The sequence below is a fragment of the Macaca nemestrina genome, chromosome 3, assembly GCF_043159975.1.
Source record: "Macaca nemestrina isolate mMacNem1 chromosome 3, mMacNem.hap1, whole genome shotgun sequence".
In the NCBI taxonomy this organism is placed as follows: Eukaryota; Metazoa; Chordata; class Mammalia; order Primates; family Cercopithecidae; genus Macaca; species Macaca nemestrina.
This window is the reverse complement of record NC_092127.1, coordinates 101,585,119-101,696,189: the sequence shown is the minus strand read 5'-3', so window position 1 is coordinate 101,696,189 and position 111,071 is coordinate 101,585,119. Positions and strand designations below refer to the sequence as shown.

The window sequence follows — 111,071 nt, the reverse complement described above, 5'->3', positions numbered from 1 at the left end:
TTGAATCACAGTCTGACTGGTTTGCAAACCTATTCTGTCTATTGTATTCCCTACTAAGGTTAAGAGTCTTTTATGATTTATTGTTTAAGTATGCAGCTTGGAAGATTATGTGTAACAGAAACAGTACTCATGTTATTCATAGTATTGCAGTGGTGATTTGTGACTTGAAATGTGAGGGCCACACCTGATTTGGCTAGCATTGTTGAAGTTGTTTGTGTAAATTTGGCCCCAAGATAGTTTATTTGATAATAACCTAAGGATAAAGGGCCACAGTCAGTATTTATTTTGTCAACAGGTGTTCTTGAGCTTTTGAAAGCATTTCAAACTCAAATAGAAGGATATGCAAAGCTTCTTTAAGATCATAACTACTTTAAAAACTAAATATTTGGTGGCTAAAGGGAGAACTTGAAAATTCTGAGCACTTGGAGAGGCTACTCTTATTTAACAGTATGTTTTCTTATGCTTAGGACTTCTGGTGGTGGTTTTTTTCTAAAATATTTCCAGAGTTTTAATAAACTGACTTTAAAATACATCCTTTGAAGAAAGCATTTGTAATTAATTGGTCTTGTTTACACCTATTTTCATCATATTAATTTACCGTTGTGGACACAATCAGAGGCAATTAAACTCTTATGATAAAAATATTTAAAAGGATATAAATGCTTGAAAGAATTTGGAGATTTTACTAACCATATGTAACTTCTGGCATAGTAGTGGGAGAATTATTTCTGTCAAAATAGATAATACAGATTATAGTTATAATTTATTATATGAAGATATTTTCACCACAATTCCTTCTTCACCCATGCCTCCCATTTTATGGTTATTGTATTGCTGATGTGTTAATATTGGTATAATCGTGTATGTTGGAGGTGGAAAATAATGTGGAACCGTTAAATGCTGATAAGTTGAATCCTTAACTGTTGATAGCGTAGAGCTTAATCTCTCCCACTTGGCCTCAGATAGCCTGATAAAAAGTGTTTGAAATGGTAAAAGGTACTAAATAAGCACTTCAAGGCAGTGAAACTTGTTAGGAGAGAAGCAGTTGGGTGGAAATCCAGTTTCTTTCTCCAAGGCTGTAGTACACTATGATTGGGTCTGGAATAGCCACTGCAGTCCAGCCAGGACAACATAGCAAGATCCTGTTTCTTAAAAATATTAAAACAACAAAAGGGATTATGCCTTTTTGGTCTCCACATTTTTCTTTTCTTTTTCTTTTTTTTGGTATGTATTTTACTTGAAAGCAAACTTCAGTGAAAGTCAAAGTAGAAGTCAAAGTTTGTAACCTTTGTATCAAGCAAGTTAATGCTTTTTGTTAAGATGTGTTACCTTGCCTTGAGATCAGTCCACTTCTAGGTGTGGCAGTTTTACAGTAGGCTTTTCTCATTATTTACTATGAATTGCCTATAAGACAAAAATAAGCCTGAAAGGCTGGGCACAGTGGCTCATGCCTGTAATCCCAGGACTTTGGGAGGCCAAGGCAGGCGGATCTCTTGAGGTCAGGAGTTCGAGACCAGCCTGGCCAACATGGTGAAACCCCGTCTCTACTAAAAATGTAAAAATTAGATGGGTGTGGTGGCACATGCTTGTAATCCCAGCTACTAGGAAGGCTGAGGCAGGAGAATCGCTTGAGCCTGGGAGGTGGAGGTTGCAGTGAGCCGAGATCGCGCTGCTGCACTCCAGCCTGGGTGACAGAGCAAGACTCCTTCTCAAAAAAAGAAAAAAAAAAGCCTGAAGCAAACTTTGTTGTTGAAATTTCATATTGCATATATGCCTATAAACTTAAATTTTGTGAAATATCATGGACATTGTTAAAAAATACCTTTTTAGACTGGCAAAAATTTTGATGTAAAGATTTTGGAGGAAACGAGTTTATAACTCATGAGTTCTAGTTTGGTAGATTAGTTGGGGTTGACTCGCGTATATTTTTATAGTTACAAAGAGTTTTTCTTACCTTTCCTGGCATTGAATGTAACTTACTTTTATCAATTTAGTCATGGAAATAAAATCTTACCCCAAAGAAGTTCTAAAAGTAAAAAAATAAAAATAAAAATTTAGTAAGATGTCTTTATTAAGTAAATGTGTAGTTTATTATAGCATAAAAATAGAGCCTTACCCCTAGTTGGTTCAAAATAGCAATGAGTAACTGTGAAGGAAGAAAAATCAATGAACAGTGCTGTCAATAGGTTTATTTTTAAACCTACATTTAACTTATTACATATGCAAGTTAATATACTTTGTATATGAAAATCTATTTTATTGAAAAATTCCATTTTATTGCTTAGTATATATTATTTATGTGATACAAGATTTTAAAATGACCCAATGTCTAGATTTAAATACCTTTAATTCACAGAAATATTTTCTTCTTTCTACAACTTTGTAATGGTATTCACCATATTTGAAAGTTAGAAAATTGATTTGAATGGTTAAGAAACCCTCTGTGTGCACTTCCATACAAGTCCCATCTTTCATAAATGATTCAGATTCCCTGTGTGAATGATACTTGAACTAACATTTTAGGACAACTATGAATACTTTGTTTTGAGAACTTGCTTACACGAGCAGTTTTACTGGAAAATTGCTTTGTAGCGTCCACATGGTCCTGTTTTACGATTCTGGCAGCTTGCTCAAGAAATTGACTGCTCCGTCTAAAAGATTAATCTCTTTACTTGTTGAGCTGTCTGTCTCAGAATGTATGCAGTAATATTTAAGCTAAACACTGTCCCAGCTGTGACAGATCTTAGGCACGAACAATGCCTTCAGGTAGTATTTGTTCTGTTAGGGTGCCTTCCCTGCTCCCTACCTTAATTAGGACCATTGAGAGGGGCTGAATGTAGTATTTATATGGACTTTATAGAATAACAGGGCAGAATATATTTACCGCGATAAGATCATTAGGTGTGAGGACCTAGAATAAAGGAAACAGTTAAATAAGGAATTGTAATTCAGCATTTCATCTACTTTTGTATCTTATATATTTTATATTAGCTTGGTAAATGAAAGCATACTTTTTAGAATTCTCATCATTTCTGAAGTTCAATTACTAAGATTAAAATTCACTAATATTTTAAGTACCCCCCCAAACCTATCTCTGGAAACATATAGTCCATATTTTCTGTTGTGGGCTCCAAACATAGCTGGGACTTCTTGGAAAGATTATTAAACCTATGCTTATTGGGTTTGAAAAAGATTGTATTTTGGGATCACCTCTTTCTGAAAGAAAACTTTAATAATGTTACTTCCTATAATTGTAATTAGTGTGCTGGGCATGGTGGCTCACTCCTGTAATACAGCACTTTGGGAGGCCAAGGCAGGCGGATCACTTGAGTCCAGGAGTTCAAGACCAGCCTGGGCAACGTGATGAAACCCCATCTCTACAGAAAAAAATTAGCCCAGCGTGGTAGTGCGTCCCTGTAGTCCCAGCTACTCAGGAGGCTGAGGCTGGAGAATCGCTTGTACCTGGGAGGTGAAGGTTGTAGTAAGCTGCAGTTGCACCACTGCACTCCAGCTTGGGTGACAGAGTGAGGCTCAGTCTCAGAAACAGAAAATCATAATAGGAATATTATTACTTGGAGTTAACATGCTGAAATATACATAACTTTTTTGTATGTTACTGAATCAGCCTCATCTTATGTATCATGAATTCAGTAAAATCTTTTCAAAAGTAAAATTTAAGCAATTCCTTTTTACCATGACTAACCTTAAATCTATTTCAAATGCTTCTAGGATAGATTACATTTCAATAAGAATGCATTTTACCACCACTGATGACAAATGTGAGCATAAAATTTTAGTGGTAAAATGGACTTTGTAAATCATCTGTTGTCACTGTTTTATATTCTAGAAGAGGATAAGGGTCAAAGGAGTTAAAGAAAATTCCAAAGTATTAAAGGGCAGACATGGAGCTTACATCTCCAGATCATTTAACTTCAAATTAAATGCTTTTTCTACTGGTTGGTCCCTGGGTTTATGCCACACAAATAAAGAAAGTTTCAGGTCCCTTAGGTAGTTCAGTTTTCAAGGATATGTGAAATTTGTAATATCAATAACTAATGGTCCCCCAAAGAAAATGTTAGCCCGTAGTTATTGGTATCAAATTTCTCCGCAATTAAATCTAAAGAATTTTCAAGTTTTTGTTTTGTCTTAAAGTATTTCCTAAGGAAGCTTTAAGTTTAACTACCTGATTTGGATTGTAAGGAAAAGGAATAGAAGTCTACAAAAAGAAAAAAAGTAAATTGTGAACGAAACTGTGAACACTTTCTCTTGCTTTTTCTCAGTTATTCGTACATTCACTCGTCCTTCCATCCATCTGTCCATCCATCCCTACAATATTTACTGAGCAATTATTCTATATCTGGGATTTAGGGATAGCAGTAAATGACACTTAGAGAGCTCACCTTCTATTTGGTGGAGATTAGAAACTAGTGGGTTCAATATAATTTTTTCTTTCAAAAGGTATGGGTGTTTGTCTAACTTAAAGCCCAGGAATCTGTCTTATGTACGTGTTGATAGTTTTTACAAATCTACCACTTTTCCTACAGTAAGGTTACTTTCTTGGCTTGCTTTTAAGATACTAGTCTGCCATCTGGTGGTAGGAAGAGTTTCCATTTCACAGAATAGTGATTCTTTTAATTGTCGCATAGATTTAAATAAATTTAAATTTAAATGTTAACAACGATTCCTAAGTTCTAATTATAAACCAAGACTCCAAGATTTTGCATCAGTTTAAAATAAATCTTGCCGGGCGCGGTCACTTATGCCTGTAATCCTAGCACTTTCAGAGGCCGAGGTGGGCAGATCACTTGGGGTCAGGAGTGAGTTTGCCCAGCCTGACCAACATGGTGAAACCCATCTGTACTAAAAACACAGAAATTAGCCAGGCATGGTGGCTACATGGGAGGCTGCTGAGGCAGGAGAATTGCTTGAACTCGGGAGGCGGAGGTTGTAGTGAGCTGAGATTGCACCACTGTACTCCAGCCTGGGCAACAGAGCGAGACTGTGTCAAAAAACAAAAACAAAAACAAAAAACTTAACAAATTTTAGCAAACAACAGGGAAACAATGCACCTAGTCCTGACTAGAACCAAAATAATTAGCAATTAATTATAAGTGCAAGTATAATATTTAGAATTTAACAGCTAGGATTCAACCAGAACAAGTAAAAACATTAAAGGAGAACAAATGTTCTGTTGAGGACTAAGTTTAGTGACAAATTTCTAAAACTTGAGAGGAACACAGTTTGAAATTAAATGCAAGCAAAGGGAAGGTGTTTATTGTATTTAGATATAAAAAGTTATGCAAAATCATGTTTGTATATTTAAAAATATTTAGGGGATCAGACGATATTAAGCAAGATGCAGTTATTTGTGAGCTGGGCATGGTGGTATACACCTGTAATCCCAGCTACTGGGGAGCCTGTGGGAGGTGGGAGGTTCACTTGAGCCCAGGAGTTTGAGACCAGCCTGGGTAACATAGTGAGGCCCTTGTCTGTAAATAAGGGGTATGTGAAGTTTTAAAATGTATGTGATTTTTAAAGAAAAAAAATAATTACTTAAATACTTATCCAAATTTAACAAGGCCCCAATCTGTGTTGCAGCATCATTATTTTAGACTAAAATAATTTTCTACCCCCAAATTGCCTTGTGCTTTTCAAGTCTGCACCCATGCACTTGCTGTTCCTCTGCCTGAAATGTTTCATCCATTTGTCTTCCTTTAAGACCTGGTTCAGATACTGTCTTCTCTGAAGTCTTTGATCCATAGCTTTGTATTTGTGTCTCAAAATACTTATCAAATTGCATTGTAGTTTCCCTTTATGAATCTCTCTTCCTCATCAGATCTGAACTTAAACTGTTTGTATCTCAAGCACTCACCGTTGACTCTATAATGAAGTCTACTTACAAAAGTGTTATATAGAATACAGGCAACTCTATTGTGTATTTAGCATTGTTCCAAAATTTATTGAAAAGTTTTAAGAATCCAGATATTAGGAGAGATTAGAGAGGTTCCAAATAGAAAAGCAAAATAACTAGGAAAAAGTTATAGACAGCTGGGAAAAAAATCTTTTTAGAGAAAGAAAGCAACAAGGTGAATTAGAAAAAGCAAAAGAATGGATATTAGAGAAGAAGTATTCTCTTCATAAAGAATAAGCTCCTAACAGTCAAAGTAATTCAGCACAAACACCTTTTTAATAGTAAGTGCAGAGAAACACTGGGAGAGGGCACTGAAGATTTGGAGGGAAATCTGCTAGCCCCTTGTCACATTCCATTATAAGCTATATGGGAGAGAAGTTTGAATAGCTGATTCCTGGGGACTGCCTAAAGTCTCATTTTCAAAATTTGGAAAGTTTCATAACCACCATCCAACTAATAAATCCTTTCAGCTATTTCAGATTCCCCAAACCCATGCTTACCAGGGGCGGTTGTGGAGGTAGGGGAAATGGGACCTGAGGGAAAAATGGTGGTACTTGTGGTGGATAGAAGATAAATCTCTGTAAAAAGAAACAGAATGTCAGTCATTTCAGACAATGGCAAACTTTTAAAATGATGAATGCATTATTTAAAAATACAACTAGAAGTTTACCTGTTCACTGGAACTTTCAGCATATTGTTCAAGCTTGCAAAACAATAACAGCAACAAGGTAAAGCAGGATATGGCAATACATTCACTAAAGAGAGGTTTTGTTCTAAAGGAGAATAGGTAATAAGCTACTCTGGAGCGTTATACCCATCAGTAATGTAACCTCACTTCTGAAATAAAAAGCAGTTGGATATCTAATAGGAAAATGTTTAATTTTGTGCAATGATTTGGAAGACCAAGTGCTTTTTGCTTTTAAATTTATATCCAAAGAATACTTTTATTTACATTTCTTAAGATTAATTCCATATTACCTGAATATCTCCTTTTGTAAATCTTTGAATGAATAGTGTTCTTGATTTAGTTCTCAGTAGTTATAAATTCAAAGTGAAGGGAGTGTGGAAATGAACATTTAAGTTCTGCATCCCAAACACAAATTTTGAAAGCTCCCTCACTTCTTCAAAAGCTCCTTTGTTACAAAGTGTGCAGGGGAGTTTCTTGCCTACTGGGTGCCCTCATATTCAGACTAGTAAACACAGATTAGACTCAGTGGATCTTTGATGACAAAATGTCTATATAGGTGAAGTTAATGATGTTCTGGGATTACAGTATTTCATATATTCTTAGAGGGCTATCATTGTCAAAAGCACCATTTATTTCATAAATTACCAAAAAAGAAAAGCACTGCTGTTAAGCTGCCGTGACACTTTATCACATTATGTTTGTAAGACACAGCTGAATTTCAAAGCTGCTAAAATATCAAAGAGTACGTGTTAGAATTAATGAAATATGTGTGCTGCAACATTCCCATCAGCATAAAGAAACAGGCATAAAGAATACAAATTGTTTGAATTTTAGACCACAACACTTGTCAGCTTTGGCAAAAAGGATTGTGGTCTAAAGAAACAAATTAGGTTTGTTATCAAGGGCACTATAGGTGAATGTAGCTTTTTATCCAAACCTAGTTTGGATAGGTTTGGACTTTTAAAGGTGTGTCTGTATGATCCCTCAAATATTATTCAGGCATAAGTTGTTACTACGTTCATAATTCAGCAATCGATGTAAGTTATCTTAAATATTTCCTTCTTTAAAATCAAATCTACAATGAAGTAGATAGTCCTCTGGTGTCAGAGCGTTTCCACGTAACAGCCTTTTAAGAAAACATGAGACGGTTTGGGGCAAGGGCATTACAAATGAAACTCAATTCAAACTGCTTAATTTAGACTTGGGTCACTGCAGAGTATTTGTTCTATATCACTGAGTTTATTCAGAACATCCTGTCTTTCAGATAGGACCCTTCTCTGCGTTAGATGCATTAAAAAAATTATCTCCATGCAACTCTGAGGTGTTCCTAGGACTCATTTCATAGACAAGGAAACCGTGGGTTAGTTCAAGGTCACACAGCTAGCACATGGCATATGGAGCTGAGATTTGTCCTGGGCAGAGTCTTGGGCTGACAAACAGTGGTGAACTCCTAGTTCTATGACTTTCCTGGATTCCACTTTCCTCTTTTGTGAAATGAAAAGATAAGACCCGCTTTCTAGCCCAGAAATGCGATGACTCTGAATCTGAAATTGAGTCAGCAACTGAGAAGGGTGTACTCACGGGGATGGGCAGAGCAGTGGCAGTGCTCAAAAGGCCAGCCAAGATGAGAAATTTCATTCTAAAGGTCAAGCCTGGAATTGAAGGGGCAGAAGATCATTTTGAGTTTTTTTCTATTTAAGTCCTATTCCTATTGTAAATAGGTAGATTAGTTAGAGGTGTTGAAATAGTGGTCAAGATAAATCCTGCCTCCAAACATCGGTTTTGTAAACCTACAAGAGTGTTTTTCAAAGCTTTGAATTCCTTAGACAAGACATGCACTGTTTAGCTCCCAAAATAGCTCATTACGTTCTACTTTCTTATAAAGTTACAGTTCAGCCTATACACTGTACATGTTTGGTCCCTGAAGTTGAGTTTGTGATCTTTACACACAAATCTTTCTTTTTTTTTTTTTTTTTTGAGACAGGGTCTTGCTCTGTCACCCATGCTGGAGTGCAGTGGCACAATCATAGCCTCCTGTACCCTCGAACTGCTGGGCTCAAGTGATCCTTCTGCCTCAGTCTCCCAAGGAGCTAGGACTACAGGTGTGTGCCACCACACCTGGCTAGTTTTTAAAAAATTTCCTTAGAGATGGAGTCTTGCTATGTTGCCACCCTGTTGCAAGGCTGGTCTTGAACTTCTGGCCTCAAGCAACCTTCCCACCACAGCCTTCCAAAGTGCTGGGATTACAGGTATGAGCCACTGTGCTCAGTTCTACTCACAAATCTTTAAACACCAGTGTTGCATCATGCTTATTATTAGGAATTGATCACTACTGGCTAAAATGAGAGGAAAGTTTTCATGTAATACACAAATAAATCCACCTGAAGCTTGTACCTCTGTGAGACTTACCAGGCCTTCATATAGTCTGGTTGCTGTTATTGCCAGTTATAGTTCTCGGGAAGGAAATTGTATGGGAAAAATTTTGTAAGATGTAATGTGTTGGTAGAAAATCAGCACAATATGAGTAAATGCAGATTCAATAAAGCAAATCAACTGACCTTTTATTGGTCCATTGGTTCTGAAAGGAGGCATTTTTATGTTTTAAAAATCGCGTTTAATTCAAATTAACTTACCTTGTGAGTTTCAAACCAAATCACTACTCTGGAACTGGATTTTGAAAGACAAACAACTTCATCATATTCTTACTAAGACTTATCTCCAGCATTGAGGCAAGTTATATCTATATCTGCATCTATAAATCACACTTCAGCTGTTACACAGATTTAAAACTCAACTCTGATTTATCTTAGTGCTACTTTGCCTGAATTTAGGCAACTTACTTCCCTTCTTTTCCTTTTTCATGTTTTTTCTTTGTATTTTTATTCATTCTGGATTCAGACGCTTTAATTTCTTTCTTCTTTTTAGAAGTGGACCTATTAGAAATCGTTAAATTATCCAATACAAGAATATGTTACATTCTTTTATCTAGTGCAATAGAATCAGTCCAAAGTATACTTTCTCTTCAATTACCTTTGCTTCAGTGGCTCTTGGAGCAGCAAATTCAAGGAGCAGTGTGATCATCTAGAATCTCTATGCCCATCTAGTATTTAAGCCATGTTACTAATGCCTTTATGGTTACGGGCAATATGAGTCACAAAATTCAAAGCTAAACTGAATAATTGTGTTCACACCAGGAGCTCCAACTTCCAAAATATCTCAATTACACAGAGGTAGACTTACAGACTGATTACTGAGAAAATAACTTCATCTCCTAGGTTAGGATTAGAGTATGTCTTTATCACAGACAACCCACAATTAAAAATTGTGACCACCAAGAATATTAATGTGCCTCTATAATAAATGAGCTAGCTGTACATGTGAGAGCCTTAAATGATACAGAAATTTAAGGTTTGAAAATTTCTAGTATTCAATATTTTTCATTTCAAAATGAATATTATTTTCAAATAAATTTTTTTAGTAGATATTGAGGTGGTGTCCTTACCGTGGTGTTAAAGTCGCTTTTCACTATTCTAAAATATTTTTGAAAGTTGTCTGAGGGTAAAAGATAATTTAGGCCTAATTAATACCTCTGAATACAACTTCACTGTTCCCAACAACCTAGTTTGTAACTAGCTAAGACCTTTTTAGCTTCATATAAAAACGTTCTGAAATTTGGAATAGTTTCTAAAATTATTTCTGTAGTTGGAAAAAATTACAAATAATAATTAGATTTTGATTAATCAAATTGAACTTAATTATTTAGAAAGGACATAGTATGATATAGTTCTAGTTAAGAATAAGGTAATTGGCCAGGTGCGGTGGCTCACGCCTGTAATCCCAGCACTTTGCGAGGCTGAGGTGGGTGGATCACGAGGTCAGGAGTTTGAGACCAGCCTGACCAACATGGTGAAAACCCGTCTCTACTAAAAATACAAAAATAAGCCAGGTGTGGTGGCACGTGCCTGTAATACCAGCTACTCAGGAGGTTGAGGCAGGAGAATTGCTTGAACCTGGGAGGCGGAGGTTGCAGTGAGCTGAGATTGTACCACTGCACTCCAGCCTTGGGTGACAGAGCAAGACTCTGTCTCACAAAAGAATAAGTAATTTATTGAGCTATGAAAAGAGATAATGAATAAAATTTTGAAATACTCAAAGAAGATTATTCTGACAAAAAATAAACTATTCTGTAAGTATCTTTCAGATAAAATTCCTAGGGGCATGTTCTCTCCGTGACTATCACAGATAAGGTTTGTAATAACAACAACAACTTTTTGATTATTTGAAAAAATACTAAAAGATAATTGTATTGATATCTTTCATTTCAGCTAGAAAAATATGTGAAAAACCATTTTCTTTCAAATAGTCAAATAAAGTGGGTGACATGTTCTTTTATTGCCTTACTTCAGAAGTTGGAAAACTATATTATGATGTCATATTTTTGTGATCTAGCTTTTACTGTAATAGCTACCAAAGAAGAGCTCAAATAAAAACACAAATTTTTGCTTATAACAGGTTTTTTTGCTATCAGTTTACATTAATAATATTTAATCTCTCTCTACATTGGACATCAAGACGCTTTATGGCCCTCTTCCTGTTTTACCCTTACATTTTCTTTATTTTGAGATAATGAATATGTAGAAATTTTTGCAGGGCTGCCGTCTTCCCCAGCACACATGCTCAACTGTACAAAAAGTTAGAATTAGTTGGATCAAGCAGTGCATAATCTTCACATTTTATTTTCATTTATTTATTTTTTGAGACAGGGCCTTGTCCTGTCACCAAGGCTGGAGAGCAGTGGCACAATATCAGCTCACTGCAGCCTTGACCTACTGGTCTCAAGCAATTCTCCTACCTCAGTCCGCCAAGTAGCTGGGACAACAGGTGCATGCCACCACGCCTGGCTATTTTTTTAAGTTTTCATAGAGACATGGTCTCTCCATGTTGCCTAGGCTGGTCTTGAACTCCTGAGCTCAAGGAATCCACCCACCTTGGCCTCCCAAAGTGTTGAGATTACAGTTGTGAGCCTCTGCACCCAGCTTGTTCTACATTTTAAATCAAATTTGGTAAAAAAGCACTTGAATTTATTTTTATTCTGTTTAAACTTATATAATGATGAAGGACATTAATGAGCAGCTTTTACCACTGAGTATTTGTTTCCTGTAAGAGGTGTCTCACACTTTTTCCTCAACCACACACACACGCACACACATGCACGCACACACACGCACACACACTTAAAGTAGTAGGGTTTAGGAAGCACAATTATAATTTGACATGAAGTGTGAGTCTTGGGTTGATCTTTCACATTTGATTGTCTAAATTATAACTGGAAATACACTTGACTAAGCATTTGGATTTTTATGGACTGTTTATTAGGGTATTAAGATATTGAAAATAATACACGTAAACCACAAAAGAGTAGCATTCCATTTTCTTGAAGTGCATATGATATTATGAACAATACAAATGCATTATTTTTATCGTTAATAGTTTTATCATTAATTATCTCATAAGTCGATGCAGAGAGTGAAATTACTATGAATTAAACTTCTGTTCACAATGTACAGTATTTTGCATATGTTGACTTTACCTGGCGCATAGGTTGTTATCAAGCAATTACTCTCATTGTCTTGTCACACATGCAAACATTTTGCTAAATATAAATCTACAAGTATTACAGCTGCATATATTTCTGAAGTGGTTAGAACAGAGGAGGATGCTGGAAAGTTGAGTTCTTTAAAATCTTCATTCAAAACAAGAGATTTTCATCTATGTCTTCTGTAAAAAACAAGAAGCAAAACAACACTTTTAGAAAGTAGCCAGATTAGTAGCACAAACAATATTAGAGTTGGGGGATTAGAGAAACCATCTAATAAGGCAGTATAATGGTGATCCTCAACTCTGGTAGGGCATCAACATCACTCATGAACTTTTAAAAATATATTTTTAGGCCTCACCTCTGGACTCTAGAATCTGAATCCCTAGGGGTGGACTAATGGCATGTAGACATTTAGAAAACTGCAGGTAATTTGGCTGCAGGGTTGAGAACCACTGATAGGGGAAGAGCAGGTTAAGGGGAGGTCCAGCCAAGAAGTGCCAAGTATACTAATCTAGAAGGTGAGCTGAAATATAATGGAAATAAATAGAAGTGTAGTGCTAGGTAAATCCAGCTTTTAATTGAGTAGCTTGTCAAAGAAATTGTTGCCATACATGTGGAAGAAGACAGCATCCTCTAGGAGATATATAAGATCACTCCTTACCAACATGGGCCACCCTAACAAACTATTATACTACTCTGTGTGGGCACTAGGTAATTTTCCTGCTAATAATATTTATCTAGCCCAGAGAATGGGAAAGATTATGGACTTCGATATTTTTTTTTTGAGTACTGGCTTCATATGTAAAATGGAGATAATAGCTTCATTACTTACACATTTACTTATATTTGCACCCATAGCTTTTGTCTTCTTTCTGTTGCTCAGAGATTGTCCTTTTTCTTGATGTTAAGGCTAATTCCTCTTCCTATGCTCAAGATCTCTTCTGACCTTCACAAGATTCTCCTTTTACTTTCCTCTTTTTTTTCTTACATCCTTCTTCCACCTTTCCTTTTTTTTACTAGACCCTTCCATTAGCATTTAAATATGTTTTATATTTAGCCTCTAGAACAGTGCCTGCATTTATGTAGACCATCTGTAAAGGTTTCTTGAGCAAATAAATGAATAAATGAAAGGAGTGCTCAAATCTCTTTTATTCTTAAAAATGCTCCCCTTACTCTGTATCTTTTCTAGGTCTTTGCTGCACTCAAACATTCACTCCTTACCCTTTCTCATTTCCCTTTTCTTCTGAATCTATAGAATATGACTTCCATCTCTACCATTCCACCAAAACTACTATAACCAAGGCCACCCAGGATATCTTTATTTCTTTCATCTTCTTTGACATCTCAGTCGCATTTGGCACTGCCAATCTCTTCCTCCTCTTTGAAACACCTCCTTTGCATGGCACTATCCTGGTTTTCTTCCTTCATTTCAGGAGAAACTTCAATGTCCTTACTGAATTCTTTCTTCCTCCCCATCCATCATCTAGATGTTTTTCTCAGCATGGTGTTCAATCCTAGACCCCTTTTCACGTAAGTCAATGCGTTTTCCTTGGGAGAATTAATTCCCTTCCCCGGTGTCAATTATTCTCTGTATGCTTATAATCCTCAAATATGCATTTCAGTTCCAAAACCCTGTCTTGATGTATAAGCAGCCAACAAATATATATAAAGTTCCACGTTACTAATAATCAGGAAAATTTTAATCAAAACCATCTCACAATGAGATACCAGTTCACAGCAGTCAGAATGGCTATAATTTAAAAGTCTAAAAACAACATGCTGCTGAAGCTGCAGAGAAAAAGGAATGCTTAGACACTGGTAATGTAAATTAGTTGAGCCACTGTGGAAAGCCGTTTGGAGATTTCTCAAAGAACTTAGAACTGCTATTCAACCCAGCAATCCAATTACTGGGTATATTTATTAAAAAATCATTTTACCAAAAAGACACATGAACTCACATGCTCATTGCAGCACTATTCACAATAGCAAAGACAAAATCAATGTAGGTGCCCATCAGTGTTGGGCATGGTAGGGATAATGGTAGTTTTGATGGAGTGGTAGAGATAATGGCCAAACTATAATTACTTTTGCATGAAACTAACACTTAGGAGACAACCTAATACTTTAGGATTCAAAGTATCTAAAATGGAATTTGTCATTTACTCCAAATCCACTTCTGTTCTTGTGTTTTCTCAGTAGAAGGTGCCTCTATTTACCTCTATTTACCCTGCCTGCTCTAAGCCAGGGACCTAGGCATTGTACTTTTCAGTCTCTCACCTCTCTGCTCTCTGCTACCACATATTTCCTATCAAATATTGTCTTATTTCCACATGATAGACATTTCAGTATGCTTACATTTTAAAATATATCTTGAATATGTTCACTTCTGTTTCTCCTCCTCCCCACCCCCCGCTTTTGATCACTCCTCTACTTCAAGTTCTCATCAGCTCTTGCCTGGGTTTACCACAATATTCTCTCAACAGTTCTTTGGCTCTGCCACAATGTAACCAGGGGAATCCGTCTTAAATACAAACCCAGGGAAATCACTGACTTGTTGGAAACACTTTGGTGATCCCCCAGTACTCTTAGGATAATGTCTTTAAATGGCTTTGGGGAACTTGCGTTCATCTGAGTTGTTTACCCTGTTAGTCTCACTTGGAAGGTTTTCTGATGATTAGCATGGATATGTGTCAATGCATGGTATGCATGGGCGCAAAATAAATGAGGACTCCTGCACCTGTTATTTGAACCCCATTTTTACAGATAAGGAAAATGAGACTCACTGAGGATAAGCGACACGCCCTAATTCACATAGCTAGTTGAATAACAGCTATGTGAGGAATATATGGGTACATCTATCACAGGCAGTTAAAATTCAGGAAAACATTGGCTAAACTCTATCTTCTCCTTCTGTGGATTTCTCAGCCTTGAAGGAAAGAAGGGTATACTTACAAATAAATTTTTTTTTTCTTTAGCTACATTCCAAAGCAATAACTTGTTTACGTGTTCTGACTGAATATTTAATATCTGCTTTATTGGTTTATTATGTGATAATTTTTTCCTTTCTTCAAAATAAGGCAATGATAGCCAAACCACAGTGCACAAACAAGATCATTAACAGCTTTGTAAATGACTGGACTTTAAGTCCTTCCTGCTCCTCCCAGACAACCGCCCAGCGGAGCCTGGGTGAGCTTACACACTGAAGAGCTGCCAGAAGCTTTGCAAAAGGAAGAATGAGATGCAACTGGTTTTCTTAAGTAAAATGGCCTGTTTAAATTTGCCTTTTTATCAGTCGTTTAAAATCACATGTCATATAAACAGGCATCCATAAATACATCCTATTCCAGCCGAGTTTTCCCCTCTAGATAATGGTGGGGCAGGGCAGGGCAGGACAGAGGGATATATTTGAATTTTTATAAGTACTCTGCGTGTATCATAGATGTTAGAAAGACAATTGACACCCAACCCCGTGTGGTATCCTTCTCCTCCTCCTGCTGTAACAGGATTGGTCAGTGTGACCAATAAAATGAGGCAGAAGTCATGATATATAACTTCTGAGATTAGGTTACAAAAGACTTTGGGGCCTCAGTCTTGGCTTTCTCTTTCTGCCTGGTCACTCACTCTGGAGGAAACCAGACACCATGCTGTGGGCAGCCCTGTGGACGAGAGGCCTACATGATGGGATACTGAAGGCTCCTGCAAAGAGCCATGGGAGTGAGCTTAGAAGTAGACCCTTAGCCACAGTCAAGCCATCAGATAACTGTCACACTGCATGACCCCTTGACCACAACCTAATGAGAGATCCTAATCCAGAGCCATCCAGGTTGGTTACTGTGAGATTCCTGACCCTTGGAAACCGTGAGAAAGAATTTAACCTGTTAAGTTGTGGGGTGATTCACTATGCAGCATAGACAACTAATACACAGAACGAGGTACTTACAAAAATATACATCCTTTCACAGAATGTTTATTTCACAGAATGATATTGCAAGGAGAAGGACTGACCCTCTCTGCTTACCTATAAATCTTCATACTTTCACCTCTTCCTCTCTAAAGGCATTCTACATATATATGGGGAATATTTTAAAAATGAAGTTTGCACAAGTTATTTCTTTTTGGGAACTTCCAACGTTTGATGAACTTACTTTCCTTATTGGCCTAGCTGCATGTTTATCCCGATGGTATATTGTAAACATGAATGAAATCTCTGTTTCAGAGATTTGATGTTCACTGTTAATTTATGTTCTGTGAATGGTATTTTTCTTATTTATTTATTTTAACTGACAAATAAACACGGTATGTATTTATCATGTAAAACATGACCTTTTAAAATATATATACATTGTGGAATGGCTAAATTGATCTGATTAACGAATGCATTACCTCACATACTATCGTTTTTGTGTGTGTGTGGTGAGAATTGCAAGTAGATTTGAATGCTCATTGTTTGAATATCTTTCTTTTTTTTTTTGAGACCGAGTCTCACTCTGTCTGTCGCCCAGGCTGGAGTGCAGTGGTGCGATCTTGGCTCACTGCAACCTCTGCCTCCCGGGTTCAAGCAATTCTCCTGCCTCAGCCTCCCGAGTAGCTGGGATTACAGGCGCGTGCCACCAAGCCCACCTACTTTTTGTATTTTTGGTAGAAGCAGAATTTCACCATGTTGGCCATGCTAGTCTCTAACTCCTGACCTCAGGTGATCCACCCACCTCGGCCTCCTAAAGTGCTGGGATTACAGGCATGAGCCACCGTGCCCAGCCTTTCATATCTTAATTATTGAAAACATACCTGCTCATAAAAGTCAAGTCTAACTTAAGGAAAGAAAAGGAAACATATTAAGACATAACCCAGCAAAATAAGTGTCTAAATTTAATTTCCTCCACTGCAGGAGTAAAGAAAGAATGCTCAGTTCCCATTCATTGAGGATGAAGCCATGGGTGAGTTTTGGGTTAAAGGATTATCCTGGCACTACTTGTGATGTAAAATCCAGTCTTCAGTGTGTCGGTAATGGATTCTGAGATGTTCTGACATCTCCCATTGTCAGCAATGGGCTTGCTTATTTATTCTTTACATGTAATTTTGAAAAGTTGGGCCCAAGGCCCAGGTTAAGGTAGGATATTAAATAAGGAAGGACACAAAGCCTGCTGAGATTTGACCCAACTCTGGATTCACATGTCTTTTTAGGCTTAGCTGACTGTTGAGACCTCAATGCATGTTCACCCTTGCTACCCTTTGAAAACAGTGCTATAAAGGTAGTAAGAAGTGACTTTGTAATGACAGCATGTGCACCAAGGAAGTCCTATCTGGGAAACTGCTACCTTTTTGTTTCTAGCTTCCAATTTGAACATGTGGCAGGACCTCTCTATGAAGCATGCGGGGGCTTAGGGCTTGTCTGGGGAAGAAGACATCCCTCTTCTTTGGCTGGTGATGAATTTACCTTCTTTAATTCCAAAGCAGTGGCCCCACTCCTTCAGGGTGATATGTTTATCCTTGTTGGGGTCACACTCCTCAAAGAAACGGGTTATGCAGTGTTCCATGGGCACCAGAGATGCTCGCAGAGGAGCAAGTTCGGAATGTGTCAGGACTCTGCAATGAAATACATGGCATCCTATTAACTGAGTAGCTTGTGCATGAAGATTTAACTCTCAGGCTCACCAAGGACATTCTTCTCCCATAAGGTTGCTGTATATGTGAAATAAATAGAATACCGATAAAAACTGCCAATGAAATAAACGATTTGTGGGTAAGGTTGACAGCTTTTGGGATGTCGATTCACGAGGTTTCTGTCTTCACAGCAACTGTCCTTTTCCTACCCTAAATCTATAGGGGTGTACCCAGCAATCATATTGGTACAACCTGGTTCTCATCCACTGACCGTACCTGATTGTTTTAGATGTAGTCACTTGACCCACATTGGGCCAGTCTTGGGAATTTAGGATCAAGAATGAGAAAGTCAGAGGAGTCTCTGTGGGAAGCTGGACCTTAACATGTAAACTTAGGAGCTATGGTGTAGCCATATTCTGCTATCTTCGCGGCAGCTTTTTTTTTTTTTTTTAATGAATATTACATAGCTTTGATAATTGTGATAAGGGGACTTCAAAAATTTCACTGACAGATAAAATTATAAAACATAAACTTTATCAACATAAGCTCTATCAAGTTCCAGACTTTTTTTTAATGATTATACTTTAAGTTCTAGGGTACATCACACACAGCAGCTTTGTGTTTAGACTCCTAACCAGGCATTTCAGTATTCTAAAATGGAACTGGGAAATGTCCTAAATCTAGATTTTCCTTCTGCATAGGTATGTAGATATTTCATCAGAGAGATACATCTAGAAATGGAAAGGTAAAGAGTTCTTACCTATCCATAGGGTGTTGATCAAGTTCACTAAACTGCCAGTGCACAGGATACACATACATGTGGTAGTTTTTCTTAAAGTCCCTTAAGAGAAGGTCAATGGGATGGTCCCCAGCCAAGAGCCTCTTTTCATCCAGGTAAATTTTCTTGACCTGGGGTTAAGAAGGCAGAAGACTGTCAGAGAATCAGACAAATGTAATGGACTCGTCACTTGCTAAACTTTACTTGAAGAGTGACAGTAACATGATAGAGAAAAACAAGCTCAGGACATCATGTGCAACCAAATGAAATTCCTTCCAATCAATACTATAGGCCTTTCTCATGCCTACACAGAATAGCACCTGATGGAAGAAACCTCTGGTTTTTAGAAGAAATTTAAATCTTTTTTAAACTTTTAAATATTTTAAGTATATTTTGCCTCTTTCTTTTAACAAGTAATTAATGTTCACTTTTTTTTTTTTTAAACTATGAGGTTTTAATGAAAAGGGCTGAATTGACTGAGGGAAAATTTTTGATTAGTTAATGAAAAGTGCTGCTCCTTCTCCTGATGGCAGAGTCCATTCTTAGTCTTCTAGGTCATCCATCCAGTGCCCACTCAGTCTCGCTTTCGGCCTGGTGTGCTACTGCTTGGCCAGCCCCATTGAAATTTCCCTGTTTCATAGCTAATATCCTCAAGGCTCTCTGTGACAATGTATTCAAGACGGAGGCTAGAAATTATTCTTGAGCAGCGCACGTGAAACTCTCAGCTTCTGATGTTGCCTCTTATTTCACTGAGTAATTGGAAGCAAACAGAACCTCCACCTGCTCCCAGAACCACAGCTTTCCTACCTGTGACCTTCCTGTGCTCCTAATCTAAGTCCAGCCCCTCTCATCTGGCTGGGACACGTATTGAAGAATGCCCCCTGGCAGTTGTGTGCATTCTCTGCTCCCCACTAATATTTCCTTCTTGACTGGGTTATTTCCAGAAGCATACAAACATCCTCTACCATCTCCCACTGCTAGGGGGGACTCTTGAACTCACTTCCCCCTCCAGCTGCCACCCCATTTCTCTTTATCTCTTTATAGCAAAACTCCTTGAAAGGATTGTCTATACTTGCTGCATCCACATCCTTCCTCCTAGTCTCTGTTGAACTCTCTCCACTGGAGCTTCCTTCCTGAAACATGCTCCCACCCCAGGAACAGCTCCTATCAAGGTCAACTATGACCTTGACATGCTAAATCTCTGGCCAATTCTCAGTCCTCAACTCACAACCTATAAACAGCATCTGACACAGTTAATGCACACCCTCCTTCCTGTTTTATTTATTTTTGCACCATGTTTCATCCCAACTGACATACTTATACATATATTTGCTGATTTGGTTATATTTGCATAAATGCTCATTTTACTACATACAATTGCATATATGTGCATATGTATATATACACATATATGCATATACACACATATAAGCATATATACATGTATATATACATGCGTATATGCGTATACATGTATATATACAAATTATACATATATAAATATATGCATATACATACATTACATACATACACACACACACACACACACACACACACACACACACACATACTTATTTATTTAGAATCTGTCTCTTCACCCAGAATGTAAACTCATGAAGGCAGAGATTTTCTTTTCATTGCTGTATCTCCAGTGTTTAGGTTAATTTCTGGCACCCAGGATGCACTCGGTAACTATCTCGTGAATGAATTTTCTCTGGAAGCTTCTGGAATCAATGCTTTTTAATCTTAATATATTACTGATATTTTGAGTAATGGATTGCTTTATATCATACATCTCTGCTGGCCTATGAGAGCAAAACAAATGCTTAGATTTAAATAAGATGTTTCACTGACTATATCAATGCTAAATTTATCTTAACTGTGCTCAACCAGAGCTTGCTCTAGGTATGAATTGAAGAGCCCTAATTCAGGCCACTGACCATGGGGAAGAATGGGGCGGTTTGGTGGTGTCCGAAACCTTGCGGCATGAATGGTGACATCTATTATTCTGTTAAGCCACATGGGCTAACCAGGCATGGAAAAGCATAGTGGGCTTTTGCCAGTATGCAGAGGTAGGTAGCCCCCCACCATGTCTTTCTTCCTCATGCCCTGTAGACAGACATTGAAGAAGCTAATCTGTGGATAACTTACTTTATTTCTCTGCTTCTCATTTAGATAGCCAGCGTGTTCAGAGTTGGCTTCATAAAGCTGCATGAGGATATTCTTGAGCCAGTCTCTCATCCGTAGAGGAAACTGAGTCACTTCAAAGTCCGTACAAGTAGGAATAGCTGTTACAAGCAGAAAATGTACTGTAATCTTTGGGCTTATTCGTGTACTATGGCAAATCCTCATAATAGGAAGCTTAACTTCTGGCAACTGACAGAGCTTTCTCAGGGCCCCATTATTATGACAGTGGTCCTTAGCCCTGGCAGCAGCACAACAGAATTGCCTGGGGTTTTATAAAACATACCAAATGCCAGCTTCCAATCAAGTAAATTCTGATGTGACTGGTCTGGTGTGAAGTTTGGGCATCAGGATGTTTTTAAAACTCCAAAATCTATTTGGATGTGCAGCTAGGCCCCAGAACCACTGCTGTAGAATCAGAGTTGAAATTTGTAGGTGGAGGGCACAAGTGCTATTGAATAGAGGAAAAGGTAGATATTAGCTGATACTATGGTAAGAAATAATGCTAAATCTCAGTGACTTAAAGAAACAAAAGTCAATTTTGCAATACTGCTACAAGTCCAATACAAGTTGGCAGGAGGGCTCTCTGCTCATTGCAGTCTCCCCAGAGCTCAGGATGACTGCCATTTTTTTTTTTAATTATACTTTAAGTTATGAGATACATGTGCAGAATGTGCAGGTTTGTTACATAAGTATACACATGCCATGGTGGTTTGCTGTACCTGTCAACCCATCATCTACATTAGGTATTTCTCCTAATGCTATCCCTCCTCTAGTCCCCCAGCCCCTCCCCTGACAGGCCCTGGTGTATGATGTTCCCCTCCCTGTGTCCTTGTGTTCTCATGGTTCAGCTCCTACTTATGAGTGAGAACATGTGGTGTTTGGTTTTCTGTTCCTGTGCTAGTTTGCTGAGAATGATGGTTTCCAGCTTCATGCATGTCCCTGCAAAGGACATGAACTCATCCTTTTTTATGGCTGCATAGTATTCCATGGTGTATATGTGTCACATTTTCTTTATCCAGTCTATCATTGATGGGCATTTGGGTTGCTTTCAAGTCTTTGCTATTGTGAACAGTGCTGTAATAAACATATGTGTGAATGCGTCTTTATAGTAGAATGATTTATAATCCTTTGGGTATATACCCAGTAATGGGATTGCTGTATCAAATGGTATTTCTAGTTCTAGATCCTTGAGGAATTGCCACACTGTCTTCCACAATGGTTGAACTAATTTACTCCCACCAACAGTATAAAAGTGTTCCTATTTCTCCACATCCTCTCCAGTACCTGTTGTTTCCTGACTTTTTAATGGTTGCCATTCTAACTGGCGTGAGATGGTATCTCATTGTGGTTTTGATTTGCATTTCTCTAATGACCACTGATGATGAACTTTTTTTCATATGTTTGTTGGCCACATAAATGTCTTCTTTTGAGAAGTGTCTGTTCATATCCTTCACCCACTTTTTGATGTGGTTGTTTTTTCTTGTAAATTTATATTAGTTCCTTGTAGATTCTGGATATAAGCCCTTAGTTAGATGGAAGATTGCAAAAATTTTCTCCCATTCTGTAGGTTGCCTGTTTACTCTGATGATAGTTTCTTTTGCTGTGCAGAAGCTCTTTAGTTTAGTTAGATCCCATTAGTCAATTTTGGCTTTTGTTGTCATTGCTTTTGGTATTTTAGTCATGAAGTCTTTGCCCACGCCTATGTCCTGAATGGTATTGCCTAAGTTTTGTTCTAGGGTTTTTATGGTTTTGGGTCTTATGTTTAAGTCTTTAATCCATCTTGAGTTAATTTTTGTATGAAGTGTATGGAAGGGGCCCAGTTTCAGTTTTCTGCATGTGGCTAGCCAGTTTTCCCAACACCATTTATTAAATAGGGAATCCTTTCCCCATTGCTTGTTTTTGTCAGGTTTGTCAAATATCAGATGTTTGTAGATGTGTGGCATTATTTCTGCGGCCTCTGTTCTGTTCCATTGGTCTATATATCTGTTTTGATACCATTACCATGCTGTTTTGGTTACTGTAGCCTTGTAGTATAGTTTTAAGTTAGGTAGTGTGATGCCTCCAGCTTTGTTCTTTTCGCTTAGGATTGTCTTGGATATATGGGCTCTTTTTTGGTTCCATATGAACTTTAAAGTAGTTTTTTCTAATTCTGTGAAGAAAGTCAGTGATAGCTTGATGGGGATAGGATTGAATCTATAAATTACTTTGGTCAGTAGAACCATTTTCATGATATTGATTCTTCCTATCCATGCTCATGGATATTTTTCCATTTGTTTGTGTCCTCTCTTATTTCCTTCAGCAGTGCTTTGTAGTTCTCCTTGAAGAGGTCCTTCACATCCATTGTAAGTTGTATTCCTAGGTATTTTATTCTCTTTGTAGCAATTGTGAATGGGCGTTCACTTATGACTTGGCTCTCTGCTTGTCTATTACTGGTATATAGGAATGCTTGTGATTTTTGCACATTGATTTTGTATCCTGAGACTTTGCTGAAGTTGCTTATCAGCTTGAGGAGATTTTGGCCTGAGATGATGGGGTTTTCTAAATATACAATTTTGTCATCTGCAAACAGAGATAATTCAACTTCCTCTCTTCCTATTTGAATACCCTTGATTTCTTTCTCTTGCCTCACTGCCCTGGCCAAAACTTCCAATACTATGTTGAATAGGAGTGGTGAGAGAGGGCATCCTTGTCTTGTGCTGGTTTTTAAAGGGAATGCTTCCAGCTTCTGCCCATTCAGTATGATATTGGCTATGGGTTTGTCATAAATAGCTGTTATTATTTTGAGATATGTTCCATCAATACCTAGTTTATTGAGAGTTTTTAGCATGAAGGGGTGTTGAATGTTGTTGAAGACCTTTTCTGCATCTATTGAGATAATTGTGTGGTTTTTGTCATTAGTTCTGTTTATGTGATGGGTTACATTTATTGATTTGCATATGTTGAACCATCCTTGCATCCCAGGGATGAAGGTGACTTGATTGTGGTAGATAAGCTTTTTTATGTGCTCCTGGATTTGGTTTATCAATATTTTATTGAGGATTTTCGCATCGATGTTCATCAGGGATATTGGCCTGAAATTTTCTTTTTTCATTGTGTCACTGTCAGGTTTTGGTATCAGGATGATGCTGGCCTCATAAAATGAAATAGGGAGGATTCCCTGTTTTTCTATTGTTTGGAATAGTTTCAGAAGGAACGGTACCAGCTCCTCTTTGTACCTCTGGTAGAATTCAGCTGTGAATCTTTCTGACCCTTGGCTTTTTTTGATTGGTAGACTATTAATTACTGCCTCAATTTCAGAACTTGTCATTGGTCTATTCAGGGATTCAACTTCTTCCTGGTTTAGTCTTGGGAGGGTATATGTGTCCAGTAATTTATCTATTTCTTCTAGATTTTCTAGTTTATTTGTGTGGAGGTGTTTATAGTATTTTCTGATGGTAGTTTGTATTTCTGTGGGATCAGTGGTGATATCCCCTTTATCATTTTTTATTGTATCTATTTGATTCTTCTCTCTTTTCTTCTGTATTAGTCTGGCTAGCAGTCTATCCATTTTGTTAATCTTTTCAAAAAACCAGCTCCTAGATTCATTGATTTTTTGAAGGGTTTTTCGTGTCTCTATCTCCTTCAGTTATGCTCTGATCATTGTTATTTCTTGTCTTCTGCTAGCTTTTGAATTTGTTTGCTCTTGCTTCTCTGGTTGTTTTAATTGTGATGCTAGGGTGTCAATTTTAGATCTTTCCTGCTTTCTCCTATGGGCATTTAGTGGTATAAATTTCCCTCTAAACGCTGCTTTAGCTGTGTCCCAGAGATTCTGGCACATTGTGTCTTCATTCTCATTGGTTTCAAGGAACTTCCTTATTTCTGCCTTAATTTGGTTATTTACCCAGTAGTCATTCAGGAGCAGGTTGTTCAGTTAACATGTAGTTGTGTGGTTTTGAGTGAGTTTCTTAATCCTGAGTTCTAATTTGATTGCAGTGTGGTCTGAGAGACTGTTATGATTTCTACTCTTTTGCATTTGCTGAGGAGTTTTTACTTTCAATTATTTGGTTAATTTTAGAATAAGTACAATGTGGTGCTGAGAAGAATGTATATTCTGTTGATTTGGGGTGGAGAGTTCTGTAGATGTGTATTAGGTCCGCTTAGTCCAGAGCTAAGTTCAAGTCCTGAATATACTTGTTAATTTCTGTCTTGTTGATCTGTCTAATATTTTACAGTGGAGTATTAAAGTCTCCCACTATTATTGTGTGGGAGTCTAAGGTCTCTAAGAACTTGCTTTGTGTATCTGGGTGCTCCTATATTGGGTGCATATATATTTAGGATAGTTAGCTCTTCTTGTTGCATTGATCCCTTTACCATTATATAATGCCCTTCTTTGTCTTTTTTGGTCTTTGTTAGTTTAAAGCCTGTTCTATCAGAAGCTAGGATTACAACTCCTGCTTTTTTTTTTTTTTTTTTTTTTTTTTGCTTTCCAATTCTTGGTAAATAGTCCTCCATCCTTTTACTTTGAGCCAATGTGTGTCTTTGCACATGAGCTGGGTCTCCTTAATACAGCACTTTTGACTCTTTATCCAATTTGCCAGTCTGTGTCGTTTAATTGGGGCATTTAGCCTGTTTACATTTAAAATTAATATTGTTATGTGTGAATTTGATCCTGTCATTATGATGCTAGCTGGTTATTTTGCCGGTTAGTTGATGCAATTTCTTCATAGTGTCAATGGTCTTTACAATTTGGTATGTTTTTGCAGTGGCTGGTACTGGTTTTCCCTCTTCATATTCAGTGGTTCCTTCAGGAGCTGTTGTAAAGCAGGCCTGGTGGTGAAAAAATCTCTCAGCATTTGCTTATCTGTAAAGGATTTTATTTCTCCTTCACTTATGAAGCTTAGTTTGACTGGTTATGAAATTCTAGGTTTAAAATTCTTTAAGCATGTTGAATATTGGCCCCCACTCTCTTCTTGCTTGTAGGGTTTCTGCAGAGAGTTCCACTGTTAGTCTGATGGGCTTCCCTTTGTGGGTATTCTGACCTTTCTGTCTAGCTGCCCTTAACATTTTTTCCTTCATTTCAACCTTGGTGAATCTGACGATTATGTGTCTTGGAGTTGCTCTTCTTGAGGATTATCTTTGTGGTGTTCTCTGTATTTCCTGAATTTCAATGTTGGTCTGTCTTGCTAGGTTGGGGAAGTTCTCCTGGATAATATCCTGAAGAGTGTTTTCCAACTTGGTTCCATTCTTCTCATTTCTTTCAGGTACACCAATCAAACGTAGGTTTGGTCTTTTCCCATAGTCCCATATTTCTTGGAGGCTTTGTTCGTTCCTTTTCATTCTTTTTTCTCTAATCTTGTCTTCATGCTTTATTTCATTAAGTTGATCTTCAATTTCTGATATCCTTTCTTCTGCTTAATTGATTTGGCTATTGATACTTGTGTACGCTTCACAAAGTTCTCGTGCTGTATTTTCCAGCTCCATCAGGTCATTTATGTTATTCTCTAAATTAGTTATTCTAGTTAGCAATTCCTCTAAACTTTTTTCAAGGTTCTTAGCTTCCTTGCATTGGGTTATAACATGCTCCTTTAGCTCAGAAGAGTTTGTTATTACCCACGTTCTGAAGTCTACTTCTGTCAATTCCTCAAACTAATTCTCCATCCAGTTTTGTTCCCATGCTGGCAAGGAGTTGTGATCCTTTGGAGGAGAAGAGGCATTCCCATTTTTGGAATTTGCAGGGTTTTTGTGCTGGTTTTTCCTCATCTTCGTGGATTTTCTGCCTTTGGTCTTTGATGTTAGTGACTTTCAGATGGGGTATTTGTGTAGATATCTTTTTTGTTGAGGTTGATGCTATTCTTTTCTGTTCATTAGTTTTCCTTCTAACAGGCCCCTCTGCTGCAGGTCTACTGGAGTTCACTCAAGGTCCATTCTAGACCTTGTTTGCCTGGATATCACCAGCAGAGGCTGCAGAACAGCAAACATTGCTGCCTGTTCCTTCCTCTGGAAGTTTCGTCCCAGAGGGGTACCTGCCAGATGCCAGCTGGAGTGCTCCTGTATGAGATGTCTGTTGACCCCTGCTTGGAGGTTTCTCCCAGTCAGGAGGCACGGTGGTCAGGGACCCACCTGAGGAGGCAGTCTGTCCCTTAGCAAAGCTCAAGTGCTGTGCTGGGAGATCTGCTGCTCTCTTCAGAGTGGGCAAGCAGGAATGTTTAAGTGTGCTGAAGCTGCGCCCACACCCACCCCTTCCCCCAGGCGCTCTGTCCCAAGGAGATGGGAACTTTATCCATAAGCCCCTGACTGGAGCTGCTGCCTTACTTTCAGAGATGCCCTTCCCAGACAGGAAGAATCTAGAGAGGCGGTCTAGCTACAGTGGCTTTACGGTGCTGCAGTGGGCTCCACCCAGTCCGAACTTCCTAGTGGCTTTGTTTACACTGTGAGGGGAAAACCGCCAACTCAAGCCTCAGTAATGGCAGATGCCCCTCCCTCAACCAAACTCAAGCATCCCAGGTCTATTTCAGAATGCTGTGCTAGGAGCGAGAATTTCAAGCCAGTGAATCTTAGCTTGCTGGGCTCCATGGGGGTAGGATCCACTGAGCTAGACCATTTGGCGCCCTGGCTTCAGTCACATTTCCAGGGAAGTGAACAGTTCTGTCTTGCTGGCATTCCAGGTGCCACTGGGGTATGCAAAAAAAAAAAAACTCCTGCAGCTAGCTCGGTGTCTGCCCAAACGGTGGCCCAGTGTTGTGTTTGAAACCCAGCGTCCTGGTGGTGTTGGCACCCTAGGGAATCTCCTGGTCTGTGGATTGCGAAGACTGTGGGAAAAGCGTAGTATCTCGGCCGGAAGGCACCGTCCTTCACAGCACAGTCCCTCACATCTTCCCTTGGCTAGGGGAGGGAGTTCCCCGACCCCTTGCACTTCCTGGGTGAGGCAACACCCCACCCTGCTTTGGCTCTTCCTCCGTGAGCTGCACCCACTGTCTAACCAGTCCCAATGAGCCAGGTACCTCAGTTGGAAATGCAGAAATTGCCCTCCTGTGTTGATCTCACTGGAAGCTGCAGACCAGAGCAGTCCCTATTTGGCCATCTTGCCAGCCACCAATGACGTTGCCATTTTTTTGAGGCCACTATCTCAAAGAGAGTTTGTGGTGGCAAAGGAGCAGAGGATGGAGAGCCATACCCCAGCTCGTCAATGCTTCTGCCCAGAACTCACACAGATGATTTTTTTTTTTTCACATTTCATTGGACAAAGCAAGATATGTGGTCATACCTAACGTCCAGGAGGCTGACATATTTCATCCTCTCCTGTGTCTGGAAGGGGAGGAGACCCAGAAATATTAGTGAGCATTGCTAATGTGGAGAATCACTTAGTGGTAAGGGGAGCCAAACACAATTGAGAGCATCCTGGGGAAGGAAGACAGCCTTAAAAAACTTTTGGAAGAATGTGTTGTCGGAAAACTTCTTGGCAAAGGCTTAACTTAAATTGGGAAGAGGGCAAATAATGTAGCAAAATTCCAGTGATTCAACTCTATGATTAAGCGGATAACATTATCATAGTGGTTCTGAGCCCTGGCTGCACATTAGAATTGTCTAGGTTACTTTAAAAACAAATAATAATGATAAAAAAAAATGTCAGGGTTCCAACCTAGTTCAGTTAAATCAGAATCTCCTATGGTTAAGGCCAGAGGGTTCTTATTTTTTAAGTTTCTCCAGTTGATGATTTTTGTGTTCAGAACTACATTAGCTTTTCCCTGTTTGCATATAGATAATTCAGGCATGTCCAGATTCACCCCAAACCCTCTCAGAGATTGTGGTTGACAGGAGGGTCATAATCTTACATTTGCAGGCTCCAAAATAATCCAGCTGGAGTTGATGCCCCTTTTTGGTCCCCTCCAGTCTGCATTTAGTAGCGAATAGATGACAGGAACTGGCATAGGTCTGATTGTCAGTGCCACAAACCTATGGAAGATAAGCAGGAGTAAAAGCTGATAGAGCCAAATGCTCACTGGGAGACACTCTGCTCCTTCAAGCTCATATGCTGTTAACAGTGCTGTGTCAAAGATGTGGTCAGGTAGGTGAGACTATTAAAATCGTAATTGTTCCATTTGGCATCAAAAAAATCAACTAAACTGTACCAACGGTGATGACAATTTAGCTCTAAGTAAGCTCAGTAGAATGAAAACTGCAGATGTTCCAAATATTAGATGATAACCTGTGTACCTTTTTTAAGCAAATATTTCAATTGCAAATATTTTTATTTCAGTCACTAACCTCTTGGAGCCACTTAAAGACTATTTTGCAGAATACTTACTTGGTCAAGGAGTTTTGTTGGAGGACAAGTCACTGGATCCTGGCAGACACAGTGAGGTTTTCCCTGTTGGTCTACCTTACAGATGTGGCCTCTTTTACACTGGAAGCTCATGCAAGAATCTAATAGAAAAGATTAGACAGGAAACATGGACAAAGTTAAATTGAGTATGTAAATACAAATTTACTCAACTAGTTTCATTTTCACTAACGAGGGGGAAATTTTGAAGTCCTTGAAATTTGCAAATTTGGAAGTGAGAAGACATTGGAATCCTCTTTAATTGATGTGTTAATTTCCAGATGGAACCTTCTATTTTACATGATAATTTTACAGACTACTTTACGTAATAATCTAGATTTCCTTTTGCAGCAGTTTGGATTGGAGATGTGCAAAGAACAGACAGCCCTTCTATGCCTGAGATGGTCATAGTCTGAAGTTCTTAATGCAATGTTGTGCAAACTGGTCAGAAGTGAAATAAGGCTGAAATTCAAAATGTTTGTGATAGGGGGAGGAATTAGGTCCTTTATCATGTATGGGATATAAATTCACAAGCAAGTGACAGATTTGAGAATAAATAAGGTAGAATTAATTCTTTTCAGAAGCAAAAGGATTTAAGGAAGAAGAACTCTAGCCTTTTCACTAATATCTAAACAGGGCTTCCAGTTTGTAAACACATTTACCCATAGTTGTATATGAAGTATGTACAAGAAAATGTCAACAATTTATGGGAGCATTTCCTTGGGGAGGGTTGGGGAGAGAAAAAATTCTGTGCAGTAGTCACAAAGGATGGAGGGACAAGCCCAAAGTGGCAGATTCCATTTCTTCCTTGATATAGTCACAAACAGCTTGCTTGGTGCATACTCACCCACACCATGCACCCTCATGTTGCCTTCACTTGACGTTTCCTCATCATTTGATGAGTTCTCTGCTTTCTTGGCCTTTAGAATAACAAGAGCAAAAGTTAAAATCTACTAAGAGGACAGCCATTACTTAATTTATATTCCCACTGTGCATACTTTCACAGAGTATTTTTCATGCTCAAATCATTTCAAATCTCAGAAAGGGAAACCAGGCTGGGTGCGGTGGCTCATGTGTGTAATCCGCACTTTGGGAGGCCAGAGTGGAAGGATCACTTCAAGGCCAGGAGTTTAAGACCAGCCTAGCAACATAGGGAAACTCCATCTCTACCAAAAAAAAAAAAAAACTAGCTGGGCGTGATGGTGCGTGCCTGTGGTCCCAGTTATTCAGGAGGCTAAGGTGGGAGGACTACTAGAGCCCAGGAGATTGAGGCTGCAGGAAGCTGTGATTGCACCACTGCACTCCAGCCTAGGAGACAGAGCAAGACTTCATCTCTAAAAACAAAACAAAACAGAAAAAAAGGAAAGAAATGGAGCCTATAATCCCAGCACTTTGGGAAGCTGAGGTGGGTGGATCACCTGAGGTCAGGAGTTTGTGACTAGCCTGACCAACACGGTGAAACTCCATCTCTACTAAAAATACAAAAATTAGCTGGGCATGGTGGCAGGCGCCTATAGTTCCACCTACTTGGGTGGCTGAGACAGGATAATTGCTTGAACCTGGGAAGCAGAAGTTGCAGTGAGCCGAGATTGTACCACTGCACTCCCGCCTGGGTGAAGGAGTGAGACTCCGTCTCAAAAAAAATAAAATAAAAAAGAAAAAAGAAAAAAGAAAGGAAATCAGTCACAACTGTAGAGGTAGACAGGAACCCTTGGAGAACAGGACCCATTTCTATCTTTATCAGCAAGACATAGTGCGGTATCTCTGGGGATTAGTCAATAAGACTTGGAGTCTCCTCTTTGGATTTGAGAAAACACTAGAAATATAGTATTATCTTGTGATTTTTTAGTTAAGCCAGAGTTACATTGGAAATCTCTCTGAATTTGTTGGTAAAGCTTTCTTACCAGGCTTTTAAGGTGTAAGAAAACTCCTACGTTAGAGTGGCAGCAGAGTTCTCAGTAATTGAGGTTACCATTGACTTTGTGCACCAAAATCTGTGCCAAGTCCTGCTGGTGGGTGGCTGCCAGGATTTTGAACGAAAGCTCCAAATATGCTTCCTCTCTGCCCCGATCCTGCTGTAGTTTCCAGATTATCATTTTGGTATGTGTTTGCTTAATAAAGTAGGGCCTTAATCTTTATAACTAATTCAACAAATATTGTTGGCTCTTTTGTTATGTCAGAGGCATTTTGTTGGACACTGGTGATTCAACTCGAAAACAATATGGCATCTGCTTTCAAGGCATTAGAGCAGCAGCTCTCAGTGTCTCCCATCCTTCAGATCTGTCATAATTTATCATTTCAGCTAGTTCCAGGGACTTTCAATGGCCAATATCTGCATTTCTGTGCCTGAAAAATCATGGAAATTGACCTGACTCACTCAAGGGACAGACTGGACATACTGGGAAATTAATACTCCCCTAGCAATCCTCAGCCACAAGAAGTGCCCTAGCTCCTTCAGTCACCAAATGGAATAATTCTGAGAAAGTGTCTTTACATGGCTTGAATGATGTTCCTTTTATCAGCTTCCTTTCCTTCTTGTGTTACTCTATCTTTGTTCCCTGTGCTTCTTAAATAAACAACACTCGAATCCAAGATCTGCTTCTATGGGAACCCAAATACAGGCATTCTCAGCCTAATGATAGAAATGGACCTAAAAAGAAAGAATTGTAATATATTTTAGTAATGTACTAGTAGACGTCCATATAGGACACTGTGAGAGCACAGAGAAAGGTCATGACTGTTTATTGATAATGCTGGCTTTATTGAACAAGGACCATTTAAAATAATCTTACCTCGGGGTGCTCTCCAGGCTCACTGGTATCTATATTTTCATTTTCATGTGCTTTTTCCCTTTGCTCCTCAATTTTGAGGTGATAGGCAATGGATTGAGCTCTCTCGGCCTCCAGAAAGGCCTGGCTTGGGATGAAGTAGTCATCACCTGCACTGTGTCTGGGGCCATCATCGCCATCATCACCGCCATCATCATCAGCTCCATGATTTCTGGGCATAGTGGTACCATCGTCAGTAGGTTCCATGAGCAAAGCCTCAGAAACAGTCTTTTCATCTATCTCTTTGTGGTTGCTGATAGCTTCCAGGCCAGTTTTACCCTCTTGACTCGGCCATTCAGTTTCTTGAATGTGCTTATTGATGTTTGATGCATTTTCCTCTTCTGTTTCTGCATTAGAGTTATCATCTTCTTGTTCTTGGTTATCCTGCTCAAATTCATCCTCCTGCATCTTGCTTACTTGAGTTGGTTGATCAGACTCTTCCAAAATGTCATCAGATTGGGTATTGTCTTCCTCCCGCTTGCTGTTAGCATCCTCCCTGGGCAATTCTGTCTTTCCTTCTTGGTTATCATTGTGGGTACCAACTTCACCTGGCTCTTTCTCTTCTTCCTCTTCTCCATTGGAAATATTTGGATCCTGCTCTTGGTTTCCTTGATCCCTTAGGTCTTGGCTATGTTTACTGCTCTTGTTCAACTGATGATGTGAATAATTTCTAGGTTGTTCTTGGTTTTCCTCTCTCTTTGTGATACTTTCTTGTTGGTTAGAATCTATGAAGGAACTAACACCAGGAGCCAAAAAGTCAGTGTTCTCTGAGGGTTTTTTCTCCTGAGGCTCACTCATATCTTCTTTTATGTCCAATATACCTTCAGTTGGTGCATACTCCAAATTCACACTGAAGTCACCATCTCTGTCCTCTTGGTCCTTCAGTCCCAGCTCTTGGCTAGAACTCTTGCCCTGTTCTGCTGACTGTTCATGGCTTTCCTCTTTTGACTTTAGTACTGATGATTTTTCAGCCTTAAAAGAAAAAAAAGTTCATTCTTCAAACAAATGATAATACAACCATATTTATGCCTAAGGTAGTGTTTAATATTCATTATTTTTTTTCTTCACACACTATCATGTAAACATGTTTATAATATTCCTCACACTCTGCAGCCACAGGTTTAAACTGAATTTAGATTTTATAAAATGAAACAAGTATACAGCAGCTCAGCCCAAGTAGTAAAACTCATTAATCCTCATGATTCTTCTAGTGATTGGAGGCAGTTGAGGTGATCATGTTTTAAAAAAATTAAACTGAGACATAAATGACATAATCTCTTTTACCATGTTTTGAAACTAAGACCTTTAGAGAATTAAAAAATTATATGAATATAAATGATGTTACTTTTACCTTACGGTGGGAATGGTCTTCTGGGGATACTGCTGTTTCTTTTTCATTTTCTGCATCTTCAGCCCTTAAATTGGGGATTGCAGTGTTGTCGGGTGCTACCATTTCAGCAGTTGGTTTGGCATGATCAGATAATAATCTTGCATTTGTCTGAAAAAATTAAAAACTGGTTTTCGTTATTCATGTCTGGATGCTAATTTAAAAATTTGCTAGTTACTCTTGTTGTCATCATTATTAGTAGCAATATACTTCATTCATACCAACAATTTAAAAATATTCTCTAGAGTTTTTGAGGATATAAGCAAATGCCTAGAACAGAATGTTAAGTGGAAGCAGAATCTCAATTGTGTTTAAGAAAAAGCAGGCTGGGCGCGGTGGCTCAAGCCTGTAATCCCAGCACTTTGGGAGGCCGAGACGGGCGGATCACGAGGTCAGGAGATCGAGACCATCCTGGCTAACACGGTGAAACCCCGTCTCTACTAAAAAAAAAATACAAAAAACTACCCAGGCGAGGTGGTGGGCGCCTGTAGTCCCAGCTACTCGGGAGGCTGAGGCAGGAGAACGCGTAAACCCGGGAGGCAGAGCTTGCAGTGAGCTGAGATCCGGCCACTGCACTCCAGCCTGAGCGACAGAGAGAGACTCCGTCTCAAAAAAAAAAAAAAAAAAAAAAGAAAAAAGTTATTTATGCAGAGACTAGGTGAAAATAAAGCAAAATGCATTTCAATAATGGTAACTTTGAGTTTTGAAATTATTTTCTGTGTTTTTTAAACTTTTGCAAAGCATTTATACTTTACAATTTTGGAAAGTGTTGTTTAGCGGAAATTTGAAGTCAAATAAAGTTAACCATAGGATATAGTATTGTACATTTTCCTAATTTAAGTACTCACTAATAATTAGCCGAAAAATTTATAAACTTTTAATCAATATTTGTTTGATTTCTTAACACCATTGGCCTTAACATTGATCAGGAAATCTTAATAAAAAACAATTTAAGGGCTGGTTGCGGTAGCTCACGCCTGTAATCCCAGGTCTTTGGGAGGCTGAGGTGGGCGAATCACTTGAGGTCAAGGGCAGGAGTTCATGACCAGCCTGGACAACATGGTGAAATCCCGTCTCTATTAAAAATACAAAAAATTAGCTGGGCATGGTGGTGGGTGCCTGTAATCGCAGCTACTCAGGAGGCTGAGGCAGGAGAATCGCTTGAACCCTGGAGGCGGAGGTTGCAGTGAACTGAGATCATGCCATTGCACTCCAGCCTGGGCAACAAGAGGGAAACTCCATCTCAAAAAAAAAAGAAAAAAATTTAGACATAATTCAAAGACTGTGTGAGACAGGGCACTAAGCCTAGTAGAAAAGGGCATGTCTGGACTATTAATTTCTATTGGAGGGATGGTCCTATTTCTAGCAAGATTGGAGACTTAGATAAAGAGCTGGGCAGTGATGCATGATGGGGCAGTTGAACAACTGAACTTGGAGGTAAGAGTCCTCCATTCAAGTCTTGCCTCTGCTATTTACTTTCTATCTGTGGTTTGACAGGTCGTTAATATTTTTTATTAATTTAAAAATATTAATAAAATTAATCACATTAACTTATTAATTAATTAACTCCAGCCTCTTGCCCAGGGTGGAGTTCAGTGGTGCAGTCTAGGCTCACTGCAACCTCCGCCTCCCAGGCTGAAGCCACCCTTCCACTTCAGCCTCCCCAGTAGCTGGGACTACAGGCACCACCATGCCTGGGTGATTTTTGTATTTTTTGTAGAGATGAGTTTCACTATGTTGCCCAGGCTGGCCTCGAACTTCTGAACTCAAGCAATCTTCCTGTCTTGGCCTCCCAAAGTGCTGAGATTACAGGCATGAACCACCACGCCCGGTCAAAGTCATTAATTTCTACCCTGCCATCTCTCAAGGTGGCAAGAAGTATCAAGTGAGCAGAAATATCAAAATAAGGTTATGTATAAAAAATATTTTATAAATTTTAAGGAGTTGCCCAACTGAAAACTACTATTGCTAGCACTAACCTCACACCGTGGTAGTAATATAAACTGCCCAGTATCTGAGGCAGATATTCACTGTGGATCTTTATTAGAGAGATACTCGGGACACTCAGATGGCATACCCAGGTGTAAGTATGAAACTGGGATTCTATTTGGATTAACTTTTTATTCCATTAGCAGGTCCTATAGTGCTGACTGTGTAATATAAAGAAAGCCATAGAATACAGGATTTATTTTTTAATTTTTAATTTGTTTTTTGAGACAGAGTCTTGCTCTGTTGCCCAGGCTGAAGTACAGTGGCGTGATCTCGGCTCACTGTAACCTCCACCTGCTGGGTTTAAGCGATTCTCATGCCTCAGCCTCCTGAGTAGCTGGGATTGCAGGTGCCTGCTACCATGCCATGCTAATTTTTGTGTTTATTTATTAATTTTTTTTAGTAGAGATAGGGTTTCACCATGTTGGCCAGACTGGTCTTGAACTCCTGGCCTCAAGTGATCTGCCCACCTCGGCCTCCCAAAGTGCTGGGATTACAGAGAAGAGCCACGGCTTCTGGCCAAAGTACAGGATTCCTTTAGGTTTGGTTTGCTCTTTTGCTTCGTATCTCCTTTTCACCTAAGATGGGTAATTAATTTGAAAAAGTTTATAAAGAGGCCTTAAAGAAGGGGGAAAAGGAAAAAGAATGGTGGCCACTTTGGTTAAGCTGCCAACAGGGAGCATCATAGAAGGCAATGGATGGGGGAGCTTTAAGGCTTATTAGTGGAGAACTGGCCACTCTCTCTGCCCCTCCATCCACCTACTGCCCAAGCAGGAAGAAATGCACACAAAAAATGGCAACTCTTTTACTTTCAGAAATATTCTGCAATTGAAATTACGTTTTATCATTATGAGCATATTTCTATTTATTTAACGTGCCCTCTGGAAATCTATTTGGAATCTCCTAACTACCCCAATCCATTTACATCTGGAGAATTCAGGCAGGCAGGGAAAATGATACAAATTTTTAATAGGTCAGTTCTATGAGAAGATACTTAGCTTTCTAGTGTTTGGCTAGGTTTACATGATATCAAATTGTCCCAGAAAGGAAACATCTGGAATGTGTCTAAATACAAGTGTGTCATTCAAACATTTGGTTCAAACTTTTTTTGTTTTTTGAGACAGAGTCTTGCTCTGTCACCCAGGCTGGAGTGCTGTTGTGCGATCTTGGCTCACTGCAGCCTCGACTCCCCTGGCTCGAGGGATCCTCCCTCCTGTGCCTCCCAAGTAGCTGGGACTACAGGCACATGCCATGGCACCTGGCCAATTTTTTTTTTTTCTTTTTTGTAGAGACAAGGCCTCACTATGTTACCCAGGTTGGTCTTGAACTCCTGGGCTCAAGTGATCCTCTGGCCTTGACCTCCCAAAGTGCTGGGATTACAGGTAGGAGGCACAGTGCATGGCCCAAAGACACTTTTTTATGTATATTTACATAATAGCAACAGCTACAAGGACAAAGCACATTTTCAGGAGAAAATAATGGTTTTGTGGGAACTCCTTTCAGTGTTGAACATTAATTTGTCCCGATTTTGTAATTTCAGGGTGTAATGTATAATTTCAGCTGGAGTAGCTCCACACTGCTTAAGCATGATTCCTGATAGCGGTCATAAACTCTGTCTTCCAAGAACAGCTTGGTCTGGATGCCAGGGAGTTTGTTTTTGCTGACACATTTGTCAACCAGGAGCTAGCTAACAACTTATCCAAAAAGCCAGGACAGAATTTTACACCTAGAGAGGAAGGGAGGAAAGGGACAATTGAGAAATTGCTTTGTCTTTTTAAAAGAGGCTGATTCCTCCATTTGGTGAAAAAGAAAAAAAATGGCACAATCCTTTGGTTTAATGCAGGATTCCATGGATCATTTGCGGAACGTCTCCGGTGGTCATCCGTGCCATGGTTTCATTTGTTTTTTAACTTTCAGTTTGTTTTGAGTCCACTGATGCGGTTTCAAATGATCTGATGTGTGTTCAGCTGCTTTATTGCTGTGCAAATGGGGCCAGTATATCTGACCACGAAGAAGAGAATATTCTAGTCCTGCCTACTTTCAGCATACTTGCTTGGACAGCCTCCCAAGGATGAGTTAGGAGCTTGTTTATGATTACTGTATCGTTTCCTGCCTAACCCATTGGTTCCTGTTTTTCATTATAGACTCTCAAAATTTTTCTCAGCCAGCATCTATTTGATCTTGAAGAAAATGCTGCTGGAGACTGTGGATATGCACCTTAATTTTTTTTTTTTTTCGACGGCATCTCGCTCTGTTGCCCAGGCTGGAGTGCAGTGGAGTGATCTTAGCTCACTGCAACCTCCACCTCCTGGGTTCAATTGATTCTTCTTGCCTCAGCCTCCCGAGTAGCTGTGATTACAGGTGCCCACCACCACACCCGGCTAATTTTTGTATTTTTTTTAGTAGAGACAGGGTTTTGCCATGTTGGCCAGGCTGGTCTTGAACTCCTAACCTCAGGGGATCTGCTCACCTTGGTCTTCTAAAGTGCTGGGATTACAGGCGTGAGCCACTGCGCCCGGTCTAAAGTCTTAGGTTTATAATAACAATGTGATGAACTTCCCTGGGAGAATTTATTTCTTCCTGTCTTGGGTATTTGGGCATATTCTATGGCTAATAAACAGATAGCCCACGCTTTCTGCTGTATATTTATTGTGTCTTGTAGAACCTGATAGTTCAAAAAAAATTTTTTTAAGTACCTTGAGTTTTCCAATTACTTGTTTATTACTTGGGCAATAAGGAATATAATTAAAATAAAAAAGAGAATTTCAAACCATTATATAATAACATTTTCTTTTAAATGGAGGATTTCTAAAGTAAATATTAGGAGAAAGAGATGTAATAACAGAAGAAAGGAAATTTACCGGGATTGCAGCTGCAGTTCCCAAGATACACAGGAAAAAAAGCCCAGTCTTCATGCTTTCCAGATCTGTGAACCAACAAGATAATTATCAGTGGTAGGGAAAAGTTTCCTCATGAAAAACTGAAAGCTAATCTTAGCAAATACTGAGCTTGATATTGTCCTTGGCATATAAAAGTGATTTCTATCTTTGTGGATTAATATGTCTGAAAAGACAGATTGATAGCAGTTCTTACTCAGTTGTGTACCTGTGAAAATTACTCCCTGATTTTTTGGTCAGGCCATGTTTGGCAGAACATATCTCTGTTTGTGACTGTACTTCTTTGAGTAAAGACGCTGTGCAGATCTCAGGTCTTAAGATTTGTGAGTATTTATAATGAAAAAAAAATCACGAAATGAAGTAACGTGGTATGTCAAGTTTGAGTAAAAACACGCCGCCTGTTTAGTGGTAAAGAAACACATTCATTCAGTGAAGATTTTTAGTCATACAACACTGCACTGCCACAGAGTCATAGACCTAGAGGGCATTTATGTTCATCTAATACAGAGGTCTCTACTGGCAATCTGTGAGTTGGGGGTGGCCTTCAGATAGGTTTGGTTTGGTAGGCACTGTGCATTTTAAACCAGTATTTTATTTCATTTTATGTTATGTTATGTTATGTTATGTTATGTTATGTTATGTTATGTTATGTTATTTTTGAGACGGAGTCTGGCTCTGTCGCCCAGGCTGGAGTGCAGTGGCCGGATCTCAGCTCACTGCAAGCTCCGCCTCCCGGGTTTACGCCATTCTCCTGCCTCAGCCTCCCGAGTAGCTGGGACTACAGGCGCCTACCACCTCGCCCGGCTAGTTTTTTGTATTTTTTTTAGTAGAGAGAGGGTTTCACCATGTTAGCCAGGATGGTCTCGATCTCCTGACCTCATGATCCGCCCGTCTCGGCCTCCCAAAGTGCTGGGATTACAGGCTTGAGCCACCGCGCCCAGCCTAAACCAGTATTTTAAATTCCAGAGGTTTCATGTCAAAATCTAAATTTCCAGTTTCTCTTGAACCATCTAACCTCTTAGCAACAACAGGCCTTGATGACAACAGTTGGCTGCATCTGCGTTGAGACCACCCTCTGTAAGGGATGCTGGCGTTTGTGCTAGATCTCTCACTTTTGTTATTTGCCTTTCATTTGAATTTAGTTAGTTCCAAATGAACTCTTTAAGTTTAGAAATGAGACAAGTGAGGCTCAGAGAGGTTAAGTAAGTCATCTCCAGATGAACTCTGGGTCTAAGGCTTTTCCCACACACCAGTTATATTATTGTGGTTCTTGAAAGTAGTGGGCAGCCTACAGTTTTTTGCAGGGTATCCCTGAGTCTGGTGGTCTGATCTCTAACTGGGATTAGGGCTACAGTTTTTAGTATTTAATAGAGGTTTTGTGGATCTCCCAGACATACTAGATGACTCCTTTAAATTATTTTTTGCAATCATAAACACATTCACAGTTTAAAATAAGACTTTGAGGTTTATAAAGAAACTAAGCAGTTTCTTCTGCTACTTATCCCAATATTTCTACACAATATGCTTAAACGGATATTTTAAAATATATTAAATATTACTCTACGGATTTAATATTGCAACAACTATCACTTCACACACATGCACGCACGCACGCACAACACACACACGCACACACTTCTCTTCCTAAAATAATTTTATCACAATTCTTATTTAAATTTTTATTTAACATTCATGACAGTGTAAATGTTCTTCACAGCTGAACCAAGTAGTAGTTTCATGTGTTGAACCACACTGACATTTCTTTTCTTGAACAATATTTTGGTTTTGTTTTGATTTAGAAATTGCCTTCCTTTTAAAGCTTTTTACATACTTTTCTGTGCACCCGTCACTTATTCTTCCTGAATTTTCCAACAAAATTAAAAATTTCCTCTTAATATGGTAACAACAATAACAACAACATAGCAACATTAACAGCCCCTTAAGGAAATCCCTCGTGTTCATTTCCCCCCTTGGAAGTCGCACTCCCAGAGTCTCAGATTTCTTGCTTCCTTTGGACTGGTGTATTCCAGGCTGCTGTGCGGCTTTTCTCCTGGGGTTCATACTTGGAGTCACCACACCTTGGTAATCCCCTTTGTCTTTTTTCTTCTGTTTGATTTCTTTCTGCCTAGGTCCCATGTATTTTTCTTTCTTAGTTTTCTCTCTCATTTTGATGAAGCACATATTCCATAAGTTTCTTGAGAAATATACACAGGAGACAGAATTTTTAAGGTACTGCATATTAGAAAAATATCTGTATTTTACCCTTTACTTGGTACATAGTTTGACTAGATATAGAATTCTAGATTGGAATGTTTTTCTCAGAATTTTTTTTAAAGCATTGGTCTATTTTCTTATAATTTCCAGTGTTGCTAGTAAGAACTCTGATGTGAGATTTTCCCCCAACGTTTTTACAAACACAGTATTTTTTTTCTTCTTTATGGATGCTTTTACATTTTCACATTTGGCCCCAGTCTTCTGAAATATTACCATCTCTGCCTTAGTTTGGATACTTTTACATTTACTTTAGAAACTCATTAGGCCCTTTGAATTTGGAAATTTACGTATTTCTGTTCTGGGGAGCATTTCATGTGTTAGTTCTTTAATGATTTTTGCCCTTCTATTTTTTGTCTTTTCTTTCTGGAATTTATATTAGTTAAATATCAGAATTCTGGGATTGATTCTCCGATTTCAAATCATTTTTGCTCTTCTCTTCAATAGTGTGTCCATCATTCTGGGAAACTTTCTCAATGTTACCTTACATCTCTCCCATTGATTTTTTTTTTTTTTTTTTTTTTTCTAGAGATAGGGTTTCACCATGTTGCCCAGGCTGGTCTCAAACTCCTGAGCTCAAAGTGATCTGCCCACCTCAGCCCCTCAAAGTGCTAGGATTACGGGGATGAGCCACTGTGCCTGGCCTCTCTTATTGATTAAAAAATTATATTCATATACTTCATTTTCTTTTTAAATTTTATTTTTAAATTGACAAATAATAATTTTACATATTCATGAGGTACATAGTGACGTTTCACTACATATAATGTATAGTGATCAGATAAGGATAATTAGCATATCCATCACCTCAAACAGTTATTATTTCTTTGTATTGGGAACAGTGTCCTCTTTCTAGCTATTTGAAATATATAATATCCTACAGTGGTATAGAGCACTAGAACTTATTCCTCCTATTAGCTATAGTTTTATGTCCTTTAGCAAATATCTCCATATTCCTTTCTTCCCCTCACCCTTCCCAGCCTCAAGTATCCTCTGTTCTACTTCTTACTTCTATGACATCAACTTTTTTCGCTTTCACATGAGTGAGAATATGCTTATATACTGTTAATTTTTTATTTCCTGTTGGCTTCTCTTTTTAATATTGTCCTGTTCTTTATTAGTGTGACATATGTTCTTGTCTCCTTGAGGATATTAATAAATATTTTGAAAATTTCCTCTGCATCCTGCATTTTCTGTTTCCTTCTTGTTCCTTTTTTTTTTTCCCCAGTTAGTTTGTTTTGATCTTTGTTTTTCATGTTGAAAGCTTTTCTCTAATATTTGACGTATTTGGCTGTCCATTAATACTTAGCAGTGAGTCACTAGAAAGCCAATTAGAACTTTATGGACAGGGCTTGGAGGGCTCCCAAAGAACAGTTCCGTGGAGCATTGGAGGGTTCCAAGGAGCAGGAATCTGACAGTCTCGATGGGGCACCCCAAAGGTCATTCTCAGATATTTTAGGGAGATTTTCTTTTCTCTAGAGGAGAAATTCCTACCTCTTACCTTGGGAAGCAAATATAAACCTGGTTGCTAGCATTCTGTGAGATGAGTGAAGAGACTGGAGTTCTCAGTGCACACACTGATTTTTCACTTAGCTCTAGGTTTCTGTATGGCTCCACCTGCCACCTGACATTGTGCTTACCCTGAGTACAGAGCCAGAGGATAAGCTTTTTCCTGCTTGTGTTGAAACATGGAAGTCCTCTGCCTGTGCAGGCAGGAGGAAGGATCTTGAATCTAAGAGTTAATCTGATAGGCTTTCAACCAATACTCCAGATTTCAGCCTCTATCCTCACCTTGCCTTTCAAGTCACCTGGTGCCTCCAATTCTGGAAACTTGCATGGGTTCTTCGGTGTGAATGGCTTCCTTCTTTGTCTATGGCATCCTTCTCTGCAGACTCTTAGGTTTAAGCTTTCCCGGTTCTAAGTCAGTCTTCCATCTTCTAAAGATGTGTTGACACTCTTCTTCTTCTTTGTCTCCTCTTCTTTTATCTTAGTCACTGTGAGTCTATATTATTACTATTCTTTTCCTATCATTATTCTGGAATTTTAGCAGGGAGTGGCAACATATGTATATGTTTCATCTCCATTTAACAACAGATGACTTCCATTTCTTTTTTTTTTAACTGGAAAGAATTATATTTTATTGCAGTTTATAAAAAGGAAAACTTGTAATTTTGTTTTTGGAGTTAAGAAAATAATCTAGCAATCCAGGCCAAATAAGACATTCTTAGAGAATGAGGGTCTTAGTATGATTAAATTTTTTGGCTTCACTGATCATATTGAATTTTATTCTTTCAATTATTGCATAATAAGAAGAAATTCACATAGTTGCTTAGGGGTGGAAATATTTTTTTTTTTTTTTTGGAGACGGAGTCTCACGCTGTTGCCCAGGCTGGAGTGCAGTGGCGCGATCTCGGCTCACTGCAAGCTCCACCTCCCGGGTTCCCGCCATTCTCCTGCCTCAGCCTCCTGAGTAGCTGGGACTACAGGCGCCCGCCACCGCGCCCGGCTAATTTTTTGTATTTTTTAGTAGAGACGGGGTTTCACTGTGGTCTCGATCTCCTGACCTTGTGATCCGCCCGCCTCGGCCTCCCAAAGTGCTGGGATTACAGGCTTGAGCCACCGCGCCCGGCCCAATATTTTTTTTTTTAATTTTTTTTTTAAAATTTATTTATTATTATTATACTTTAAGTTGTAGGGTACATGTGCATAACGTGCAGGTTTGTTACATATGTATACTTGTGCCATGGTGGTGTGCTGCACCCATCAACTCGTCATTTACATCAGGTATAACTCCCAATGCAATCCCTCCCCCCTCCCCCCTCCCCATGATAGGCCCCTGTGTGTGATGTTCCCCTTCCTGAGTCCAAGTGATCTCATTGTTCAGTTCCCACCTGTGAGTGAGAACATGCGGTGTTTGGTTTTCTGTTCTTGTGATAGTTTGCTAAGAATGATGGTTTCCAGCTGCATCCATGTCCCTACAAAGGACACAAACTCATCCTTTTTGATGGCTGCATAGTATTCCATGGTGTATATGTGCCACATTTTCTTAATCCAATCTGTCACTGATGGACATTTGGGTTGATTCCAAGTCTTTGCTATTGTGAATAGTGCTGCAATAAACATACGTGTGCATGTGTCTTTATAGCAGCATAATTTATAATCCTTTGGGTATATACCCAGTAATGGGATGGCTGGGTCATATGGTACATCTAGTCCTAGCTCCTTGAGGAATCGCCATACTGTTTTCCATAATGGTTGAACTAGTTTACAATCCCACCAACAGTGTAAAAGTGTTCCTATTTCTCCACATCCTCTCCAGCACCTGTTGTTTCCTGACTTTTTAATGATCGCCATTCTAACTGGTGTGAGATGGTTATCTCATTGTGGTTTTGATTTGCATTTCTCTGATGGCCAGTGATGATGAGCATTTTTTCATGTGTCTGTTGGCTGTATGAATGTCTTCTTTTGAGAAATGTCTGTTCATATCCTTTGCCCACTTTTTGATGGGGTTGTTTGTTTTTTTCTTGTAAATTTGTTTGAGTTCTTTGTAGGTTCTGGATATTAGCCCTTTGTCAGATGAGTAGATTGCAAAAATTTTCTCCCATTCTGTAGGTTGCCTGTTCACTCTGATGGTAGTTTCTTTTGCTGTGCAGAAGCTCTTTAGTTTAATGAGATCCCATTTGTCAATTTTGGCTTTTGCTGCCGTTGCTTTTGGTGTTTTAGACATGAAGTCGTTGCCCATGCCTATGTCCTGAATGGTACTACCTAGGTTTTCCTCTACGATTTTTATGGTATTAGGTCTAACATTTAAGTCTCTAATCCATCTTGAATTAATTTTCGTATAAGGAGTAAGGAAAGGATCCAGTTTCAGCTTTCTACTTATGGCTAGCCAATTTTCCCAGCACCATTTATTAAATAGGGAATCCTTTCCCCATTTCTTGTTTCTCTCAGGTTTGTCAAAGATCAGATGGCTGTAGATGTGTGGTATTATTTCTGAGGACTCTGTTCTGTTCTATTGGTCTATATCTCTGTTTTGGTACCAGTACCATGCTGTTTTGGTTACTGTAGCCTTGTAGTATAGTTTGAAGTCAGGTAGCGTGATGCCTCCAGCTTTGTTCTTTTGACTTAGGATTGTCTTGGAGATGCGGGCTCTTTTTTGGTTCCATATGAACTTTAAAGCAGTTTTTTCCAATTCTGTGAAGAAACTCATTGGTAGCTTGATGGGGATGGCATTGAATCTATAAATTACCTTGGGCAGTATGGCCATTTTCACGATATTGATTCTTCCTATCCATGAGCATGGTATGTTCTTCCATTTGTTTGTGTCCTCTTTGATTTCACTGAGCAGTGGTTTGTAGTTCTCCTTGAAGAGGTCCTTTACATCCCTTGTAAGTTGGATTCCTAGGTATTTTATTCTCTTTGAAGCAATTGTGAATGGAAGTTCATTCCTGATTTGGCTCTCTGTTTGTCTGTTACTGGTGTATAAGAATGCTTGTGATTTTTGCACATTAATTTTGTATCCTGAGACTTTGCTGAAGTTGCTTATCAGCTTAAGGAGATTTTGGGCTGAGACAATGGGGTTTTCTAAATATACAATCATGTCATCTGCAAACAGGGACAGTTTGACTTCTTCTTTTCCTAACTGAATACCCTTGATTTCTTTCTCTTGCCTAATTGCCCTAGCCAGAACTTCCAACACTATGTTGAATAGGAGTGGTGAGAGAGGGCATCCCTGTCTTGTGCCAGTTTTCAAAGGGAATTTTTCCAGTTTTTGCCCATTCAGTATGATATTGGCTGTGGGTTTGTCATAAATAGCTCTTATTATTTTGAGGTACGTTCCATCAATACCGAATTTATTGAGCGTTTTTAGCATGAAGGGCTGTTGAATTTTGTCAAAAGCCTTTTCTGCATCTATTGAGATAATCATGTGGTTCTTGTCTTTGGTTCTGTTTATATGCTGGATTATGTTTATTGATTTGCGAATGTTGAACCAGCCTTGCATCCCAGGGATGAAGCCCACTTGATCATGGTGGATAAGCTTTTTGATGTGTTGCTGAATCCGGTTTGCCAGTATTTTATTGAGGATTTTTGCATCGATGTTCATCAGGGATATTGGTCTAAAATTCTCTTTTTTTGTTGTGTCTCTGCCAGGCTTTGGTATCAGGATGATGTTGGCCTCATAAAATGAGTTAGGGAGGATTCCCTCTTTTTCTATTGATTGGAATAGTTTCAGAAGGAATGGTACCAACTCCTCCTTGTATCTCTGGTAGAATTCAGCTGTGAATCCATCTGGTCCTGGACTTTTTTTGGTTGGTAGGCTATTAATTATTGCCTCAATTTCAGAGCCTGCTATTGGTCTATTCAGGGATTCAACTTCTTCCTGGTTTAGTCTTGGAAGAGTGTAAGTGTCCAGGAAATTATCCATTTCTTCTAGATTTTCCAGTTTATTTGCGTAGAGGTATTTATAGTATTCTCTGATGGTAGTTTGTATTTCTGTGGGGTCGGTGGTGATATCCCCTTTATCATTTTTAATTGCGTCGATTTGATTCTTCTCTCTTTTCTTCTTTATTAGTCTTGCTAGTGGTCTGTCAATTTTGTTGATCTTTTCAAAAAACCAACTCCTGGATTCATTGATTTTTTTGGAGAGTTTTTTGTGTCTCTATATCCTTCAGTTCTGCTCTGATCTTAGTTATTTCTAGCCTTCTGCTAGCTTTCGAATGTGTTTGCTCTTGCTTCTCTAGTTCTTTTAATTGTGATGTTAGAGTGTCCATTTTAGATCTTTCCTGCTTTCTCTTGTGGGCATTTAGTGCTATAAATTTCCCTCTACACACTGCTTTAAATGTGTCCCAGAGATTCTGGTATGTTGTATCTTCGTTCTCATTGGTTTCAAGGAACATCTTTATTTCTGCCTTCATTTCGTTATGTACCCAGTAGTCATTCAGGAGCAGGTTGTTCAGTTTCCATGTAGTTGAGCGGTTTTGAGTGAGTTTCTTAATCCTGAGTTCTAGTTTGATTGCACTGTGGTCTGAGAGACAGTTTGTTATAATTTCTGTTCTTGTACATTTGCTGAGGAGTGCTTTACTTCCAATTACGTGGTCAATTTTGGAGTAAGTATGATGTGGTGCTGAGAAGAATGTATATTCTGTTGATTTGGGGTGGAGAGTTCTATAGATGTCTATTAGGTCTGCTTGCTGCAGAGATGAGTTCAATTCCTGGATATCCTTGTTAACTTTCTGTCTCGTTGATCTGTCTAATGTTGACAGTGGAGTGTTGAAGTCTCCCATTATTATTGTATGGGAGTCTAAGTCTCTTTGTAAGTCTCTAAGGACTTGCTTTATGAATCTGGGTGCTCCTGTATTGGGTGCATATATATTTAGGATAGTTAGCTCTTCTTGTTGAATTGATCCCTTTACCATTATGTAATGGCCTTCTTTGTCTCTTTTGATCTTTGATGGTTTAAACTCTGTTTTATCAGAGACTAGTATTGCAACCCCCGCTTTTTTTTGTTCTCCATTTGCTTGGTAAATCTTCCTCCATCCCTTTATTTTGAGCCTATGTATGTCTCTGCGTGTGAGATGGGTCTCCTGAATACAGCAGACTGATGGGTCTTGACTCTTTATCCAGTTTGCCAGTCTGTGTCTTTTAATTGGAGCATTTAGTCCATTTACATTTAAGGTTAAGATTGTTATGTGTGAACTTGATCCTGCCATTATGATATTAACTGGTTATTTTGCTCGTTAGTTGATGCAGTTTCTTCCTAGCCTCGATGGTCTTTACATTTTGGCATGTTTTTGCAATGGCTGGTACCGGTTGTTCCTTTCCATGTTTAGTGCTTCCTTCAGGGTCTCTTGTAAGGCAGGCCTAGTGGTGACAAAATCTCTAAGCATTTGCTTATCTGTAAAGGATTTTATTTCTCCTTCACTTATGAAACTTAGTTTGGCTGGATATGAAATTCTGGGTTTAAAATTCTTTTCTTTAAGAATGTTGAATATTGGCCCCCACTCTCTTCTGGCTTGGAGAGTTTCTGCCGAGAGATCTGCTGTTAGTCTGATGGGCTTCCCTTTGTGGGTAACCCGACCTTTCTCTCTGGCTGCCCTTAAGATTTTTTCCTTCATTTCAACTTTGGTGAATCTGGCAATTATGTGTCTTGGAGTTGCTCTTCTCGAGGAGTATCTTTGTGGCGTTCTCTGTATTTCCTGGATTTGAATGTTGGCCTGCCCTACTAGGTTGGGGAAGTTCTCCTGGATGATATCCTGAAGAGTGTTTTCCAACTTGGTTCCATTTTCCCCCTCACTTTCAGGCACCCCAATGAGACGTAGATTTGGTCTTTTTACATAATCCCATACTTCTTGCAGGCTTTGTTCATTTCTTTTTCTTCTTTTTTCTTTTGGTTTCTCTTCTTGCTTCATTTCATTCATTTGATCCTCAATCGCAGATACTCTTTCTTCCAGTTGATCGAGTCGGTTACTGAAGCTTGTGCATTTGTCACGTATTTCTCGTGTCATGGTTTTCATCTCTTTCATTTCATTTATGACCTTCTCTGCATTAATTACTCTAGCCATCAATTCTTCCACTTTTTTTTCAAGATTTTTAGTTTCTTTGCGCTGGGTACGTAATTCCTCCTTTAGCTCTGAGAAATTTGATGGACTGAAGCCTTCTTCTCTCATCTCGTCAAAGTCATTCTCCGTCCAGCTTTGATCCGTTGCTGGCGATGAGCTGTGCTCCTTTGCCGGGGGAGATGCGCTCTTATTTTTTGAATTTCCAGCTTTTCTGCCCTGCTTTTTCCCCATCTTTGTGGTCTTATCTGCCTCTGGTCTTTGATGCTGGTGATGTACTGATGGGGTTTTGGTGTAGGTGTCCTTCCCGTTTGATAGTTTTCCTTCTAACAGTCAGGACCCTCAGCTGTAGGTCTGTTGGAGATTGCTTGAGGTCCACTCCAGATCCTGTTTGCTTGGGTGTCAGCAGCAGAGGCTGCAGAAGATAGAATATTTCTGAACAGCGAGTGTACCTGTCTGATTCTTGCTTTGGAAGCTTCCTCTCAGGGGTGTACTCCACCCTGTGAGGTGTGGGGTGTCAGACTGCCCCTAGTGGGGGATGTCTCCCAGTTAGGCTACTCAGGGGTCAGGGACCCACTTGAGCAGGGAGTCTGTCCCTTCTCAGATCTCAACCTCCGTGTTGGGAGATCCACTGCTCTCTTCAAAGCTGTCAGACAGAGTCATTTGCGTCTGCAGAGGTTTCGGCTGTGTTTGTTATTGCCCTGTCCCCAGAGGTGGAGTCTACAGAGACAGGCAGGTTTCCTTGAGCTGCTGTGAGCTCCACCCAGCTCGAGCTTCCCAGCAGCTTTGTTTACCTACTTAAGCCTCAGCAATGGCGGGCGCCCCTCCCCCAGCCTCACTGCTGCCTTGCCGGTAGATCACAGACTGCTGTGCTAGCAATGAGGGAGGCTCTGTGGGTGTGGGACCCTCCCGGCCAGGTGTGGGATATGATCTCCTGGTGTGCCTGTTTGCTTAAAGCGCAGTATTGGGGTGGGAGTTACCCGATTTTCCAGGTGTTGTGTGTCTCAGTTCCCCTGGCTAGGAAAAGGGATTCCCTTCCCCCTTGCGCTTCCCAGGTGAGGCAATGCCTCGCCCTGCTGCAGCTCTCGCTGGTCGGGCTGCAGCAGCTGACCAGCACCGATCGTCCGGCACTCCCCAGTGAGATGAACCCAGTACCTCAGTTGAAAATGCAGAAATCACTGGTCTTCTGTGTCGCTCGCGCTGGGAGTTGGAGACTGGAGCTGTTCCTATTCGGCCATCTTGCTCCGCCCCCCGATGACTTCCATTTCATATTTTCTTCATATTCTCCTTATTTTCCTCCATCATTATCATCATCATTTTTGGTGTGGCACATAGGAATTCCTATGAGTCTTTGGTTCTAACTCAGCAAATGAAGGTCCCCCCCCCAACTTTTTTTTTGAGACAGAGTCTCATTCTGTTGCCCAAGCTGGAGTGCAATGGTGCAATCTCGGTTCACTATAACCTCCGCCTCCCAGGCTCAAGTGATTCTCATGCCTCAGCCTCCCAAGTAGCTGGAATTACTGGCATGTGCCACCATGACTGGCTAATTTTTGTATTTTTAGTAGAGACGGGGGTTTCGCCATGTTGTCCAGGCTGGTCTTGAACTCCTGGCCTCAAGTGATCCACCTGCCTCGGCCTCCCAAAGTAGCAGCAAATGAAGTTTCTATTGAAGAAAACGGGGTAATAGCATAGGCTTCCTCATCATGTTAGGAACAAGAACACATTTTTACATATCTCACTATTCAAATAACACAGGGTGGGCCACCTGTACCAGGCAACAGTGAGTTGGAAGAATGGAGAGTAAAGCTGCACATAGAAAGTGGTTTGGGATTGTGTGTGTGTGTGTGTGTGGTGGGGTAGGGGGTGGGAGGGTTGAATCAGTGGTGTGGGGAGAAACTTAAATCATTTATAACCTTAAATAAACTAGTCTGGACTAATCAAGTCCCAGTTTTAATGAAAATGACATGTACTTGGAGACTCAAGTATAATTCCTCTAAATTATCCCTCTGAAAATGACTCCATATAACAAGGAGAAATTTAGAATATTAACAATGGAATGCTTGTTTACTTTATTTAGAAAGGGTAATGGCATATAAAATATACTTGAAATTTCTATTGCCATAGTGCTTTGGCTTTACCAAATAAATTTACAAATGGGATATTACCTTATTTGATCTTTACAACAACTCCAGGATGTGGCAGATGAAGAACAGGCCTAGAAAGCCTACAGTGTGACATGCTGGAGGTCACTGACTCTGTAGAAGGGGAGCTGGGATTGAAGCTAGATTTCCTGGCTCCTAGTCCAGCTTTTTTCTAGCTATTTTGAAAATTCTCCATTTTACCTCTTACAGAAAAGGTGTAAGGAAGGGGGGCAAAAACTAAAAAAATCCCAAAACAAACAAACAAAAAAACACCACTGGGACGAATTGAGATTTCACTTTGAGTTTGAGTTTTTAAAGAAAAAGTTCCAAACATTTTAAGTAGTAAGATGGTACCTACTTGGCAAAATGCACTTCCTTGTGTTGAAGGAAAAAGCTTATCTTAGAAGGTTGGTTGGATTACTTGATATCAAAAGTTTCTTTAAATAAAATCTCTTATGGTCTAAACAAGGCAAAAAGTATAGGAATTCAATTTTCAATGAAAGAAAAATGTATTTAAGTAAAAACATGGAACAACCTCTCCCCGCTGCCCCAAACTCTAATACATTGAAAAACACCTTACAACGAGAAAAGCATTAAACTGTCAGGAGAGCTGGATTCTGTCTCTAGCAGTGTCCCTGACTGCCAGGAGACCTTGGGAAAGTCACTTGCCCTTTCTTAGATACAGTTTTCTCAAGTGATGAACCATGAAGAGTGAGACCTAGATGATCCTCTAGCCCTAATATTTTAGGATTCTAAAATTGAAAATAATTCCATTAATTTTATGAACCCTAAATTGCTGCTATCTTTTCCCTTTAAACTACTAAACCCACTAACATATATTCCATGATTTTTATTGTATTAAAATAAAATATTTTATATATAGTAATTCATGCTTAAAGTAAATATATAGACTCTATTATCGATGATAATTTAAAACATTCTATCCTGTTAGTGAATGCTAATTGCAAATAATCATTGAAAAATGCAGTTTCTTTCCTCTACATTTTAAAATCAACATTTACTTATTTATTCATTTATTCCATAAATATTTATTAGATTTGTGGAACTATAGTCACTTATATTTTATTTTATTTATTTATTTTTATTTTTGAGACAGAGTCTGGCTCTGTTGCTCAGGCTGGAGTGTAATTGCAATCATAGCTCACTGCAGCCTCTGACTCCTGGGCTCAGGTCATCCTCCTGCCTCAGACTCTGAAGTAGCTGGGGACATAGGTGCACACTACTATGCTCGGCTAATTGTTTGTATTTTTTTGTAGAGATGGGGTCTTGCCACGTTGCCGAGGCTGGTCTCAAACCTCTGACCTCAAGCATTCCTCCTACCTCAGCTTCCCAAAGTGCTGGGATTACAGAGATGAGCCACTGTGTCTAGCCTTATGTTTTAGATCAGTATGTTATTACTATTCTACTGTTTTTGAAAACTATAGAAATACAAAATAGTATGATTTAGTGCAGGGTTTCTTTACCTTGGCACTATTAACATTTTGGCTTGATGATTCTTTGTTGCGGGAGGCTGTCCTGTGCATTGTAGGATGCGTAGCAGCATTCCTGGTCTCTGCCCATTAGATGTCAGTAGCGAGCCCCCATCCCCCACCAGCTAGGGACAACCAAAAATGTCTCCAGACATTGCCAAATGTTCCATGGGGGGCAAAATCGCCCTGATTGAGAACCATTGGTTTAGTGGAAGCAGAATGGTGCTTTCAGATTAGAGAGATATGCATTTGAAGTCTGGAGCAACATTTGCCATCTATAAGATCTTTGGCAAGTTACTTAGCCCTCTAAGCCTCAGATTCCCCATCTAAAAATGGGGATAACATCTGCCATGGTTAATTTTATATGTCAACGTGACTAGACCATGGGATGCCCAGATATCTACTTAGACATTATTCCTGCGTGTGCCTCTGAGGGTGTGTTCTGAAGAAATTAGCATTTGAATTGGTAGACAGAATAAAACAGATTGCTGTACCCAATGTGAGTGGGCATAATTCAATCCATTGGGGACCTGAACAGAACAAAAAGGCAGGGGAAGGAAGAATTCCTTCTCTCTCTCTGCCTATCTGTTTGAGTTGGGACATTGATATTCTGCCATGGGACTGGGACTTAACACCATCAGCCCTCCAATTCTTAGGACTTCAGACTTGGACTAGAACTCACATCATTGGTTCTCAGGTCTTCAGACTTGAATGGGAACTATACAATTGGCTCTCCTGGTTTTCCAATTTGCTGACTGCAGATCTTGGGACTGGCTCCATTAATGTGAACTAAGTCCTCATTATCTATATCTATCTACCTACCTACCTACCTACCTACCTACCTACCTATCTCCTATTGATTCTGTTTCTCTGGAGAACCTTGACTAATAAAACATCTAATTCAGTTTTGTGAGAGTTAGAAGAAATGATACCTGTAAATCTGCCTGATACCTAGGAGATGCTCAATAAATTTTAATTCTTTTTTCTCTCATCTTCCAGATAAGTTAAGTTGTAATTATTGAATAAACAACCTAGATTCTCAGAAAATAATGTAATTTAAGTTTTGCTGTGAGGTCAGAAAAATTGTCCAGTAGAACATTAAAGTCCATTCTGGCCACACATTTAGGCTCCTTTTAATGCCAGGAGTGTTTCTGACATTCACCACACACAACAATGGAATTAGGCACATGGAATGCTACCCTATTTTCTTACAAATGGTACAACTTAAAGGGGAAGCAAGAATTAACAAAAGTGTTGTGCGTCATAAGGCTCATTTCTTTTTGACTTTGTTTGTTGCAGCAACATGCACAGCTAATTAAATTTGAGAAAATATTTATCTTTTAATCTGTCCGCATGATCTCACAAGTTCCCTTCATTTCCCTAAATCTAAATGTAGCTGAATGAATCAAAAGGAAAGAATGTCCAGTTGGTGAGGGCATGCATCACTCATTCATTTCTTTAAATTCATTCATTGAGTGCTTACTAGACACTGCCTAAGTACTGGGACATATAGTTTCTGTCTTAAGAGTTTCTGCATGTGGAAAATCTCAAATTGCTTTTCGTCTGGTCTCACACCACACTACCATCAACACAGAAGACTTCTGTGACCAAATGTGGAAGATTTTTCGTCATCAACATGCAAGCAATCAACTCTGCAGCAGGCACCAGCTGAGTGTCTTCCAAATGAATTCTGACACTGTGTAACTGGAGATAGCGTCAGATCCCACAGGTTGAGGGCTCAGTCTCACAAGACATCTTCCCTTTCCCAGATACCAGTCACAAGATCAGGCCTCCAGAACTTCGGACTGACTGGTTTCAATTTGGGCTTCCATGACTCCCTCTTTGGGTTCGATTAATTTGCTAGAGTGGGTCACAGAACTCAGGGAAACACCTACTTAGGTTTACTGGTTTATAATAAAGGATATTACAAAGGATACAAATGAAGAGATGCAAAGGGCGAGGTATGGGGGAAGGGGCACAGAGATTCCAAGCCCTCCCCAGAACACACCCTCTAGGAACCTCCACAGGTTCAGTTATCTTGTAATGTCCTCAAACCTTGTCCCCTTGGGTCTTTTATGGAGACTTCATAAAAGGATAGGCACCCCTGACAACCACATAGAAATGTGTTTAGACAAAAAGGGTATGCTTTAGTCCTCAAAGGCTGAGTAGGGAAACCCAGCAAGGCCCATCTGTTCAGATTCTTTTTGGCCTCTTTTTTTTTTTCCTTTGAGGTGGGTCTCACTCTGACTGTGAGGCCGGAGTGCAGTGGTGTGATTTCGACCTCCTGGGCCCAAGCGTGCTCCCATCTCAACCTCCCAAGTAGTTGGGGTTACAGGCGATTGCCTCCACACTTGGGTAATTAATTTTTTTTTTTTTTCCTGTAGAGACAGGATCTCCCTATGTTGCCCAGGCTGGTCTTGAACTCCTGGGTTCAAACGATTCTCCCACCTTAGCCTCCCAAAGTGCTGAGATTACAGGCATGAGTCACTGTGCTGGGTCTCTTCTTGGCCTCTCTGTGCAACATTCCTTCCTCCAGAATATGGAGCAGAACCCCTTCTGAAATGGGGGTCTTATGACCTACAATCTCACAAGGTAGGTAAAGGCAGGGGAAGATTAGAGTCCTGCCTTGGGGAGAAAAAGTAGCAGGTAAAAAAATAGAAGATTAGAGAGAGAGATCCTGTTATTCTGAGGTCCACTTATGAGGCCTAAAGTGCACCAACAATATAACATTATAACAAGGTCTATGGGAGTTATGAGACAGGAACCATGGATGAAACATATATATGTGTGTATAGATACATATATGTATATAATGTATATATGTATGTAGATAAATGTATACATATATAGATACATGTATATAAGTATATAGATACGATACATATATACATATTAGTATACATATATGTATATACTGTATATGTGTACCTGGAGATAGTGTCAGATCCCACAGGTTGAGGGTTATATGTATACTATATATGTATCTATATACTTATATACATGTATCTACATATGTATTATATACACGTATCTATATATGTATCTATATACTAATAATGTATCTATAAATATATAACATATTTATATAAAATCATATAGTGTAATGTATTGATTACATACATAATGCAATGGAAAGAGAGATTGGAAGCATTTTTAAGTTAGGTAGTTAATAATAGCTAACTTTACTATGTCCTAAGTGCTTAAGTTCTAGGCACTACTCTAAGAGCTTTGCACACACATATTCTTTAAATCTTCTGAACAATTCTATAAGGTAAGCACATTATTGTAATCATTTCACTAGTAAGGAAACTCAGGCATAAAGATCAAGTAACTTTTTCAAGGTTACACAGCTAAGAAGTGGCAGAGCAGATATTTAACAATTCTGTTTGATTTCGGGTCTGTGTTCTTAACTACAGTGTTCTTAACTACTGCATAGAGATGACGTTCAGAGAAGGTAATTCTTGATCTGAGATTTGAAAACTAATAAACAGTAGTTAGCTGTATGAAGGATGAGAAGTGTACTCTACAGGGTGGCAGGCAGCAGATGGGTGAAGTTGCAGAAGCATCGAGTCTCCAGGATGTTAATATTTGGGTCTCTAGAATGTCGATAGGGGAAGTGGGCTGCAGTAGACAAGGCTCAAAAGCAAGCAGATAGCCATATTGTAAAAGTCATAGTGCATTAAAAAAAAAATTAAAAATTCCAGCCATAAAGCTATAGGGACCCAAATAATTATTGTAAGTGTGTGTGTGTGCATGCATGTGTGTATGTCTCTGTGTGTGTGCACACATTTGTGGACAGGGGTGGTGATATAACCAGATTTGCATGTGTGACAGCTGTGTGGAGGACAGACCCGTAGCATGACCTGTGAGAGACAATTGTAACATCAAGGTGAGGTGGTCAGAGCCTTACATTTTGGCTGTGGTCTTGGGAGTGGAGAAAAGAGGGATAGATCCAGGCTGTACTGGTTTGTGAGAGCTGTTTGTTACATTTCAAGAATTTTTTGAGTTGGTTGTTAAAGCCATCAATTAAAAATTAAATTACATACATGTATAATTAAATTAATTATATTAAAAACGAAAGTAAATAGTAAAAACTCATCACTTCATAATTATTTTACTATTATCTACTCTTTTGAGGTTTTTTACATCTATTATATCTGTTGGTGGAAATGCCATATGTGTTCCCCATGTCTCTTCCTGATACTGTTCAGTGGTGTCACATTAGTAGCTTAAAATCAATAGCAACAGGAGGCAGAGAAACTGTAGGCATACAGGGGCAGGTCCCTGGCAAAATCCCACCTTCAAGCCGAAAAGCCTGAAACCCGCAGCCCAAAGTAAAAACTTCCGTTCTCTCCCGATTGGTTCTTTCTGAAAAATGTCTTTTTACCAATAGAATATTGCCTTTTCCAAAACTACCTATGGCCTGCCCTGTCCCCATCCTGTGCCTATAAAGACCCCAGAACTCAGCCAGGAGAGGGAAGAAGCAGCTAGATGTCGGGAAGAAGCGCCTGGACATAGGAGAGAGGTGACTTGATTCAGAGGAGAGGGATCTTCCCTTTCTATTCCCTTTCCAGCTCCCCTGTCCACTGAGAGCCGCTTTCATCACTGAAAAAAAAAACCAAACAAATCTCCACATTAACCATCCTTCAATTCATCTGTGTGACCTCTGTGTGACCTCATTCCTCTTGGGCACTGGACAAGAACTCGGACACACTACGTGCAGGTACCCAAAAAGGCAGTCGCACTGGCCCTTTGCCCTTGCTGGTGGAAGGCAGCTGCCCCACATGATGAGGCAAACGGCTCACTGAGCTGATAACACACTGCTGTCTGCGACAGTGGAGCTAAAAGAGTATGGTTACATGCTGTCTGGGCTTGGGTGGCAGGTGCCCACACCTGGACGCTGGTGAGGGGCCCACATGGAGTTTGCTCCTGCTGGTGCCAAAGTGGCCAGTTCCTGCCCTCGCTTGCTCAGGTTCCTGCACTCATTCACTTGCGCGATCCTTCCTGCAAGGGATTGAGCAGGGCGGGCTGAGTAAACAAGGAAACCCTGCTGCGAGTTCCATGAAGGGGTCATGAAAATATCCTGCATCAAAATCATTTGTGGTGGGAGGATCAATCACACCATGAAAACCATCAAGTGTCAGCCACCTCTACCTCTCTCAGAGAATGGGTTTTTCATTTACCAAAACACAACTGGATAGTTCTAAGAAATAATTAAAAAAAAAAAAAACAGATAAAACTTAATGACGAATTAGATATTGTAGGAATATGAGAAGGAAAAGTCTTGAGTTATCACATTTCTAATTTGAGCAACTTAGTAAATGGTGGTATTAATTACCAAGGTGAAAGATTATAGGAGGAAGGTTTGGTTTTAGAAGAAAGATAGTGAATTAGTTTTGGGCTTGTTGAATTTGAGTAGAGATATCTAGTAGATACTTGGGTAAATAGGTCTGGAGGTAAGCATGGAGTTTGGGGTTACAGATGTAGTTTGGATGCTGTAGCATGAGCAGTTATTCAACCAGTTGAGCAGAGAGCTGGAGCCAGAACCCTGGGGAGTGAAGATCATTAGGCACCATCAGAGGATGGGAACAGCTAAAGATACAAACAGTGAGAGAAACAAGAGTCACATGAGAAAAGGGAAGTGTTAAATGTCACAGAGAGTTCAAAGCAAACAAAGTCAGGAAATTATCCATTGCCTCTGGAAGTGCAGAGGTTATTGAGGAGCTCAGGGAGAGCCATTTTGTGGCCGTGGTGTCGTGGTGTCGCTGGATGCCAGCCTGCAGTGATTGGAGAGTGAACAGGCAGTGATGAAGTGAGGACAGTTAGTGTAGACCACTCTAAAAATGATTGGCTGTGCAAAGGAGAGTAAGGTAGTAGCTTAAAGGGAATGTGCAGTTACAGGAAATTTATATTTGTATTTGAATGTGATCATTCCGATTCCCTTCCGTTCCCTTCCCTTCCGTTCCCTTCCCCTCTCTTCCCTTCTTCCCTTCCCTTCCCCTCCCTTCTTCCCTCCTTCCCTCCTTCCCTCCTTCCCTCCTTCCCTCCTTCCCTTCCCTCCTTTCCCTTCCTTTCCTTTTCTCCTTTCCTTTCCTTTCCTCTGTCTTTTTTTTTTTTTTTTGAGACAGAGTCTCACTCTCTTTTCCAGGCTGGAATGCAGTGGCGTGATCCAGGCTCACTGCAACCTCCGCCTCTTGGGTTCAAGCGATTCTCATGCCTCAGCCTCCTGAGTAGCTGGGATTACAGGCATGTGCCACCAAACCCAGCTAATTTTTTGTATTTTTAGTAGAGATGAGGTTTCACCATGTTGGTCAGGCTGGTCTCAAACTCCTGACCTCAGGTGATCCACCTGCTTCAGCCCCCTAAAATTACTGGGATTACAGGCATGAGCCACCGTGCCTGGCCCCAGATTTCCCTTCTATGCTGGGCAGGTAAATACGGAAAAATTGAAGATAAAGGGTAAGAGAGGAGATATGGTAAACAATGATGACCCCCAGTAAACCGCAACTTCTGGGCTTCATTTCCCTATGACATGGGCCTTAACATTGCTTTGACCAATGTGACATTAGCAAACATGATGCCAGCAGAAACTTGGTAAACCTTTGCACATTGGAGTTTTTCCTCTGGGTGGAAGCTATCAGCCGTGCTGTACAAAAGCTTGAACCAGACTACTGAATGATGAGAGACCACGTGGCCAGAACCTTGCAGGATAACAGACCCTCCTGGATGGTTCAGCCCCAGATGTGCTCCTAGCTCACTGAAGCCAAATGAATTAACTCCAGACAAAATCAGCAGAAGAATCATGCAGTCGAGCCCAATCCAGATTGGATAATTATGAGCAAATAAAGGGATGTGATTGTAAGCCATTTAATGTGAGGGCATACTGTTTTACAGCAACTGATAACCACAACAAGGAAAAACGGATCAGTTGCCAAAACCATTAGCAAGAAAATATTTCATAACAATTAAAGGCATAAGTTCTGAAATAGGATGTCATAGGCTCTGATACTTAATTTGCATAATTGAGCAAATTGTGTAGCTTTTGGGGTCTTCAGTTCATTGTCTATAAAATGGTATGAAGATTAAGTGAGATGATACCATCTTAGTAAGTCCTGGATACACGTTTACTGTTCTACTATTAAAGCACATGCGAAAAGTTTTAACTCCAAAGAGAAGGAGGAACTCTTTATTCTTTAACACAAAAGGGAGGAAAGTTTAACTGTAAGGGTGTCTTGAGGCAGGGTTCCAAGGAATATTAACGTATTAAGATGGATTTAGTTATACCTTCCTTATGTTTATTTAGCATTTCACAGTTTATGAAGTGTTTTCTTATATACTCTCTCATTTGATTCAATAAAGAAAGGAGGGATATAATTTTTAAATGTAAAGAAACAGAAGCTTGAAGAGTCTAAATTATTTGGCTGAATGTACAAGGCTTAAGAGGTGAGCAAGAATTAGAAATGCTGAGCTTTGGACTCAGTGACCAATATTCTCCCCAAACAGACCAGTGAACAGGCTACAGACTAGAAGCCAGAAGTTCTGGCCCTGGCTTTGCCAAGTTCTAAATACTACCTTGAACAAATTACTTTCTCTCTCCAAACTTCATCTATAGGATGGGAATAACAGTTCCTTCCAATGTCAAAGGTAGCCAATGAGGTGAGGAAGCTCTTTGCAAACTCTGAAGTACCTTACACATGCGAATGATTATTATTTCCATTGTTCTGCCTGCTGCCTCTCATTGATAACATCATCAGAGTCATTTATATCTCGTATTAACTACATATGTCTTGTATTAAGTGTGACATAAGGGAAAAGAACCTTAGTGTTTCTCCTCCCCTTTTCCGTATCTTCCTCCCCTAGGGGATTTCAAGCTTCCAGGAGCTAGTTCCAGAACATATTTACTTTTAGTTCACTCACTAAACACAAACTCACCTATCCTATATTCTATACTTGTAAATCTTTGTTTCTTGCATGCATCTAAACCATACCGAGGAAATAAGAATATTCCTGAATTAGGGCTGGGAATGGTGGCTCATACCTGCAATCCCACCACTTTGGGAGGCTGAGGCGGGCAGATCACTTGAGGTCAGGAGTTTGAGACCAGCCTGGCCAACATGGTGAAACCCTGTCTCTACTGAAAACACAAAAATTACCTGGGCGTGATGGCAGGCGCCTGTAATCCCAGCCACTCGGGAGGCTGAGGCAGGAGAATTGCTTGAACCCGGGAAGCGGAGGTTGAAGTGAGCCAAGATTGAGCCACTACACTCCAGCGTGGGCAATAGAGTGAGACTCTATCTAAAAACAACAACAAAAAATTATTACTGAATTAATATCTTTCTATTCTCAGGTAAGAGGTATGTTCACATTGTTCTCAACCCAAAAGGAGCTATCGAATGCAGAGAATCCTGGCGTGGCTGTATGGAAGACATTTTTAAGGCATAGAACAAGTCTAGGGATTGTCATATAACCTCAGATGGCCACTTGTGCAGGCTTTTTGAGAGCCAACATTTACTGCATGGTCCCTGATTATTACTGAGTCCAAAGATGGAACTATTTTTTTAAGAATTTTTTCCATCCTGTAATTGAAAACAAAATTTAAATGCAGAGTATGGTCATGTCATTTAGAATGATCCAAGCAGGAAACCCCTTCAAGTTTCAATTATAAAGAAGACGCCTATGTTTTATTTTTGAAGGACCCTGTGGGACAATCCAGTATCTAGCCTATAAAAGGCCTTGTGTTCTTCCGTCGTGTTCCACGTTGTCCTTCAGGCTAGTCACTGGGCATTTTTGTCTCACTGAGCTAATTGTATTTGCCACATATTGATCAAAAATAATTTCGTGGCCTTTAGCTTCTTATTTTAAGAACTGAGCAAATGTGCTGATTTGTATAAGTAAGACAGAATGGAGAACTTTCCTGGGAAATGAGAGATATTTTGAAAACAACTGTCATATTGAAGACTCAGGGAGGCTTAATTAGCTGACGCTTGCAAAGTACTTTGAAAAATCAAAACCATGATGTCCTTGCTAAGTATGATGAATACCATTTATTCTTGGATGAGTAAAAAGTCATTTATTTTGAGACATTCGAGTTTGGTGTGCACTGACTACAAAATACAGATTATTTTTGCAGAAATAGAAAATAAAACTCCAGATGAAAAATGCAAAAAATGAGACAAATTTTGGAACACACGGAGTTATTATTCTCAAAGACTTAAATATGCAGTATTGATGTGAAACTAAATAAATATTATTTTGCTCAAATGCATGAGCTTATTCAAAGGCAGCCGCATAGTTTAAAGGACAGTTGGTATGGAACTGGAAGATCTAAGTTCCAGAGTTGAACTGCCTTTTACCAGCTAAGAGACTTTGGTCAAGTCACTGGTTTCTTCATCAACAAAAGAGGAAAAATAATAATACATTTTCTTATCTGTCTTCTGGAGTTGTTTTGAGATTCACATGTGATCCTACAGTTATTTGGTAATTTCACCAACTGTAAAACTGAAATGAAAGATATTATCATATCTTTGAAACACTCATAAGGCAGAAAATGGCTTAATAACCCCAATAATGAATAATTCAGACACTTTAATTCATCCCTTTACTAGAGTCCTTAGGTTATTTCTTTCTTTCCTTCATCCCACTATTTCTTTTCATGGATTTAGAGAGGGATGATGGGTAACTGGAAGGAGAGCCCTTTCCTTCTGTTAGGAACAGGGTGTATCATTGCAAAACTTTCAGGAGAACCTCAGCTGGAATTTTAAAAGATGATAGCTAGACAGCATTTTATACAGAACATCCAGCATTTGAATTTCAAATGCCTAGAGTTTTTCTATTGGCTGACCCATGTACCATTAAAACAAATCTCCAGAGGAATCATTTGTCATGGCAGAAATAGGTCTCCCATTAAGAGCCAAACGCCCACAAATGTCAACTCTATTCTAACTCTCTTGGGTAGTTGCCTTGAGACAATTTCTTACATTTCTTATTTAATAGGTATAAATATTGTGGGAGAGATTGCTGTAAATTCTTTGCTATTTCTCCTATTGAGAGGTGGAGTCTAATTCTCCTTCCCTTGAGTCTGGATTGGGTTTAGTGACTTACTTGGCCAATTGATTGGGATAGAAATGAGGTTCTGGGACTTCTGAGGCTAGGTCATAGGAAACCTTGGAACTTTTACCTGGATCTCCTGGAAAACTCATTTTGGGAGCCTTGAGCAATTTTCTGAAACTATCATGTCACAGAAGAGACTTCAACCATTCTACCAATCCCAGCTTTGCATCTGTCTTTGCAAATGTGCAGGACATATGAGTGGAGAGATCTTGGGCCACTCCGGATCAGCTCCTCTCCTAGCTGAGTGCCTCTGAGAGGCCTGCCCAAATTTCTGACTTATCAGATCTTGAGACCTTATGAAATAGTTGTTTTGAGTTACTAAGTTTGTAAGTGGCAATATATAATTGGCTATAAACATTAAATATTTTTGTGTGGAATAGCACTCAAGTGTACTCATTAGTAGTAGAATCACTTATGGTCATCAAAGTATTATTTTAGTGAAAAAGTACATTTTTATTTTAGACCATTTAATAGTAGCTCATACAATGGCATATACATTTCCTGAGATGTTACTTATGCCAGGTTTTTTACATATGCCAGGTTCGATGCTAAGCACTTCACCTGTGTACCACCCATGCACTCCCATCTGTGACCCTCACCTCCATTTCACAGAACTACCATTCAGTGAGTGCTTCCTGAACATCCCTCTTTGCCACTGTGCCCAGTCAGCAGTGAGGAGCATGGAAGCCAAAAGGCACCCAGAGGGATGGCTTTTCAGACACATTCTTAAAGGTCTGTTTCTTTCTTGCTCAGGCAAAGTTAGTCCATTCCTCCTTTTCTATAATGTGTAATTGAGGGATTACCTTAATTATATTTAGAGGATCCCCTAGGCTTATCTTACCCAAGCTTGTGCAACAGCCACCTTTCACCACCTCTTAATCATGCCTTTCAGAGTTTCTCATCTTATCGTACCACTCACTAATCTCACTGTGTCTCATTCCAGACCTCTAGATGGGATGGATCCATCCAAGGAGACAGTTCTCTGTTCTTTTTCTCAGATACTTGCCAGTCCTTCAGAAAGGGTCCACCACTCCTGCCCTGTGTTATAGCAGGAGAAATTATATTGGCCATATTTATTTTTCTTTGCTCAAGTCCTGCTATGGTATCTGTGCTACTATTTTCTCTTTCTCAGAGAAAGAGAACACAGGATTTTCTCATATTTACATTTATTCATTTTCCTCCACTTTTTGTTATATTTGGGGTATAGACATTTGAATATGGCCAGGATAGACGTGCCATAAAACTAGGAAGCTTCAGTTTCAGGGCCCCTCACTTGTGCAGGCTCCATACAAAGTTCTCAACTTGATTTTGACTTTTATATTTTTAAAAAGAAGGTCCCAAACATACATATAAACTCTTGGCTTCACAAACCCTGAATCTGCTCTTAGGATGGCTCATCTGAAGTCCTGGCATTTGTGATATTGCAGTAACTTAATAATATCTGAATGATTGACTTCATGTTGTTAATAGTATGACAATACACCTTTTAAAGCCTAGCCCCTGAAATTTTCAGATAGTTTAATCCTCTTCTTTTTCTGCCTTTAACTCTTCTCCCTACCCCTTAATTTATTTGTCTCTCTACTACCCCTGTCATTTCTTTCCCCTGAATGCCTCGTTCTTGGCTTTCTCCTCTGACTGCTCTTATGTGAATTTCCCTTATTAGTTAAACTCTACCAGTATAATATTAAACTCCTTTGGATTCAGTGGAAATTGTCCCTCTTTTGCTAACAGAGTAAGTCAGTTGTTACATTCTGCTAGTTGGGAGAGGAATTTCAAGTGCTTTCAGCTCTGTGAATGGACCAAGAATTATTCATTGGGGTGGTGGTTCTCTTCCAGGATTAAGAAAAACAACAAATAATACCAAAGAACAGTTCCAAGTAGCCTCATTCTCATGGTGTTGGGACCTTCTGGGGAATAATGGTGTACTTTGATGAGCATTTAGTTCTTGTGTGAACCACTAATGCAAGCATTCAGTCCCAGCAGAAGTCCCTTTAGGATTCAGATCATGGTCCAAGCTTCTCATGTACCTTGATGAGGGCCAACACATTTAATATGGGAAACAATTGCTTGCTTACTTCAGTGGTGCAAAGTTACTTATTATCTACCTTTTCTGAAAGAAGCAGATGTAATAAACTCTAATGGATTTTAAGGTTAGAGTTTGAAAAGTTCTTTGAAAATAGCGTGAAAACCTGGAAGCTTATTTATGCCTTCAGAGAGAAAACGCTAAGATGTCTTTAAGCAAGGAAAAGGCACAGCTTGCCCACAGCTGGTCCACAGCTGTTAATTCTTCTCCTCCCACTGTGGGAAAAGATTCTTCCCCTCAAGCCGGGCTTAATGGCTCATGCCTGTAGTCCCAGCTACTGAGGAGGCTGGGGCAGGAGGATTGCTTGAGCCCAAGAGTTTGAGGCTGCAGTTATCTCAGGTTATCGTAACCTTGAATGATCCAATCCAGAGTGTTTTTCAGAGTATAATAAAACATTTGCTTTTGAAATCAATGGCTTCATTTTCAGATTGTAAGAAGACATCAGCTGTTTTGATCAGTGAGATGATGCTGATACTTCTCTTCCCCTCCTATGCCTATCCAAAAAGCTAATGAATACAAGATTACTATGAGTACCAAGGTTTCAACCGAGTATTTTTCTATTTTATAACAACATGTTCCAGTATTTTCTTCTCCCCATGTTTTAGGAAATTATTGAAAAGTTTTTTTCTCTAGAAAGACATTAACCTGCTTCCCATTATAAAGTCCTCAAAACCCATTAGTTGGAGTTGGGCAACAGGGAAGAAAAAGAGTGAAAAAGAAGACACTTAGGGTTAAGAATCTGTGTTTTGTTTCTTCTGAATTCTAACAGAATACTCCCTTGATTTAGTGAGAATTAGCTCAAAGTTGTTTGGTCCTCAGTAAAAGGTTGGGAGAATCCACTGAACTAATGGCTCGAGAGTTAAAAATTATTTCAATGAGCTAAGACAACATGAACATCTGACCAAACACATCATGAAACCATTTACATGTTTTATTTACCCATCATAAAGGTGAATTCTTCTGATTTTTGTACATATCAGGGTACCTTCCCACTGGGTCCCTATTTTTTTTTTGTTTTTTGAGACGAAGTCTTGCTCTGTTGCCCAGGTTGGAGTGCAGTGGCCAATCTCCACTCACTGCAACCTTTGCCTCCCGGGTTCAAGCAATTCTCCTGCCTCAACTTCCTGAGTAGCTGGGACTACAGGTGCACACAACCATGCCTGACTAATTTTTATATTTTTTGGTAGAGACAGGTTTTCACCATGTTGGTCAGGCTGGTCTTGAACTCCTGACTGGAAATGATCCATCCAACTCAGCCTCCTGAAGTGCTGGGATTACAGGCATGAGCCATTGTGTCCGGCCTGGGTCCCTATCATATTATATAGGCAATTAGATAACTCAAGTTGAATCAAATAATGTAAAAATGCTTTGCTTTCAGAGCTAGTTAGGGCCACTTTGAATGGTGGGTTCGTTAACTCGGTAGGCATAGCACTTTTATTTGAACCTAGGGTAAAGTTTGTCCTAATTTTATAACCATTTACCACTCCCCACTCCACTCATCTTCAATTAAAAACCTATTAGTTGACTGCATGATTCTTTCGAAAATTTGCAAATTTTTTCTCTATAAGCTGCAAATATGTATTTTATACACATTCAGTGGAGTACAGTGATTATATAGAAGTGACAGAGATTTGAATAGAATGTGGTTAGTAATTTTATTATTAAATACCTCAGCAATTATAGACTTGTGTCAAGTACTTATAAAATATCTATTTTCATAAATTACTGTTTCGAGAACTGTTTCCATTTATCTCAACTAGGTTTTAGGAATTTAGGATGGCCCCTCTCCAAGCAGTACTGCAGTTTCTCGCTAACCTCAAGCAAACAGTTTGGCTGAAAGGGTGACACACAGCATCTGATATCACAAAGGTATCAAAAACAGGCCAGGCACAGTGGCTCACACCTGTAATCCCAGCACTTTGGGCAGCCAAGGTGGGTGGATCACTTGAGGCCAGAAGTTCAAGACCAGCCCGTCCAACATGGTGAAACCTCATCTCTACTACAAATACAAAAACTAGCCAGGCGTGATGACAGGCGCCTGTAGTCCCAGCTACTTAGGAGGCTGAGGCAGGAGAATCGCTTGAGCTGGGTATGTGGAGGTTGCAGTGAGCCGAGATTGCACCACTGCACCCTGTACTCTAGCCTGGGCGACAGAGCCAGACTCTGTCTCAAAAAAAAAAAAAAAAAAAAAAAGAAGAAGAAGTTGTTGGAAACAGATTATGGGAGAATATTGGCCTAAATAATTCACTAATTTATTTATTGTTTAACATGGCATTCCAAGTTCAATAAGAAAAGTCATCTTGCCAAAAAGAAAAGTGTGTGAGAGGGAGCAAGTGTTGACTCAAAATTTGTTTTGCCTGACTAATGGATCCTTGAGAAAACTCCCCAAACTCCTGGAATCAAATATGAAAATGTTTTTCCTTTTTGTGGGAGTAGGGGGTAGTAGATTATGACTTTTGTTCCTAAGCAAGGCAAGCCAAGGTCATTGCAACCTTTCTGCATAATTGCCTAAGGGAGAAGGCAAAGCATAAGCATATCCCCTGCTTGAAGCCCTTTTGTTTAGTTTCCTTTTGTATCCAAAAGTTTGGCTTTCACCATGGGAGAGGTTGTAATTGGATTTCACCATGAAAGGAAGTTGTAATTGGATTTCTCAGCACTCTACAAGCTCGGTCTCTGGAAAAGCAAGGAAAAGGTGCCTAACTTTCCTTTCTGCTAGCTGGAAACATAGCCCAGCCAAGTCCTCAGAGATTGACCTGAAAGGCATGGGCAGAATGGGCCATGTGTGTGTCAGCTACCCCCCATCTCTGATGAAAAGCTAAGTGTGTAATAGCTAAATATCGCTCCTGAAATCTGTATCTCCTAGAAAAGAGGAGGGTGTCTAAAGTTTGGCATACACTAAAACATGAAAACATAATTCTCCATCTAGATTTATTAGGGAACTTACACAAACGACCAGAATGTGTTTTTATTCTGGGTACTATGGTTTTGCATTCTTTGTTATTTTGCATTCTTTTTTTGTTCCACTTCAGTTTCTATGATATTTGCTAGAAACTGAAATTGCAGTAAGATTAGGTCGAAGTAGATATTTGTATTTGATTTATTTTCAGTTCCTATAGTTTTTTAAAACATTAACTTACATTTAAATTTCAAAAGATAAGTTTTAGTTTTGAAGTTCTCTATATTGCCATGCCACTTAAATCAACTTAGCATACCTGTCTCCCCTGGGCACTTCTTGCCTTGCTGTACTTCTTCTTTCTATCTTCCTTCTCTTTCCTTTTCTCTTAAGCATTAATAAGCTGTCTGAATACTGAACCAGACTGTAAACGCAGTCATCCATACCTCTGAAAGGAGGAACAGGATTCCTCTTTATTGATGTTGGCCACATCAGTGACTCCCTGGAAATTGTAGTGCTGGTAGTTATTGCTTCAAGTCTTTCTAGTTGAATTTTCCTTGTGTTGCCTGGCGTTCCCCTGGTTTCTGAACCCTCCAGTCTGAAGCCTCCAGTGGTTAGCTCCTTTTCTGGCAGCCTCAGCAAAATTTACAAGTCCTCTTCCTTCCCTTCTGGGCCTAGGGAACTTGTTTCAATGTTTTTGGGTTTCAAGGCAGATGATGGCAACTTGATCTATTTAATCGCTTTGTCTAAAGTTTAATGAACTAAGAAAGACATACCATGTGTACTAGAAAAAGGAGAGGTTTGTCTTGTTACTTTCTTTTTCTTATTACTCTTGGCCTGTCATTTCCTGGAGTATGTACATCCATGCATCCCAATAAGGCCAGGTATCTTCTGTTGAATTTGTTTATATCAGAGGAAGCCTGTAGGCTGCTATTTTTAGTAATTATTACAACTATGGAAAAATTTCCTTTCTGGGAAATGTAATAAACAAAACAGTTATTATAGGTGCTTTATAATCAGACTCAGAATATTCTTGTTCACCTTGTCTTTACATAATAGTTAAAAGACTTGTTATCAGACAGCAAATCTCTTAGTCATATTTTGGCTAACATATACGTGCTGTTACCTGATCCAGCATTAACACTGATGCTTTAGAGCTTTTAAAGTATTACTGAGTCTCTGGGGAGGGCTCTATGGTTTGGCCCTAAAGTCATCTGAAGGATGAAAAAGACGTTCTTCTATTTTGAGTTCTCTGCTGAGTCACCATCCGACATCAAGGTGTCCCAGCTCTGTGAGTGTATATGATATACTCAGAGTCAATGAATTAGGACTTTTCTGGGCCTCTGACCTTCAACTGCCCATCATCCTTCCTAATTGAACCTACCACCATATGGGTCTGAGCTAGGGATAGACATGGTCATGCCTGTTGGGGCTTTGAGACTAACCAAAAATCCATCCAGATGTTAAAGATATACATTAAACCTGAATCAAGCAGAAGGCACATACATTTAGTGCTCAGGGACGGGAGTATTATGGGGAGTATGATGGAGATTTACACCTCCCACTGCTCTGCCCTTGCTCTTGGGAGCTGGCTGCCTCTCGGTTCCTTAAATAGGCCACAATCCCTCTTGCTCCAGGGTCTTTGCACAAGTTGTTCACGCTGTCAGAATTCTCTTGCCAGCACCTCTTCCCAGCCACCACCACCAAACACACACACACACACACACACACACACATTTCCCCCCCCGCAACACACACACACACACACACTTCCCCCCCCGCAACACACACACACACACACACACAGAGTTAACCTCTATTCAGACTTCAGATCAAGGAAAGCCATTATTGACCCTGAGTGGAGGTCAGGATCCTTATATACTCTCTTAGAACAGAGGTGTTTTGCCCTCATAACACTTATTTCAGTGTATCATTATCTATGGTATGTGTTCAAATAAAATGTGTTTTTTTTTCACTCCCCCAAATCTTGCTGTAAAAAGGAGGGATTTGCCTTATATTCAAGTGCTTCCAAAGTCTCTCACATTAACAGCCACCATCTCAGTTTCTTCATTTTGAGCAGCAAAGTACTATTCAAAAAAACAATTAGAAATCATCTCAAGGGGCCGGGCACGGTGGCTCACACATGTAATTCCAGCACTCTGGGAGGCCGAGGTGGGTGATCGCCTGAGGTCAGGAGTTCAAGGTCAGCCTAGCCAACATGGTGAAACCCTGTCTCTACTAAAAGTACAAAAAATTAGTCAGGGGTGGTGGTGCACACCCGTAATCCCAGCCACTTGGGAGGCTGAGGCAGAAGAATTGCTCCACCCCAGGAGGCAGAGGTTGCAGGGAGCCAAGACTGCACCCAACTGCACTCCAGCCTGGGTGACATAATGAGACTCTGTCTCAAAAAAAAAAAAAAAAATCTCAAGCAATGCCTTTTTTTTTTTTTTTTTGAGACGGAGTCTCGCTCTGTCACCCAGGCTGGAGTGCAGTGGCCGGATCTCAGCTCAATGCAAGCTCTGCCTCCCGGGTTTACGCCATTCTCCTGCCTCGGCCTCCCGAGTAGCTGGGACTATAGGTGCCCGCCACCTCACCGGGCTAGTTTTTTGTATTTTTAGTAGAGACGGGGTTCCACCGTGTTAGCCAGGATGGTCTCGATCTCCTGACTTCGTGATCCGCCCGTCTCGGCCTCCCAAAGTGCTGGGATTACAGGCTTGAGCCACCCACCGCGCCCGGCCAAGCAATGCTTATTTTTGTTCTTAGGAAGGTCACCTTGACAAAATAGATGAAAAAATACATAAAGATATTTAAAGCAGGTTTAGTCATTATTCCTGAGGTATGAGTTCATTATTGCAAGTTGGAATCACACAATTTTAGAAAGCCACACTTATAGTTTCAAGTGGTTTTTAAATAAGCCCTTTAAAGAGCACTGGAAAAAACAATCTAGTAAATAATGAAAGTGTGGAGATCATGACCACGAATGAGGACTAATGCCTGGGGATCAAATTTGCAGCATCAGCAGATGTTTAGCAACTTGCAGAAGGATTGATGATGTGCTCTGTATTAGATAATTACAGCATGGATCCAGTGAACACACACACTAGTGTTAAAGATGCATATGAAGAGTTTTAGCAAAATTGTTTCATGAAATGTGAGAAAGCAAAAAGTCATGTTAATAAGTTTAAAATATTTAAATTAAAATAACACATTAAATAATGTATGTGAACCATAGATTAAATACCCCAAGTGTACATTACAATATATTACCCATTTGTACGTTCTGTTTGGCCAAACACTTGGTTGAGGATGTTCTAACTAGAAAGATGAAGATGGTATTGTATTTGGGGGCACCTTATGTTTGGGCCTATGCGGTTTTCATTATTGTGATGGTTTGATTAATGACCATTTTCCTAACTACATGGTAAGCACCACAAGAACTCAGCTCGTCTCTAGTTTTGCTCCCTGCTGTATCTCTGGCATTTTGCATGGGATAGAACACTGAATACATTAGTTGTTTGAGATGTAAGATAAAAATGCTAACTTATTTTCATAATTGCATGACCTAGAAAACACTGGAGGAACTGAAACAGAAACTTAATAAAAAGTTAATGAAAGATAAGATGTTTTAATACTTTTTACTCTAGTGTTAATCAAGATGAGATGAGTCTTTATAAATGTAAAAAGTCACAATTCTTTTTTTCCCCCTTTAGAAATTGAATGGTTCACATTTATGCAATGATAATTCTGAGGCCTCTATTCATTATATTTAACTCACTGGGAGATTCCAAGTTCAAAAAGGCCATTCATGTCAGACTTAGATCAAACTGAAACTTACCCAATAGTCCCACAGACAGATCTTTTTGAAAAACATAGAAACTGACCCTCTTGGTCTTAAAGTGTGAAACTTATATTTGTTTTATGGAAGTTCCTTCCTCAGGACAGGACATTCAGGCTCCTACAAAAGTATCAAAGAATGGAAACTCACCAGACCACTGCAGCAGATGCCTAACCCCCTTATTCACCTTGATTGTTTCCATACCCCTCCCTAGTTCTTATTTTCTTACACATTGTTACATTTCTCCCCTGCTATGTAATCCGGTAGTTTTAGTCAGTCAGGGAGATGGATTTGAGACTGTGCGCCTATCTCCTCAACTGCAGCACCTGATTAAAGCCTTCTTCATTGGCAATACTTGTTGTCTCAATGATTGGCTTTCTGTGAAGTGAGCAGCAGGACTTAGACTGGAACCTTGGTGTTTCAGTAACAAAATGATGAAAAGAATTGTAATAACCACTACTTATTGAGAATGTACATTAATTATTTTAGTTAATCATACAATGATCATCTGGGCATGGTGGCTCACACCTGTAATCCCAGCACCTTGGGAGGCTGAGGCAGGTGGATCACTTGAGGCCTGGAGTTTGAGACCAGCCTGGCCAACGTGACAAAATGCCATCTCTACTAAAACAATAAAAATCAGCCAGGCATGGTAGCACATGCCTGTAGTCCCAGCTACTCAGGGGACTGAGGCACAAGAATCACTTGAACCTGGGAAGTGGAGGTTGTAGTGAGCTGAGATCATGTCACTGCACTCTAGCCTGGGCAACAGAGCAAGACTGTGTTTCAAAAAAATAAAAATAAATAAATAATACAATGATTTTATGAATTAGCTGTTATCCACATTTCACAAGTGGGGGAAACTGAGGCTCCTGAGCTTAGCAGCCAACCTTTACCATGGGTTAGATACTGTAATAAATGCCTTACATGCTCAGTCTCATTCAATTCCCATGACAATTTTATGACTGTTATTATATCTATTTCACAGATGAGAAGACAGAGGCACAGAATGGATTAGATTAAAACAACTGGAAAGTATGAGTGCCAGGATTCAAGTCCAGGCAGTCTGCCCCAGAATTCCCCCTCCATAACCACTACACCACAGCACATCGTGAAGATGGGAGGAAGCAGTGGGAACTTGAAAAACGGATTTGTTTCAGGGTGTGCTGCAGTACGTGTACCATGTGAGGCCATTTCTATTTCTCTTCCTTTGCCTTCCCAGTTGTTTTTCCTCTGTATGCCACAGTAAACTAGTCACTGTTTCAGCAGCTCTCTTGTTCATTTTTAAAATACCTATTCACTAAATCTTTAAAGGAAACATTTAGCTACTGCAATGAGTGTACATAAGTTGGTTGTGTAATAGGAAGGAAACAAGCCAGGACTGGAGACTTCATTTCTAAAGAAGGATTTTAAAGCAGACTAAGAGTTATTTCCCAGAGCGGGTCATGAAGCAGGAGTCTCTCTGCACCCTTTCATTGCTATGACGACAGCCTGCTCCTGCTACACACAGCCAGAAAAAGCAGCTGACATTTCAATGCTAGGAACATAGGGGAGAGGTTTACAAAAACGCAAAACAAAGACAAAAAAACAACAACAAAAAAAAGACTTTTTCGTTTGAATTTCAGTTAGGAAAAATATCCCCCGGAGAAAGTCAAAAGCCCTATTCTTGCCTTTAGAAGAGATAAGAAAGAAGAAATGTTGGGGGCCTTCCATCTTGTCCAAGTAAGCCAATAAAACAGAACTGACAGCAAAGCAGCATTTCTTCTCACTCTGTGTAATGGCAAGCTGACACAGAACACTTCCTTTGGTTTCCTTTGACTCGCCCATTAAGAGGCTACTAACTGATGCAGCAGTGAAGACTCATAGTAATAAATACCTCGTGTTGAGCCCCCCCACCGGGGGAAAATAGTAGAGTCAGATTTACTTTTACATTTCTTTGGATTAAAAAAGCCAATTCAAACTGGATCTCCATTGTTACTACCAGAGATATCATTGCAAGTATGTAACAGAGGCCTCACTGATATACGAGATTCCTTATAAGCAACCAGTCAACTTTCCTATGTGTTTACTTCTCTGCCAAGTGCTATACTTGGCATTTAATAAACATCACATTTGATTCCTACGACAACCTCATTTGTGTGTAGTATTATCCCCATTTTGCTAAACAGATGGGTAAACTGAGTCCTGCAAGTGGGAAGTAACTGCCGAAGCTTACTCTACTTGTAAAAGGCAGAGTCAGGATTCTAGCCCAGATGCATTGGACTCTGAAGCCCATGCTGTGTCCACTCTGCTGTGCTGCCTCAGAGGCATAGACCTGGCATTCATATTTTATTATAGAGCAAAATGTGTAAGTACAAGGAAGAAACCCTGGGAAAAGATCTAGAGTCAGCTCCCGTTCTACGGAATTTCAATAAGGACATATAGTTAATCCAGTACTTTCATATTATCTACGATTGATTGATTGCTTTAATGTACCAGACATGGCTCTTTTCTTCCCTTAATTCTTACAACAAATCTCTGAGGTAGCTACTGATTTTATAATCTCATTTCCATGAATGAAGAGACTGAGGCACAAAGAGATTAAATTGTTTGCCCAAAGTCACAGAGCTATTTAGTGGTAAAGCTTGGATATAAACCATAGTCTTATATAAACCGGGTCCATATGGTCAGATATAAATCACAGGTCCTGGTCTTACTCACTTTATTAGATTGCCTCCCCACCTTTGGAATAATCAGTCAAGACCATGCACTCTGGTTTTCAAAGTTCTAACCATCTTTTGATGACTAAGACAAAAGCCAGGCTAGCTCCAGGTAGTGCTATCATTGCTAACTCAGCCTTTGGCAGAAGATGCCCTGTGAGTCCTGTGAGAAACAGACCCTGGCCTTGTTGGACATCTCTCAGGCAGCCAGACCTACCGGGAAATTCTACTGGATTTATTTATGGGGGTCTCCTTCTCCACTGAGGATCATTCTGGAGGGATAAGTGAGGGCTACATGCACTTCAAGCCTTCTAACAAGTTGTTTATGCTCTTCTTGGTGGAAAAATGTTCCCAACCTGTTCTGGACATGGTGTTAAACTTAAGTAAAATAGCAGTGTTTAAGTCAACTGAGTAAAAATAACAGTCAAGAGGAAATGAAATAAATAATCTTTTGAAGTTGTCCAGATACATCACTACTCATTTTATTTCTGTCACCACTATTATTTTTACTTAGTTGATGTGTGAATCTGTGCCATGAGAAGCTATTGGGGATTAATTCTCAAAAGACCTGGGAAGGAAATGCCAGTACTCTAATTGCTCAATGGCTGTGTGAAAATTCTCTGAAAGAAAAAGGCGAGGTTCATAAATAACATGTGCATATTCTTCTCCAAAATGTGGAAAGTGGCACTAGTTGATTGGATGATAACTAGATTAAATAAACTGCTCTGCTTTGCTAGATCTTATTAAATGAACAGAAATATAAACTTAAATCTTTCCAAAGATGGTGTTTTTAATAAAAAAAAAATCATAGTTAACAATAGGCATAACCATCAGGTTCAACTGAGTAAGCTGTGAACTGAAAAAAGCTGGTGTCTATGAGAAAGGGGGGAATTAAAAAAAAAAAAAGATTTCTGCTGACTTGAACTGAGTGAACATTTCTATTCAATGTGCTTAGGCCCTGGGCCAGAGGAGAGCTCAGATACAATGCCAAGGTGACATATTTAACCTCTTTGCAGATTAAAGGCAGTGCAAAAGAGATACTCTTTCTGCAGTACCTCTTGGTGTACTGTTTCAACAGTATTGATCTGCAGTTAAATGCATGGTTTTTTTTTCTTTTTCTTTTTCTCTTGCAGAGTGACCTTTATTACCTGGGAAGGATGAATAAGCACAACTTACATTATTGCTTTATTTTAGAAAGAGAGTCAGAAACGGTAGTACATTATAACATGAGTTATCATAATCTCTTTAGCTAGCTCTTTAATTATCTCCCCTTTTTGCTTTTGTAAATAAGACATCATCAAGAATTAGAGAAACTTTAGGTCTATGTGTGAGCATCTTAACAAATGATAGTAGGAAGCAAAAAGCAATTAGTTATAAAGCTGTAAAAGGGAATCAAGAGAGGAAAATAATCACAATAACTTAAAAATAATCAAACAAGAATATAGTATAAAAGGAGAAATTTTCCTACCTTTTGGAAAAGCAAAAAGTTCCGTTTCTACATTGCTGTTAGGTGCAGGAGACTGAATAACTTTAGATTATTTAAACATGGAAAACATACAAATTATTTGATTTGAAAGGTTTTTTTTAAACTACCTTCTTTATAGTTTATTTCTTGTATGTAATAAAGTACTTCTACAAAACACATTTCAGGATTCAGGCTTCACTAAGATCTGAATGCTACTGAGGCGATCAACAGTTCTACATTTCTATTCTTGGTCTTCACTAAAATCACCATCATTTATTAGTACTTGTTATTTAATTTCGCAAGAAACAAGAAAACATGAATACAAATTGTAAAATTCTCTATTAACTATCTTTTCTGTAAATCACACAAAAGTTTTTTTTTTGGTAAATAAATGGCTTTGCATTATTTAGGCAAAAATATTTGACAGCTTTATCAGATCACGCAAATCAGCTTAACAAATGCAATTAGATAATGCCATAAATTTATTAAAACTTACCTTTAAGTAAGGGGCTGGACCCAGAGCCGCTGCAGAAAACTGAAGTTGAATCCCCCCTGCCCACAGACAGGGAATAAAAGTTTGACAAATACCCAAGAAAAACTCTTTAAATCCCTTTCCTCGTTAGCTCTGCTTCTTTGCCCAGAGGCACATTCAAGTCTACTGGAGTTGAAATTCTGCTGCTCTGTCAACTCGTGGGGGTCTGAAGTGACAGACGAGAATTTGGAGGTTGGCACCAGAGAGTATTTCAGACTGTCATCGTTTTTGTTGCAGATTCCTGGATTTCCCTAGCAGGCTGGCCTCTCACTGCAAAGGCTTTACAGACAGTACATGCAAACCAAAAGGGAAAGAGCTAATTCTGGAGGCGTGGATGGGGTTAAGTTTTCCCCTCAAGCTCTTGTTCTCAGAGCCTCATAACTTGGCCAGAATATAAGCACTTGGCTCTTTATGCATTTTTTTTTCTTTTTCAAACAACTCTGAGAGGTTTTATAAGCAGCATCCCTTTTTTGGAGTTTTTTATTTTAAGTCCTTGAAAAGAAACTCCATGCTGTTGTTTCTTCCTAAAGGAAATTGGGGAGTAGGGATTAAAGGAGGGAAGAAGAGAAATTGTAGCAGACGCATTTTTGCATTGCTCAATTGGAAATTGTTCTAACAAAGACAGTCTGAATTTTAATAGGTGGATACTTCAGATATCTTAACCTTCTTTGAATGAGCTTTGGAAATGTACATATATAAAATTGATTGCTCCTTATAGATCACTTGTATGCTGATTCAGAAATGTTGCCGTTCTCCCCTCAACACAGCTCCTCACTGTAACTTCATGGTTATAATGGTTAGTCTCTAAGAAGGAGGTTTCCCATGCAAAAGAATGGAGGTGTGCACTTATTTTTGGCCTGGCATTCTGGTTATTTGTATATGTGTCTAATCTCTTCTACTGCTACTTCTACATTTGTCACACATTTATTATCTGTCAGGCACTGTACTAACAGCTTTTTATGCGTTATTATCAGTTGATCCTCACGACACATGGCAAGTCTTACTGTGTTCCCATTTGAGGGGTAGTGTCATACAGTGGTTGAATTGGCAGAATTTGAGGCCAGCCAGCTTGGATTTGCATCTTATCTTCACCACTTCCTAACTATGACCCGGGACAAGTTATATAACCTCTAAAGCATCAGTGCTTTTATCTATGAGACAGGGATACACATATGGAAATTATGATAACATCTATCTCAGGCAATTGTTCTGAGTTTTAAGTTAGTTAATATGCATAAACTGCATAGAACACCCCTGTCATGTGGTAGACACTCAATAAATGTTAGCTATTATCATTTACATAGGAGGAAACTAAAGCTTAGTAAGGCTGAGTGGTTTTTCTAGGGTCTCCAACTGTAACTTACAGGATGGGATTCCAAATCAGCTACCATGGCTGACAGCCACACTTGTGTAACTTATCTAGAATACCTGTATTATATGATATAGACATATCTATCTATCTATCTATCTATCTATCTATCTATCTATCTATCTATCTATATCTATCATACCTGCTTCTGAGCAAGCTGTAAGCCCCTTGAAGGAAGGGGATGTGCCCTTTCTGCATTCTCCTGGTGCCTAGCACAGTGCTTTGCATACTGTAAGTATTCCATTAACATCAGATGAATAATTAGAATTTAATTTAATTTAGATTTTCTAAATATATGCCAAAGTCTGGCCAAAAGCAAAAACACTGATAAAAACAAAATAAAACCAAAATAAACAAAAAAATCCCACCTACAATTCTAGGCAAATATGCCCTCAGCCAAATCTCTCCAAACACTTTAGAATTATTTGCCCTATTTATTTTCAGAACACTGCAAGAAAAAGGTAACAAGAATTATCTCTGTTTTGCAGTCGGAGAAATTTGGGAGCAGAGGAAACTGGGCACTTTGCCTAGGAGCCAAAAACAAGTCACGGTGCAGCTGGGAACAATCTCACGTCTCTAGAATCAGGATAACTTGTTCCAAACTGCCTTTCCCAGGACAGGATGAAAGGACTTGATGTCTTTTTGCCTCAGACAATAGGATGTTTTTCCTTAGCCAAGGTCTAGGGGTTGAGCAATCTCCTCCGAGGAAGGATAAAGGGGTGGGCAGTGTTTGACCATGCTTCTCCCTGGTGTCTGCGCACAGCTGCTCTGAGAACTGTGGAAGACACAGACCATTTTTCCAAGTCTCCCGAGGGGCGCAGGAGCAGTGAGACTATTGAAGAATATGTAAGAAAAGCATTTCTGAGGATTTGGCCCTAGTTTGCTAAGGAAAATTTTCTTGGGGACTCAAAATATTAACTTCTTAGTCTAACTAGCATTCCCCATTTATTTGAGATGGTTTGTAAGATTGATTTCAGGTGATTACATCAATTCCAGAAGAATGTAGAAAAAATATTTCATTTAGAGGGCTCTGGAAAAAAGGAGTTACCCAACTAAAAATTTTTTTTCTGCTAAAATTGATATTTTATGCTTCTGCAAAATGATCAAAATAAATTTTCTTATGTAACTCTGTGTTAACCTAAAATATAATTACTTAAAGCGGATTACTTAAAGGAGATACTGGATTCATCTCTTAAATGTAAATAGGTACCTAGAGAGTTCATCTGTGGGTGACAAAGCTTGAGAATTTTGACTCTCAGTTTTTTCTTTTTTTTTTTTTGAGACAGAGTCTCACTCTGCCGCCCAGGCTGGAGTGCAGTGCAGCAATCTTGGCTCACTGCAAGATCCGCCTCCGGGTTCACGCCATTCTCCTGCCTCAGCCTCCTGAGTAGCTGGGACTACAGGCGCCCGCCACCTCGCCCGGCTAATTCTTTTGTATTTTTAGTAGAGACGGGTTTTCACCGTGTTAGCCAGTATGGTCTCCAGCTCCCGACCTCGTGATCCGCCCGCCTTGGCCTCCCAAAGTGCTGGGATTACAGGTGTGAGCCACCACGCCGGGCCGACTTTAAGTTTTATCGGAAGTCTTATTAATTTATAACATGACTAATAAAGACCTAGTGTGTTTCTTATAACAAGAGAGAAAAATGAATAATTAAAAAAGGCCTTTGAATTCGCAGTGTCTTTTGAGTATAGCTTTATTTGGAAATGTTTGTTGGCAGATATTCAAACTCTTATTGTTTCTGAAGCTGTTCTTTCTAAAATAGTTTACAGCTCAGAACGCTGAGGACAATAAACCTGCAACAATACTCACCTAACAGATGGAGCTATAGATCAGATTTAGAAAACATATGAGACGTCCAAATGGGTTGGGAAAACTTTGGCAAAAAGCTCATTCTGTTACTGTGCATGAAGAGACGTAACATCAGTGTTGGTCAGAGGATGTGACAGATGTCAACATCTAAGTGGATTTTCTTTTTTTTTTCACCTTTTAGGATTCCCTTTGAGAATCTGATGAAAGCTGTGGGCAAGCTCCTAAAACCCATCTATGAAACCCATACCCCACCCCACCCCCCGCCAATATCCTCTCAGGGATTTTATGAAGTTAATAACCCCTAATTCAGGGGAAGGAGCAGAGAACACATTAATCCTCAAGCATATACAGAACCTCTTTGTTACATATAGCAGAAGCCTCTGGGTGATATGAAGGAAATGTAGTTCCTGCCTATTACGAGTCCAAGAGCCAAGGCATATATTCATTGTCAGAAGGTCGCATGATTCCCTTGGAATAGTGGAGATCCCCAGGAAGGAGGTAAGTATGGGTGAGTGAAAAAGCTGCAGTGAAAACAGAGTGCCTGTACTGGTCTTGGCCAGGACCTGGCCTGTAGGACCCTCTTCCTTGCTTACCCAATGTATTAGTTTGCTAGGGCTGACATAACAAAATACCACAAATTGGGTGCCTTAAACAACAGAAATTAATTTTCTCACAGTTCTGGAGGCTGGAAGTCCAAGATCAATGTGCCAGCAGAGTTGGTTTCTCCTGAGGCCTCTCTCCTTGGCTTGTGGATGGTCAGTTTCTCGCTGTGTCCTCACAGGGTCCTTCCCCTGGGCATGTGTGCTTCTGCTGTCTCTGCCTCTTTTTATAAGGATGCCAGTGCTGTTGGATTAGATCCTCACTTTTATGTACTCATTTAACCTTAATTTATCTCTTTAAAGGCTCTATCTCTACATATAGTGACATTGGGGGTTAGGACTTCAATTTATGAATTTTGGGGAAAATAATTCAGTCCATAATACCCCATTACATTTAAAATATTTTTTCCATTATGTTTTAAGACCTTGATATTTAGTTCTCTGTGGGTCTTGCTTCTGGGACCCATTTTAAGGTCTCAATTCCAGCTGAGTTACTGCTGTCTGCCTGTGGAATTTCCTCACCCCCACAGTACTATCATAACTTGGCACTGAACCATTTCAGATCTCTCAGCTCTGTGCTGATTATTAACCCACTGGGTCATTTTCTAACTATGGGCTCTTGTAAGAGTTTATTCTAGCTATCCTGTCCCAGACCAGCCCTTCTATGGATTTAGTCATACCCTCTATTTGGTCTTAGGCAGATGCTTGATACACAGAGAGCAATTAACAAGTAAGACAGTAGCGAAATGTGCACAATATTTTGTTAAATATTATGTGGCCATTATTATATTACGCATTACACATTATGTTTACACATTACACATTATATTTATACATTACACATTGTATTTCACAAAATTACATTGTGCATTTTATATTTAATAAAATTAAAAATAATGTGTAATGTAATTGCTTTTTTTTAGTAATAAACTTGAAGCAAGGTAAGTTAAAATAAAAGGAGAAAGATAGATTAGGACTAGTGGATTTTATTTTATTTTATTTTTTATTTTTATTTTTTTTGAGACAGAGTCTTGCTCTGTCACCCAGGCTGGATTGCAGTGGCCTGATCTCGGCTCACTGCAACCTCTGCCTCCCAGATTTCAGTGATTCTCCTGCCTTACCCTCCCAAGTAGCTGGGAGTGTGGCACTACGCCTGGCTAATTTTTGTATTTTTAGTAGAGACGGGGTTTCAACATGTTGGCTAGGCTGGTCTCGAACTCCTGATCTCAGGTGATCTGCCTCAGACTCCCAAAGTGCTGGGATTACAGGCGTGAGCCACTGCGCCCGGCCAGAGCTAGTGGATTTAGATATCAGGCTAAGCAGTTTGATCTTTATTCATTAGATAAAAGGGAGATCTGGAAAGTTTTCTCATTGAATGTTAGGGAGTGTAAGAACACATTATGCAGTAGTAACAAATAATTCCCAAATATCAGATCCTTACAACAACAAATTTTTGTTTTGATTTTTCCATTCATGCCGCATGTTTATTGCAGGTCTACTGCAATTCTGTTACATGTCTTTACACTGGAGTCTAGGCGGATGGACCAATTCCTCTGGCAGAAGAAAAAGAGATATGGCAAAATATGCTTGGTTTGTGAAGCTTTTGCCTGGGTGTAATACATATCACTTCTGCCTACATTTCGTTGATCAAAGTAAGTCATTTGACCACATCTGACTTCAGTGGGATGGGGAGATATATTCCTCCCACCCAGAGGATGGTTCTGGCAAGAGAACCAGAAAATAGATTTTCATCAGGAATGGAAGGAGACTCTGTTGAGAAAGAAAGTATTAGGAAAAAGGAAGAAAATAAGATAGAAGGGGCAGAGCAAAGTTTTTAAAAAAAGCATGGCAGTGCAGATATAAGACATAAAGGGGGGAAGGGAGAGAAAATTAGGGCAAAAATAAGAGGCAGCCCTATAAAGACACAAATAATGGAGACAACTGGGATAACAGAAATATAAGGGGTTAGATTATCTTAGTGCCATACAATCATGTGGTTCTAAAGAGCTGTAAGAGGTTTGCATTAGTTTCCTGGGCTGTCATAACAAATTACCACAAACTGGGTGGCTTAAAACAACAGAAATGTATTTTCTTGAAGTTTTAGAGGCTAAAGGTCTGAAATCAAGGTGTCAGCAGGCACCTGCTGCATCCAAATGCCATAGGGAAGAATACTTTCTTGCCTCTTCCTGACTTTCAGTGCGTGGCTTCCAGAAACTCCTGGTATTTCTTGGCCCATAGCTGCATCGCACCAGTCTCTGCTTCCCTCTTCTCATGGCCTTCTTTCCCTGTGCATCTCCTGTGAATCTCTGTGTGCCCTCTTCTTGTGAGGATACCAGTCATTGGATTTAGGGTTTACTATAATCCAATGTCACCTCATGTTAACTTGATTACATCTGCAAAGACTGTATTTTCAAATAAGCTCACATTCACAGGTATGAGGGATGGAGACTTGAATATATCTTTTTGGGGAGCAATTCAGCCCATTATAGTCCATTCTCTGGTCCCCCAAAATTCATGTCTTTTCCATATGCAGAATACATCCATCTCATTCTTAGCCCATTTCAAATTTCTGAACCTATTCCAGCATTAACTCTAAATTCCAAATCTCATTTAAATATCATTAAGTCAAAAAGTCCCAAATATCATCATCTAAATCAGGTGTATGAGACTCAGTATGATTTATCCTGATTCCTCATCTATGAAAGTAGAAAACTAGTTATCTCTCCCCAAATACAATGGCATGGTATAAACAGTTTCATTCTGAAATAGTGAAAATGGAAGGAATACATGAATGGACAAGCGTCACTTGTTCCAAGCAAGTTCAATACAGAGCAGGCCAAATTCCATCATGTTTCAGGCCTGAGAATAATCCTCTGTGGCTCAGTGCTCTGCCCCTAGCCCACAGAGGCTCTGCCCTCAGGGCCTGCAGGAACCCCACCGGTTCCTGAACTAACTTCTGGGTTGTATTACTTTGCTAGGCCTGCCATAGGAAAGTATCACAGGCTGGGTGCCTTAAACAGCAGAAATTTATTTTCCTCCCAGTTCTAGAGGCTGGAAATCCAAGGTCAAGCTGTCAGGAGGGTTGGTTTCTCCCCAGGCCTCTCTCCTTGGCTTGCAGATAACCACCTTGCTGTGCCTTCGCATGGTCCTTCTGCTGTGTGTATCTGTATCCTAATCCCTTCCCATAAGGACACCAGTCATTGTGGATTAGGGACCAGTCTTATGACTTGACTTTACCTTAGTTACTTTAAAAGCCCTATCTCTAAATATAGTCACATTTTGAGGTATTTCAACATATGAATTTTGAGGAGACACAATTCAGCCTATTACAGGAGTCATTTGTTCATGTGTGAAAGGAAATTAAATTTGGGGACCTCAAACTCATTTAGCCAAAGGGAAAATTCAAGCTGGGAACTGGGTCATGTAAACCTGCCTCCCTGTTTGGTTCCTAAGTAAGATGGCTACAAGATGAAAAGCTACATGCCCTTCCCGTATTTTGCCCACAAGGAAATTCCTAGTGAGCTCCTATGACTTTACCATGGCAATGCAAATTGATAGCTTATCTTTACAGGTGCAGTCTGCTCTGGCCCACCAGACACAAATGCTTATCTGACTGTTCCCTGACCCCATTTTGTTTGTGTTATCTGATGTAAAATGCAGATTCTCCACGTTTTTCCTCTGCCCGTTTTGTTTATGTCATCTTATGTAAAAAAAATGTAGATTCATGGAGTCAGGAAAAGGCATAAATGACTATTTTTCCTTAACCCCTCTTACATGAAAACTGTGTGCTTCTCAATATCCCACCCTTTCCCCTTTAAATTTGGAGCCCTCAAAATCATCTTCAGAGAAAGGCGTAGACCTATCTCCCGGGTGCATCCTTAACTTGGGTAAATAAATCTCCTAAAATTATTGAGACTTGTCTCGTCATTTTCCTCAATGGACACGTTTTTATTTTTATTTATTTATTTATTTAATGAGGCAGGATGTCACTCTGTCACCCAGGCTGGAGTGCAGTGGTGTGATCTTGGCTTACTGCAACTTCCACTTTCCAGGTTCAAGTGATCCTCCCACCTCAGCCTCTGGAGTAGCTGAGACTACCGGTGTGTCCCATGGTACCTGGCAAATTGTTGTGTTTTTAGTAGAGATGGGGTTTCACCATGTTGCCCAGGCTGGTCTCGAACTCCTGGGCTCAAGCAATCTGCCTGCCTTGGACCCCCAAAGTGCTGGGATTACACATGTGAGCCACTGTGCCCAGCAGGAATCATTTTTTCTTTTCCTTGACGGATAGCATGTGTTCACAGTCACATAGCATTTTGAAAGTCCTACAGCCTTCATTTTTGTCCTGCCTCTGTTTCTTGAAGCCCAGGTTGGCAGATTTTCTGCTGATATAACATTCTTAAAAACATTATTGGTTTCCTATGCAATTCATGGGGGTCCGAGCCATCAGATAAGAAGGTCCTGCACAGATTTTTCCTGGATAAATCCGCTTGTATTTCTGGCCTCCTGCTGAGAAGGTTGATTGAATCCATAGGTCACACTCACATATCTAATCTCTATAACAAAAGGTTGTTTAGCCAAACTCTTGGTGTTCTTCCCAGAGCATGCTTTCTCGCCATTTGCATTCTGGATAGGCTGAGAATTTCCAAAGTCATCAAGTTATATTTTGCGTAATAGTTTCTTCCTCCAATTATCTCTTTCTTCTCATTTTCTTCTATAAACAGCAAGAGAAAACCAGGCCACATTTTCCACACTGTGTTTGGAAATCTCATCAGTTCAATATCCAAGTTCATCACTTATGAGTTCTGCTTTCCACTCAACAGTAGAACATAATTCAGTCAAGTTCCTGCCATTTTATAACAAGAATCACCTTCCTGCCAGTGTCCAATAACATGTTCATCATTTCCTCTGAGTCCTCACCAGAAGCACCTTTTATATTTCTACCAACATTCTATTTGTGACAATATACATGTTCTCTAAGATGACAGACAATTTACCTACAGTTCTCCTTACTTCTTTCTGAGCCCTTCCTGGAATCTCCTTTAACATCCACATTTCTATCAACAATCTTTTCTTTTTTTTTTTGAAACGGAGTCTCACTGTGTCGCCCAGGCTGGAGTGCAGTGGCGCGAACTTGGCTCACCACAAGCTCCGCCTCCCGGGTTCATGCCATTCTCCTGTCTCAGCCTCCCCAGTAGCTGGGACTACAGGCACCCGCCACCATGCCTGGCTAATTTTTTGTATTTTTAGTAGAGACAGGGTTTCACCGTGTTAGCCAGGATGGTCTCGATCTCCTGACCTTGTGATCCACCCGCCGCGGCCTCCCAAAGTGCTGGGATTACAGGTGTGAGCCACTGTGCCTTTAATAGAGACGGGTTTTCACCATGTTGGCCAGGCTGGTCTTGAACTCCTGAGCTCAAATGATCCACCCACCTCAGACTCCCGACGTGCTGGGATTACAGGCATGAGCCACCGCACCCAGCCCCAACAATCTTTTCAAGGCAATCTAGGCTCTTTAAAACCATATGTCTAGGCCAGGAGTGGTGGCTCATGCCTGTAATCCCAGTATAATGGGAGGCTGAGATGGGTGGATCATTTGAGCTCAGGAGTTCGAGACCAGCCATGGCCAACATGGTGAAAACCCATCTCTATTAAAGGTTCAGTGGCGTGTGCCTGTAATCCCAGCTACTTGGGAGGCTGAAGCATAAGAATCACTTACCTGGGAGGCGGAGGTTGCAGTGAGCCGATATTGTACCACTGAACTCCAGCGTGGGTGACACAGCCAGACTCGGTCTCAAAAAAATGGAAAAAAAAAAGTGTCTAAAAATTATTCCCACTACCACCATTATCCAATTCCAAATCCACTTCAACATTTTTAGGAATTTGTTATGGCGGTACCCCATTCTCAGTACCAAAATCCGTATTGGTTTCCAAGGGCTGCCGTCACAGCTTACCATAAACTGTTTGGCTTAAGACAATAGAACTTTATTTTCTCAAAGTTTTGGGTGCCAAAACTCTAAAATCAAGGAAGCAGGGCCATACTGTCTCCAAACTCTGTAGAGAAAAATCCAAAAGAATCTAGCCTGATGGTATTTGCTGTGAACATGGACTGTCAGATTTATTGCCAGAGTGCTAGACATGTGCGTGAGTTCCAGCCCAAAGAGTTACGTGTATCCAGTGCTTTGATTCAGAATTGGTACGTTCTAAAACGAAGGGCATTTGGAGTTGGAGTTCACTGCCTGTTGTTTTCTTAACCCTTTAATCCTTCATGCTACCTCCCTGTCAGGTGCTGGACTATCATAAGACATAAAAAAAGGCCTGGGGGGTTTTGCTAATCACTGATGCCACTGAATACTACCAGAAATAATTTCTATTCCTCAAGCTACATTACACCAATCAAGTCCTGTGAGGAAGGAGAGTGTGTTCAAAATCCTTGCTCTCCCTGGAGGAAGTATAGCAGAAAATTGATAAGTCGGAAAGACCTGAATTCAAGTTCCAGCTCTGATGCTTCCTAGCTGCACGATGTTGGACAAGTTACTTAACCTCTCTCTGTGTGACTCATTATCCTCATGTGTCCAATGAGGATGATAATAAAACCTGTCTAATAGAGTACCTTCGAGGAAAAGAGATGATGTTTGCATAGTTCTGGGGTTCAATATATAATAATAATGACAATGATGATGAAGGCCAATAAGAAAGCTGAATATTGTTGAAGACTGTGTCATGGAACCTCTGTAATTGGATATAGACCGCCTCCCCTTTTCACATGAACTGCTAATACTCTCTGTGAAGAATGATGATTTTTAGGCAGACGGGTGAAATATATCCCTTTAGTCAAGCTATGCAAACACAGCAGCTGCTCACATAAGTCCGTTGAGTTTTATGCCATTGTTTTTTCTCAGACAGAGCCCTCATTGAATTTGGGGGAATTTGGGTTGGCTGGGTAATAGCAGCGGGAGCTATGTAGCAACTTTTTCATTCTGACCTCACCTTGGGATAGACACAGAGCCCAATGTATCAAATCGCCTGGTGTACAGATCTCTTGTCCAAGTGAGGTGCAGCTGGACTTTATATTTCTGTGCATTTGACTTGCAGGCTGTGTCTTATTCACCAGGACAGAAGTTTATACTTGGACCTTCTCATGGGTGAGGTCACTGTGCTGTTATTAGCCAAATGCCGCCCTTCTTCAAATGTCTGATGGTTTCTTGGCTGTAGTGTTCAGTTCCCAGAGCAAGATGTTTTAGACTAAGAAGTACTGCTTGTGCAATGATGCAAACCTATTCTGGAAATTTGTTCCAGTGGTTGTGTTTTCTTGTCGGTTTTGAGCAACGGTATTTTTATTTTTGTTGATATTTCCCTTGTGAAGGAGCAATGGGTTTGTTAGATTTTGCGTGGTCTGATGGTACAATGTCAGGGATATAGCTGAGGCTTGGTCTCTAGCAAATGTTAGGAGAGCCAGCTTCGGATTGTTTAGAGTCTACATCGGCATTAACTGGCTGGCAACTTGAAATGAGACACAAATGAATGATTTGCACAATGCCTGTCCTCGCTAGCTCAGTATTTCTCAAAAATTTATTTTCATTATCACTCTCCCAAGGAGCTTTTTGAATTTTTTCCTAAATGTCTCCTCCCACCATGAAATTTTAATACTCCAGATACGCTGTATATCTATTTATATACTATTATCTACATCTGTGTTTTATATATAAAAGAATAGAATTCTAGCTACTCCTGAACCAATTTGGCCCTTTTACTAATGATCCTCACCAATTGACTGAAACACATCTCATGTCTGAAAAAAATACAATTTACTGTGGGGTAATTGATTGACAATTACAATTTATAGCTGGAGAAACTCAGTCATGAGTGATTTTCTAAGAACTCGATATAATATTTATAACAGCATTCATTACTCTACAAACATTTATAAAAGAACACAGAAGAATAACTTTTTGAAAACATTACTGTTACTTTTCTGAGGAAATGCAGTCAAACTCTTTATAATTATAAGCTTTTTGTCCATGTTGTTAGCGCTTCTCATGTTGTGTGCTAAAGTGGGTTGAGATCTGTAAAAGCACAGGACAAATATCTCCTGCACATGCCCTTTTTCATTCCTGTGCTCAAATCCCTGATGAAAGCCCCAATCACTTCACATCTAATGATTTTCCCTGCCTCTGAACTCACATCCACAAATGCAAATCGCCTTCAAGGGCCAGGGAGACCACAGAAATTAATGAAGGGAGCCAGAAGCAAGAAAATGACACCCTCCCAACACAGGCAGGGATGACTGGCAGCTGGCCTTTGCATTAGGAAGACAAGAAGGGGTGCATGGGACTTGGGAAATGGAAAATATGTAGTCCATCTGAAGGTGGCAGCCGCTACTCAATTCTTGTAGCTTTATTGTCACCGGGAAATGGCAGCCCAACATTGTCTGATCATTTTACTGTTTTAGAGAGAAACCAGAGATCTAACATTTTATGGGATTACTAAATATTGACCAACAATCCTTGTGCCAAATAAAACAGGTCTGTGAGCTGGGCTGGGCCGCTGAACACTAAGTTTTGAGCAGAGTTCCAGAGACTTCCTTGTCCTTCCAACCCAATCTATCTTAAACACTATTTTAAACATTTTCACCCTCTCAAAGTGTAACTCACATCATGTTCCTCTCTCCTGCTTAAAAGTTTTCAATAGCTTCCCACTGCCTACCAAGTCAATTCTAAACTCGTGAGCCAGGCATGTTAAAGCCATCTGCCACTTTATGTAATATCTTCCCTTCACTTACGTGAACATTAACTTTTTCTGCTTTCCTTGCTTTGTAATTTTCTGCCTCAATCCTTTGACTAAGGTAACTTCTTCTGCCGGAAACTTTCATAATTAAATCTTACCAATCTTTCAAGGTTGAACTTTCGATGTCTCCTTTCCAAGAAGCCTTCTTTGCTATGTCTGATAAGAGGTTATTCTTTCTCTAAACTTCAGTAACGTATTATTCTTGATAAAGTGCTTGGAACACTCTGCTCAGAGTAAGTGCGATAGGATGCGTTGGCTCAGAAGGAGTGGCTCATCACCCTTTGTCCCTCACTTCCCATCTCTGGCTCTGTCCTGCGTCATCGGGGAATAGCATATTCATTTAATTTTTTCTCTGGCGTTTTTCACTTTTTATTGTGTAATACAGTTATTTGTATAGAGGTCCCCTATCCCTTACTAGGTAATATTTTCAAGCAGGGATCTATCTATTTATCTATTTTCCTTCCTTCCTTCCTTCTTTCCTTCCTTCCTTCCTTCCTTCCTTCCTTCCTTCCTTCCTTCCTTCCTTCCTTCCTTCCTTCCTTCCTTCCTTTTCTTTCTTTTCTTTCACTCCTGTTTCCTTCCTTCCTTTCTTCCTTCCTTCCTTTCTTTCTTTCTTTCTTTCTTTCTTTCTTTCTTTCTTTCTTTCTTTCTTTCTTTCTTTCTTTCTTTCTTTCTCTCTCTTTCTTTCTCTCTCTCTCTCTTTCTCTCCCCTTCCTTCCTTCCTTCCTTCCTTCCTTCCTTCCTTCCTTCCTTCCTTCCTTCCTTCCTTCCTTCCTCCCTTCCTTCCTTCCTTCCTTTCTCAGGGTCTTGCTCTGTCCTGTCTGTCACGCAGGCTGGGGTGCCATGGCCATTTATGGCTCACTGCAGCCTTGACCTCCCAGGCTCAAGCAATCCTCCTACCTCAGCCTTCCAAGTAGCTGGGTCTACAGGCTTAAGCCACCAGACCCAGCTAATTAAAAAAAAAAATTATTTTTCCAGGGATGGGGGTCTCCCTATGTTGGTCAGGCTGGTCTCAAACTCCTGAGCTCAAGTGATCTTCCCACCTGAGCCTCCCAAAGTGCTGGGATTACAGACATGAGCAATTGTGCCCTGTCGGGGATCATTTCTTATATAACCTTGATTCCCCACAGTGGCAAGTACTTAAATATTTGTAAAATGAGCATTTGCAACTCTATTGATTGCTTCATTCACCAGATCATTCCTTCCCAAATGCCCCAAAAGTTCCAAATCTATGGATGTGTTAGATTTGAAGGGAACCAAATTAAGAGAAGGCAAACACACTTCAGGAAGGGTAACGTATAAGGAACCATTAGGCTTCTCATGCATTTGCGTCATTTGTCTACCTTCTTTGGCCCAAATATTGAGCCTTTTAAACATTTTAAAATATTGACCAATGACGATTTAATATGTTTGACCCTCATTTTAACATGCTGTTCAACATCTGCTAATTTTTAAAAACTGGTCTGACTTCTAGAAGGAAAAAAGAATGAGCAATTCTTGGGTTAAATAACTTACATAAAAGAATTTGATATCTCTTTTGCCTTACTGGGCTCCTGGGTACAGGCCAGTATACTTGGAAGTGGCCACAAGAGGGGAGTATGAACCACAGTCATCTTTAAATGAATGAGACCAAGGACTCATTCTTTCTCCAGCTGAATGAAGAAAGCTCCATCCTGAACAATGGTCAATTGAATTATCATTCTCTTTCCAGCCGACGATCAAAGACTGAATGTGGATCTGCCCTTTCTGTGTTCACAGAGACTGTAACCTTCACCTCTCAGCTATCCAATCAGACCATAATCCTGACTGGAAGAAATACTTATGGAGGAGGGCCTGAAGGATGTGCAGTCCCTCTCGCTCAATTTCTCTCACATTATTTTACCTTTGCATGAAACCAGAACCCTGAGAGAACTGTGTTCCTGGATCACGTTGCTTTGGGTCCTGTAGAATTATTTCTACTGAATTGTGATTTGGCCTCTCAAAATCTTTGTACTGAGGGAAGCTTTAAGAAGCAACTCTTTAAAATGTGTTATTAGGCCAGGTGTGGTGGCTCATGCCTGTGATCCTAGCACTTTGGGAGGCCAAGGAGGGTGGATCACCTGAGGTCAGGAGTTTGAGACTAGCCTGGCTAACATGGTGAAACCCTGTCTCTACTAAAAATACAAAAATTAGCTGGGTGTGGTGGCAGGTGCCTGTAATTCCAGCTACTTGGGAGGCTGAGGCAGAAGAATCACTTGAACCTGGAGGACGGAGGTTGCAGTGAGCCGAGATCATGCCACTGCATTCCAACCTAGGTGAAAGAGTGAAACTCTCTCTCAAAAAATTAAAATTAAAATTAAAAAATTAAAAAAATAAAATACATTATTATATCAACATAAAAATGTTGTCTACAAATTCATACAATGTTCCGTTTTTAAGGACCCATGGAAGAAATTTTGAGGACCCATGGGAGAAATTTTGCTTAAAACTCAGAATGCAGGAAAAGCTGTTTGTCTTGATATATTGACTTTGTAAATATTTTAACTTATTAGGCTTTTCTCTTTCCTTTGATTGCTGGGAGGCTTCATTTATTCAACCAGTATGTACGAAGTGCCCATATGTGCCCGTATGTGACAGCTGGCTGCTGGAGATATGATGGGGAGCAAAAGGAGAAGGATTTCTGTCCTCACGAAGCTTCCAGTTTAGAGGAAGAGACAGATATTTATTTATTACTCAGATAGATGCACAAACTGAAAAGTGCTATGAAGGGAAAGGCCCTCACTATAAGAGCACAGCAAGATGGGACTTCATTTGAAGAAGTCCCCTTTGGGCCCGAGGCTGTGTGAACGTATCCTAAGGGAAAGGAGGTAGGGTGCTGGCATTCCTGACCTGAAGAGGAACCATCTGCTGGGAGCAGACGGTGCATTCTGGCAACTGGAAGAATTCCAGGGAGCCAAAGTGCACTTTATGTGGATGGGGAAGGTGTGGAGCAAGGTTTAAGTGGGGAGTGAAGTGTTGGTGCCCTGTATATGCGTTTCTGCTTGCTAATCTTTTTTTTAAAACTTCTTTTTTAGGTTTGGGAGTCCATGTGCAGGTTTGTTATATAGGTAAACTTGTGTCATGAGGGTTTGGTGTACAGATTATTTTGTCACCCAGATGCTAAACCTAGTACCCAGTAGTTACTTTTCCTGATCCTCTCCCTCCTCCCACCCTCCACTCTCAAGCAGGCCCCAGCGTCTGTTGTTCCCCGCTTTGTGTCCATGAGTTCTCATCATTTACCTCCCACTTGTTATTATTATTTTTTGAGACGGAGTTGCACTCTGTCGCTCAGGCTGGAGTACAGTGGCGCGATCACAGCTCACTGCAAGCTCTGCCTCCCGGGTTCACGCCATTCTCCTGCCTCAGCCTCCCGAGTAGCTGGGACTACAGGCACCTGCCACCAGGCCCAGCTAATTTTTTGTATTTTTTAGTAGAGATGGGATTTCATCATGTTAGCCAGGCTGGTCTTGATCTCCTGACCTCGTGATCCGCCTGTCTCGGCCTCCCAAAGTGCTGGGATTACAGGTGTGAGCCACCACGCCCGGCTTTAGCTTCCACTTATAAGTGAGAACATACAGTATTAGTTTGCTAAGGATAATGGCCTCCAGATCCATTCACGTTCCCATAAAAGACATGATCTCATTCTTTTTTAAGTCTGCATCGTATTCCATACTGAACACCATAGTATTCCATGGTGTATATGTACCACACTTTTAAAAATTCTATCTGGCTGGGCATGGTGGCTCACGTCTGTAATCCCAGCACTCTGGGAGGCTGAGATGGGCGGATCACGAGGTCAGGAGATCAAGACCATCCTGGCTAGCATGGAGAAACCCTGTCTGTACTAAAAATACAAAAAATTGCTGGGTGTAGTGGCACGCACCTGAATCCCAGCTACTCGGGAGGCTGAGGCAGGAGAATGGTGTGAACCTGGGAGGTGGAGCTTGCAGTGAGCCAAGGTTGCACCACTGCACTCCAGCCTGGGTGACAGAGGGGGACTCCGTCTCAAAAAAAAAAAAATCAAAAAATTTAAAAAAATTAAAAAATTCTGTCTGTCATGGGCATTTAGGTTGATTCCATGTCTTTGCTCTTATGAGTAGTGCTGCAATGAACATATGCATGTATGTGTTTTTATGGTAGAATGATTTCTATTCCTTTGGGTATACACCAAGTAATGGGATTGCTGAGTCAAATGATAGTTCTGTTTCTATATGCATGCTAATCTTACCCACGCTTTTGTTTTACCCTATATCCCTTGATATGTTATCATTTCATAAGAAACATATCTTGTGGAATAAGATGGAATAAATAAAAAGTTATTCAAAATTGCATTATAAGCAGACTCCATCTTGAATTAAATAAAAACAGATTTCACACCATGCCATCCCTGCCAAGGCTCCCTCACGCCCATGGGTTCTCACTCTTGGACACAAGGTGTACTGTCCCACTCTGGGTGAGCCTGTGGACTTGAGAACATGGACTAGCTTTGCTCTGCTGGCATCTGAAGGCTCAAGGTATTTTTCCTTCACAGGACATAAGGATCCAGAGTTATAAAGTACTTGCTAGTAGATGGATTTATTGACAATTTAGAAATTACAGTCCTGCCTTCTGGTCCTATAAAAAGTTACATCCAGCTCCCTCTGAAAAACACTCCAGGAATAAACAGGCCAAGTGAATAAGGCAGTATTTTATAGTTGCTTTTCTGATCAGAAACCTTCATTCTGCTGGTTTTGCTGAGGATTAGAATGTGTTGGTAAAAGGTTGCTAGAGGAAACCACTGTGATTAGGTGTTCTTGCCTTCATCTGTCATCTCTGTTCTCAGTATTGAGTTGAACCAAAGCCTTAATGGGGACAAAATAGAACATATCAATGCCTCTTAGACTTCCTAGGTCAGGAAAAAGCCTATTTCTGAGCCCTTACTCATTGTAGTAACACATTTCATTAAACAGAAAGGGGATGGGGTGGAAAGGAAGAAAGAAGAAAATGAATTGTGATACCAGTGAGGCAGTTAGAAATAGGGTTGCCCATCATTCTGCCTCAGCCAGACAGAGCTCTGTGCTGAGCTCCAAAATGCACTGGACATATTGCTGCCACAGGATTTTTGCACTGGCTGCCCCTCAACCTGGAATGCTCTTCCTCTATATAACCACAGGTTTGACCTGTTCACCTCCTTCTAGTTTTTGATTGAATATATTATCACCTTGATCATCCTATTTAAAATTGATGACCCTCTTGAACTCCTGATTCCCTTTACCACATTTCGGGGGTTGGCAAATTATGACCTCCAACCACCTGTTTTTGTAAATAAAGTTTTATTGAAACATAGCCAAACTCATTTGTTGTCGTTGTTTTATTTTACACCTTGAGTATGACTGCTTTTGTCCAGCAATGGCAGAGTTGAGAGACAATGTGGCCCACAAAGTCTAAACAATTTACTATGTGGCCCTTTTCAGAAAATTTGCTAACACTGCCCTGTTTCATTTTTTTCTGTTTCATTTCTAACCTTCTAATGGTATACACATATCTATCTATCTATATCCATCTCTGTCTGTCTATATATCTATATCTTATTTTTATTTTATTCTATTTTTTTTGAGATGGAGGCTTGCTCTGTTGCCCAGGCTGGAGCTCAGAGGTACGATCTCGGTTCACTACAGCCTCTGCCTCCCAGGTTCAAGTGATTCTCCTGCCTCAGCCTCCCAAGTAGCTGGGATTACAGGAGTGTGCCACCAAACTAATTTTTGTATTTTTAGTAGAGATGGGGTTTCACCGTGTCGGCCACGGTGAAACCGTGGTCTTGAACTTCTGACCTCAGGTGAACTGCCCACCTCGGCCTCCCAAAGTGATGGGATTACAGGCGTGAGCCACTGTGCCCAATCCACCTTTTTTTTTTTTTTTTTTTTAATTTTGAGGTGGAGCCTCCCTCCTCTGTTACCTAGGCTGGAATGCAGTGGCATGATCTTGGCTCACTGCAACCTCCGCCTCCTGAGTTCAAGCGATTCTTCTGCCTCAGCCTTCCCGAAAAGCTAGGACTACAGGCATGCACCAGCACGCCCAGCTAATTTTTTTTGTATTTTTAGTAGAGACGAAGTTTCACCATGTTGGCCAGACTGGTCTCAAACTCTTGACCTTAGGTGATCTGCCTGCCTCAGCCTCCCAAACTCCTGGGATTACAGGCATGAACCACTGCGTCCAGCCTGCCCATCTTATTTTTTAACATCTCCGCAAGGACAGAGATTTTTAATTTTTTTTTTGTTAGTTCACCAATACATTTAAATATCTAGAACATTGCTTGTTAGATTTTGAATAATGATTTGTTGGATAAACAAATGAATAAGTGAATATAAAGTGTCCCACAAAGATTAGACAGTTAGTTTGATCTTTATTATTATTTCAATATAGCTACAACTTATGAAAAGGGGAAGATGTCCATTACAGCAGTGTATATTCTCAACCTAACATGTAGAAAGTTGTGACTATCACAAGCCCGTCTCAGCTGCTGCAGGAAGCATGCTGTCACAGGCTTGTCTCTGAGCCTTATATACCTGCTTACTTCTGCTAGGACACCTACACAATCCTCAAATAAACACTAGAGGAAAAGGCTTTTTTGTGAAAGTAAACATCTTTTGTCGTTCTAAAAGTTTTGGCTTTTGTTGGGGAAGTGCTATTTTCATGGTCAGACAGAGGAATGCCTATTTTTACACTACAGCCAGACAAGACTCAACTATTGAGCCAAATGGGCAGGTGTGTTTTCAAACTATGTCTTTATTTCACTTAAAAGAAGACGGGAAGAAAGAAACTCACCTTTTGACCAAGCAAATAAAAGGTTCAGCCTTCTAGTTCCTTTCAGCAGCTGGTAAAATTTTTCATATGGGTTACATTTCTCGATCACATAAACAAAAACCAATTTATATAAATGAGTCTCTTGTCAATATGAAATATCTATGTAGTTGCTGCAAAAACATTAAGGTTGGACAGCATCTAACTAGAATTCTGAAGTTTAGTTTTTTATTTCTACTGACTTTTTGATTGCCACTCCAGTGCTAGTTTTTAAAAGTACAGATATGTCAGCTTCCTTATTATTTTCAGCTGGGTTTTGAGGATGAGAATGAGGAAAGAGTTACGTATGGCACAAGTAGGTCACACTCTGAGAGCTGGGCTCAATTGGGGGTGATTTTGCATTTAGCAAAGCCCGGAGACATTTTTGATGGTCACAAATGGGAAGGTGCTATTGGCAGCTTCGTGGGTAGAGGACAGAGTGATTTTTAAACAGTCTGCAGTGCCCAGGATGGGTTCTTGCCATCCCCATCCTGCCCCAACCTCTCAACAAATAATTATGCTGTCCAGAATGTCAGTAGTGCCGAGGTTGAAAAATCCTGTCCTGTGATCTAGTTAACATGCTCCCTTTTCCTTTCTCAGCCTTTTGCTTTCTTGTTGCCTTGGTGATGTCATTCCTTGCAACCTGGGGTTAATAATAGATACCCATTTCTTCCTTCACTGGGAGGAGATAAAGCATGGTGAGCCATTCAAGCACTAAAAACACCTAAGGAAAAGTATTATTACTATTTATTAAGAGAGAATTGTATGTCTCCACATTTCATGGCTGTATTTCTTCATGACTGCTTTAAAAAAGTTTAAATAATCGAAGTGTGCGTATGACCTATGTGTCATCTGTCCCTTTGTGGGGTTGTAGAGAGAGCCTGTGCAGAATGCAGGCTGCTGAAATCCACTTTAAAAATCCACAGCTGATATGTTTGCTCCTTTTGGTCTTTTTCTGGCTGTCCTATTCCACAGTGTCCTCCTTCCCTCTCTTTCTCCTCGTCCCCTCGGTGATCCCCTGACCTCCTTGGCTTTTTCCTTCGCCTGATACACCTGAAGGGTATGTCTGCTACAGCCTCTCATTCTTCTCCCCTTAATTCACTTGATTCTTTATTCAGCATTTCATCAACTATTTTTTGTTACTCAAGCATTCCCTTGGGGTCTTGCACTTCACCCAAGTAGTTTTTAGCAATTTTTCCGAAGGAAATGTTCTCCATCTTAATGTAAATATAAATATAAATATTTACCCTTGAATGTTGAAAGTCATGGCTAAATAATTACACAAAAATGAGAACCAACGAAAATAATCACTTCACTTAAACATTAATCTGGGCTGGAAAGATAACTTTGTGGCTTTAAACCAGATTTAGAATGATGTTTTAGGCATCTAAATCCCCACATTTTTGTTAGAATCAATTGTGTTTGTTCATTTTTAATTTTATGGAAGTCTTGAGTTCTCGAAGTCCTAGAGCTTGAGGACCCAATTAGCAAGCACGAAGGACTGGAAAATCCTATTGTTAACTGACAAAATATCTTTTCACAAGAGTTTATGCAAGCTAAAAGAATATATCTGAAGACAGGTTTATGTGCTTTTCTACAAAGTTCTCTTATAGTTTTTAAGGGGAGGATAGTGATTAGGATACAGCACTGGTTTTTTTTTGTTGTTGTTGTTTGTTGTTTTGTTTTGAGATAGAGTCTTGCTGTCACCCAGGCTGGAGTGCAGTGGCATGATCTTGGCTCACTGCAGTCTCTGCTTCCTGGGTTTAAGCAATTTTCATCCCTCAGCCACCCAAGTAGCTGGGATTACACACACATGCCACCATGACTGGCTAATTTTGTATTCTTAGTAGAGATGGGGTTTTGGCATGTTGGCCAGGCTGGCCTTGAACTCCTGACCTCAGGTGATCTGCCCACCTTGGCCTCCCAAGGCGCTGGGATTACAGGCGGAAGCCACCGCACCCGACCACAGCACTGGGTTTAAAGGAGATCTTAGAGAAGAAGTTGTTCCCCTCAGCAAGTTGGAAACACTTTAGATGTAGGCAATTAACTTGGTTATGTCATGGTCCTTCCCATTGTGTTATTTCTTAGATTTTTTATATGCTTTCTTAAAAGAGGAGAAATGTTCTGTCTATATTAGTTAAATCAGGAGAAAATGAAATTTACCTTCTATTTGCACCCAGTTTCACTCAGAGTAACACCCCAAGTCTTCACATTGGTCTCCAAGTTATTGAGGCTACGGTGCAGTAACTGTGCTGACCTCATCTCCTGCTATTGTCTCCCCATTCACTCACTCTGCTGCAGAACACTGGCATCCCTGCAGCTCTTCACACCCTTCAGATACACTCTTGCTGGGGAGACTTTGTGTTTGCTCCTCCTTCTGCCTGGAATGCTCTTCCCTAGTTTACCTACTTGGCTTACTCTCTCACCAATCTCAAGTTTTTGTTCCAGTTTCTCCTCAATGAGATCTCTCTACCCACACTATTTAATACTGAAAACGATACTTTTTCCTTCTTCCCTTTGGTCTTTTAATCCTTCTTCCCTGCCCAACTTTTTTGTCTTTTTTTAAAACACAGAATAATGATCTTTTAACAAACTATTTACTCATTTATAATGCATCATGTTTATTTCCTGCCTGCCCTTGCTAGAATGTAAATTTCTCAAGGGCGGAGATGGTTGTCTGTTTTGTTCACTATTGTGTCTCAAGAACCTAAAACAGTGCCTGGCTCTGTGTGAAGCCACACATCATTGTTGAATAAGCAAGTGGGTTGGTTAAGCAAAAGCAGGGACAGAGAGGTGTAGTCAGGGCAGAGGCTTTTATGAGGAATTTGTAACTCTCATAAGAATAGTTTGAAGGCCAGATGTGGAGGCTCACGCCTGTAATCCCAGCACTTTGGGAGGCCGAGGAAGGTGGATCACCTGAGGTCAGGAATTTGAGACCAGCCTGGCCAACATGGTAAAACTCCATCTCTACTAAAAATACAAAAAATTAGCTGGGCGTGGTTGTGGGCGCCTGTAATCCCAGCTGCTTGGGAGGCTGAGGCGGGATAATTGTGTGAACCTGGGAGGCAAAGGTTGCAGTGAGCCAAGATCATGCCATTGCACTCCAGCCTGGGGGACAGAGCAAGACTCTGTCTCAAAAAAAAAAAAAAAAAAAAAAAGAATAGCTTGAATACACCCACAAAAGTAGGACAGAAGGAAGATAAAATGAAGATGAGGAAACACATACAGATGATCCTTGACTACGATGGTTCAACTCACAATTTTTCAACTTTATGATCATGCAGAAGCTATATGCATTCAGCAGAAACCATGCTTTGAGTACACTTACCATTCTTTTGTTGACTTTCAGTACAGAATTCAATAAATTACATGAGAAATTCAACACTTTATTACAAAATAAGCTTTGTGTTAGATGATTTCGCTCAACTGTGGGCTAACATGACTGTTCTGAGTCTGTTTAAGGTGGGTTCAGTTTTCTAAATGCATTTTTGGTTTAGGATATTTTCAGCCTACAATGGGTTTGTCAGGAAGTAACTCCATCATAAATCGAGGAGCATCTGTATTGCCCTTATAATTGTTTCTAGGGTCTGAGGTGTAGGAAAATGCCTGGATATAGGTGCTTAGGGGTGGCTGTTCCTAGTGAATTTTAGGGGAGCGTGTATGTGACAGAGACAAGAGGAAGAAGGGAAGGCATCGCAATGAATATAGCTAAGAAACATCCCCTCACTCCCTTGATCTTTTATCCTTCCAACCTTCATGCACTCAACCTTTGTGCTTGTACCTGCAGCACACATTGGTTTTATTTTTATAGTCAGACAAAGATGACAAACATAAGATATCTCTGGATAGAACCTTAAATACCTCTCAGGGCCATAATGAGACAAAACAACTTCATTTTTACCACACACAAGACAAAGATGACTGACTTATCAGACCAAACAAATCTACCTGCTCACCCTTGTGGAACTATTTTAACTCGATACCTGCTCGCCCATGTGGAACTGTTTTAACTCGAAATTCCAGTGTGCTTCTACTGAATTAGAAGGAAGAATGGAAAAGCTTTTAGAAGATGAAAAAGTCATATTAGTTTATGCTTTCCCCAACAAACAGCAGACGATGCTAGCAAGCATCTTTTATGTGTGCAGCTCGGAGCCTGAGCTCTGTATTCGTTTGGGGGATAGGAATCAGACTGTCTGGGTTTAAATCTTGTTTCCACTACTCACTAGCTGTGTGACTTAAGGAAAGTTATCTGATCTTTTAAATCCCATTTTCCCATGTGTAAATAGCACCATAAGATTATTGTCACTATACACATGTGAAGTGTCTAGCACAGTGCCTTAATAAAGGGCATCTATTAGGCCTGCTCTATAATATAGGCAGTTAGGCTGCCTCTGTTGTTTTTTTGTTTTTTTTTTTTTGAGTAGAATCTCACTCCTGTTTCTCAGGCTGGAGTGCAGTGGCATGATCTTGGCTCACTGCAACCTCTGCCTCCTGGGTTCAAGTGATTGTCCTGCTTCAACCCCCACGCCGAGTAACTGGGACTACATTTGCACCACCATGCCCGGCTACTTTGTGTATTTTTAGTAGAGATGGGGTTTCACCATGTTGGCCAGGCTGGTCTCAACTCCTGACCTCAAGTGATCCACCTGCTTCAGCCTCCTAAAGTGCTGGGATTACAGGCATGAGCCACCATCCCTGGTCAGGCTGCCTATCTTACAATTCTGGTATTATTCTCTATTTGTTATGAAATGTAGGGCAAGATACTTCACCTCACTTTGCTTCAGCTTCTGCATTTTCTTTTCTTTTCCTTTCTTTTTTAAAAAAAACATTTTGTAGAGATGGTGTTTCACCATATTGCCTAGGCTGGTCTCAAACTCCTGATCTCAAGCGATCCGCCCACTTCGATCTCTCAGAGTGCTGGGATTCCAGGCATGAGCCACTGCACCTGGTTCCAGAGTCCTCATTTTCAAAAGAGGCAAATTAATTACCATGCGGGACTGTTATGAGGATCCAGTGAAATTATTTAGGAAAATAAGAAAGACTTGGCACATAACAAGTGTACAGTAAAAGACAACATTTATTACTATTTTTTCTCCCATTTTTTTTTTTACTATGGTAAATACTGTGGTATGTGATATACATAACAGAAAATTTACCATGTTAACCATTTTTAAATGTATAGCTCAGTGGTATTAAATACATTTATAATGTTCAGCCATCACTGCTATCCATCTCCAGAACTCTTTCCAACTTGTAAAACTGAAACTGTCGGGGCGTGGTGGCTCAGGCCTGTAATCCCAGCACTTTGGGAGGCTGCAGTGGGTGGATCACTTAAGGTCAGGAGTTCGAGACCAGCCTGACCAATATGGTGAAACCCTGTCTTTAATAAAAATATAAAAATTAGCCAGGCATGATGGTACACACCTGTAGTCCCAGCTACTCGGGGGGCTGAGACAGGAGAATTGCTTTAACTGGGGAGGCGGAGGTTGCAGAGAACCAAGAATGCACCACTGCACTCCAGCCTGGGTGACAGAGTGAGATTCCATCTCAAAGGAAAAAAAAAAGACCAAAAAAACTCTGAAACTCTATACACATTAAACAATAACACCTCATTCCCCACCTTCCTCCCAGTCCCTGGCAACCATCATTTTCCTTTCTGTCTGTCTGATTTGACCGCTACTGTAAGTATGTCATATGAGTGGAACCAGTGTTTTTTTGGTGACTGGCTTATCTTGCTTAGCATAATGTCTTCAAGTTTCATTCATGTTGTAGCACATGCTGGCATTTCCTTCATTTTTAAGGCTGAATAATATTCCATTGTATAAATCTCCCGCATGCTTATCTATTCAACTGTTGATGTACATTTGGGTTGCTATTGTGAATAATACAGCTATGAACATGGGCATATAAACATCTCTTTGAGACCCTACTTTCAATTATTTTGGGTGTCTACTCAGAAATGGAATTGCAATCATATAGCAATTTTATCTCTAATTTTTTGAGGCACCACCATACTGTTTTCCCTAGTGGCCATACCTTTTTACATGTATTCCCATCAACAGTGTATAAGAGTTCCAATTACTCTACGTTCTTTTCAACACTTGTCATTTTCTGGCTTTTCCTTTTTGGATAGTGGCCATCCTAATAGATATAAGGTGGTAACTTGTCTTACTTTTTTTGTTTTTGAGATGGGGTGTCACTCTTTCACCCATGCTGGAGCACAGTGTGGTGCAATATTGGCTCACTGCAACCTCCACCTCTCAAGCTCAAGCGATCCTCCCACCTCAGCCTCCCGAGCAGCTGGAACCACAGGCTCGCACCACCATGCCTGGATAACTTTTTGTATTTTTGGTAGAGAGGGGTTTCACCATGTTGCCCAGGCTGGTCTTGAATTCCTGAGCTCAAGTGATCCACCTGCCTTGGCCTCCCAAAGGCCTGGGATTATAGGCGTGAGCCACCGTGCCTGGTTGGTAACTTGTCTTACTTTTATCTACAACTACAGTTCCTACTACTACTATTGCTATTACTACAACCATGGCTGCTGCTTCTACTACCTTTACTAAGCAATGTGAGAAAGTTGAAAAAAATTAAAAACATAAATTTTACTCTCAAGGAGACTTCTGCTTGTTATATTTAAAACCAGTTTTCCTCATCTTCCTATCCATATTCCTTTGTTTATCCCTGAAGTGCAATCACTTACCAATAGGAACTGGTGAATGCCATCAACATACTAGAGTAAGAGAAGAATGTACTTCAGACTCTTGCCTCTAGAAGCAGCCATAGAGTTCCTTAATTGCAAACCAGACAGCATCCTGGATTGCAAAAGTTCCTGTTTTCTACTTCATTTCAATTGTGAACTTGGACTTGGTGATATACTGAAAATAATGGAAGGGATGATGAAGAGCTGGCTATAAATGAGAAAGAACTGGCCACTGTGGGACAGACTGTGAGTTGTCTACCAGTATCTGTTTTGTCCTTTTTTCTTTAGCATCAAAACTCCTGAGTCATAGATGGGCATGCTGCTTTCCAGCTGGAGTCTATATTTCCCACATTCACTTGCAGTAGCTGTGCCCTTATGACTAAGTTCTTGGCAGTAGAATAGCAGCAGAAGTGGTGTGTGCCAGTTTCCCATCATGCCCTTGAAATAAATGAGTAACACAAACTTATTTTCTTTCTTCTTACTGCCTGAGAGGTAGATGTGATGGAGGGTTCTGGAGCAGCCATTTTAGAGCCAGGGATGGAAGGTGTGTAATGGACATGGCAGAGATGCCCTCCCAGTCTCAGATCATCTATCTACGGACTATTACATGTGAGAGAGCAATAAACTTCTGTCTTGTATTAGCTACTGAATTTTGAGACATCTTAGCTTAATCTATAACAAACACAGACAAATTAACTCAATAAAACTGGCACTCTACTCAACCACAATAATAAAGATAGTTGCAAATAGTTTCAATGTAATGCAGACATTTTCAGAAAGGAAATACATCCCTTTGAAGTAGACCAATTAAAATTCAAGAGACCACATTAAGTTTTGAGTTTCCAAGTATTTTCCAAATCTTTTTCTCATAGTTCTTCGTCCCACAATAAAGGTCCAGCTCTAGTGATCAGTGGTGATGCACAGTTATATTTGCAATGTTATCAATTACCAAAGCTCTTTTGGGTTTTTGGTTAAATGCTATTTTGTATGATTAGAACTCTAACAAGTAGCAATGTGATTACCTACATAGCCTGTACTTAGGGTTTTAAAATACTCAGTCCCTGGATAGAGTGATGTAGACATCAAAGTATTATAGACTCTAAAATTTAGAGTAAAAGCTACCTCCGTGGTCAGTGCAATCACATGCTGAGGACTCAAGTCTGATTTACTCAGGACATGTATTGTTTCACATTTCAAAACAAGCTTTAAAAAATTCAATCTAAGGTTGTAATTGGTTATTTACCAGTTTAGAATTATCCTATAATTTAGAGATAATATTCTGCTCTATGAGAGTGGGTCCACAGCATCTATAGGAAGTCAGCATTTTAAAATATAATCAATGAAAATTAATACACTTGGGAATTAGCATGTTAACGGAAGTTGAAAGAAGAAAGCTCATGTTGCAATGTTACCTTTAGAAGAAGGTAAGTAACCCTTTTATAGAAAGGGAATTAATAGTGGATCTTTTTCTGTAGCATGGTCAATGGCCAAAGAATGATTTCGCCTTGTAGACTGTGATCATGATTCATTAGGGAATACCTGAAATGAAGGAAGCTTTCTATCCAGCCGGCTTAGCTTCATAAATATGCCTGTAAGAACATGCCATGTCCTGTACTTTCCTTCTGTAAATATTTGCTCTGAGGTTTGCCCTCTTGGGTGACCCACCAAGCCAGAGGGAATGAGTACCTTTCCCCTGGGCAAGCTTTGTCTGATATAGCTATACTTGATACGCTAGCTTGTAGATACATCTCTTGGGAGTCTGGCATGGCCCAATGCCTGTATATTCTTCTATCTAGGTCAATGAATAAAATAGCTTCTAGTCTCTAAAGCTGGGAGCAGATCACTGACCTCAGTGTAAGCCATTCACTGAGAGTCAGTTTGAAATAGCCATTCCTGAGTTCAAATTATCACATTTACCTTATACTAACTTTATGTTTAGGAAGCACTATTTTAATTTAAATAGCTCCCAATTTTAAGTTGGGTACACAAAGAAACGAAAGGTAATGCTCTTAAAAATAAATCATTTCTCCTCTACATACATCGTAGCATGGGAAAAAATATTAATAATATTAAATGCTCTTGAGAATGCAGAGATACTTAGATCTCTCATGCATTGCTGGTAGGAATGTAAATTGGGGCAGCTACTCTTGGAAAACAGTTTGGCAGTTTCATATAAAATTAAACATTGCTTGCCATACATTCTAGCATATGCAGTCTTGGGCATTTATCCTAGAGAAATGAAAACTTATGTTCACACAAAAACCTGTACACAAATATTTTCTGCGGCTTTATTTGCAATAACTCTAGGTGGAAACAGCCCAAATGTCCTTCAAAAGGTGGATGGATAAAGAAACTGAGGTAAATCTATAAATTAGAATTCTATCTTGAAATACAAAGGGGTGAATTATTCATATAGCATGTCAGCTTGGATAGATCTTAAGGGTATTATGCTAAATGAAAAATGCCAGTCTCCATGGGTTACATAATGTATGATTCCATATATATCACATTCTTGAAATGGTAACATTTTAGAGATCAGGTAATGGAGGCAGATCAGTGGTTGCCAAGGATTAAGGATGGGGATGGAGAGAGGGTGCGGCTACAAAGGGGTATCACAACGGAGCTCCTTTGTGGTGACGGAATCTATACATGAGATAACATTTCATAGAACTATACAAAACAGTGACTGCATGTGAAAACCAGTGGAATTTGAGCAGTCTATAGTCTGGTTAATGGTATTCCTGGTTTTGATAATGCATTATACTTAAGTAAGATGTTACCTTTGGGGGAAACTGGGGGAAGGGCCCTCAGGACGTTTCTGTACTATTTTTTGCAACTTTTCCTGAGTTTATAATTATTTCAATAAGTTAAAAATAATGACTGCATGAACACATAAACCATGACAGATTTCTTTCTTTCTTTCTTTCTTTATTGGGGAACAATGCAATAGGAGGGAAAATGCCAAACTGCAAATTAAGAGAGTTCTGCTTTTATCTGTCTGTCCCTCTGGGAATATTTCTTCTGAAGAAAGAGTTCCCAGGATAAAGTTTGAAAACCACTTCTTAAAAGACTGTGGAAATTTCTTGAGACAATAAAAATGAAATCATGTGAAATCATTTTGTTTTTAATCAAGAGAAGGAGGTATATTTTAGAAGGTGATCTGATATATTATTTGTTACAATAAAAGGTTATACCTTCCAAGGGAAGTGATTACAAATAGCCACATAATTTAGACATGGTATTAGAATTGGTTGGTTTGTTATGAAATCACAGGTGCTGATTTAACCCTAGCTAATGTACCGTTTGCTGCATTGCAGAGAAATGAAATTGTTAGAAGACTCATCCTAGGAGTCACTTAAAACTGGCAGTTAGCTGGTAGAGTCATGATTTTTTGATCTGAGATCCAGATAGACAAGACACAGGATTTGTTGCCAATGTAAACTGCATCTCTAGATACTCAAGCACTATTTATTTGCATTCATAAAATTTTGCCCTCATTCAGATATTTTGGACTGCAGAGCAGTTTGTGGTGGTTGTCCATTGCCTTGTGTAGCATGTACACAATGTTTTGTGTAGCATCTGTGGAAGCAAAGCTTTCTTGATAGGCTCTGTACAAATGGGGTTTGGACGGTTCACTGTCTGTATCCAGCATATCTACCCAGAGCCCCAATTCGTCTCTCCTTCCGGTGACCGATGCCTGATTACTACTGTGGTACCTAGGCAGGGCCTCTGGGTAATTATAGAGTCGGCCCTGTGGTTGTCTTCCAGGAAATGGCAAGTACCACTTGCCCTAGTGTGTTCCTGCAGACTTCACTCAAGGGACAACAGGAAACAAATGCCATATAAGGTCATCCTGTGGCAGCTGCTGCTTTTCTGAGGACAAGTAGAAGGTAGACAGGTTCTCTTTTGCCATTTCCATTACCTCTTTCTAGATCAATTTTAGCTCATTAAGAAAAATGTGTGGATATATGATGGTCCTCAAAAGGACCTACATGAACTTTTTTTTCTCTCTTTTTTTTTTTTTCTTTTTTCTTTTTTTTGAGACAGAGTTTTGCTCTTGTCACCCAGACTGGAGTACAATGACACGATCTCGGCTCACTGCAACCTCCACCTTCCCGGGTCAAGTGATTCTCCTGCCTCAGCTGTGCGAGTAGCTGGAATTACAGGCGCCTGCCAGCATGCCTGGCTAATTTTTGTATTTTTAGTAGAGATGGAGTTTCATCATGTTGGCCAGGCATATCTCAAACTCCTGACCTCAGGCAATCTGCCTGCCTCAGCCTCCCAAAGTGCTGGGATTAGAGGCATGAGCCACCACGCCTGGCTACATGAACTTTTGCACCAGAGTTTTAGATACCTGCTGTTGACTTTCCTCTATTTGCAGTGACTCTGAGAATATATTTGCAGCTTTTAAAATACTATTAGCTTTCTGCGAAGTCTCCTGGAAAGTCCTTAAAGGAGTTTCTCTGTTTTTATCATTTATTTGAGAGAACAGTAGCTTTATTAGCTTGTAGCCAGAAATAGATTTTAAAGTTATAACTCAATTCCCAGAATTAAATGTATCAGTTGTAGAAATTCAGCTCTGAACTGTTAACTTTTGCTGTGTGATGTGAAATGAGAGCAGGAGGAGAGGAAGTATGTTACTGGCAGAAGACAAGTCAGACAGGATCTTCTTAGGTATCCTCATAGTCAATTACTCTTGACAACTTGTTCCATTTTCCTACCATCAGAGGAAGTTGACAGTATGTCGTAATGTGAAAGGAGACCATTGTAGGAAAAGCTTTGGAATGTCATGGAGTATTATGTGGCCATTAAAAAGAATGAATTAGAGGGCATCCAAATAATTTGCAGGAATTTCCATAAATTATTGTTGAATGAGGAAACAAGAGGCCAAAGAGTGTGATTCTGTATGGAGTGCTCAGCACTGGTCTCTCTTGCTCGCAGGTTGTACGTTTGGCAGGAGTAGCATTTAAATCAATCTTGATGAATGGGAACCTAGGTTGGACATATGCGTAGCCTCTCTCCCTGCCATGATGGCTACTGCATCCACTTAGCCATAATGCAGTGGGGTTGCTGATGACAGAGGCTGACTGATGTGAGCTGGATGAGTCATTTTGTCTGTGACTGGCTGTTCGGTGTTCCTTCCATGTTGGCACTCTTTGGTGGGTGTTGGTGGTTGTTAACATATCTCATGAAACTCTTCATTCTTCATGCTTGTTCTTTAATGTCCAACCGCATGTCTATTTCCAAGATCTCCTTTTTCTAGATTTTCTAATCTTTTCCTTTTTTAAGCCCCTGTGGTGGGTTGAACAGTGTCCCCCCAAAATTCATGTCCTTCTGAAACCTCAGAATGTGACCTTATTGAAAATAGTGTCCTTGCAGATGCAATTGGTTAAAAATCTTGATATGAAACATCTTGGAATCATCCTGAACATATCTTGACTTGTGTTTTTATAAGAAGAAGAGAACACAAGAGAGATCCATAGGGAAGAAGGTGATATGACAATAGTGGCAGAGATTGGAATGATGAGTCTGCAAGTCAAGGAACACCAAGAATTGCCAGCAATCACCAGAAGCTAGGAGAGAGGCCCAGGATGTTTTCTTCCTTGGAGCCTCCATAAGAACCAACTCAGTTGACAACTTGATTTCAGACTTTTGGCCTCCTAAACCACAAGGGAGTAAATTATTTTTATTTTTTGTAGAGACAGAGTCTTGCTATGTTGCCCAGGCCAATCTTGAACTCCTGGCCTCAAGTGATCCTCCTGTCTTGGCCTCCCAAAGTTCTGGGATTATAGGAATGAATCACTGTACCCAGCCAAGAGGGAGTAAACTGAAGCTGCTCAATTTGTAGTCATTTCCACTGCAGCTCTATGAAACTAGTAGAGTCCCTGACGAGCTGGCCATGTGTTGGTCACTGTCCATAAGTCCATGTATATTCTAATCTTGGATCACTTCCTTTTTTTGTACAAAGTGGTTGATCAGGTACCCAGCTTGAAGCTCTAATCATTTGGAAAATTTCTCTTATCACCACCCTTCAAGGCCACCCCTTAAACTTCTATAACAGCAGATGTCTCTGACAATAAATTTAATATATTAAACCCAAAAATATCTGCATATTAAAAGATATTTTTAAGAAAGTGGAAAAATAAACAGACAAAATATTTGTGGCACCCTGGCAAAAAATTGATAGCAATAATATCTAAAGGACCTAAAGGACATTTATAAGCTAATAAAGAATGGCCATACCAGTGATTTAAAAGTGGACAAAAGCCATGAATAGGAAACTAACAGAAGAGATAAAACATATGACCAATTAATCTATGAAGAGATACTCAAGTTCATTAGTGATCAGTGAAGTGGATAAACAAAAATCAAGATGACAATGAGATACTATTTTAAACACAGTAAATTGGCAAGTTAAAAAAGTCTAACACAAAATATTGGGAAGGTTGTGGATCAGTAGATTAGTTTATAGTTTGCTGGTGGGAGTGTACATTGCTTTAACTACTTTAGCAAGCAATTTGGCATTATCTCTTAAAGTTGGAGACTCATATATCTATGATGAGTAATTCTACACTAGGCATATACTCAAAATAAATTATTGCAGGTGTACATTAGGAGACATACACAAGAATGTCCGTGGAAGCGTTTCTGTTTGAAACAGCAAAAACTTTGAAAAAAAACGTACATGGCTCATGACAGGAGAAGAGACAAATTGTGGTACCTTCATACAATAAAATATCTTACTGGAAAGAAAATGAATATAAATGATGCTAGAAATGTAATTTGAATAAAAATTAAGCTCGCAAAAGGTTACATATACCACAAAACTCATTTTTTTATTTTTTGAGACAGAGTCTCGCTCTGTCGCCCAGGCTGGAGTGCAGTGGCCAGATCTCAGCTCACTGCAAGCTCCGCCTCCCCGGTTCACGCCATTCTCTTGCCTCAGCCTCCCAAGCAGCTGGGACTACAGGCGCCTGCCACCTCGCCCGGCTAGTTTTTTTGTATTTTTTAGTAGAGACGGGGTTTCACCGTGTTAGCCAGGATGGACTCGATCTCCTGACCTCGTGATCCGCCCGTCTCGGCCTCCCAAAGTGCTGGGATTACAGGCTTGAGGCTCCGCGCCAGGCCCGCAAAACTCATTTAAAGAAGTTACAAACAACTAAAACTACCCAATATGCTTTTAAAGAAATATTTATGTTATGGTAAAACTGTAGTTCTAAAAAGCAAAAGGAAGACTAATACAAGTTGCAAGGTAGTGGTTACTTCTGGCGGAGGGAGGCAGGGTATGAGATAGGGAAGATAACATTGTAGGATGTTAGAAATTGTGAATGTTTCCATTGTCATGCAGGGTGGTGTGTACACAGGTATTTATTGCATAACAAACAAATTGTTCAGCAAACAGATAGCTAAATAAATAAATACAAAGAAGGCCATGCCTGAACTAAGGATGAGACCATGTCATGAACCAAGTTTTATGATTAAGTTTTAGGTATCCACCATTGGAAACACAACCACTGGATTTTTGATTGGGCAGAGATGTTTCTGGTTGAACCAGCAATGGAAGCAGGAAGAGCCCTAAACTTGGGGCAGGAGGAGAGACAGGGTGGGGTGTGAAAGAGAAAGGAAAGAATCTCCAAGAAAGTCACACAAGTGGCCTAAAGGGAAAGACTTGTGAGAAATCCCCTGTAGGGGATGGTCCAGGAGCTTGGAAAAGAGAACTGTCTAGGGGTCCATTTGAAGTTGTTTCCTGTTCTGAGTCTGGGTATAAGTAATCTCCAGTATCCAAAGCCCACAGTAAAACTCCACTACATAGTTAAAATAAATAACGAACAATAAACTCTCTTCATGCAATCATTCTTTCATCATACACTTATTTATTGGGTTCCTATGGCACGGGGCACAGCATTTAGCAGCAAACAAAACAGACCAAATGCAATGGTGAACAATGAAGCCATGTAACAGATTTAGGGAGAGCTGGGAGTGGAGGTGATTTATATCAGTGGTATTTGGCATGAATTAAGAGAAAGCAAGTGCAGGGATGGCTGCCCACACAGTGGGGTGGGGACAGAGGAAGGGGGATAGATAGTGAGTGGGGGGTTGGAATTCTACAGGAGCAGGCATTTGGCATCTAGAAGAACGTAAGTCCCCTTTACAGCAAACCATGGGAACATTGGAGAAGGCTCTGGATTTCCCACCATATGCAGAATTTGGCTTGTATTACTTAGTTTGTAAGTTAAAGGCAATGTCAATTCTAAAAATTGGAGAACTTGGGGTCTCTGCCATTATACTTCTGTTTTTCTACTTTCTTTTTTATCAGTGGTTCTTAACCTAAAGGAGCAGTAGAGAGAAGCATGGACATTTGTGCTTTGGAGAAGCTTTCCCAGTAATTCTAATATACCTCCTCTCCCTGCTTCCTCCCTGCCCCACATAACACATGCCTCCATCGGTAAACATTGCTTATTTACAATAGTGATTCTTGGCTTAGTTATCCTAGGGTGGCTCAAATAATCTCAGGCTATAATTTTTCCTTAACAAAGTAATAAATAAAATCATTGACAACATATTTAATTAAATATTTAAATTTTTAATTTAAATTTAAACATTTCAAAAGGTTAATAACATGTTTAAATTAAAAGCAACCTAGCGGAACATTTATTAGAAAACAGTAGAATTGTTAAATGAAATGCCAGGTTCCTCAGTGCCCCACCTTAAGAACCATCCTGTTAGAGTCTGTTATAAAATCATTTTCTTGATCCTCTTTAACAATGGCTTCATTTTTTATGACAATATTTGTTTCCAGTATGTTGGAACTGAAACTGAACAAAAACAGATGAATGATGAATTAGCATAAAGCTCTTTTTTTAAATCTCATCTGTGTGTTTAAAGTGAATGTGCTGAATGCTTAGTATATGCCGGGAAATATTTTAAGCATTTTGTGTGCATTATTTAATGTTCACAATATCTCCATGAGTTACATTCATTAATATCCCCACATACAAACAGGGAAACTAAGGTACAGCTTCCTGAAGCTGATGAGTACAGTGCTAGACTGTCATCCAGGCAGGCTGTCTCCTGAGCTCATGGCTTTAATTCATTTGCAATACTATCTTCAGTAAATATCAACGCAACTAATAGAACAGTGTCTCAATATTATCCACCCCATGCATTTCACTGATCTCACTTGTTAAAATGCTTTGAAAAATTTGCTACCTTGAATTTTCAAGATCTCCCAAGTTCATGATTAACAGCTCATGAATGCTAGAAGAAAAGATGATTCACTGCTGTCCAAATTAAAATGCAGCAGGTTCTCGCTGAAAACAGTCCAGGGTTAGCTGATGACTAAATCTAAATGTCACATAGAATATGCTATTTTATTTTTAGGAGCTCCAGGAAACAAAGATATCCAGGTACAAGCACATTACAAACTCAGTGGGCTTCGCCAGACAGCATAACTTAAGCATTTTATTTTGAGTAGAAAGAACTCACTTTGTGCCCTACAGTCACGCAGTTTGCTTTCATACGGTGTTCCTTCGTCTGCGGTTATTATTTCCTTCTGAAGTACACAGATAGAAACCTTTGCCTGCATGAAGAAAACTTTTCCACACTCCTATTTCCTTTCCCCACCACATTCCATAGTCAAATAATATATTTTTTTACATCTCAAGTTACTTCTCTCCTTCTATAACTATTTTAGTATTTCCAGGATTTAAAAAACCACACACAAACACACACA

The 111,071-nt window shown here is 39.9% G+C and overlaps 1 protein-coding gene across 1 annotated transcript; it reads right to left on the bottom strand.

Annotated features, from left to right (window-relative positions):
* Positions 1 to 11,948: 11,948 nt before the first annotated feature.
* Positions 11,949 to 75,625, bottom strand: LOC105479654 (SPARC like 1). The gene is made up of 11 exons (XM_011737747.2): positions 75,204 to 75,625; positions 38,129 to 38,193; positions 33,243 to 33,389; positions 31,856 to 32,863; positions 29,911 to 29,983; positions 29,049 to 29,167; positions 28,576 to 28,696; positions 20,729 to 20,865; positions 18,560 to 18,708; positions 17,633 to 17,781; positions 11,949 to 12,377 (listed from the first exon to the last, which is right to left on the bottom strand). Exons 2-11 carry the CDS (start codon positions 38,180 to 38,182, stop codon positions 12,349 to 12,351), a joined length of 1,986 nt encoding a protein of 661 aa, XP_011736049.2. The 5' UTR covers positions 38,183 to 38,193; positions 75,204 to 75,625; the 3' UTR covers positions 11,949 to 12,348.
* Between the last annotated feature and the right edge of the window lie 35,446 nt (positions 75,626 to 111,071).

Excerpts from the sequence above, each read along its gene's own strand:
- LOC105479654 (XM_011737747.2), bottom strand. The coding sequence starts at position 38,182 with ATGAAGACTGGGCTTTTTTTCCTGTGTATCTTGGGAACTGCAGCTGCA. Across the intron at positions 20,866-28,575 it reads TTATTTTGGAGCCTGCAAAT|CTATTCCTACTTGTACGGAC; the intron begins GTAAGATTATGA and ends TGCTTGTAACAG. Across the intron at positions 12,378-17,632 it reads CTGCTTTGGAATTAAAGAAG|AAGACATAGATGAAAATCTC; the intron begins GTAAATTCATCA and ends TGTTTTTTACAG.